Source organism: Trichosurus vulpecula, chromosome 1 (assembly GCF_011100635.1).
Source record: "Trichosurus vulpecula isolate mTriVul1 chromosome 1, mTriVul1.pri, whole genome shotgun sequence".
Classification (NCBI taxonomy): domain Eukaryota; kingdom Metazoa; phylum Chordata; class Mammalia; order Diprotodontia; family Phalangeridae; genus Trichosurus; species Trichosurus vulpecula.
In genome coordinates this window covers 140,800,310-140,944,488 of record NC_050573.1, presented here as the reverse complement: position 1 = coordinate 140,944,488, position 144,179 = coordinate 140,800,310, and the positions used below count along the sequence as shown (strand labels likewise).

Below are 144,179 nucleotides of genomic sequence, written 5' to 3'. Positions count from 1 at the left end.
CTGGGGAGTAAAGTGTGAGAAGACTAGAAAGGTAGGAGGGGCCTAGGTTATGAAGGGCTTTGAATGATGAAATAGAACATTTTGTGCATGCTTCTGAAGGCAATAGAAAGCCACTGGAGTTTATTGAGTAGAGAGGTGACACAATCAGACCTGAGTTTTAGGAAAGTCACTTTACTGGCTGAAAGGAAGATGATTGGAATGGGGAGGGACATGGAGGAAGTAGACGCATCAGCAGACTATTGCAATAATCAAGGTCTGGGGTGATGAAGGCTAGCACTACAGTGTTGGCAGTATCAGAGGACAGAAGGGAGTGTATCGGAGAGATGCTGAAAAGGTGAAATCAACAGGCCTTGATAACAGCCCCCAGGATAGTGGGCAACCAAACTGGATAACTGGATTCTCCTTTAAAGCCAGTCCCACTGTGTTTGACATTGTCGTGCATCATCTGTTTTAAGGTCTTACTGGAACATTATGTCTGTTCTTTATTTCCTGCCTGTTTAAACAATTGTTGCTCTTTCTTGAACTTGGCCATTGGAAAGCTCCCTGGCTCCAAGCTTTTCCTCACCAGCCTTAATTGCTGGTAGAATTGTCTAGTCCAGATCACCTTCTCCATGTGCTTCTTTTTTCCACTGCTTCTTCTTTGCTACTCAGTCCTGCATTCTCTAACTCCTCAGTCCCTCAACTGATAACTATTTATAACTATTCATTTTTGCTATTTGTTTGGTCACTAAGACCTGTTGCTTCTTTGTACAGAGATTGGTACCACCTTTACCTCTACCCAAACTGCCAAATATCTTATTCAGGGCCCAAATATCTTCTACCTGGACTACTGTATTCTTCTTCTCACTCAATTCACTACTTCTTGACCCTCCGACCTTCATATTTTTCTAAATAAGAATGATAATTATTTGGACAAAACAGCTTATATTTATATAGTGCTTTGAGGTTTATAAAGAACTTTATATAAATTATCTCACACGATCTTCAAAGCAACCATTTGTGATAGGTACAATAGACATCATCCCCATTTTATTGATGAGAAAACAGAGGTTCTGAGACTTAGCATGACTTATTCATAATTACACAACTAATAAGAGTCAGCAGTGGGGAATGAAAATAGGTCTCTCCAGATTCCATGCCATATTGTTTTCTTCATGCTGCAATACCTCTATGCATCATCTCTAGAAATCATCTTTTCTTAGTGTGATACCAGCCCTCTATTTTCTATCTACTTCAATATCTAGCTTAAAAACTTCACTCTAACTCTTAAGACCTACTGTTGACTCTCTCTACATTCTTTTTATTTTTTAAAATATATTTTATTTTGTTAAATATATTCCAATTACAAGTAAAAAATTAACATTCTTTTTTTAAAAAAATTGATTTCCACACTCTGTATCTCTCTCTAGCCCCTTTCCCACCCCTTGAGAAGGCAAGCAATATGAAATCCATTATACATGTGCATTATATATAATGCAAAACTTCTCTTTCTGAAGGTAGATAGCATTTTTATCAGGGGTCTTTTGGGATTGTCTTAGATCATTGTCTTGATCAGAGTAGCTAAATATTTCACAGCTAATCATCCTTACAATATTGCTGTTACTATGTACAATGTTCTCCTGGTTCTGCTCACTTCTCTTTGAATCTGTTCATATAAGTCTTCCCAGGTTTTTCTGAAATCCACCTGCTCATCATTCCTTACAGCACAATAATATTTCATCACAATCTTATACTACAACTTGTTTAGTCACTCTCTAATTGATGGACATCCTCTCAATTTCCAGTTCTTTGCCACAATGAAAAGAGCTGCTATAAATATTTTTGTACAAATAATTCCTTTTCTCTTTTATTTGATCTCTTTGGGATACAGATCTAGTAGTGGATCAAAGGATATACATGATTCTGTAGCCCTTTGATGTCGTTACAAATTGTTCTTCGGAATTGTTGGACCTAGTTTCTGCCAATCTGCTTTCCAGTTTTTCCCAGAAATTTTTTGTCAAATGGTGAGTTCTTGCCCTAAAAGCTTGGATATTAGGTTTATCAAACCCTAGAATACTATAGTCATTTGATACTGTGTATTATGTATCTAAACTATTCCACTGGTCTACCACTCTATTTCTGAGCCAGTACCAGATTGTTTCATGATTACTGCTTTGTAATATAGTTTGAAATCTGGTGCTGTTAGGCTGCCTTTCCTTTACATATATTGATATATAATCCTTCCATTGAAATTAATGACCTTTTATTTTTCCAGATGAATTTTGTTGTTATTTTTTCTAGTGCTATGGAATGACTCTTTGGTAGTTTGATTTTTTCCTCTCTCTACCTTCTTGATTTCTCCATCTACACTATATGTCCCCTCCACCTTTTATGGAATTATAGTTAGAAAGGACTTCCTTAATTATCCAATCCACTCCTTATCAGAAAGAGTTCCCTCCACAACATGCCAAAAAGCAATAATCTAGAATGTCCTTGAAAATCTCCAATGATGGGGACTCCACTACCCAGACAACCCACTCCATTTTAGGGACCTTGACTTTACTGCTGTGGGTCTGTCCTGGCTTTGGGCATTGCCTACATTTTCTCCCACACCCCAAAATGCCTCACCTTATTCCCTTTAAAGCAAAGTGCTTGACATTGTGGAGGAGCGAGAGGAGTATTAGATGCTACCTCTGTCCTTGGGGAACTTAGGATCCAATCTCTCTCAGACTAATGTGGTACTGACTATAATTGTAACAACAGGTCAGAGAAGGGAGAAGTGAGTGTGAATTCAACTGTGAGCTCTGGGATGTCAGGGAACATGTCTTATTTTTCTTGCAATCCTGCACTGGGTCTTATATGTAGAGGAATATTTAAAAATATTTGTTGAATTTGTTGAATCACTAGGGGTTGGAATAGTTGTGAATGTCTTTATGTAGCTGATGAAATTTGATCTGGTCCTTAAAGGATTTGATTGGACAGAAAGGACATTCCGGGGTAATGGAAGAATATATGTAAAGGTGTAGAGACAAGAATGACTATGACATTCATGGGAGATAATGAAATTACAGCTCTAGATCAGGGGATCTTAACATGTTTGTGTCCCATGGACCCCTTCGGCAGCCTGAGGAATCCTATAGACTCCTTGAAGAGTATTGGTTTTAGATGCACAAAATATGTTGGGTTATAAAGGAAACCAATTAAGGTGAAATACTCTGTGTGTATGTGTAATGTGTGTTCATGTCTATGTATACATGTACATAATATGTATGTGTGTATGCATGTTTGTATACAATATGTATATATACATACATCTATACATACAGAAATTTATACTTGCTGTGGTAGGCAATAAAGACCCATTGTGATTTGTCAGGCAGGCAAGTCACAGGATGAAAGTTGTCTTTGAAAACATGAGTCTGGCTTTCTGATGAGTCTAGCTAATGTTAGAAAGATCAGCACAGAGGTTGTGACAATGCAGCTTTAAAATTTTGTTTTTCTGGCTTTGAAAGCTCTTATTTCATTGCCGCCCATGTAATGTATAAAGACCCAGTAAAAGGTCTTTGGGATGGTGAATGGAGCAATATGAAGGATTTGTGAAAAGATGCAGACAAGATGAGAAAGCCCATCCATTGTAGTGTCAAAGCATGCTTGAATACAACATTGGTTAAAATGAGGCATTATTAGTTTACTGCTTTAGTCTGTGGATGACTTCTTTGCTTCTTTTATCCCAAACAGATTCAAAGACTCAAGCACCTCCAGTTCAAAGTTGTCTTAATTTTCTATGGAAAGAAGCTAAAAAAAATCATGACTGGACTTTGCAAGAAATGTATGAGGGAGCTTTTCGATACCAGTAAATCTAGAAATTTGCTTCCCAACAATTAACTCAGATAGTGTTTCTCAGACTTGGGAGACTCCTCCTTAATTAGAAAGCTAATTATTCAGACTCTTGGGAAAATCTGAAAAAGAAACAGCAGGATATGTTACTAGGCAGATTAATGAATTACTGGAAAAAACAAATTTTGTATGTGTGTGCTTCAGGGGGTTGTTTAAGTAATAATTTTCAGATCCTAAAAATCAACATAAATTAATAGGAAAATAACAGGCAAGTGAACAGGCATTTATTTGGTGAAACAAATAGAGTGCTACAACTGAAGTCAGGAAAATCTGAATTCAAATTTGACCTTAGATACTTGCAACTCTGGGCAAATCATTTAAACTGTTTTCTGCCTCAGTTTCCTCATCTGTAAAATGGGGATAGTACTACCTCTCAGTGCTATCTTGAAGACCAAATGAAATAATATTTGAAAAGTGCTTAGTTAACACTTAGAACACTTTATAAATGCTAGCTAACTATTATTATCAAAAATCCTGCTCAATCCAGGAAACACATTAAATATTTACTGTACATAAGCTCTGAGCTTCAATTGAATTGCATTCTAGTGGTGTTATATGACTTGTGAGTCATAGGATTCTGTGATATCTTGTGAATTAAAAGCAAATATTACTTGGGATAATAGAGAAGCTCATGGGAGTGTGAACAGATTGCAATATGAAATAAATGAGGAATTTTGAAGAACCATTTTAAAGGCAATGAATGGTTGAAAAGGGGTTGATCATAAGACAAGAATGAGGAATAATCAGTAGATAGGCCATGCCCTCCATTGGTATGTTTATGATTCCAGGAGAAAGTGAGAAACGTCATCAGACTGTTGGGTGGATCTTCAAATGGTGAACTTATGGGATGACATGGACAAGATTGGCACAGAATGGGCAGGCATGGAGAGCTTACAAACTACAACATTAAGAGAAACAGTCACATCAATGAAATCACAGATCCAATTGATTATTTGAGATGTGACGCATCACTATTAGAGAGGCAAAGACAAAAATTCAGGCTCTTATATTCTACTGGGGAGATGCAACATGTATATAGGTAAGTCTACAAAGGAGTATATTCATAGGCCTGTTGTTACCTAGGTGCTTGAGACCAAGAGAGAATCTTGATCCTTGGGGAAAATCTCTAAACTAGACCATCTAGATTGCGGTGCACTAACTTCATAATGTACTCTGTGCTCTGTAAAATCTGATTAATGGGTGTGTTTTGGGTCATCAAATTTGAAAAGTCTGGGAGAATTTTTGGAGGAGTAAAGATGAGGCAGCGGATAGAGAGAGCTCTGGCCCCTGAATCAGAAGGGCCTGAGTTCAAATCTGACCTCAGAAACTTACCAGTTATATGACACCAAGTAAGTTACCAAATCCCTCTCTGCCTCAGTTTCCTCACCTCTAAAATGTGAATAACAAGAGAACATACATCACTCTCGAATTATTGTGTGGATGAAATAAAATAACATATGTAAAGTACTTTGCAAACCTTAAAGTACTATGTAAATGCCAGCTACACTAGCTATGCGAGGTCTAGGGGTATGATAGCTGCAGCAACATGGGAAGTATGGATGCCTAGGAATAGAGGTGCCTAGAGGGAGACATAGAAAAAGAAGGCAGCTCATGCAGAAATGTCATGGCATTCCTGAGCTCCACATCCCAAAGGTCATCTTACAGTAGCTACAGATCAAAGTGAGAGGCTTCAGTTTGTCCAACCAGAGGCAAATCGTGTTTTCTACCCTGTGAGGCCAAGAGTGAGGAGAACCTGATGAGTCAGCACAGCTCAGGTTGCAGGCTATATAATCAATGTTGTGAGTTTGAACTCAGGTGCCCCTCTCCTGCTGTGTTGAAGACAAGCAGGATTTTACTCCTGATCTCCTTTGGAGCTGTGGAAGATAGTACCATCTCAGGGTAGGTGGGGACTAAGAGCGTTTACCACCAAACCCACTTTCTGCTTATCTATTGCACTCATCTTTTGCTGTGAATTCATGTGCCATCTAGCCTGGTCTGGCAAAGTGTCATCGGGTGGGGACTTATAGTCATGGCTTTAAATAAAATCTAACCCTAAATACCACATCAAATTTGGAAGGTTGTGAGGGGTCACACAGCCATGTGGTAAACCCGTGTGTGGTGGGGGTTTGGGGGGAAAGGAATCTATGCTATGGATAACAGAAGATCATTTGAAGTGGAAACAAACACAGCAATAAGACAGGGAAGGAAGTCAGAAAAAAAGACTATTTTGTGGAGGTTTCTTTATATTTCATCGATGTGGTAGTACCCAATAACTGTATAACCCAAACCAGTCATGAAATATCTAAGACAACATGAGTCATATAACTGTGCTCTGACTTTCTTGTTCAGTATCTGATAACATCTGGTCTTAAAGGTTATGAGCAAAGTTACGCTAGGAAGGAGCCATACTGCTGAAACTAAGCTCCTTTTCCATGGCTCCAAAATGGTTACTTGGGAAAGGGGGAGACAGGAAGGGTGGCTGATATGTATCACTTGCCAAAATCAATCAGACCCTCCCTCTAAACTGCTGCACCAGATTATTACACAACCTGCTCTGAAAAGCAGCCAGCTTCTGGGCTGGATGAGAATCACTGAGGAACATTTCTCCTCTTAAGTTACATATGCCTGTATACTGCCTTGCTATACTTAAATTTTTTTTCCTTTTATCAATTTTGTTGGCTTCTAGTCTCTAGGGAAGAGGTGATAAATCCGTAATACATTTATCTTATATAAAAAGTGAAAAATGAAGAAAAGGAAGGAAAGAATGGAAGAAAGAAAGGAATGAAGGAAGAAGGAAAGGAAGGACAGAAGGAAAGAAAGAAAGAAGGAGGGAGGGAGGGAGAGAGAGAAAGGGAACAAAGGAATGAACTAATAAAGAGTAAAAGGCCCATCAGGCTAACCTACATTTAAATTCCCTTATAAGGTCTGTTTCCTTAAGAGCAACCCCAACCAAAGCAATGGAAGCAGTACTAGTTGATGTTTATTTAACATTTTAAGGTTTACAAACATCATCTCACCTTATACTCACAACAACCCAATGACATATATACAAGTATTATTTATTTTCTCCAGTTGTTCAGATGAGAAAACTGAGGCTCAGAAGAGTTAAGTAACTTGCCCATGTTCCCATATTATGATAGGGTCAGAGGCAGGATTCAAACTCAGGCCTCTGCCTTACTCCAGGTCCAGCATGACCACTAACTTCATAATGTACTCTGTGCTCTGTAAACTCTGATTGATGGGTGTGTTTTGGGTCATCACTATTTCCTCTAACAGCAGCTATTTCATGAAACAATTATTTATTTTTGTTGTTTCTGAGTTACTTCAGCCATGTCCAAATCTTTGTGACCCCATTTAAGGTTTTCTTGGCAAAGATACTGGAGTGGTTTGCCATTTCCTACTCCAGCTCATTTTATAGATGAGGAAACTGAGGCAAACAGGGTTAAGTGACTTGCCCAGGTTCACACAGCTAGTAAGTGTCTGAGGTCAAATTTGAACTTAGGTCTTCCTCACTCCAGGCCCAGTGCGCTAGCCACTGTACTGAATTATTACCTTTTGCAGCAAAAATACAGATTAACATGTCTTTTCTCAATTCTCAGCTCATATGTTCCCACCTGGAAAACTCCATGCTCAGTAGCCTCCAGGGTCCTGAGACACCTCTCCCAGCTTCCAATCCTGTAGAAGTTACACTCTGGGCCAGCATTGCTCTATCATGGCCCCTGGCATCCTCATTGCTCCCAGCAGACTCGCCAGACGGTTTCTCTTGGCTCCTTCTGCAGTCTCCTGCTGCTTCCTATAGGGCAGTCCATGTTTGGCTTTCTCTTCCTCATCCACAAAGTTATTTTTTAGTCAGTCGTGTCCAAGAACTCTTCTTTGTTGAGCCAAAAATTTTCTATGTCCTTGGGCACAGTCTTCCACCTAGGGGAAAAGCCTTCAGAGTTCTCCTCATCTGGCAGGAGATGCAGCTCTCCCTGTATCACCTCACAGACCTTGGTACAGGATCAGATCATTTTATTTTCTTTTGCTCCAGCTTCAGAAGAGTCCCAGCGACCAACTCCATGTCCAAATATGGGAACAATAAATTTTGATGTGCTTTTTCCTTCTGACACCTGGATGGAGCAGTAGGGGTCTTCCACTCCCTACTTGTTCAGGAGAAGAGAAAGTATCCTCATTTTCCATACTTTCCCTGAGGCAATTCTAAACATTCTAGCCTCTAAACAATCTTTATTAGTAACTACTTTGGGGATGGGTCAGGGAGGATTGTGCTTCTCCCAGTTCTCCATTCTTCATGCCCTTGAGCAGATACTAGTCGTTTTGAGAGGAGAAAGGGAAAGAAAAAGAGAGGAAGGAAGGCAGGAAGGCAGGCAGGCAGGCAGGCAGGAAGGAAAGGAAGGAAGGAAGGAAAGGAAGGAAGGAAGGAAGGAAGGAAGGAAGGAAGGAAGGAAGGAAGAAAGGAAGGAAGGAAGGAAGGAAGGAAGGAAGGAAGGAAGGAAGGAAGGAAGGAAGGAAGGAAGGAAGAAAGGAAGGAAGGAAGGAAGGAAGGAAAGAAGGAAGGAATGTGAGAAGGGTCAAGCACTTGCTGTGCAATAATTATGGTAGTTTTTTTTTACTCAAATGCATAGTGAAAATGAAAAAAGGTATACTTTTTTAGATGATATCATTGATGGCTTGAGGAATTCTGTTTACAGAAAAGGTGTACTAGCACTTGTAAAAACCACTCTGTTTCATACTGTGGAACCATCTGGTGTCAGAAAAATCGTACAAGTGACTCTGAGTGCTGCAGCCATCTGCGTTGAAGCAGGACACCAACAAAATGAGAAGCTAAGTTCTTTCAATAATCTGAATTAAGAAGTAAGTATTAGGTTAATCAGTAGGACCTAATAGAAAAAAAAGAGCCAGACAAAATCACTGCTCTCATGAAACTTAGAACCTAAGGAAAGAAAAATATGATGGTAACAGAAAACAATGCTAAGCTTTCTTTACTTCTGATCAATTATTATATAAAACACAAACTCCTCAGCTTGTCCCTCCAAGCAAATTGACATCACTATATTTCATCATCCTAATTCTTTGATTTATCATTACTTCCCTCCATGAGCTTTCACTCTAAACTAATCACTCTTAACTTACTCTTTCAGTTACCCAGCTTCTCAGGAGCTGCACACCACTTGCTTTTTCCCAATGAAGGTTTTCCATGAGTCAGTCCTCTCATTTGACACATTCTACTCCCTCTTCTGCCGATCATGCCCATCAAAATTTTCAAAATAAGGCTTTAAATTCACCCTCTCCAGGAAACCTTTTTTTTTATCAGCATGAATTCCAATGAATTCTAATTGTTCTTTTACTTTTTGTTTTCTCAGCACTTACGACCTCAGTTTATAGTATGAAGCAACTGTGGCCATCTTGTTTTAGTCCAACATGCTCTAGTCACCCATAGCTTTTCCTTATAATTGAAAGGCAACAACAGCATGGGGTGGTGGATAGAGGGCCAGCTTTTGAGTTGGGAAGACTTGAATTCAAGTGCCATCTCTGATATTTCGGGCCATGTGCCCTGGGACAAGTCAGATGACTTTTCAGTGCCATAGGCAACTCTCTAAAGCTGTAAATTATGAACTATTGCTGATCTGCATTGGTAGAGGGAGTTTCCTACCTTGGAGTTCTCCACAATAATGGAAGCACAGGTCTAGAACAATATACATATGCATGCATAAATACATAAAATACATATATTTATATAGAGATAGTTCTGCATATATAGAAATATAATATATATATGTATATAGAACTATTCATGTATAAATATACAAATTAGGTCCCCCAGGGGTTGAATATTACAGTTCAAGGCACTCTTTGGATCATGATCCTAAACTGGTATGTTTACTTTCATTCCTTTTCATCTATAGAACCTAGTTCAAAGCAAAGACATTTACTGAAATGGCATAGCAACAAGAGTAACAATGAAACCTCTCTCAGAAACCTGGGGTGTACTCTCCCACAAATACACATCATCACCCCATCAGTTGGAAAAGCAATCACACATGGGATTCACAAGGGGAATGACACACACATAGAGAACAAAGGTGGCCAAGTTAAATGCAAAGAATGGAAGCCCATTCCTCCAATGCCGCAGGGATGGAGGGCCACTGATGTCTTTGTATTTGTCCTTCCAACCTTGTCCTCATAGTCTCTGCTGGATGCCAATCCACTATTTTTTGCCAAATGCTGCTCTACTGGATCTGGTCCAATATTGTTCCAATAAATGTGCTTCACTGCTTGGCCATAATCACCACTGGCATCAGCCTCTGGATTATGTAAAGAGTTAGAGTCCACGCTCTAGGATTACCGAAAGTCTCAGTTCTAGAGCCCTCCATCTGATGAGTAAGGACCAGCTCTAGGTTCTGGTATCCTTTTGGCCCAGTATCTCAGCTGGACTTTGCATGGTACACATGGCCATGTGCTTCTTACGGGAGACACCATTGCCAATGGTGGAGGAAGCAGAAATGAGAGCATTCCCTCCCCACCTTGAAGCGTTCTCCAAGAGGATTAAAGGGCAAGTGAATTGTGAACTTCATAGTTTAATTTTTCCTTCATAGCTGGCTCTTTTCTTGACCACTCCATGATGTAATTGCTGGAAGGATGGGATTCTCTACTTTTAAACTCAGGCCCTCTTGTTTTCTCAAGTCAGTGAGTAGGGGGAAATGGGGTAATGGGGTAGTCCTATTGCTGTTGTTTTTTAAACAGTTGGGAACTGCTTATTTTATATGGAAATGGAACACTGAAAATCTAACCTCCTTATAAATTCTGACACTCAATTGATCTAGGTCTCCTGATTAGCTTCCTCCAACCCTCTATACACTTACATGTATCAATGTAATATATTATATTAGGGAGGCAGCTTAGTATAGTGGACAGGGTACTAAATTCATAGCCAAGAAGATCTAGGTTCAAATATTGCCTCAGCTATTTACTGGCTAAGTTACCCTCAGTAAGTCCAGCAACCTCTCTGTACCTCAGTTTTCCCATTTGTCAATGGGAGGAGTTGGAATCATCTTCTAAGACCCCATCCACCTCTAAAATAATGATTATATATATACGAAAACATATGAGCTCAAGAAGATCTGAATGTTGTTTTTTCCTTAATATCATCCCATGTTTCCTACTTCAGTGCTCAATACATAATAGATGATGTATGCTGATTGTTAATTTTTTTTCTTTTCTGATTGCTTCTTGCATTCCCCGACAGGAAAAAAAAATAGGATTGGAAAGAAATTGGTTTTAAAAAATCAAATCTATAGACACTACTTGTCTATTATAGCCCTGGGCAAATGACTTATCTCTCAGTACTCCAGGCAGTTCTCAAAGACAATGACTTCCTTCCTCCCTTTCTTTTTCTTTTCTTCCATTTTCTTTTGTTTTCCTTTCTTCCTTTCTCTCATCAATGCATTGACCATTCAAAATTCCAGAAGACATGATGAATTATGTTTCTCATTTCTTGCCATAGATGTGATGGATTATGGGTGCATCATGATACATACATTTTCAGATATGATCAATGTATGTGACTATACATGTTCATTTAAAGGGAAGGGTTTTATTTTGGGCAGAGAGAGGAAAGTTGGGGAAGTAGTGACAGAAATACTAAAAAAGGAAAAAAAAAGTGTTTGTTATTGAATCACTAAAAAGAATAAACAGAAGATACATTAAGAAAGTGCATAAGAGAGCCCAGACAGGCAGAGCAGTGTTGGAGCTACCATTTTAAATTTGAAATACACAGCAACAACAGTAAAACCCCAAGCTGTACATAGTGCAAATTCACAGTTTCATGTTCTCTTTTTCTTCTTGGATTAAGGAAATGGTCATATTTGTTGATATTTGTCAAGGTGATTATTATAAAATTGAAGCTTTAAAAAAAAAACAACTACAAATGCTTCTTCCTCCATGAAGCATGTGGTACTTATTTTGTAACTCTCTAATATATAGATATGTATGTAACATAATGTATTACAGTTCTCTGTATTGGTGTATTAACCCCCATTGGACTGTAAGCTTCTTGAAGGCAGGAATTGTGCCATATTTTTTTAAGTTTAATTGATTGCTCTGACATTATACACATTAACAGATTACACCCATTCCCTGAGTGGTTTCTGGCAACAAAGTAAGAGGATTAAGCAAAGCAATACAGTGACCTAGTTGGAAAGCACTTGCAACATTCCACATCTATGGTACCCACCCCAACCTGTCTCTATTTTTAAAAATTAACAGTAATCTATTTTCTTTCCTACTCCACAACTCATTATTTAAGAAAAAGAAATTCCTTGTAAAAAATATGTATACCCAAATTCCATCATTGACTGTACATAAAAACATATAGGTTTCATGTTTTATCCTAAAACTGTCACTTCTTTGTCAGGATGTGGATTGTATCTAATTATGGATGGCCATTGTTGTGATCATAGTTCTTAGGCCTTTGAAAATTGTGTGGCTTTATAGTGTAGTTATTCTACAAATTATTTGCCTAGTTCTGTTCATTTCATTTTTCTTCAGTTTATAAAAGTTTACAAATGTTCATTTTTATAATTTTGATGTTATGGCATAAATCATTCTTCTGGTTCTGCTTACTTCATTCAGCATCAGTTCACAGAAGTCATTCCATGTCTCTTTGAAATTATTTTTCCTCATTTCTTATAGCACAAAAACACTCCATCACATTCATTTACCACAACCTATTCAGCCATTCCTCCATTGATGGGCATCCCCTCAATTTCCAATTCTTTGCTACCACAAAAGAGCTGCTGGGAACATTTTTGCACATATAGGACTTCTTCCTATTTTTTTAACCACTATTGGTATAGGCTTAGCAGTATTATAGCTGGATTAAAGTGTATGCATGGTTTAGTAACTTCATGTATAAAATTTCAAATGGCTTTTCAGAATTGTTGGACACATTAATAAAGTCCACCAATAGTGCATCAATGTGCCTATTTTGCTACAGCCCCTCTTTTTTGTCATTTTTGCCACTCTGATGTGTATGAAGTGGAATCACAGGTTTGCTTTATTTTTTGTTGCTTTAATTAACGATTTGAATAATTTTTTATACAATTTTAGAGTCCCTGGATTTCTTTCTTTGGGAACTGCTTGTTGATATCTTTAAACCATTTGTTAATTGGAGATGGCTCTCATTTTTGTAAATTTGAATCAGTTCTTTATATATCTCAGAAACTAGACCTTTTTCAGAGAAAAACTTGTAAAGATTTTCTCCTAATTGTTACCCTTTAAATCTTAGGTTTATTAGATTTGTTTATGCAAGAGTTTTTTTTAATTTTATGTCATCAAAATGATCTATTTTATCTTCTCTAGTCCTCTCTATCCCTTATTTGGTCATGTACTTTTCTTGTAACTATATATGTGTCTGTGTGTGTGGGTATGTGTGTGTGTGTACATATATATATGTGTGTGTGTGTGTGTGTGTGTGTGTGTGTGTGTGTGTGTGTATGTATATATCTTACGGGTAATTTTTGCCATGTTTCTCCAATTCATTTTTTTAAATTTAATTTATTTAATATATTTAGTTTTCAGCATTGATTTTCACAAGAGTTTGAATTACAAATTTTCTCCCCATTTCTATCCTTCCCCCCACTCCAAGATGGTGTACATTCTGGTTGCCCCAGTCAGCCCTCTCTTCTGTCACCCCACTCCCCTCCCATCCCCTTTTCCCTTCCTTTCTTGTAGGGCAAGATAAATTTCTACACCCCGTTGCCTGTGTATCTTATTTTCTAGTTGCATGCAAGAACATTTTTTTTTGTTTTTGAACATCTATTTTTAAAACTTGGAGTTCCAAATTCTCTCCCCTCTTCCCTTCCCACCCACCCTCCCTCAGAAGTCAAGCAATTCAACATAGGCCACATGCGTATCATTATGTATAACCCTTCCACAATACTCATGTTGTGAAAGACTAACTATATTTTGCTCCTTCCTAGCCTATCCCCCTTTATCCAACTTTCTCCCTTGACCCTGTCCCTTTTCGAAAGTGTTTGTTTTTGATTACCTCCTCCCCCATCTGCCCTCCCTTCTATCATCCCCCCTTTTTTATCTTCTTCCTCCTTCTTTCCTGTGGGGTAAGATACCCAATTGAGTATGTGTGGTATTCCCTCCTCAGGTCAAATCTGATGAGAGCAAGATTCACTCATTCCCTCTCACCTGCCTTCTCTTCTCTTGCTAGAAAACTGCTTTTTCTTGCCACTTTTATGATAGATAATTTACCCCATTCTATCTCTCCCTTTCTCCCTCTCTCAATATATTCCTCTCTCATCCCTTAATTTGATTTTATTTCTTTTAGATATCATCCCTTCATCTTCAACACACCCTGTGCCCGTCCCTCTCTCTCTCTCTCTCTCTCTCTCTCTCTCTCTCTCTCTATATATATATATATATATATATATATATATACATATACATATATATATACATATATGTATTTATATATATAATATATATACACATACATATATACATACACACATATACATAAATATACATACACACATATATATATGCATATTCCCTTCAGCTGCCCTAATACTGATGTCTCATGAATCAAACACATCATCTTTCCATGTAGGAATGTAAACAAAACAGTTCAACTTTAGTAAGTCCCTTGCAATTTCTTTTTCTTGTTCTTTTTCTTGATTACCTTTTCATGCTTCTCTTGATTCTTGTGTTTGAAAGTCAAATTTTCTATTCAGCTTTGGTCTTTTCACTGAGAAAGCTTAAAAGTCCTCCATTTTATTGAAAATCCATATTTTGCCTTAGAACATGATACTCAGTTTTGCTGGGTAGGTGATTCTTGGTTTTAATCCTAGCTCTATTGATCTCCGGAATATCATATTCCAAGACCTTTGATCTCTTAATGTAGAAGCTGCCAGATCTTGGATTATTCTGACTATGTTTCCATAATACTCAAATTCTCTCTTTCTGGCTGCTTGCAATATTTTCTCCTTGATCTGGGAACTCTGGAATTTGGCGACAATATTCCTATGAGATTTCTTTTTGGGATCTATTTGAGGAGGCAATCAGTGGATTCTTTCAATTTCTATTTTGCCCTGTGGCTCTACAGTATCAAGGCAGTTCTCCTTGATAATTTCTTGAAAGATGATATCTAGGCTCTTTTTTTGGTCATGGCTTTCAGGTAGTCCAATAATTTTTAAATTATCTCTCCTGGATCTATTTTCCAGGTCAGTGGTTTTTCCAATGAGATATTTCACATTGTCTTCCACTTTTTCATTCCTTTGGTTCTGTTTTATAATATCTTGATTTCTCATCAAGTCACTAGCTTCCACTTGCTCCAATCTCACTTTTAAGGCAGTATTTTCTTCAGTGGTCTTTTGGACCTCCTTTTCCATTTGGCTAATTCTGCCTTTTAAGGCATTCTTCTCCTCTTTGGCTTTTTGGAGCTCTTTTGCCATTTGAGTTAGTCTAATTTTTAAGGTGTTGTTTTCTTCAGTATATTTTTTGGTATTTTTTTGGGTTTCCTTTAGCAAGTCATTGACTTGTTTTTCATGGTTTTCTCGCATCCTTCTCATTTCTCTTCCCAATTTTTCCTCTACTTCTCTAACTTGCTTTTCCAAATCCTTTTTGAGCTCTTCCATGGCCTGAGACAAGTTCATGTTTTTCTTGGAGGCTTTTGGTGTAGGCTCTTTGATTTTGTTGACTTCTTCTGGCTGTATGTTTTGGTCTTCTTTGTCACCAAAGAAAGATTCCAAAGTCTGAGACTGAATCTGGGTGCATTTTTGCTGCCTGGCCATATTCCCAGCCAACTTACTTGACTCTTGAGTTTTTCAGCAGGGTATGACTGCTTGCAGAGTAAAGAGTATTATGTTTCAAGCTTGGGGGGATGTGCTGTTGATTTCAGAGCTATTACAGCCAGCTCTGCCACGCCAGCACTCCTCCTTCCCCATGAACCCCCAATCCAGACTGGACTTAGATCTTCAGCAGGCTCTGCACTCCTGCTCTGATCCACCACTTAATTCTTCCCACCAGGTGGGCCTGTGGCTGGAAGTAACTGCAGCTGTAGTTCTGTAGCTGCCCCAACTCCTCTGGCCCCGGGGCGGTGGCTGAACCGTGAACTCTATCCCCCTGCCCCCAGCAGCTTTTCCCACTAACCTTCTGTGTTGTCTTTCGTGTTTGTGGGTTGAGAAGTCTGGTAACTGCTGCAGCTCACTGATTCAGGGCGCTAGGGCACACTCTGCCTGGCTCCTGGCCTGGTTGGTGCGCACCACCCACACTGGGCTCTGCTCCACTCTGCTCCCAGCTCTGTGAAGGATAAACCTTACCTAGAGTCCATCCAGGCTGTCCTGGGCTAGAGCCCTGCTTCCCTCCTCTATTTTGTGGGTTCTGCAGGTTCTTCTCTGTTGTCTTTGGTGTTTGTGGGTTGAGAAGTCTGGCAATTGCCACAGCTCACTGATTCAGGGCACTAGTGCATGCTCCGCCCAGCTCCTGGTCTGGTTGGTCTGCACCACCCACGCTGGGCTCTGCTCCACTCCGCTCCTAGTCCATACATGAAAGACCTCACCCAGCAACCATCCAGGCTGTCCTGGCCTGGAGCCCTGCTTCCCTCTGCTATTTTGTGGGTTCTGCAATTCTAGAATTGGTTCAGAGCCATTTTTTGTAGGTTTTTGGAGGGACTTGGCAGGGAACTCATGCTAGTCCCCGCTTTCCAGCTGCCATCTTGCCTCTGCCCCCCCATCTCCAATTCATTTTTGGTGTGACCTTTTAGATCCATGTGACATTTGCAGCTTAGCTTGGTACAGGTGGGACATATTGATCTAAATCTAATTTCTTCCATACTGATGTCTGATTTTCCCAGAAGTATTTATTAGATAATGAGTCCTCATCCAAGTAGCTGTGGTCTTTGTGTTTATTGAATAGCAAGGTACTAGATATATTTTTTCTATATGTTGTATAATCTTGTTCCACTGACTGAGCACTCATTTTTTAAATCAGTACCAAATTGTATAGAGAACTATTGCTTTGTGATATAATTTGAGAGCTAGACTGAGTAACATCACTTCTTTTTATTTTTCCCCTGTGATTCTTGACCCTTTTGCCTTTTATCATTTTCTTTCTAATTCTATAAAGTAATTCTTTGGCAGTTTGATTGGTATTGCATTGAATAAATAAGTCGATTTAGGTAAATTGCCATGTTTTATTATGTTGACTCATCCTATTCATGAACAATGAATATTTTTTTCAATTATTTAAGTCTGTCTTTATTTCTATAGACAGTAATTTGTAGTTATCTTAATATAGTTCTTGCATGTGTGTTTGGTTGGTACATAAGTAATATCTAACCTTTATATTCCCCATTCTTCTCCCCCTATGACCAAGAATAGGAGATTCTTAATAGATATGTATTGCTTTCAGAGTTCCCAGAAGCTCTTGGTCACAACCATCAATCAGTGACTACTTTTAAGCAAATTACTTGCCTTTACTGTTTTACTGAGTAAGTGCCATTTGCCTCTAGTACTTCTTCCAAAAGAACAAATCGGGACAGGGACAGATCCAGAGAACATGATCTGATTCTCCAGCTATCCTATAGGGTATCTATAATCTGGGTAAAAGGACAATTTTAGAGGTGTAGAAGACCACAAGGAGAGGGGATCAGTTGGTTGTAGAGTCTTTTATTTTGGTATTCTTGACCTTTTAGCAGGGTTGTGTGAAATTAAGACTTGACTAGGAATAGTGAATAGTGTATTCACTACATGCAGGGGACTCTGCTAGGCACTGGGCTGAACTTTATTCAGGTCAGTACCATGGTAGTTTGTATTTGATATTAGAATGAAATGAGACACTGATACGGTTAATAAAAAAAATTAGATTTACTTAGTAACAGTAGGACATTCAACAGCATAGGCATTAAGTATTGTTCAAGTTGATAGAACTGAGTGAAGTTCCCCTACCCAATTTGCCCATCATGGTCTGCTAGTCAAACATCGGACGGAGCATTACTACAGATCCTAGGGACTGTGTTGTACTCAGGCACCATATGATGTCAACAATCTTAGTCTATAGTTCCCTAAACTAACCAAGTCCCAAGGATGTTTTCAATTCCTTTAAGGACAAACTAACTTGCATGGGGTCAAGGGGTTAAGATATTGTCTCCACACACCCATTCTGGGTTTCTGAACCTTAATCCTTGAAATGATTTTGCAAGCCCTAAGCTGTAGTCATAGCAGGAATTCCTCACCTCCACCTGCACATTCTTCACCCAAGTCAGGGCCCCAAATTATTTATTCTCCCCTAAGAAGCCTATGTTAGCCATATTATGATTGACTCCAACAAGAATCATGTAAAAGCTATAAGTCTAAGGCCGAGAGGTAGTTTGACATCACCATCCTGCCTGCTTTTGGTGTCCTATACCTGTAGTCCAGTATATTTACCTGGGTTTCTTTCTGATCCATGTTGTCCAGATTCTCTTTCTAGTATCCTAACTTGTTTCCTGCTCTGTTGATACCTACATAATGCTTCAAGTTTCACCTAAGTACCTACTTCTGACTCCCCATCCATCTATCTATCTATCTATCTATCTATCTATCCTTTAATAGTGTTATGTGACCGTACAGTAAACCAACAACCTTGTAGAACCCTTCCATTGTTTCAAGTTTCTGCTCTTCAAGGTGCTACCTCCTCAAAAGAAAATCTTCCCTGTTGTCCACAGTTATTAGGGTTCTCTGCCTCCCTAAATATTCCAAGAACATTTTATTTGCTACTTCTTCTTATCCCCTTTACTCCCTAACTTACATTTACCTATTTGTGTGTACCTGTTGCATTCTCTCACCCTCTACCCCAAATGGGACTTCGAAATAGAATATACCTGGGGGCTGGGGATGTTCTTTATTTTTGTCCTCATCCCCAGTGCCTTGCATACAGTGAGAATCCAATATGATTCTTGAATTTAATTAACTCTTGATATTCCAGGCTACCTTGACTGCTGGCTCCTTGGCCTGACTGAGTCTTGTTCTCACCCTTTTGCCTTCCGCCCCAGTATCTTAATTCTTAACTGTGGCTTTTTGTGGGTGTCTGTCCACCTACATTCCTAGGATCTGTCCTTGGTCCTGAAAGTTGCAAGGGGGTATTAACCCTATCCAGAAGAAAAGGGGGATAAAAACAGGCAGCTCAGAAAGGTGTCTGGCAACTCCTTGGAGGCAATTCATTTAATATTAATGTATTGAACAGCATGTTTGTCAAAAGAGGTGGGTAGGTTCCAAAAGGCCAACTTACATTAAGCATTTATGTCTCTGAGCCAGTTTTGAAAGGGACAAAGGAAGAATAATTATGCCCATCATCAGGTACCATTTGCCAGTATGCTTATAAGGCTGTGGCAATGACACCACTACTGAACTCCAGATATAGTAAGGATTCTGAGGTTACTAATCAATCAATATTTATTGAGTATTCACCATGCACCAGGCACTGTGCTAGGTTCTGGGGATAGTCAGACAAAAAATTAAAATGTCCCTAAGGAAATCATTACACAATCTGTTGCAAAACCTGAAGTTACATTGGTATCAGTTTACCTATCTCCTAAATGGACACCACCATGCCTCTTAAGATTGTAGAAAGACTACTACAATTAAAGCCAACCTGGACCACTAGCTTTTCCCTGAGCTTGCTGTTCCTAGCTATAGTTAGGATTTCTCAACTTTCTACTAATAAATTCACTCTACAAGCTCTTTCCAATGAGATCCCTCTGTACTGACCCCTGACCCTTCCATGCCTGGAATATATGCCCCCTTTACCTCTGCCTTTTAGAATCCCCAGCTTCCTTCAAGATTTGGTTAATGTAATAATAGGGAGTCTTCTCCCATCTCCCTAATTGTTTTTGTCTTCTTCCTCCTCAAATAATGTTATATTTCCTTACCTGTCTATATAGTGCAAGCTTCTGGTAGAACACAAGCTCCTTGAGGACAAGAATTGCTTTTTAATTTTTGGCTTTTTAATCCCAGCACCTAGCAGAGTCCCCTGCATGTAGTGAATATTTAATAAATGCTTATTGAAAGGAATTGTATTGTTAAATTGCTATTTGTTAATGGCAAATATTAGAGTGTTCTGTGAAGTCCCTGACATCTGGGTTATTCCATGTATCAGTGCAGTGAAGCTGAAATAAATTCCCCACATGTAATGCTTATCGATGGTATGCATTCATTTCTGAAAGTGTCCATGGAAGACTCACTAATATAGTATTAAACTTTGTCACATCTACTAGTCAGCCAACCAATCAGCAAGTATTTGTTGAGTATGATATGCAAAGATGCTCTAGACGACAAAAGAAATGCAAATCAGGGTCACCGTCCTAATCATGATAACCAATACTGAGGGGGAGTGAGAATTAGAAGATATGAAAAATAAGGTGACAGTTCCTGCCCTCAGAGCGTTTATAGTCTGATAATGAGCATACAAAATAACTGGTGGGAAAAGAGTTGTAGAACAATACAAGATAGTGTACTATTAAGTGCTAAATTGTTCAGTGGTTTAGAAAAGGAAGAATCAGAGGCAGCTGGTGGCATAGGTGACAGAGTAGTGGGCCTGGAGTCAGGAAGACCTGAGTTCAAATCCAACCTCAGACACTTTAGCTTGTGACCTTAGGCAAGCAACTTAACCTCTGTTTGTTACAGTTTCCTCAACTGTAAAAATGGGGATAGTAATGAAACCTACCTCATAGGATTTTTATAAAGATCAAATTGATAATATTTGTAAAACACTTAGCACAGTGCCTGGCAGGCACTCTATAAATGCTAATTCTTTCTCGCATTGTTGTCTGAAATAGTCAGGGGAGGCTCCATGGAGGATGTCGAAACTTTATCTGAGTCTTAAAGGATGGGAAAGCAATTTGGATGGTCAGAGGAATGAAGTCATTCAGTAGGGAAGTCAGAACAAGACATGGAGAAATGAATGAATAATGGATTTACTTGGGGAGAATTATGGCATATAAAGGTCCAGATTAGAAGTCTTGAGAGCCAACAAAGAAATTTTCAACATGTATTTTTAAAATTTTTTTATTAACTAATTTATTTTTTTTTAGTTTACAACACTCAGTTCCACAAGTTTTTGAGTGCCAAATTTTCTCCCCCTCCTTCTCTCCCCTTCTCCCCCAAGACAGCATGCAATCTGATATAAGTTCTACATATACCTTCACATTAAACTCAATTTCTCAATAATCAAGTTGTAAAGAAGAATTATAACCAATGAAATAAACCACGAGAAAGATGTAACAAAATCAAATATAAAATAATAAAAAAGAGAGAGCAAGTAGTTTGCTTCAATCTGCATTCAAAAGCCAAGTCTATCAAAGTTAGTCATCACGGAAGCAATGTGTCTATGGTTGTATACAATATTCTCCTGGTTCTGCTCCCTTCACTCATCATCAGATCATATAAGACTCTCCAGGTTCTTATGAAGTCTATCTGCTTCTCATTTCTTATAGCACAATAATATTACATTACATTCATATACTACAATTTGTTTAGCCATTCCCCCCAATTTCCAATTCTTTGCCACCACAGAAAGAGCTGCTATAAATATTTCTGTACATGTGGGTCCTTTTCCCATTTGTATGATCTCTCTGGGATACAGCGCTAGAAGTGGTATTTCTGGGTCAAAGGGTAAAGCCCATTTTTATAGCCTTTTGGGCACAGTTCCAAATTGTTCTCCAGAATGAAAGGATCAGTTCACAACTCCACCAACAATGCCATAGTGTTCCAATTTTCCCACATCCTCTCCAGCATTTATCATTTTCCTGTTTTGACATGTTAGCCAATCTGACAGGAGAGATGTGGTACCTGAGAGTTGTTTTGATTTGCATTTCTCTAATCAATACTGATTTAGAGCATTTTTTCATATGACTATAGATATCTTTAATTTCTTCCTCTGAAAACTTCCTGTTCATATCCTTTGACCATTTATCAATTGCTGAATGACTTGTATTCTTATAAATTTGACACAGTTCCCTGTATATTTTAGAGATGAGGCCTTTGTCAGAGACACTGGTTGTAAAAATTCTCAGTTTTTTGCTTCCCTCCTAATCTTGATTGCATTGGTTTTGTTTGTGCAAAATTTTTCAATTTAGCATAATCAAAATTATCCATTTTGCATTTTGTAATGTTCTCTATCCCTTGTTTAGTCATAAATTCTCCCATTTTCCATAAGTCTTATAGGTAAACTATTCCCTTCTCTCCCAAATTACTTATATCAACCTTTATATCTAAGTCATGAACCCATTTTGACTTTATTTTGGTATGTGGAGTAAGATGTTGGTCTACACCCAATTTCCACCATGCTATTTTCCAGTTTTCCCAGCAGTTTTCGTGGAATAGTGAGTTCTTCTCCTAGAAGCTGGAATCTTTGGGTTTGTCAAAGAGTAGATTATTATATTCATTGACTACTGCATCTTGTGTACCTAACTTATTCCACTGATCCACCACTCTATTTCTTAGCCAGTACCAAGTAGCTTTGATGACTGCTTTATAGTACAGTTTAATATCTGGTATGGCTAGGCTACCTTCCCTGGCGTTTCTTTTGATTAATTCCCTTGATATTCTGGATCTTTTGTTCTTCCAGATGAATTTTGTTATTATTTTATCTAGCTCTATAAAATAATTTTTTTGGTAGTTTGATTGGTATGGCACTAAATAAGTAAATTAATTTAGGTGATTTTCAACATGTCTAATGGGCTTTATGTGAATGAAAGGCCAGAACTTCAATAAGTATTATGAAATTCAGGGCAAATCTCATTTGAGGTATCAGGGGTTGAGCAGAAACCCTGAGGTATAATAGTTACTTTTTTTTCATTAAGGTCAACTAGAGACCTTGGTCATGGGAATTGAAGATGTTGAGAAACTTGGATGCCAAGGCATTTTAAGGGGTTAGAGCTTGGGTTGGAAGAGGCAGTAAGCCAGGTATGGAATGAGAGCCTAAATCAAGTCTTGCTTTGGGGCAGCAGGACCAACAACAAATTCTAGAGTTCTTATCCACCTGTTCCATTTTCTTCCCCACATCCCCTAAAGAACCCAGGCATTCTGCAGTTTTAAATTCCATATTTATTCAATCATCTGTAGGTCCACACTTGAATCATTTCCAATTTGATAGACAGGGCCTTGCATTCTCTTAGCAATGCCTCTAAGAGTCCAGGATTCCCTCCATACTAGGCTGAGGCATTAGATTAGGGCTTTGCTGTAGCAGCTCAGTACTGTGGCCAACTCTTTAGCTGTTGGCCAAGAACCAGCTAAACTAAATTAAATTCAGATACTCATTACCAGATTCACTGAAGGTTAAAGAATATCGAGTACAGAGGTCCTTAACCTAGCATCTGTGAACTTTAAAATATATATATTTTGATAGTTGTATTTAAATATAATTATTTTAATCCCATATATTCTGTTCTATGCATTTAAAAACATTCTTCTGAGGAGTCCATAGGCTTCACCAGACTGCCAAGGGTCCATGATACACAAAAAAAGTTAAAAACCTTTGCTCTAGTAAATTGTAGAGAGATTGGAATCAGAGTCAGCAGAGGATATACCCTCATCAGTGAAATCATGGATCCTTCATGTATTGAATTAAATATTCCTTCTAATATGTCCATCCTCATTTCCCATTTTTTATTGACATGGTTGTAATCTTCTGTTTCCAAGTCCCAGTGACTTATTGATGGACACAATTCTGAGCATATTGAAATAATGAAAGAGAATGAAATAGCATTAGGCCAAATGAGATTCTGAACAACTCTAAACCTAGAGGGGGATATAATCCCCTCGGAAATTGAGAGTTTGGTGATTTGCACAAGAGATACAACTTCATTCTATCTATTGTCACAATGGTTGGTTAGGACTAATCTCATCTCTGTCAACTTCAATTCTTCTGATAACTGTAAGATAAATTTTTTAAATGTTCAAACATATCACAAGTATTTTAAGAAATAATTATCTACCTGAACAATATCACAATATTTGACCTTTCATCCATCAAACAAATACATATTCATTCAATGCCTATATCTGCAAGGCCCTGCTCCTGCTTATATAACTACGTCACTGAAAAATAGCAAAAGATTATGGATGTATTAGATGAAACATTTAATTCAACATAGGGGTTTACAAACACAAAACAACCAAAGAATAAGACAGCACGTGACAGTTGCCTCACAAGGACTCTTAATATTATTAAGAGTCACAGAGCCAAGACTAGAATGCATATGTAATTTGTCTAATACCCTATTAATAAATTAATCAATAAGCATTTATTAAATACCTACTATATGCCAGGTTAGACACTGGAGATACAAAGACAAAAATTAAATGGTTTCCATCTTCAAGAAGCTTAATATTAGGCAAGGCAAGGCACCAGTCTGGGCCTGAGCTTCCATATCTCTCAAACAAATGAGACTAGATAATCTCAAACTCCCATCTAAAAACATGGTTAGAAAAGGTATAAATGATGTAGGCTGCTAGAAAAGGACTGCCCAGTTTTATAAGTGACAGTAAATGTCTTTGTACTTTGTAGACAGAAATTCAATGGATCTTTGGGAGCTAGCTGAGAGTAAGACATATTAAGCTCATGTTACCAGTGGCCCAGAGCACCAGAAATTTACCTGGACCAAGTTCAATCATTAGGATGGCTCAAAATTGTTATTCTCCCCTGGTCTTGTGTTCTCTCCAACCAGAGTTGTCTCTGGAAAATCTCAAAATAAAGTTCGTTTCTAAATCCCCACAGATATAGATAAAAAAAGGTCCTTAGACCTAAAATAATTGTTTTGTTTTATGTTTTTCTTTCTCATGATTCCTCCCATTCATTCTAATTCCTCTATACAACATGACTAATGTAAACATATGTTTAATAGGAATGTATATGTAGAGCCTATATTGGATTGCAGGCTGTCTTGGGGAGGGTGAGGGGAGGGAGAAAAATTTAAAACCTACGGAAGTGAATGTTGAAAACTAAAAATAAATAAATTAACTTATTAAAAAAAAAGGTCCTTGGATCAAGGCAGCTAGGTGGCACAGTGGACAGAGTGCTGGACCCGGAATCAGGAAACTTGAGTTAAAATCTGGCTTCAGACACTTCCAAGTTGCGTGACCCTGAGCAAGTCATCTCACCTTTGTTTGCCTCAGTTTCTTCATCTGTAAAATGGGGATAATAATAGCAACTGCTTTGCAGGATTGTTGGGCGGGTCAAATGAGATAACATTTGTGAAGTCTTTAGCACAGTGCCATGGCACATGGTAGGCTCTATATACATGCAAGCTATTATTATTATTATATCTTCAATGAGTAATCAAGGTAAAATAAATTCCTTAAATTTAATACATCCTCTCATAGGCTGAGAGGTTATGCTGCTATCTCTCCAAGGCTAGGATCAGGAATCTGAGGATTAGAACTTTCCTCTTGGCTCAGGTGGGTGAGAGCATATAGCGGCCCTATGTCTCTGTGCCCCTAGAAGGCACATCCCAGGCAATGTTCCCTACCTGCAGTACCCAGAACTATTCTTAGCTTTGTTCTATCCTCTGAAAGGGTAGGAATGAAGGAGAAGGCTGAGGCTATGGCTGAAAATACCCTTTTATAAGCTAGCATTAAGGGATGGCTCCTCTCATCACAGCCTGAGCTAACCACTTATGCCTAATTACTGAAACCCGTCTGCCACAAGGTACCAAAAGGCAGTTTCAGACTAGTCTTTATCACCCCACAAGCTCAGAAAGTTGATTTGGGAGCTCCCTTAATCAACGTCCTAGTACTCTCAGGAACTTTCTTTCCAATCATTTTCTAAGGAAGGTAGAGTAAGTCTTGTTATCCTCTGTATAATAAATAAGCAAGAATTTAGCATTGAATGAAAAGGGCAGTGGATAGAGCATGCTGAGTCCACAGTTGATCTTCCTTTGATTCCCACCCTTTGTTAAACCCCCTTTTCACCCTGATGCTCTGTTGATTTCTGATATCCTTCTATGATATGGGTCCTGAGGTAATATGGGGTAATAGAAAGGAGCCATGTGAGCACATGTGAACCCCAAGGAGAGGGCAGACTACGTGAAGCAAAGTACCTACAGGTGCTCTGCCTTGGGGAGGAAACAGTGTCTCTCCTTCCATATCACTACCTGGGGCATAATCAGCTGACCAAAGGTAGGTCAAGTTTTAGGAAAAACCATAATCATTTATTAAGCAGGGAAGTAGCATGATGAAAGCAGGTTGGCAACGATATAAAGGACACACACAGGAGGGGAAACATTGGAGTATGAGGGATTATTGTTCCATTATTGTGTATTATTTTGCATTTTGGTTGTATATGTACATATTCTGCTCCCTGGACTGTCTTATCTGAACTATGTATCACTGACCAGCTTCCCTAATGGTGAGATCAGGGTAGGAACTCTGGAATAGCATAAATACAGTCAAAAACCCAAATAGACAACCTAAGAGACACAAGCACTGCTCATGCTCTCACCCAATTCTCCCAGAGAACTGGCAATTATGTGCATGCAAAGACAAAAGGGAAAAGCACCCAGGAGGCTCAGGTCCCTATAACTGCTGCTGAGGTTCTCCCAGAATTCACTTTTCATCCTCCTCTGAAAGTTCTTTATGCATTATCAACAACACATCAACAGTTATGAGTCCCTCCCCACAACTCCCCCGATAGAGAAAGGCCAGCTTCTCCCTGGTTTTATGTGGTGGCTTTGATGGGGTGCTTGGGTGCCTGTGCTTGGACCCTAATTCTAATATCACATTTCTCCTCAGTCTCTGCTTGGGTGCCTGTGCTTAGACCCCAGTTCCAAAATCACATCCAATTCTAAAATCGTATCTCTCCCTAGCCCCCAAAGACTATACCTAGCAGTTTCTCTCTAGCAAAACAGGGCAGCATGCCCTAGCAAAACACTTATCTCTCCTCCTGATACTGCAGCCAGCTGCACCTATAGAATTTATTACTTCGGACTCCCTGTGTATGTGCTGAACTGGCCAGGTACTGGGTCATAAAGATATTCACTACTCACTAGCCTATCGTGCGCATGCTAGATCTAGACATATGTATACTCCCTTACATTTATCTTGTCTAACAAGACATTGATAGAAGCAGCCCAGATATTCTCTGACTGTTAGTTGACTTAGTGACTTTTCAGACCTAAAACCACACCTCCATACAGCATTTCCTTGGGCTATTTCCCAGTGAACTCTGGGTAAGATACCTGTGCAGTAGATTGCAAAAGTACATGTTCCTTTAAGAACTGACCAACCCTTAACCACTCCCTAATCCCACCCCAAAACACCTAAATCAACATATTTGGCATGTTTTACTAAAGAAAATCCTATATAAACTTTTTTTGCACCCCCATAAGGTTGCACATTTCCTAAGAACTCTTGCCTGCTATAAAGTGTAATAAATCTTTGCCACCTTGACTTGAAGAATGCTTGAGTCAGCGAATTCATTCCAAATGGCCCTGACCCACTCCAGTACTAGGGTCATTGAGGGGTACTCCCCCTCAACTACCCTGTTTGGGAACTCCAATCTTGGGGTTCCTGGACCTTGTCTCCCAACCCTCAACAGCTTCAGGTAGCCTCAGTGAAGGAAAAAGTCTAGTCCCTTCCTAGGGACTGTTTACTCTAGTTGCTACTTTTTGTCCCTACAACTCAGCTACCCTTTTTTCTTACTCTGAAAGAAGCTAGCAATCATTTAAAGACCTTTTTTGGAGTCTTTTTTTGTCTCTATATGGTATAGGCAGCTCCTGGTGAAGGAGCTCTCTCCACCAATGCAGATCCACAACTGTTCTATAATTTATAGTCTTAGAAATTTTCCTGAGGGAACTGAGAGATTAAATGACTTTGCCCATACAAAAGTGTGCATATCTTTTGACCCAGCAATACCACTTCTCGAGCTGTATCTCAAAGAAATTATACAAATGGGAAAAGGACTCATGTACAGAAATGTTTATAGGAGCTCTTTTCATGGTGGCAAAGAATTGAAAACTGAGGGGATGCCCATCAATTGGGGAATGGCTGAACCAGTTGTGGTATACAAAAGCAATGGAATACTATTGTGCTATAAGAAATGATGAGCAGGCAGACTTCAGAAAAACCTGAAAAGACTTATATGAACTGATGCTGAGTGAGGGGAGCAGAACCAGGAGAATACAGTTACAGACACATTATGTGATGACTAATTTTGATAGACTTGGCTCTTCTCAGCAATGCAAGGTTCTAAGACAACTCCAAAAGATTCCTGGTGGAAAATGTTATCCACATCCAGAGAAAGAATTAAAGAGTCTGAATGTAGATTGAAGCAAACTATTTGCTTTCTCTTTTTTTGTTTTATTTCTTCTTTCTCATGGTTCATTCTACTGGTTATAATTCTTTGCAACATGACTAATGTGAAAATATGTTTAATATGAATGTGTATGTAGAGTCTATATCAGATTGCATGCCATCTTGGGGAGGGGAGAAGAGAGGAGGAGAGGTAAGGGGAGAAAATTTGGAACTCAAAAGCTTGCGGAACTGAATGTTGTAAACTAAAAATAAATAAATCAATTAAAAAGAAAAAAAAAACTTTGCCCAAGCTCACAGTCCATGAATGAAGGCAGAACTTAAACCCAGGGCATCATGACGCCAACTGCAGAGACCAGTTTTTTACCCACTAAATCAGGCTTCATCTCATTTAAAGACATGCATACATCCATTATGATAAATCAAAAAAGTTATTTACCATTTCATTGACTTAATAGAGTTTCTTTGTTATACACACACTTGTTGTAGAAGTAAGTACAACCAGATCCGTTAGTGTGAACAATAAATCCCTGGAAGTGGCTCAATGTGTTTACATTTTCACTATTCAAATTTATACTTTTATGAAATATGGTCATTGTATTGAGGTTTGGGGTTGAGGGGTACTCAAGACCCCAAAATACTGACACGCCAGGTCCTGCAGAATGAATTCAACTCAAACCTTCTCAGCCAAAGCAAAACAAAGTTTATTAAAGATTCACCATATTGGGTAGACTCTTAAGGAAACCTGAGCATTTGTGCCGCTCATGCCAGCAGGCCAGGTTAATCTGAGCTGAGCTAGATTGAATCTGAGGGCCTTCATGGAGGCCCTCATGAGATTTATATGCAGAAAGATTGTGGGAGGGATCTAGGGGTGGTCAAGTAGTCTGGGGTGACTAGAGGAGGGGTTTAGGGAGGGCCTTGAGGAGGAGTCTAAGGACAATCTTGATAGGACTGGGGTGACTACAGGTCAGACTCCAGGAGTGAGATTAAGGGTGGGAAATAGCTGAAGGCCACCTGGAGATAAGAGACAACACAGGGCTAGGCTTGTTTAAGGGTAACAGAGATTTGGGCCTAGGAAAGGCTTATGGCCTCAGGTGAAGGCCAGATCTAGTGGGAAGATTTAAGGAGAGTTCAAGGGGGTTCCCAGAGACTGTACTCCATCAATTGGTTCCAACTGAATTGAAACATGGAGTTGTGTGGGTTGGATAATTGTGAAGACTTCACAGGGTATGTCTAATGGAGAGGTTCTGGGATTTGGCCTTGTAATTTTGGGAAGGCATGCCCTTCCCTCTCTCTCTCTCAGATGTTAGAAGATAATGAACTTCCTGTGAGCTATATGTTCTCTGCTCCAGGAAGGGTCTCTCCTTCCCCCCACCCCATTTCTCCTCCTAGACTTTCAGATGCCACCTTAGCAGTTGAGTTCTGATAGGGAAAACCTGAATGAACCGGATCAATCTTGGTCCTCTGTGTAGTTTTCTTGCCTAGATTGTAAGCCCACCCACCCCAGCCAATGGTGAGAAGGGATAGAGGTGGGTGGGAATCTTCTTCATTAAGACTATAAATTAAGGAAGGTTCTCTTTTACCTCGCCTCCTCCCTTATGGAGGTGTGCCCGAATCTTACAAGGTTTGTATAACAAATTTACTTTGTTTCTCTTAAAGATGTCTCTCCTATTATTTAAAAATTCTGTCCCATACAGAGTCCAAATTCACATTGTGACCTATAAGGGGTTGGTGTCAACCCCAGGGCTGTTAGGACCCTAGCAGTTGGTCTGTTTCCTGGGTAAACCAGACAGGCTTAGTAGGAGTGGAACAGCAGGCACCCCGAGGGAGGGCCTCCGCCCTTTAGAAGCCCCTGTAGTCATCCTACACATGCAGGCAGAGCCTGTCCACGAGGGACTCACAAGTCCAGAAGGAGGGACCCAGCTGGCCATTACCTAATGCTCTTGAACCGTTGCCTAACACAGTGCTTTGTTACTTTACTTACTGGAACATCTTTGATACTTTACGGGGACATCCTGCCTCGTGTCTCAAGTAGCTCATAGAGCTCTGATACCATCTTGCAACATGCCCGAGTATTCCCATGCCCTCGTAAATACTGTAGTGCAACATCCCCCCTCGTTCCCATACCCCTACAGATACCGCCTTGCAACAGTCCTCATCTTTCCCATACCCTTGTAGATACCATATTGTACCATACATTGCAAACAATCCAGATCCTTCCCATGCCCATACCAATACCCATACCAGAACAAAGTGCAACACCATACCCATACTGCAACATTTCTATCCTGTCCCTCTGTGACATTTCTGTTCCTTCCCATGCTGTCATCCCCATACCCATTGGCCACTGGCTTATGCTCATGTAGTACAAACCCTATAAAAATGGATGGTTTCTCCCAATAAATCAGAGTTCCTTCCATCTTGACTCCCACCTCATTCATTGTGTCCCGAGATTGGGGTCCTTGCTGGTCAAGGACCCCCTACAGTGACCATTTTAAGGGATTCATTGCTCACATTAGAGATTTAGTTGGAGTTGCATCAGATATGCTATTACTCTGGGGATTTAGCAGAACTTCCTGGCTAGTCAAGCTACATTAATAAGTTATGGTCTTTTTTTTTTAGATTACTCAGGCAATAGGAGTGGTCTTTGGTTTGCTCAATAAATGTTACTATTCTTCTAACTTCTGAGCTATTCATCACAAATGTTGTTTGAATTGAGTAAGGTAAAGAAAAAGTGGAGGAGAGAGTGAAGCTGATGACTTTGCACAGATCTGCCTCAAATCTAATTCAAGTTCCTCTCTCAACATGTGGGTGCTCTGCCCATAGAATATATTCTTTGGTTGCTTATATTTTGTAAAATATTTGGGGTTTTTGGAGGCTAGAATTTTTTGTAATTTTAATTTTATTTTTTAAAAAGCTTGGACAAATTACTTTTTGTCCTGTGACTTTCATTTAGGATTTCTTGAATATAGCTCTGAAAAAAACAGGCTTTTAAAAAGTCCATTATGTTTCAAATGGAACCACTTGACTTCCCTTTAAACCCAAATAACTCTGGTTTTCATTGAATGGCCAACAATAGCCCCCAGCCTAAATCTCTTTGGCTCAGTTTAGGTTTTGATGGCTTAGTATGACTGTAAATAGCAATATTTTTGTGATGGTAAATTAGGCCATCTTTTATCTCAGTTCTTATCTAGCCCTTCTGGTGTTGTCTCTGACGAACTGAGACCTGGGGAAGACCTTAATTTAGAAAGGACATGCACTGCATCCTGGCCATTACAGGTCATCTTGACCTTTGTCTTGCCACTGGACTTCAATGACTAGAGGAGAGAGTGAGGCTGATGACTTTGTACAGCTCTGCCCCACTCATATTCAGTACATGCACGTTTAAATCCAATTAATGAGCAAGTCAAAACATCATCCTCATGACATCATTGGTCCTCTTTGAATGACAACCAAAAAGTATTAAAAGAACTACCCAATTAAAAAACATATCATAACCCAAAAGGATTTTTTTCATTTGTAAATTATGCAGAGTGATTCTGTTTATAATGCTGGTAGCATAAAATAGATATGCAAATCAGATGACTGCCAAACACTTGATGTCAAGCAGTGGAAGATAAATAGAAACTTCCATTGTGATTAGGTTAAAGTGAAATTCATCACACCTTTCATATTGTAGATGTTCAACAGTCATTTCCTAAATTGAATTGGATGCATTTTCAGTAATAGGGAACATGGTCTTATCTCTATGTCATTTTGAGGATTTCTCTTCCCTAGGGAAATGAAAAAACTTATTATGGTCTCTTTGCTTCTCTCTGCACTCAAAGGAGAATCACAACATAGGTAAATGAAGAAACAAGAAGGAAAGCATCACTAAAGTCTCCATTTCAGCATTGTAGGTTCAATTTTAATTTTTCCAAATCCTGATTTTTCCTGATTATGTTTTTCTTTTTCTGCTCTTTGATCTCTGATTTCATCAGTACAGGGAATTTAGAGGATGGAAAATCAACTGACACAAATAGGCAACTCCTCTGTAAATTTACAGTTTAGAGAATTGCCTGACATTGAGGAGTGTGAGAAATGGTGGAAGCAGTTTTGTTTCCACAGAGTTGAAAGTATCTCCCCCCTCCCCAGCTTCAGCAGAATGTAAGTCAGGAACCAATTCTAATCAGGGCTGTGATCTGGCAGAGACCAGGCTTCTGGTCAGGTGAAAGGTTACAGGCTTGTATGCATGCTCAAATGAGCCATTTGAGGAGGGCCATGATGTAGGCAGTCAAGGGGTTACATCTGGCCAATGAAGAGCCTGGTGGGAGATTCAAATTCGGAATCAATAAAAGGATTGGCGTCGGTCTGAGTCCTTGTACTCCCTTGTGATGAGGTTTAGACTGTGGGAACCCCCTTGAACCCCACCTTGAATCTTCCCACTTGATCTGGCCTTTCAGGCCCGAATAGCCTAGCCTAGCCTTCCACTGTCTGGTTACCACTGGATTGCCCTGTAGCTGTTTCCCACCCTTGATCCTGATCAAAATATCTATACTGTAGCCTTCTATTGTCTGTCATCTCCTCTTAGCCTTCAGCTATTTCCCACCCTGGAGTCTAAGCTCACCCCAGTCACCCTAGTCAGCTCTAAACCCCTCCTCTAGTCATCCCAGACTGCTCAAGACCACCCCTCAATCCCTCCCACAATCTTTCTGTATATAAGCTCCATCTTGCCTCCATAAAAGTGCTCAGATTCAATCTAACTCAGCTCAGATTGATCTGGCCCACTAGCATGAGCGGCACAAATGCTCAGGCTCCTTAAGAGTTTACCCAATATGGCGAATCCTTAATAAACTTTGTCTTTTTACTTGGCTGAGAAGGCTTGAGTTGAATTCATTTGGCAGGACCCGGCATGTTGGTATTTTGGGGTCTCGAGCTCCCCTCAACCCCAAACCTCATCACTTGTACTCTGTTCAGGGGATGTACCCATTTATTCAGAATGAATAAATGTAAAATATAATTAAAACCTTCCTGGCTTCCCAACAAGTATTGTTTATTCCTAAGCAATATGAGTATATTTATAACAAGGAGTTAAATAACTTGTCCAATGATTACGCAGCTTTCATTTGTCGGAGGCAGGACCTGAACCCAGGTCTTCCTGTCTCCAAACAAGCTCTATAGCAATGAGACCATTCTCTCTCTCATTCTTTCACATTGTTCTCAAGTCATTTTAAGATGAAGACCTAATTCCATGGGAATGTACAGAATGTACTTCATAATTGTGGTGAAAGTGGTCTATTTTGGAGAAATCATGCTGCTGAATTCTAGCCCCATTAGTATCAAGGGAAAAAAATGTAATTTGTTGCAGATAGATGATGCTTTAAACAGCTAGTGAAGATCCAAAATTTTTATTAATTATAATAAAAGTAGAGAATTGCATGTTTTAATGGCAGATATATCCTGAATATGATGTAATTTCTATTCATAAAATTAAAATGTTCGGTACAAGCAATGACGCCATTCCAAATGATTCCTGGTTAACTTTCATACAGAAATTCAAAATCATCACCTTCATTTATATCTATAATTTTATTCTGCACAAAATTCTGGCAAGAAGGCAGCCTTCCCTTTTGAGAGAAAAGAAGTTTCATTGTAGTTATTCTTTCAAGAAGATCCTTGGGTGGTGCTATCAGGTGTGCTTCTAGATAAGACGATGCAGGGCGTCTGACTGAGCTCGAGGAACAGTATTCTGGGTCCCTTTCCTTTGGCTCTCTTTACCTTTGCAGAGAAGAAGAGGAATATACTGTAACACACTCCTTCACACATAAAATGCTAAGGCCCATCGTCTGGCATTGAGAAAGTTAATCAAAGCAAATCAAAAGGAAAGAAGAATAACTGCTTTCTTCTCTTTCTAATGGGGAAATTATTCATTGTTAAAAATTATAAATTATTAAGAGGGAAATCCTCTGAATTACATATTCTCTCATAATAAAACTGATAACAACAACAATAATAATAATCAACATTTGTATAGCTTTTACTCTGTGCCAGACACCCTTTATAAATATTGATTCATTTTATCTTCACAACAACCTTGGGAGGTACCATTATTATCCCCATTCTTTTTACAGATGAGGAAACTGAGGCAAACCAAAGTTAAGTAACTTGCCCAAGGTCACATAATTAAGTGTCTGAAGCCAGATTTAAACTCAGGCCTCTAGGCACAGTGGCCTATCCATTGTACTACCTCACTACTCCTGTAGAGTACTGCCATGCTACCCCACAGTCTTAGAAGAAGACCATGTCCCAACTCTGTGTCACTGTAAGGGCAAGAAAAGTGGGACTTTTTGCTGTTTTTTTCTTTTGGAGTTCTAGTTCTCCTCAGCTCTAAGGCAATCAAGTGCCTTTGATTGAGTCTTACCTTTGATTGAACCAAGAGTCTTTGATTGAATCGAGAGTCTGATGACCTGCCTAAGTCAAAAGAAAGCCTAAGTGACATGAGTTTGAGTCACACAAGTCTGGGTCACAAGGATTGTGTTGCCCTCTGACCCTGAAAAAGCATATATGTATTCTGAAGTTAGCATTTTGCTTTAGGGCTCACTCATGGGAAGAGTGTTTGTGTGATACAGCCAGATAAGACTCTGGGTAGCTGTTAAGGACCACCCCCTCCAGCCCCTGCCTTTGAAAAACTTCTCTCTACATATGTATTGTTTTTTGGTTAGACAGTTGGAAGCCCTGTCTGTTGGTTTTTGCTGTTTATATTTTCTCTGAACTTTGGGGTGCTGACTTTTCCCCTGAACTAAGCAAATTATACATATATATATATATATATATATATATATATATATATATATATATATATGTGTGTGTGTGTGTGTGTGTGTGTGTGTGTGTGTGTGTATACACACACACACACACATACATATATACATACATACAAATATGTATATATATTGATTAAAGTAAGATTGTTGACTCCTTTTAAATTGCTTTCCTTTAGAAAAGCAGATAAAAGAACCTGTCCTAGCATCCCTCCTGTGTGCTGGTATTATTGGCCTTACAGCCCCACAGCAGCTCCAGGTAGCATTGTTGTTACAGTCACAGACACAGACACACAGGCCAAGCTAGGTCATTCCAAGACTCAAGAAAAGTATGACATGTATGAGAGACAAAGCAGACCATACCACATTCTTGCCAAATTTTTTCATAATATTTGCCTCTCTCCCTAGCCTTAGAAGTCCCTTTCTAGCAAAGTGTAATCTCCTTCAGTCCAAGAACCATTTTGTTGTTGTCTCTGTACTCTCATCACCTAAAACGAAAAAGTTTACAAAGGCTCCCTGAAGCCTTCCCTGATCTCCTCAATGGCTATATAGTACTCTCTCTCCCTAAAGATTTATTAGTCATTTGTTCTGTATATACTTATATGCAATAGGTGTCTGGTACATGTCATTGGCCCTGAGATGGTAGAGCCAAAGTATATATACTACATTGACATACAAGTTGTCTCTCCTGAGGGAATGTAAGCTCCTTGCAGGTAAGGGCTGTTTCATGGGTAAACCTTTGTATCTCTAACACCTAGCACAGAGCTCAACATATAGCAGAAGCTATAAAATGTTTACTAATTGACCAATTTGTTAAGTTGATTTGAATTCTAGATCTCAGAGAGTGAGGCTTCTCTAAATTCATCTCTTTACCTAGTGATACTAGCCCAAATTTTATGAGAGGTCATTTTCATAAACTTCCCATTATTCAATCTCTCATCATTTTAAATAATAACAATAGCCAACACTGACTTAGCACTTCATGGTTGGTGAAGGTTTTTACAAATATTATCTTACTTTTTAAACCACCTCCCAGAAGACTTCTACTCTGGTACTCACTTTCTTTGCAAACTTACAAAGAGTGAAGGAGACAAGAAATTGATATGACACCCAGGTCACCTTTCTGGCATCAACATACAAGCCCATAGTGTTTGATTGTGAGCAATCCATTACCTGAGAGTGCTAAAGCAAAGCTTTAGCCATGGGCCTATTTCCTGGTTGCAGGTGCTGAAGCTTCTTTTTTTCCACTGGCCTTCAATGAAGTCACTTCCCCTTTGTAAGGGAGTCGCTTCACAGGGGTAGGCGTGCAAGTCTGGAACAAAACATTACATTTTTCTTTTTACACACTTTATTTTTCTCGTGTGTGTGTGTGTGTGTGTGTGTGTGTGTGTGTGTGCATTAGGGTGGGGGGCAGCGTATCTTAGCTTGCCTTCTTTTAAAACTGGATGCAAGTCTCTTCAGGAAATTATGGGAAATGTAGTTCCCAAGTAATAAATGGAGCCGTGGAAAGAATATCAGACTTGGACTCAGGAGATCTGAATTCAAATTCTGATTCTGACTTACTGACGGTGTAACCAGGGCAAGTCTAATTTCTCTAAGCTGGTTTTCTTCTCTGCAAATTGAAGATAATACTTGGGCTATCTATTTCAAAAGGTTGTGAAGAAAAAAAATGTGAAGACCTTTTACTATAGAAATGAGACAATATTATTTACTTAGTTCGGGGCTAAGCAGGATGCCTTGAGAGACCTTCTCACTACAGTACTGTCTCCTCAGTCCTTTGCCTGAAACCCTCTTCCCGGTTCAGGGAGATGTGACCACAAATTTTCTGCCAATGCTCTTCTCAACCAGCCAAAGACGAACCCTTGAGCATCACATCCTATGATGCTTCAGGTTTTTTTTTCCTTTTTTTTGTGTTGGGGATAGCAGAAGACAATTGGGGTTAAGTGACATGCCCAGAGTCACACAGCTAGTAAGTGCCTGAGGTTGGACTTGAACTTAGGTCCTCCTGACTCCAAGGCCAAGTATTCTATCCATCAAGCCACCTAGCTGCCCCTATGCTTCTTTCTACCAAAGCTTTTCTATCCCTACTCCCTTCACCCTGAATCTTCTACGATAGCTCTCTATGCTTATGGTTGCTGTTGTCTAATATTAAATCCCATTCCAACATCATGAATTTTTGTTGTTTGTTGAGTTGAAGTGAAAATATCTCAGCTATGACTTGATAACAGTGCCATTTTTTTGAGTCTCAAAACTTACTTCCTGCCAATAGATGGTGCAGCGTATAGAGTGTTGTACTTGGAATTAGGAAGACCTGAGTTAGAATCCTGCCTCTGATATTTACCATCTGTGTGACCATGGGCAACTCATTTAGCCTTCATTGGTCTCAGTTTCCTCATCTGTAAAATGGGGGTAGTAACAGCACCTAGCCTTGTAGGGTTTTTCTGAGGATAAAATGAGATAAATGTAAAGTGCTTTGCAAAACATTAATTTCAGTTTTTTTTTCTTTGCAGGGGGGAAGGCAGGGTAATTGGGGTTAAGTGACTTGCCCAAGGTCATACAGGTAGGACGTGTGTCAAGTGTCTGATGCCGGATTTGATCTCAGGTCCTCCTGACTCCAGGGCTGGTGCTCTACTCACTGCGCCACCTAGCCGCCCCCACTTTCAGTGTTAATAGCTTAAAATTGCAATAAGACTTTAAGACACTTTGGATAAGTGCTGGCGATGATGGTGATGCTCAATGGCACAGTTTGTTGGTGATCTTGAAAGGATGCTAGTTTTGCTCTGTTTCTTTAGCGTCAGTGCTAATCTTCTCCCTTTCCCTTCCCCCTTCTATGGGTCAAGCAGCTAGAGTTAGCAGTGGTGTCTCTATCTCAACGGATACAGGCTGACTAAACCTGTAATTCTGTTCTAAATAAATAATGGCTGTTTTCACAGGTGTGCAGATGTGCGTGCCCTACTCCCACAGCTAAAACTTCATACTGGCCACATATGAAATGCTTATGGAAAAAGTCCCCAGCAAGACCCAGGGTGAGAAGCAACAGAGAGTCTTATTCCAATCCCAAAGCATGGGAGCTTCGATGTCTGTTTCTGACCAACTTGTGTTGATTCCCTCCTCCTTAAGCAATGATCTTAATGTTGAACTTAGTGTGTATTCCTGATTGGCTTAGCCCACCACAGCTCAAAACACCCAGACTCAAGCAACCCACCAACTTCAACTTCCTAATAACAGGGATTACAGGCAAGTGCCACCAGCCCAGCTATCATATATTTTTAAAAATTAAATTATAGAGTTTCCTGAAGAAGAAAATAAATGTCTAATACTAATATTGTGTACTATCTCTACATGATGGATTGAAAATATTTGAATGATCTAAGATTTGGTCCTGGGGAGTTGTCTAGGACATATAGAGGTTAAATGACTTGTCCAGGATCATATAACTAATAAGTGCCAGAAGCAGCTTTGAACCTAGGTCTTCTTCACTCTAAACTCAATACTCTACCCACTATGCCATATTGCTTCTAAGATTTGAAAATGGAATTACGTTAAAAAGGGCTTACCTAAGAAAAATTCCCAATTCCAGGGTAGGTGTGATAACAGTTGATATGTTTCCAGCATTTCCTTCTATATTTTTATTGATTTCTTAAATTAAATTTTATTTGTTCAATTAATAAATGTCTTATTTCTCTTCCTTCTACTCCCTCATTGAAAATATATATTTTGCTGTTACTAATATAAACAACATAATCAGTCTATACAAAGATGTATCTCTAGCATAAGAAGTGGTGTTAGAGATCTAGTTCAACCCCTCATTTGACAAAAGAAAAAACTGAGGTCCCCCATGGAATAAAAGTGTCTTGTCCATGTAGAAAGCTGCAGAACTGGTATTTGAACCCTCTGATTCTAATTCCAATGTTCTTTTTACTTTATCACGAGTCCCTTTGGATACTACCATCAAACAAGCTTTTTAAGACATTATACTGGTATGTGGCACAGTGGATAGAGTGCCTGGCCTGGTCAGGAAGACCCAAGTTTAAATCTGGCCTCAGATACTTACTAGCTGTGTTACTCTGGGCAAGTCATTTAACCCTGTTTATCTCATTTTCCTCCTCTGTAAAATGAGTTGGAGAAGGAAATGGCAAACCATTCCAGTATCTTTACCAAGGAAATCCCAAATTGGGTCATGACTGAAGCACACAACAAATAGAAGGCACACTCATTGGTTTATCATCTGTAGACTCAAGATTTATCATGTCCACACACATCTTTCCCAGATCTATATCTCTATCCAGAACTTCTCCTTCTACCTCAGCCACCTATTGCCAACTCTCCGATGGTTGAAATTTTCACTTGGAAGTCCCACTATTACTCCAGACTCAACACAACCAAGCCTGAGCCCATCATCTTCCTCCCCATATCTCTCCCAAACCTTGGTTTCTTTATTTCTGTTGATGGCAGCACCCTCTTTTTAGTCATCTTTTCTCTTGCTCTATACATTCAATCAATCGTCAGATCCTACTGATTCTTTCTGAGCAGTATCTCACATGGCTGTCTCCTTTTGTCTACTCATGCTTCATCCACTCTAATTCAGGTCCTCATCTTTTCCTACTTTGACTGTTGTAATAAACTACTTCTTCTTCTTGAGTCCATCTCTCTCCACTCTATCCTTAATATTCAAGTAAACTTCCTAATGCACCATTTTGATCCTGCTATTTTTTTTACTCAAAAACCTTCAGTGGTTCCTCATTGTCTGATCCTGGCATTCAAGGCCCTCCACAGTCAGGCTCCAATCTACCTTTCCAACTTTTTCTCATTACCACTCCCCTTTATACACTTTGCATTGTAACCAACACCTCTTTGCCAATCTACATACTATCCATCTCTTTTGTTTTTCTTGCCTTTTCTCCATTCCTCATGTTCTTGTCTATATAATCTTCCATGCCTTCAACAAATTCCACCTCCAATCTCCATCTGTTGAAGTTTATCCCTTTTTCCAAGGCCTAATTTCAGGGTCATCTTCTCAGTGAGGCCTTTGCTGACCTCTTCAGGTGAAAATGATCTAGCTCTCTGCTCCCTGAAATTTCTCAAAGTGCTTTGGTCATCTTGTATTTTTTTTCATTTCCCTTTATATTGTGGGTATTTGTGTACTTGCAGTAGATTATAATCTCCTTGAGAGTAGGTTCTGTGTTGTATCTACCTTTTTATCCATAATCTCTTACAAATAGTGGCTTTTAATAAATGATTAATGAAGGAATGAAGTCTAGATCACATTCTAAATGAAAATGTAACTATGTGCTAATAAATAAAATGTAACAAGTTAATGGAAAATAAAAATTCACAGCAGGCCTATGTTCTGACACATTTGTCTCATAAAGATAAAAAGTACTTTGATGTATAAGACATAGTTGTTAGAGCTACATTTAAGGAATCCTTAATTTCTTGAGCCTATGATTTCAAAAGACTGTGGATTTTAGGTTGGATTATCTTCCCATGTGAGAAAGATCATGAAAATTGCCAGACAAATAAATTATTTTGAATTTTTTCTCAATAATAGCAAATATATCATGCTTCAATATAGCATAGTATATCTGAATCATTTGGTCCCGCAATTATTTCAAGTTAGCAGAATCTGGATGTAGTAAACACACCATATTTGAACTCCAGTTTGTTCTCTCCACCCCCTATATATATGTATATATACATGTATATATTTAATATATATTAAATATGATCAATCAATTTGATATTTATTGATAAATATGCCAATTAATTCTCTGATGCTTTCCTTTACTAATAATAAAAGAGTTTCAAGATTTCTTCTCAAATAGCTAAGGAGGACATCTAAATTACAGATGTGGGACATAGAAAGTAACATAAATGTTTGATGGCTATCTCTATATCAAAGAATCATTTACTTAACACAAAAGTCAATGTCCGGAAGGATAGTACATTAGGTAAGAAAGGTCATCCAGTGAGAGAGAAGCAGTGAAGTCATCAGTGCACTAACAACAATTTTGAGTATGTGTCAATGTGCCTCCACTAAAGCCTTCCCATACCATGTGGAATGACACTTCCATGTTGTGGAGGTGACCCCCAGTTCTGTGAGGCTCTTCAAGTAAAGTATAAGCTATAGTAGGTTCCACCAAGCTCTGACTATGGATCTAGTGATACGTTTCTATTGCTGTTATCTGATGGCCAGCCCAGCCAAGTTCAGAAAGTCGAGATCAAGATGAAATTTTTGGCCATAGCAACTTATGAACACCAGCTACTAATTTAGAAGGGTTGTGACTTGTGTAGGGAGAGAGAATTCCCATGCCAAAAAAATTGTAGATCTTTGAAGTATTGAATAAATGATTGGACTAATGGATGAAAGAGTAGTCTATACTAGTGGGCCTTGTTTACACAACAGATACTCTTTTGAAAGGCCTGAATTTTTTTGAGCAAATCCTTTGAAATGTACCAGAGATCACTCTTTGAAATTATAATAATAAGATCTAGTACTTATATAGAATTTCAAGATTTTCTAAACACTTTCGCAAATACGATCTCTTTTTCTCTTCACAACAACCTTGGGATGTAAGTGCTATTTCCCCATTTCACAGATGAGAAATTGAGGAAGACAGATTAAGTGATACACCAGGGTCGTACAGCTAATTAAGTATCTGAAACTGGATCTGACTCAGGTCTTCCTGACTCCAGGCCCAGCACTCTATCCAATGAGCCACTGAACAATCTATAGTAATAGCTACTATTCATACAGTGCTTTGAGGTTTGTAAGTACTTTATAAATATTTTTCATCACAGCCTGGGAGGTAGGTGCTATCATTATACTCATTTTACAGATAAGGAAACTGAGGCAGAAAGATGTTAAATAACTTTCCTGAGGTCACACAGCTAGTAAGTGTCTGAGACTTACTCAGAATTGAATTCATTTCTTCCTGATTCCAAGTCCAACATCCTATCCACTGTAGCACCTAGCTGCCTCAAACACTTCAAAATACGTGTGAGTCCATTGATGTGGAATGGAACAGTCTCTACTGATGCAGCTCCATTAGAGGGTGTTTTCACGAACTGTCATGACCAAAACTCCCTCATCTGGTGGCCAACCTTCTGGTAGTGAGGCTTTCAAAATTGGTTTGGCTGCTCCTCCCATACAGGCCACCAGCTTTGAGAGGCCAGGGCCACTTCCATAGCATCATGAGGCAAGGCAGGTAGACCTTAGTATCAGGTGGCAAAGGAAATAAATAAATCCAGATTTTGAAGATAATATATTGGTCTTACTAGTAAGGTAATAAAGTATTTTCTATTGACAGACAGCTCTTGAAATATTTATGATGCATAAAATATAAATTTTGCTTGCTCTCTTTTGGATCCTATGCCAAAAATGACTAGATTTTTTTAAAAATTAAGGCAAATTACTATTTAATTTATAAACTCATTAGATCACAATCTATATATGATTTTTTATTTTTTCATACCACTATAATATTGAAACATAACCTTTAGTTTTTGTTATAATTTCATGCAGCAAAAAGGCTCATCCCTTGAGACTACCCACAAAAGACATACATTCTCTGGAAACATTTATCCTATCTAGCTAGACATAGAAAGCAATTTTTAAAAGTGCATTAGTTTATTATTCAGCTTTGCTAGAATAAGAACCATTCCTTAATTGATATGAATAGGCAATTTACTAAGGAAGAAATAAAAGCAATCAATAACTATATGAAAAATGCTACAAATGATTAGAGAAATGCAAATAAAGTAAGTGAGGTTTCACCTCACATTCATCAGAGTAGTAGAGTTGACAAAAATAGGAAAATGACAAATGTTAGAGGGATGACAAGGGGAGCAAGAAATCATATATTTGTACTATTGGTAGAGTTGTGAACTGATGTAGCTGTTCGGAAGAGCAATTTAGAACTCCATCCAAAAAGTCACTAAACTGTAGGTATCTTTTGACCCAGCGATGGCACTATTAGGCCTATCCCTCAGAGAGATTATAGAAAGAAGAAAAGAATCCATGTATACAAAAATATTTATAGCAGCTCTTTTCATAATGGCAAAGATCTGAAAACAAAGGGGATGCTCATGGCTTGGAAAACATCTGAACAAATTATCATGTATACATGTAATGAAATCAGTTGTGCCTTAAGAAATGATGAAACAGATGAGTACAGTGAATCCTGGGAAGACTTGTGTGAACTGATGCAGAGTGAAGTGAATAGAATCAGGAGAACAATTTATGTAATAATAACAACATTGTAAAAAAAACAAGACTTTGAAAGACTTAAGCACTCTGATCAGTGTAATCAATGACTAACCAAAATTTCAGATGACTAATTAAGTATGTTTTCTGCCTCCTGACAAAGAGGTAATGGATTCATGGTGTAGAATGACACATATTTTGAACATAGCCAATATAGTAATTTATTTTATTTTTTATATATATTTGGTAGAAGGGTTTTGCTTTTCTCTCTTTTTTTAAACAACATAGGGAGGAAAAGCTGGACTTTAGGTAATTTTAAAAAATGTAAATTTAAAAAATATACCACACTAAAAGGGAAAAGGTCATCTATCCTGCAATGATTTTTCTTTATGAATATTTAGGTTTAAATATAATTATGAGCACAAAACCGAAGTACAACATTTGGTCTCATTTTTGACCCAATGGATATACTCTCTAGAATGAATTTAAGACTTTCTGCACTGTGCCCCCGGTATGCCCTAGGCCTAGAATTCATCCATTGAAAGTACTTTCCATTCTTGTGTTTGGGTGGTTTCTCCTAGAATGTCCACTCATGGAGGGAAGCCCAGGCCAGCTGTACCTTCGTTCCTTTCCAGGCTGTATTTTGGACTTTCTCTACCATACTTCTGACTACAGCAATTCTCCTTCCCTTCTTGAAAGCTTTTCAGCTTCCTTTTATGTATTTTCTTTTCCCATTAAAATGCAGGTTCCTTGAGGGCAGAATCTGTTTTTTGCTTATATTTATATTCCCAGGGCTTAGTACAGCACCTGGCGCACAGCATGCAAATGCTTGTTGACTGACTGATACAATGAAATCCAAAGGGGTAGAATTGAGAAAGAGTGGGGCAGCTAGGTGGCACAGTGAGTAGAGCACTGGCGCTGGAGTCAGGAGGACTTGGAATCCAATCCGGCCTTAGACACTTGACACACTTTCTAGCTGTGTGACCTTGGGCAAATCACTTAACCCCAATTGCCCTACCTTCCCCCCCTGCAAAAAGAAAAAAAAAGAATTAAAAAAAAGAATCAAGAGATAGTAACCCAAAAGTTGGTGGGTTTTATAGTGGTAGTCTATTGTCTATAGATTCTTGTATACTCACCTGATCTCTCTGCTTGATTCGTTTGTAAACATATTCAGCAAATGGTTTCCGAGGAACATATTTTCCATCTCCTGCACTGACATTAAAAACTCCAGCTTCATATACCACCTTGCCTCTTGAAATAGTCACAAGGGGTACCCCATGACAGACCATTCCCTCAAATATATTGAAGTTAACAGCTTGATGATGAGTTTTTGCAGAAATAGTCCTGTATTAAAAATGGAGAATAACATGCTCTATCATTCATAATTACACTGTTAGGAGGATTCACTTCACTATCTTTTAAATGGAAAAGTAACATGGGGGGAGGAATGGGTTGGATCATTTGTTGAAAAGCAACTGATGGGTAAAAACAAAATGTATCAAAAAAAGAAAGAAAAAAGGAATGAATAGTCTTCCATTATTTTTTGAAAGAAATCACTAGGTCATTAGTCTTTTCCTGAGTGGAACATAAAATACTTGAAGAAGAATGGCTTAGGAGAAAACTTAGAAACTCTATTAAACCATAGCTTTATCACATTCTGAGAAGTGACTACAAGAATTGAATGTGACATTAATATTTCACCACAAAGTAATTAGGCTTCCGAAGAGCATAAAATCAAATAGGCAACTGTTTCCGTTTATTAAGGCAAAGGGAAAATTGTCCTTTGGGTTTAAATGTCTATTTTTATAATCATGTCTAAAAAAGTTGGATTTTTAAAGAACAACTTATTTTGGAAGGTTATTCCTTACAATGAAGAAACTAAAGGGGAAAAATATAAGCCCTTAGTGAGCAAATATAGAATCTCTTGCATATTCTGTATGCTGTTCAGAAAAGTACTGCGATTATTTTTGACATAGAAGAGCAATCGTATTTTTTGCTTTTTTGGACAAATCATCTTTATCCCAAGAACTTTCTAGGTTCATCCCCTAACCCTCACCCCTAACTAATCCAAGATTCCAGGTTTAAAAAGTAAGAGAAAAAGATACCTGGACACTATCCAAACAGTGCTTTGAAATTATATACTACATTAAAAAAGGCCTAAGAGATTAAAGCAAAAGGGAATTCATGAAATCCCAGCATGTAACAAGGATGCCCTCCAATTATCATATAGACCCTGAGCATATTATAACAATGTGGTTATTTTATCGTACATCGTAACAATGGAGGTAATTTTTCAGGAGCCCCTCCTTACACCAGTTCTGACTGTTTGAGGTCCTTGTTTGTGTACATTAGAAGACTAATAAGTCAAGGCTGTGTATCTATAAAACCACACTGAGTAAGAACTGGCAATAAAGTAGGAGCCTATCAATGTCTAAAAAGGTATGGTACAGAAATATGAATGTGGATATTATTGCGCCATAAGAAGCAATACATATGAAGCAATCTAGAGAAGCATAGGAGGTCTTATATTACTAGATGACACAAAATAAAGAATGCAGAACCAAGAAAACAACATACACCATAACTATAACGATATAAAAGCCAGCAGCTAGGTGGTACAGTGGATAGGGTGCTGGGCCTGGAATCAGGAAGAATCATCCGGCCTGTAGTTAGCAGGTGTCTGAGGAAGGGCTTCAACCTAGTTCTTCCTGACTCTGAGTGACACATTGGTTAGTTTTGCTGAATGATTTTCTTTTCTCTCTCTAAACAAACAAACAACCCTTTATTACAAGGGATGCCTGGCCGGGTAGGGAAGGGCAGGGGTGGGTAGTCCTGGTGGATATACTCAGAAAGGAAAGTGATGTAGAACCAAAAGATACACGATAAAAAGATAATACATTTTAAAACTCACATTGCAATAAATGGAAATTACCCAAGAGCATTGGATCCCACCTAGAACATTGCTGGCGTTTAGGAATAATTCACTTATTTTTTTAAAGGCTAATATCTCAAACTTTGACTATTAGTTACATTTTATCAAAATCCTCTGACCCACCTGACCATCCATATTTAATATTTATGTAGGACTTTTCACATAGTTGGTGCTTTAAAATGTTTTTGAATTGAATTGTACACTCCCTCTGCCCATGCAGATGGCCAACTATCCACAACTATTAAAAGAGTTGTCAAGGACACTGAGAGATGAAGTAACTTACACATGGTAAAATAGTTAAATATCGAAGATGGCGGCTGGTAAGCACGGACTAGAGTGAGCTCCGTACCCGAGTCCCTCCCAAAACCTATAAAAATGTCTCTGAACCGATTCTAGAACGGCAGAACCCACAGAACAGCAGAGGGAAGCAGGGCTCCAGCCCAGGACAGCCCGGATGGTCTCTGGGTGAGCTCTATTCCACACGGAGCTAGGAGCTGGGAGCTGGGAGCTGGGAACGGAGTGGAGCAGAGCCCAGCCTGAGCGGCGTGGACGATCCAGACCAGAAGCCGGGCACAGGGGGCCCTAGCGCCCTGAATATGTGAGCTGCGGCAGTTACCAGACCCCTCGACCCACAAACACCAAAGACTGCGGAGAAGGTTAGTGGGAAAAGCTGCGGGAGTGGAAGGAGTTCATGGTTCGGCTTCCAGCCCCGGGGGCAGCGGAGGTGGGGCAGCTACAGCTGTTGTTACTTCCGGCTCCAGGCCCACCTGGTGGGAGGAATTAAGTGGCGGATCAGAGCAGGAGTGCAACAGCCTGCTGAAGATCTAAGCCCAGTCTGGGTTGGGGGTTCTTGGGGAAGGAAGAGTGCTGGCTGTGGCAGAGCTGGCACCTCCCCCCCAAACGTAGAACAGAGAACTCGTTAGTCTACAAGCAGTCATACCCCACTGAAAAACTCAAGGGTCAAGTTAGTTGGTTGGGAATATGGCCAGGCAGCGAAAACGCGCCCAGATTCAGTCTCAGACCTTGCATTCTTTCTTTGGTGACAAAGAAGACCAAAACATACAGCCTAAAGAAGACAACAAAGTCATAGAGCCTACAACCAAAGCCTCCAAGAAAACCATGAACTGGCCCCAGGTCATAGAAGAACTCAAAAAGGATTTGGAAAAGCAAGTTAGAGAAGTAGAGGAAAAATTGGGAAGAGAAATGAGAAGGATGCGAGAAAACCATGAAAAACAAGTCAATGACTTGCTAAAGGAGACCCAAAAAAATACTGAAAAATACACTGAAGAAAACAACACCTTAAAAAACAGACTAACTCAAATGGCAAAAGAGCTCCAAAAAGCCAATGAGGAGAAGAATGCCTTGAAAGGCAGAATTAGCCAAATGGAAAAGGAGGTCCAAAAGACCACTGAAGAAAATACTACTTTAAAAATTAGATTGGAGCAAGTGGAAGCTAGTGACTTTATGAGAAATCAGGATATTATAAAACAGAACCAGAGGAATGAAAAACTGGAAGACAATGTGAAATATCTCCTTGGAAAAACCACTGACCTGGAAAATAGATCCAGGAGAGATAATTTAAAAATTATTGGACTACCTGAAAGCCATGATCAAAAAAAGAGCCTAGATACCATCTTTCAGGAAATTATCAAGGACAACTGCCCTGATATTCTAGAGCCACAGGGCAAAATAGAAATTGAAAGAATCCATCGATCGCCTCCTCAAATAGATCCCAAAAAGAAATCTCCTAGGAATACTGTTGCCAAATTCCAGAGCTCCCAGATCAAGGAGAAAATACTGCAAGCAGCCAGAAAGAAACAATTGGAGTATTGTGGAAACCCAATCAGAATAACCCAAGATCTGGCAGCTTCTACATTAAGAGATCGAAGGGCTTGGAATGCGATATTCCGGAGGTCAATGGAGCTAGGATTAAAACCTAGAATCACCTACCCAGCAAAACTGAGTATTATGTTCCAAGGCAAAATATGGAGTTTCAATAAAATAGAGGACTTTCAAGCTTTCTCAGTGAAAAGACCAGAACTGAATAGAAAATTTGACTTTCAAACACAGGAATCAAGAGAAGCATGAAAAGGTAATCAAGAAACGGAAATTGCAAGGGACTTACTAAAGTTGAACTGTTTTGTTTACATTCCTACATGGAAAGATGATGAGTATGATTCATGAGACCTCAGTATTAGGGTAGTTGAAGGGAATATGCGTATATATATATATATGTGTTTGTGTATATATATAAGTGAATGTGTTGTTATGTATATATCTATGTGTATATGTATGTATGTGTATGTATATGTATATATATGTATATATGTGTTTTTATGTGTATATATATATATATATGTAAAAGAGAGAGAGCAGACACAGGGTGAGTTGAAGATGAAGGGAAGATATCTAAAAGAAATAAAGTTAAATTAAGGGATGAGAGAGTAACATACTGAGAGAGGGAGATAGGGAGAGATAGAATGGGGTGGATTATCTCGCATAAAGGTGGCAAGAGGAAGCAGTTCTATGGGAGGAGGGGAGAGGGCAGGTGAGGGGGGGAATGAGTGAACCTTGCTCTCATCAGATTTGGCCTGAGGGGGAATACCATACATACTCAGTTGGGTATCTTACCCCACAGGAAAGAAGAGGGAGGAAGATAAAAAAAAAATAAAAGGCGGGGGGATGATGCAGGGGAGGGCAGATGGGGGTGGAGGTAATCAAAACAAACACTTTGGAAAGGGGACAGGGTCAAGGGAGAAAATTCAATAAAGCGGGATGGGTTGGGAAGGAGCAAAATGTAGTTAGCCTTTCACAACATGAGTATTGTGGAAGGGTTATACATAATAATACATGTGTGGCCTAGGTTGAATTGCTCAACTTCTTAGGGAGGGTAGGTGGGAAGGGAAGAGGGAAGAGAATTTGGAACTCAAAGTTTTAAAATCAGATGTTCAAAAACAAAAAAAGTTTTTGTATGCAACTGGGAAATAAGATACACAGGCAATGGGGCGTAGAAATTTATCTTGCCCTACAAGAAAGGAAGGGAAAAGGGGATGAGAGGGGAGGGGGGTGATAGAGGGGAGGGCTGACTGGGGAACAGGGCAACCAGAATATAAGCCATCTTGGAGTGGGGGGGAGGGTAGAAATGGGGAGAAAATTTGTAATTCAAAATGTTGTGAAAATCAATGCTGAAAACCAAATATGTTAAATAAATAAATTGCATTTAAAAAAAATAGTTAAATATCTTAGAAGTGGCATTTGACAACCCCCCCCATCCCCCTTCTTTCTGAGTTCCTTCCAAGGCCAACCTTGTAGCTACTACCTGACTCTTATATAACATTTAGACTCTTCTCATTTGATCACCACATTAAACTGGTGAAGTATTTAGGACAGGCAATGTTATTCTTTGAAGATGAGGGGAGTAAGACCTAGAGATGTTTTAAAAAAAACTTATGCCAAGTCATACAACTAGTCAGTGGGAGAGTCAGGACTAGACCCAAACCTCCTGACTACAAGTGTAGGGTCTTTTCCACCATAGCTCATTGCCTCTTACATCATATACCATAATCGTTGAATGAGTTAGAAAATGGATCAATGCATAGAAGACAATTTGGGGATTCAAGGAAAAAGGAATTACTTCTGTCTAGGAGAAGCAGGGAAGGGGTCAGGGAGGAGGTTGCATCTGATCTGGGCCTTGAGGGAAGAGAATGGTATCAGTAGATGATAATAGTATAAGGGAAGTAAGGTCTATTCTAGGCATGGAGTACGGTATGAACAAATGTGTGGAACTGAGGAAAGGCAGACAAAAATCAAGCAAGCAAAGATTTATTAAGCATATGTGAGGTGTTCCTGACCTTGAGGTCCTTCTAGCTAAAGGAAAAAAAGAAAATATACACACATACATACATAAATATATATATATATATATACACATATGCATCTATATAGATACACAGGTGTATATACAGTGTGTGTATGCATGTATTTATATATATATATATGTATATATACACACACACAGAGATATAGATACAGAGAGAGACAGAGATACATACAAATATATGCAAAAAAACCTTTATCAGTATGTACAAAGCAGATATAAGTAACCTTAGAAGGTAAGGCACTATCAATAGGCCTAGAATAAAAACAACAACAGAGAACAGTTTAACTGGAGCACATCAGGGTATGTAAAGAGGAAGAGGCTAGAAATGTAAATTAGGGCTAGATTGCCCCTAAACTTCCTCTACAGCAGGATAGCAAGTGTGTATTTTTATCTGTCAAACAATGGGGAGCCCCTAAAGATTTCCAAGAAGTGCAGAAATGGTATTAGATTAGGGCATGATAATCATAGCTTCATAGATTTAGAGCTAAAAGGGGCCTTAAAGTCCATTCTAGTCAAACACCCTGATTTTACAGATGAAGACACCGAGGCTCATGGAGGTAAAGTGATTTTCCCAGGGTCATTCATGTACTAAGCATCAGAGGTAGGATTTGAAACAGATCGTGGATTCTGGGTCCTCTGACTTCAGAGACAGGGAAAAAGTCACTTTGGCGAAAGGGTGAAAGGTAGGTTGAATTGGAAAAAGAATGGAGGTAGGGAGATCAGCTACGGGGTTATTACTCTTGCTCAAGAAATATTTTAACCTATCTTTTTAAAATGTGACTCTAATATTTATTAAATGGCACTCTTAGTAGTCTGAAAGAATTAAAGTACTAACTCACATTCAAAAATTTCTTATTCCCTAGGCACCGTTGTCCTGTTCTTTTTGGTTTTGGGGGTTTCATTGGTATCAGGAACTCTCAGAAGAGGAAATTCCCCCTATCAGCGCAAGTCATCACCTTCTCAGTTAACTTAAAAAATCTTAGTTGGCTAGGGCAGTGAGAGGTTGTGACTTGACCAAGGTCATCATCCAATATTTGTCAGAAATGGAGCTTGAAGCCAGATCTTTGTGACTCTGAGGTCAGCTCTCTTATCTATTATTCTATGCTTCCTTTTGTTATTGCTCATTGAAATAATAATAAAAACAGTGGGAATTGATGTAAGTCTTGAACCACAGAGCTATATGATCTTTCTGGCATATATTTTAACTGTCTTTCTTGGACCGTTCAGCCATTGTCATTCATGCTGGCAACATGGCGGATGCAGCTTAGGCATAATTAGCATAATTATTATGAAGTGATTAATAACAGTAGAGCAACAGTGTCTTTCCCTCCCATAAATTCCTAAGAAGGGAGGACATTTCAGAGGACAGGGAGGATTCTTTAAAATGCTTATTTGGGAAACTAACACAAAACTACTTTTCAAGCAAAGAAAATGCAGATTTGGCCAATAATCATAATCCCTTTATTAAAAAATATGGCCACTATTGAAAACTGTGACAGCTCCTGTATTTCTTTCAGTAACTGTTTTCTTGAGGTATTTCTAATTCTCTTGGTGCTCAAGTAAGTCATTCTTAAAGGAATTCTTATGTCAGGTAAAGCAATGCAACAAGCGTTTATTAAGTGCCTACCGTACATTGTCCACTGTGCTAGATACTGATTCTTTCCCCTAAGTAGCTTATATTTGAGGCAAAGGATGGGGGGAGAGGAGGGCAGGGAGAGAGATAACAAGCACAAAGAAAAATAAATACAAGCCAATTTGGAGAGGGTAGAACAAATGAGGAGTCAGGAAAGGTTTAATAAATGTTTGCTTAATTCATTCAATTGAACTGAATAAGTTGGCACCTGAACAAAATTGTGAAGTAGCTAAAAGATTCAGAGGTGAGGTGAGAAGAGACTAAATTCCCATCATGGATCACAACCTATTTAAAGGTATGAAGATTAGAGATGCAATGTTAAGTTTATGGTACAGCTAGCACAGTTCATGGTTTAGCCAGAATGAGAGTAACATGAAATAGGTCTGGAAACATTCTCCTCCCAGCTGTGCTTCTTAATCTTCATACTTTGTCACCATGACCCAGCTGCCTTCTCACCCTGGAATATCCCTCTATCCTTCAGGTCTCCTTCTCCCATTGGTGTGTTCTTTTCAGGGGCCTCCATTTTGGGGTCACTTGAGAAATGATGTTACTTGCCTGCCTGGAAAGGTAGATGGCAGCCAGACTGTGAAGGGCTTTAAATACCAGACAAAAGCTTGTATTTTATCCAAGGGGTAATAATAGGGAGCTATGTGACCCCGAGCAAGTCACTTAATTCTGTTTGCCTCAGTTTCCTCATCTATAAAATGAGCTGTAGAAGGAAATGGCAAACCACTCCAGTACCTTTGCCAAGAAAACCCCAAATAAGATCATGAATGGCTGGACACGATGGAAATACCTGAACAACAAAACAGGGAGTTACTGAGCATTTTTGAGGAAGGGAATGACATAAGCCAAAGTGAAATACTTTATTTTTCATCACTATCTGCCCAAATAGCGATGAGAAATAAGCCACTAATGGAGGAAACCTAACCCAACACAAGCTGAATATGACTGTTTTTGACCCATGTCTTGAATTTCCTATCAACTGGCATAGGTCAAAAGCAGTCATACTCAGTTTGTGTTGAGTTTGGTTTCTTCCATTAGTGAATTCATTCATATGACAGCAGTTTTCATTGGTCACTCTGCCTGAGGAAGAAATTTGCTGTTTGTTTAACTCCCTTGGAGCCCATGTAGACAGGCCTGTCTCTGTATATTACTGAGTGCCATGGGTGTCTTGCTGAGTTCTAGTCACATACATCTCCAAGGCTAAAAATGTGAGGAGGGCAAAAGCCCTGAAGAGAACAAAATTAGACTATTATCCAATTTAGTAACTTTGATATTGTTCACATCATAGCTGCAGGAAAACAGTTTGTCCCTTGATAGTAGTTTTCTATTATTTTTTTTAAAGATTTCATTGCTTTTACTTATGAGAAAAATTATTGAAGCACAGCCCAAAGGAGTTCCTTCTACTTTGTTTTGCAGGGAGAGGAATGAGAAGGGTAGCTAAATGTCTCTGTGCTAAACTGACCCTCCTTATTATAAGGAAAATTTTTTTCGGTGTTTTGCATTATTTTCTCCATCTCACTCACTTAACATATAAACTAGAAAGGCTATTGGAAACCAGAGGTTTATAGGACATCTGGAATATGGAGGTTGTGAGAAAGAATAGAAAAAGAATTGGGTTTGGAGTCAAGAGAATCTGAGTTAGAATCAGGCTCTGGTATAGTGAATCTAGAAAGCAGTTTGGAACCAGACTCCCACCCCCCTCCCCGAAAAAATTAACACTAGGCGTATCCTTTTTGACCCAGACATATCACTACTAGGCTTATTTCAGAGAGATCAAAGAAAGAAGAAAACCCATAGGTACCAAAAATATCTATAGCAGCTCTTCCTGGAGTGGCAAAGAACTCAAAACTAAAGGTGGGGGGTGGTGTCTATCAATCAGGGGACTGGCTGAATAAAGTGTGGTATATGAAAACAGTGGAATATTATTGTGCCAGATGAAATAACAAAAGGGATGGATTCAGAGAAACCCAGGAAGACTTGTATGAACTGAGGCAGAATGAGGTGAGCAGAAGACAATTGATACAATCACAACACTGCAAAAACAATTTGGAAAGACTTAAGAACTCTGATCAGTATGCAATGACCAATTATGATTCCAGAGGACCCATGAAACATCCTGTCAACCTCCATACAGAGAGGCAATGGACTCAGAGTAAAGAAACAGACATATATATTGGATATGTCTAATATGAGAATTTGTTTTGTTTGACTATTCATATTTATTAAAAAGTATATTTCACCCTTGGGGTAATGGTAGAGGGTGGGTAGCGGTGGGGGTGGGGGAGAAAACAAATTCTTGCTAATTGAAGTAGAATTAAAAAAGAATCTGGCTCTGTTACTTATTAGTTGGATGACCTCAGGCAAATCCCTGAACCTCTGAGCCTCAGTTTCCTCATGTGTAAAATGGAAGTAATGACAGCACCTCCCTTGGAAGGTTGTTGTGAGGATCAAATGAGATAAGACTTGTCAAAAGGGCTCTGTACGGTTGCTGGCACATAGTAAGCACTCTATATGTGCTTATTCTATTTCTATTTCAAAGCCTTATTCTGAGAAGGGGTCCCAGGCTCTGCTTTTGTGAATGACACACAGAAAGGCTAAAAGCCCTTGACTTAAGGCTTGTATAGTTTTCATGTTAGTTAGTCTCCTTCCTCAAAATACCTTTCACTTACTTATAGATGTACATGTTGTATGCATCATGCATGATGAAATCTTCTCAAAAGCAAGGGCTGCTTTCTTTTCTTTCTTTCTTTCTTCCCTCCCTCTTTCCTTCTTTCCCTCCTTCCTTCCTTCCCTCCCTCCTTCCTTCCTTCCCTCCTTCCTTCCCTTCCTCCTTCCTTCCTTCCTTCCCTCCCTCTCCTCCCTCTCCTCCCTCCCTCTGTCCCTTCTTTCTTTGTTTCTTTCTTTCTTTCTTTATTTGTTTCTTTCTTTCTTTCTTTATTTCCTTCTTTCTTTTTTTTTTATTTCTTTCTTTCCTTCTTTCTTCCTTCCTTTCTTTCTTTCTTTCTTTCTGTGCCAGGCACATAGTCAGTGAGTTGCACATGTCTCCTGAGTTGGGGTAAATTTGTCAAATAGATATGACTTTCAGTTCCTTCTAACCTCATATAGACCCAAGCTCCCACTCGGCCTTGAAGGCTTTTAGAAGCCATCAGCCTTGGCTCTGAGCCAAAACCTCCTCATCCTTTTTAAAAGTGGTCAAGAGAGTGGAGAGATTTGGGACACAGATCTGTTCTTTTAACAATTTCTTTGAAGTGACAGGACATGTCATTTCAGAGTGGCCCAGGCAGGCCTCTTAAAAGATGAAAAGTTGTCACTTCCCATGCATTGCCATTATTAAGCAAAGCTGCTACCTAGTGTACCCATCAATTTCACCTCCCCTATGTGTCCAAATTAAACACTGGGCTCCTAAGGAATAGAAAATCAAGTTGTCAGTTTAATCCTATTTAGGGCGATGCCTTAAACCTTCTGTGGGCCTAACTAGGTGGCAGAACGTTGTAATTCAGGCCCATGGAAAGTGGTCCAAAGTATGAACAGAAGAAAAATGGCCTGGTCATCCTGCAAGTTGGTTCTCAAAGTTTGCGATGGAGGTGAAATCTGGAAAAAAAAGTCAATTTACATAGTAGAACTTTGGTAACCTGAGCCAATATTGAATTCAGGTCACTTGAACATTCATTTGTACCTACTACGTACAAAAGAGGTAGGGAGGCATTGAAGGAAGTCAATCAGCTTCATTGCTTGAAGACCAGGATTCAAGCTCTACCTTTATCCCTCAGTACCTATGTGACCCTGGTCTAGCCATTTAACCTCTAAATGCTCTGGGTTAGTGGTGTCAGATTGCAGTAGAACCAGAACCCTATGGGGAGCATATTGACTTTGAAAACTATAAATTAACAATATCTCTTTTGTATTTCGGCAGCTAGGTAACGTAGTGGATAGAAAACTTGGCCTGAAGTCGGGAAGACTTATCTTCCTGAGTTCAAATCTGGCCTCTGACACTTACTAGCTATGTGACCCTGGGCAAGTCACTTAACTCCGATTGTCTCAGTTTCCTCCTATGTAAAATGAGCTAGAGAAAGAAATGGCAAATCACTCCAGTATCTTTGCCATGAAAACTCCAAATGGGATCACAAAAAATCAGGTACCACTGAACAACAACAAACAGCAACAATTTTGTATTGTATTTTAAACTATTTTGTTAACTATTTCTCAATTATATTTTAATATGGTTCTGGCCTCATTTCCCAGGGCTGAGTTTAACACCTTTTCTCTAGGTAAGTCTCTGGGATTCTAATTCAAAAAGAAAATGCCAACCTATATATGAAATCACAGGTTCTGATTTCCATATCCCCATGGCCAAATCTCTGTGCCAATCACTGACGAGCCAAAGATACAAATGAAACAATCCCTGTCCTCAAGGAGCTTCCATTCCACTATGTGATAACAAGCATAAAGTATATACATATAAGTAAATAGAAGGTAGGGAGCCATGAGAACACATTAGGAGTACTTGAGGACAGACTACTGTCATTTCAGGGGAGCAGGAAAGGCTATTTAGAGGAGGGAGCACTTGAGTCGAGCGTAGAAGAAAGACCTAAATCAAAAAGAAGAGCTAGGGAGAGAGTTCATTCCATAAATGGGTTATGATCTGTGGATGTGCACAGAGAACATTGGCAAATCAGATTCCAATTTTACTGGAACAAAGCACATCATACATATTCATTTTCAGAAAGCATAGAACTAAAGAGTTTAGAAGTATTATGAAACACAAATTAGATATGAGTAATTTTAAAAGCTAACATGTTGGAAAGTGGGTAATCTAATGGATAAAGGACTGCTCTTCAAGTGAAAAAGACCTGGGTTCAAGATTTGTCTCTGTGTGACCTTCAACAAGTAATTTAACCTATCAGTGTCTCCAGGCCACTCTTCTAAATTACAAGCCAGGAATGGGATGGTAATTAGTATCAGCAGAGGATGTTTCCACAGTGAGAGTTCACTATACAGATTAAATCACAATTCCAGACTTCCCTCTTCAAAACAAACTAAAAAAGCTTAATACGTTCCTGGGGGTGATGATGATGTTAAACAAGAATGTGGTACAGCTGAGGGTGTCCAATAAAGGAATAAGCCTGGTTTTATTACTCGATTTGTGGAACCCATCTCATCGGATCATAGATTTGAGCTGTAAGGAACTTAAGAGGGCAGCGAGGCAGAGCAGTGGATAGAGTGCCAGGCCTGGAGTCAGGAAGACTCTTCCGCCTGGGTTCAAATATGGCCTCAGACACTCGTCAATATTTATTGTATTAGAAATGAAAACATCTTAGTATCATTATAAAAATAGTTTTGACCCCATAGACTCTCTGAAAGAGTCTCAGAAACCCTCACAGATCCTTGGATGATACATTGAGAACCACTGGACCTCAAGGAGAAAGCATTGGACTTTGTCCTGGAAGAACTCGGTTCAAGTCCCTGTTGACATTAATTAATCATGCAGCCATGAACAAGTTAGTTAATCTTTTTGAATCTCCCTTTCGTCATCTGCAAAACATGTAGATGATGTTTATACAGCTGATTTCACAGGGTTGTAAGGATAGTATTTTATAAATCTGTAAAATGTGAGCTGTTGTTATTCATGTAAGATGATGACACTGACAGAATTTCTATTCATGTGTGCAGCTGTGACAGGAAAGACTGTTGATCATTGTTTTTTGGGTTTTTTTCTCATGAATATTTTATGTGAGAATCCCAGAATAGCATGCCTTTTTGTACAGCTTAGGATTTACTCTTATTGGAGAGCCAGTCTGGTACAGAGAGTAACGTACTATGCCTGGTAAACAGGAAGACTTGGGATCAGATCCTGTCATAGATATTATCTGTGTGATCCTGGGCAAGTCAGTTAATGTTACTCAAGCCTCAATTTTTTCATATATGAAATGGGGAAAATAAACATACCTACCTCCCAGGGTTATCGTGAAGATTCAGTGACATAATTGTATATAGTACAATCTGCAAACTTTAAAGCATTATATAAATGTGAACTATTATTATTTTCAGTCTGTTAACAAACACTTTTATTAAGCCTTTACTATATGTCCAGCACTGAGCTAAGCAAAGACAAGCCAAAAGTAATGCTTGCCCTCCAGTAACAAGAGAAGATTTAAACAGGAAGGTAATCTCACAGGGAAAGTTGAGTGGTTGGGTGAGGAAGCAGGAAAAGAAATTAGGGAAGGCTTCCTGCAGAAGGAGAGATTTGAACTGAGTCTTGAAGAAAGCCAGGAGGCAAAGGTGAATGGAGAATTCCAGGGATGGGGGGGGGGGGGGAGTGGGGTGGACAATATAATGGCACAGAGTGTTATGTTCCAGGAATAAATAACAAGGAAACCAGGAGATTACGAATGAGTTGCCAAGGAAATGGAGACTCTAAGATTAGGAAAAACAACCACTAATATCTACTTTATTAGACAAATCACTAAGCATACCACCAAAAGTAAAGGGAATAAATTGAAACCCTCAGGATTTGGAATCAGAGAGACCTGGATCGTCTACTCTGTGACTTACTGTGTGACTTTGGAAAAGTCATGTTGTCTTGCTGGCTCTCCGTTTCCTCTTCTATAAAACAAGAGAGGGGGTCTAAATGACTTCTAATATCCCTTGAAACTCTAAATCTGTGATCCTGAGCCTTCTTCTCAAAAAAAATTCTAGTACCCTAATTCCAAGAATCAAAACATGTACTCACAGAATCATAACATGTTGGAAGGAGAAGGGACTTAGAGAACATCTAATCCGATCCTATCATTTTACATATATATAAACTGAGAAGCAGTGAAATGATGTGGCCAAGGTCACCCAGCTAGTAAATGGTGGAACCAGAACTTAAAGTCAAGTGTCCTGATTTCCAGTACTGGAGTACTTTCACTTTCATCCTTCAGGAATTTCTAAGAGCAAAGCTAGTAGTGCCTTTTTATTTCAAAATTTCAACTGAAAGAGACTCTCAGAAACCAAAAAATCATTTGAATTATTTCCATATGAAGAGAAGCAGCTTCCCTAAAGTGATAAAAAACAACATTTTTCAATGTCCCAAAACGCAGTCCAATCCCATATAGGATCTTCAGCCTGTTCCTGAGGTAGCATTAGTCAATCAGCCAACATTTGAGGATAGATAGGATGGATAGGATCAAGGGTTAGGAGCTGGAAAAGACCTCAGAGCGTACCTACTCCCACCCTCTCTGGTTGTATGTAGAAGTATCTCGAGCTCAGCTTTGACCAGCTGAAAAGAAGAATCCTTTAAAGGGGGTGGTCAAAGAGGGATTGAATGTTTTTAGGGAAATGTTTCTCCCAGGGTATGTGGAAAATCAAGCTATCATTGTTCTGTTTGATGAAGCAAAATGATAACTGTACTTCACCTCAGGCACTGTAACTACCCATTATCTCATGGTGGAATTTTGTCCACTGTCTGAAAAATCTATATCTGTGACTCTGAAAAGTTGTGTTAGAGAAAGATTTTCAAAGCTATTAGTGTAACTGTCTTTGAACTTCTCACCCTCAAAGCAGAAATGTTTAGAAGAGAACAATCTAAAATAATAATAATAATAAAAAATATCTCTAGGCTTGTGCCTAAAATACAGAATATAGATTTTTCTTCCATGCCCCCAACCTATTGATTGCCTGATGAGAAAGACTCCTATAGAAGCTTCAGGGCTTTTTTGCAATGCCTTTACTCTCTTTCGTCTCTTAAATGGAAATGTACAGAAGTTATTCATTCTCTTATAGCTTGTCCTGTGTTGTCTAATATGACTGTTTTTCTAATGTGACTGTTCTTCCTGAAGAAAATTATATTTCCTAGCTGACTCTTTCTGGTTGGCTCAGGCCCAGAATAGTATAATTGCTTGGCTCACTAGTCCAGGTCTACATGCAGCCTTCTAGTGAGAGAAATGATTATTTCTCTCTTATATTAATAACCAATTATTAATTGAGATTAAGATTTTTTTCGTTCTATTTCCTCATTCAGAAATAAATCCCTGTAGGTTATACAGCCAAGTCTTTGAAGGCCATTATTGACTTTGCCCCCAAATTTACCCCACCTAGACCATCTTATCTAGGTGGATTTGTTACCCCATCCAACTAGACCTTACCAAGACAATCTAATCTAGGTGAATTCTGGCCCATTGGGTTCTACTCAGGCTTGTGTGTGAGGTACATCCTTTTTTCCAGATTGCTAGGGGTAGTCTGAGAGTAAGAGAGACATCATCCAAGTCATATCCCCCAGCACCTCATTAGAATAGGCCCACCTCTGATTATGATATTCATTATCTCATTACTTGTTAACCAATTAGAGCTGATTGCCACCTGTCAGGAACACCCACTCTTCCAAGGGTATATAATAAGCATCTAGAGGCCTCCAGGAGGGGTCTGGTTTATGAGAGACAACCAAGTGGCCATCATTTTAATAATTATTTACCATCCTTAATTAATAAAATGATTAATTACTCAGAAATTATGTCTCTTGAACTTTTTATACAACATACCAAGTATTCTCTACTCTCAGGCTAACTGACCCTGAATCTTGCTAGTAGAATTCTCTTGGAATGAGAAATGTGGCAGATATTGCTTCAGACTGTCATACTACTTCACTGCAAGATTATAAGATATCATAGGATGCAGAGTTGGAAGGGACCACAGATGCCTAAATGGCCAACCTCTTTATTTTGCAGAAAGAGAAACCAAGACCCAGGAAAGTTAAATGATGACTGAAGACCGAGAAAACAAAGTACTCACCAAGAAAGTCCTTGGCACTGTCAAATGTATCATAAACTGATAAAGGAAATGAAATTAAAGATGCATCTGCTTTGGTGTTGGGCCATGGTTGAGTCGTGGGTCCTTTTCATCTGACATGCAGCAGAAACCTTCTATATCTGTTCTCTCCCCAGTTAGAACGGGAGTTCCTTGAAAGAAGCAAGTTTTGTTTTCCTATTCCTATGACTAGAGCTTAGCAGTGTGTTTTGCATATACTAAGTGTTCATTAAATGTTCATTCATCCATTCCCTAAGGCCACAAAGCTAGAAGAGTACATGCTATGTGTATGGAGAGCATGAGAAAGAGTCCAAACTAGTTAAGAATTTATTAAGCCCTTACTCTGTGCCAGGCACTGTGCTAAGTGCTGGGAATACAAATACAACCAGAAAGAAAGACAGTCCCTGCCTTCAAGGAGCTTATATTCTAATGAGGGAAGATAATACATAAAAAGGAAATGAAAAAGTGATGGTGAGGAAAGCGGGGTATGAGCAGGGGTTGTGGTGGAGAAAGTCCAGAGTTGTGGGGCATGGACAGGAATGAAGACATGAGTAACCCGGGCATCCTTCTTAGAATGGAGATTCTGGGAGGAGCCAGCCAATTAGAGGAAACGGGTGAAAGAAAGCAGGTACTTCCAGTGTGAGAAGTCCAGGGGTAAAGGGGACTTCTAAGGTGAGAAGTTTTAACCTCTTAAATCAATTTCATTAAGCCATGATGATAATCTCAATTCTTTCTTCTGTGAAGCAAGACTATAATGCTAACTATTTTTAGGAAGCATTTTTCCTAAAGAATAAGAATCATCATGTTCTCCTGGACTCATAAGTTATGGACACCCAAAATATCTCTTTGAAGGGAGCAGAGCTCCATTTGCCATTCAGTTTCAAAAAAACCTTTCCTTTTTTCTCTGATGCTTTTTTATCACATTGAAACTGCCTCTATCTTTTCCTTTCCTTCTTAGGAGACTGGTTTCATCTCTTTATCCACTTTCCTTTCTGCTATCCCAGTTTCAATTCAATGTCAATTTCAGCCTTCCACTGGACCTTTGGCCTGCTGGGCTGGCTGCCTGGACTTCACCTTTCTCTTCCTTCTTCCTTTGGCCTCTCCATGGCATTTACCAGCCCATAACAAAAGCACACTATCCAGCATTTGCTAATAGTATGTGTGCTTTCGACCGCTCTATATGACCTTAGCCTGGAAGGTCCAAGGTCTCCCAATGCATCCTGGGCCAGCTCCAGTCATCCTGGCAAATATTGGGCCACTGGACCTAGCTGGCTCAGGAGGAGAAAGTGAGCCTGGTGACCTTGCACAGCCCTCCCTCACTCAAATCAAAGTCAACTGCAAGTCATGTCATCAAATCCCTGATGTCATGGTCCTCTTCAAGAACGAAGGACAAACACAATAATAGTAGAGACAAATATCTAGATCATGTGTTTGTTTAGGAATTAATACTTCTAAACCTTTTCAGAACTTTAGTCAGTTAAAAAATTGCAATAGAGAATATCTTCAATTTATCTAGTATATAAATTATTTTTACATAGCTATTTGCATGTTGATTCCTGCATTATATATTAAGCTCCTTGAAAGCCAAGACTAGTTTGCTTGTTTGCTTGTTTGTTTTTGCTTTCTTTGTACCCCCAGTGCTTAATATAGTGTATGGTATGGTAGGTGCTTAATAATGTTTATTGACTGACTCACAAAAGGCCATTGAAATGATCTCTCAGGATTACATTCCGCATGATATTATTCTGTCAATTAGTCAACAGACATTTATTATGTGCCTACTATGTGCCAGGCACTGTAGGATATCAAGTGCTGGGAATACAAAGTTCTCAAGGTACACTCTTGGGGTTCTCACCTCTAAAAGAATTTTGAGGTCCCATTTGCCTCTATGATTCAGAAATCCCTTATTTGAAAATTTGGCTTGCTTAGTCATGCAGTTGTAATAAAGATACTAGTATTGGCTGATTTCACTCTACTACTATGAAGAATGAAAAATTAGCCATTCTCAGGGCAAATCAACCAGTATTTATGAATCTTACTAGGTGCTAGGCACAGTGCTAAATGCTGAGAATAAAAATACCCAGTGAAGGATAGCCCCTGCCCTGGAGGTGCTTACGTTCTGATGAAAGAGTTCCTAGGCACACTAAGTGGCAGCTTCTGTGTCAAAGAAGATAGAGCTTGTAGCAGCTAGGTGTACAGCGGGTAGATCACCAGGTCTGGAGTGGGGAAGAAACATGAGTTCGAATTTGGCCTCAGATATTTGTAAAGTGCTTGGCACCGTGCCTGGTACATAGTAAGTGGTATATAAATGTTATCTGTCATCATCATTATCATTATCAAGGCCCATGGAGCACATTGCTTCGACTTCCAGGCAGAAATATGGCTGGCCTACCAATTCCTTAAGGAAGAATACATACAACTTGTAAATAATACTCTATAATGACTGTGCAGAAAAACCACCCATCTCTCCACAGGTTTATCGTGCATGGTGCCTATTCCTGAGTGTCTGAAAGGAGGAAAATCTACATGTATCAAGTGCTATGTGCCAGGTACTGGAGACTTTGACAAGTAGTGTTTTGGTATGCAATGATTCAGAGATAAAGAAGAAGTTTTCCAATTGCTTGAATAAGTAGAAAGGAAACAATATTTGGAAAAAAAAAATTAAGGCACTGCATAGCAATACTAACAAAAGAACTGGGGAAGGTGGAAGGAAAGAGATCTTTGTAACTGAGTAGCAAATCTATTCTGATTGTCCCTGGAGAGAACATATTTGGAAAAAGAGAAAAGTAAATGTAAGTCTTCTATAAAGGCATTTCAACTGTGAAATGAAGCAATAGCCCTACTGATGAAGGAATCTTGGCCAGAAAGAGGATGAGAGCTGTTTCATCCAGCCTAAATTTACGCCTTTGAAATTCCTACCAGTTGTCACTAGGTGTGTCCCTGGCACCAAGAAGAACAGGTTGAATGCCTTTCACAGAACTATAAGACCATAGAATTTCAGAGTTAGAAGGAATCTCCGTGACTATCTCATCCAACCCATACTGCCTGGAAGAATCCTCTCAACAATGTATTTCACACACCAGTTAAGAAAATTCCTGGAAATAACATTAATAATTATTAATAATAGCTAATATTTATATAACACTGACTTTGCATGGTGCTAAGCACTTTACCAATGTTATATCATTTGATCATTGCAATAACAATGGGAGGTAGGTGCCATCATTATCCCCATTTTACAGGTGAGGAAACTGAGGCAAACAGAGGTTAAGTGACTTGCCCAGGGTCACACAGCCAACAAATACCTGAGGCCAGATTTAAACTCAGCTCTTGCTGATTCCCATCCCCAACACTGGAAATACTGAGAGTCGTCACATGGGGTCACATAGTAAACAGAGGCAAGACTTGAACCCAGCTCTTCCTAACCACAGGACTAACTCTGCTTTACTATCCTATTCCTCCAGTCTCTAATTATACTTTTGCGATGACCTCTTAACTGGTAGCTAGTGTTTCCCACATCTAAATCTTCTTGCACCCTGGAAACATACCATTCTCCCTAAAACTATTTAAGTTACCTTCACTGTCAATAATACATCTTACCTCATTAGCATTCTAGGGAGAGTGGCCCTTTTGTTCAGGCCCAAACGGAAAGCTGCCAGAGGCATGTTGCCGGCAAGCATGAAAACTAATGAAAACTAAACAGAGGTCCCCAATCCTAGCTTCCCCTCTTGCTCTATCTTTCCCTGAGGTTTATTTAACATTCCAGCTAGCACAGGGAAGAGCCTAGCTCTCTGCACAATGATATCCACCCTTTCATATACATTACCTTATCTGATCCTTACCCAAACCCCACCTAATGGGTGTGCCAGGTAGGGAATCTACTAATTTGGAACATTTTGGAGTCTGAAGTATATCTTATTTATCTTTAAGACCCTCAGCCCAGCACACCTAAATACTTAATACATGTCAAACAGAATCTATTGGAATCATAGGAATCTTAGCTTTGGAGCTGGAAAGGGCCTTAGAGGCCATCAAATCAAAGTTCTTCATTTTGCTGATGAGGAAACTGAGACCCAGAGAGATTTAGTGATCTTCGTCTAGGGTCGGTCAGCTAGTAAGTTCATGAGATGAGATTTGAACCCAGTTCATCCTGATTTCCAAGTCTAGCGCCCTATCCATCACACAACATTGCTTCTCATATACCATTTTGGGGATTAAAAAATTGAAACACTAAATCCCCTTTTCAGTTATTAAAAAAAAAAAAACTAAGACCCCCCTGCTCTTGCTCAAAAATTCCACTACCCACAGGATCAATCCAGAGGTTCCTAGTGTCTGGGAACTTGATTTTTAAATATTTGGTAACTGCATTTCAGTGTAATTAATTTCTATTGTAATTCTATGTATTTTATTTTATGCATTTAAAAACATCATTCGGAGGAGTTCCTAGGTTTCACTAGACTACCAGAGGGCTCCATAATGATTAATATAATAAAGCTAACATTTATATAGATAATGCTTGTGCCAGGCACTGTGCTAAGTGCTTTCCCCACCCCCCTTTTTTTACTAAAGAAATATTATCTCATTTGATCTTCACAAGAGCTCTGGAATGTAGGTGCTATTTTTAATCTCCATTTTAAAGATGAAGAAACTGAAGCAAATAGAGATTAGGTGCTATTTCCCCCCATAGGACAGATGAGGAAACTGAGGCAAACAGCGGCTAGGTGATTTGCTCAAGGCACACAGCTAGTAAGTATATGAGGCCACATTTGAACTCAGGTCTTCTTGACTTTAGGCCCCACACTCCACCATGCCACCAAGCTACAGCAATAACAGAAAGTCCAGAACCCTTGTCTCCATCCATCATTCGGTCTGCACATCTGGCTCTGACCTACTTTTTCCAGACTTATCACCAACTTTTCACTTTCCCAAGCCCCTCTTCTCTGGACAGATTGACCTATTCGTTATCTCCTGAACACATCTTCTACTTTGTCTCTGAGGCTTTGCTCATGCTGTTTTCCCCCCTATTTAGAATGGTTTCTTCTCTCTTCTCCACCTTTCCAAATCTTATGAATTCTCCAAGACTCAGTCTAAGAGAAATTGTGTTAGTCAAAGAAAATCATGCTGTGCTCCCGAAATAAACAGTGGATTCTGCCTCTCCTTTGCATTCTGTCTTCAGTTTTTACAGGGAACCTGTTTTCAATAGAGCTCTCTGAACTCTATCCATCTATCCTCAGACACCTCCACCATTCTTCACGTTCAGAGGTGACCTGCTGCCCTCAGAGGCTGTGTTTTGAAAAGCAGGCAGTGGAGTAACAATAGAATTTATATAGCACGTTAAAGTTTGCAAAATACTTTACATATGTTACCTTATTTGATCCTCAAAAGCACCCTGTGAAAGAGGCAAAATTAATATCCTCATTTTACAGCTGAGCAAACTGAGGCTGACTTCCCCATGGCCACATAGCTACTAAATGTCTGAGGGAGGATTTGAACTCAGGTCTTCAGGACACCAACTCCTGTACTTTATTAAATGCACCACCTCTGTATTAGAAGGACCCCCAGACTTGTAGCCAAGGGTGGCCTGGGTTTGAAGCAGCATTGTGGATAGAGTGCTAGGTTTCAAGTCAGGAAGACTTGGGATCAGACCCTCCCTCAGATGCTTAGTAGATACGTGTAGAGAGATGAGTCATGGAACATCTCTGCACCACCTTTCATATCATGCCAACCTCATGATGGTCGTAAGGCTCAAAGGAGATAACATTTTATGGTTCAGAATGCTGCTCTATAGATGGGAGCATCATTATGGTTATTTGAATCCCACAATACCTTTCTCAGAGGGTTCTTGTGAGGATCAGCTGAGATGATGCCTATAAAATGCTTTATTGAATTGTTTTCCAGAAGCGGGGGCTGCTTTAAATCAAATCACCCATTGCCAAATACTCACTTGTGCCCAAGGGTTGAGGGCATAGTCTGTGGCTCTGGATCCCTGTCTTTACAGGAGAGAACACATTGGCCCCTAGATTCACTGCCATCATGTTCAACTCAAATGAACCCAGTGGCTATAGACAAACAAAACACTCTTGGCTCAAAAGCAGAATTGTCCTCTGAAATTAATTTGCTACCTATTGTGCTAAAGAGGCACTTCTGGTAAAGCATTGTGAGGAAGGAGTACATTTAGAAGACAGTAGGGGAGTCAGTAGAACAGAATTTTCTGCATGCTTCGTGTTTTTTTTAAAACTATGGACGTGCTGGGAACAATCAACATAAAAAAGAATTGTTGGAGAATTACATCAGAGTGACTAATTAGTAAAGGTTAGCAAGGTAATAACTAATTAGCTATATACTATAGGTACTCATAAAACATCCCTATCTCCTTAGAAATTTATCAAAAGACTTCATTTTAGTCACCTCATCTAAGAGTGATAATTGATTCTCATAGTTCATAAATAAAATTTCTGGTAAACTTTGCTTCCTTCAGGAGTCACATGATCACAAGATTTGGAGTTGGAAGAACCCTCTGCAGCTATTTGGTCTAATACATACCTGAAAAAGAATTCCTACTATAAGACAGGGCATCCCAAAAGTTTTGGTGCAGTTTGAGGCTACTAAGGCTTTTGCATATTGAGAGAAATTATTATTTTACTATTATATTAATAACCAATTATTCATTTGGGATCCAGGCTTTTTTCCTTCATTTCCTCATTTTAGGCCCAGTCCCTATAAAAAGTCAATCTCCAAAGGATATGGCTGATTGATGAGATTGTCCCACCTGCTCTTCTATCTTGGGCTGGACTCTAACCAGCTAGGAGACCAGTCTAGAGGAGTGGTTACCCAAAGGAAATGAACCCCTATCCTTGAATCCTTCCCATTAGAGTTTAGGGTAACCCAGCTCATGAAGGAGAGAGAACCAACCAGAGTGGTCTGGATGGAGATGGATCCGTCCTGCCCAGATTGCTGGAGGTGGCTGAGTCTTATGATCAAGCCAAGGTCTCAGCAGGAGGAACTGAAGATTTCTCGCCTACCTCCTCATTAAATGTCAACCAATCTGGGTTGATTTTCAGTTGTCAAAAGTTGTCAAAATCCCTTTCAAGGATTATTTAAAGCTTTCAAGCTCTCCATGTCTTTTGTCTTTGGCTGCTGAGAGAAACCACTTACCATCAATGTATTGATTACCGGCTAATTAATAAATTGATTATTAATTACCCAGAAACCCTGTTTCTCAGGGTTTTTCATATATGTATTTGTGCATGTATACACAGGTATATATGAACATGTATGTATATATGTATATAGAGATAGATATCAATATATTAAATCTTTAAAATTTATACATAACTTTAATATATATTATAGCTTATATGTGTATATATATAGATATATGTATATATGCAAATATATTCATATATCAATATATTTAAGCTTTAGTAGCTTCAAACTGCACCAAAACTTTTGGAACACTTTGTATATATGACAATTGGTCATTGAATCTTGCCCATCACTGGGCATGGACAGTAACCCAGTGATGGGCATTGATCTAGGCAACCCATTCCACTTTGGGGCAATATTATTAATTTTTTTTCTGAAATCTAGTCTAAATTTGCCTCTTGGCAACTTCTACCTAATGCTGCTGGTTCTACTCTCTGGTGCCAGATGGAATGAGGTTAATATTTCTTCCAAGTTCACCTCGTCATTTAATGAAATTGTTCTCTCTAAAGTTACCGACAACCTCCTAATTACAAAATCTAAAGGTCAGTCATTATCCTCCTTGACCCTTCAGCTACAATGTTGACCATCTTCTTCTCCAGGATACTCACTCTCTCTGGGTTTGGGGATCCTGATCTTTCTGACTCTCCTCCTACTGGTTCAAATTTTTCTTCATAGTTTTCTTTGCTGAGTCATCATTCATGTCATGCCTGCTAACTAACTGCAGGCGTACTCCAAGGCTCTGTCCTGGGTTTCCTTCTTTTTTCTCTGTAAAGTCTTTCTCTTAGTTACCTGATCACCTCCCATAGACTTGATAACGATCTCTATATGGATAATTGCCAGATCTAACTCTATTCTGAACCTCTGGCTAGCACCACAAACTATACCTACTAAACATTTCTCACTAGATGCTCCTTAGGCATCTCAAACTCGATATGTCTCGAAAAAGAACTCATTCTCTTCCCTGCAAACCCAACCCTCTTTCAAACTTCCCTGTTACTGTTGAATGCACCACTATCCTTCAGATGATCCAGGCTTGCCACATTCATGGTGTTATATTCAACTCCTCACTCCCACTGTCCTTATATATCTTATCAGGTGACAAATTTTATCATTCCTATCTCCATAATATCTCTTTTTTAAAATTTTTATTTACTTTGCTTTTAATTTATGAAATTGAACAAGCATTTACATAACATAGTTTTTTTAAAAAGGTGATTGCACATGAAACCACAAATCTGTTTTGTATGACTTGCTAGTCCTTTTAAATATATAATAAAATTATTGTGTAAATTTCTTTTTTTCTTCCCCCATCCTAGAGATGGCTACCATTAGACACAAATGTGTGTGTATGTATATGAATGTATATGCATATACATACATGTAAAATCATTCTATGTATACTTCAATTTATCAGTTCAATAGGTCCTTTGCAGCTAATTTGGATATTTATAATAGTCAAAATTACTTAGTTACTCAAAGTTATTCTTAAAACAGTATTGCTGTTACTGTACAGTATCTCTTGTAAGACATCTCCAGTCACACAGTCATCACTGTAATTCAGGTTCTCATCCTGTCTGGTCTATACTATTGCAATAACCTCCTATTTGATCTCCTTGACTCATGCCTCTCCTCAATCTTCTCCAATCTCTACACAACTTCCAAAGTGATTTTCCTAAAGTACAGGTCTGACCCCAAAACCCTTACCCCCATCCCTGGCTCAGCAAACTCCAGTAGCTGCATATTGGATCTAGGATTAAATAGAAGCTCCTCTGACACTTCACTCTTTTTATAACCTGGCCCCTTTCTATCTGACCAGTTTTCTCACACTTATTCCCCTCCTTAAACTCCATGATCCAGCCAGACTAATCTACTTGCTGTTCCTCACAAACCACATTCCATTTTTACCTTCAAGCCTTTGTAGTCACTGTTCCCAATGCCTGGAATGCATTCCAGCCTTACCTCACCTCCTTTGAATTCCTGGTTTCCTTCAGCTCAAGTGTCACCCTTTTCACAAAACATTTTCTGATCCCCCCGCCCCAGCTGCTAGTGCATCCCCTTCCCAAACTACTTTGTGTTTATTCAATCTATATTTTGTATATACTTACAGATATACATGTTTTCTCCCCCATCAGAATACAAACTCTTGGAGGGAAGTGACTTTTCTTAATTCTCTTCCTACTGGGTCAAATCTGTTTTCTTAGTTTCCTTTGCTGAGTCTTTTAACTTTTGTATTTATATCCCAACATTTAGCATAATGCTTGGCACACAACAAGTGCTTAATAAGTACTTATTAGTTAATTAGTGGATCGATAGATTGATTGATTGACTTCAGATACTTGAAAGCAGTTAGCATGTCTACCTAAGTCCTCTCTTCTCCTTCAACTCTTCCCCAAATGACTTTGACTCAAGTACCATCATCATATTGATCTATCTCCTCTGAATGTTCTCCAGCTCATCAGCATCATTCTTAAACCATGATTCCCAGAACTGAAGAAAACCAAAAGGATTAGGAGGAAGTAAGGGCTAAGGCCGGGTTTTTGGGAAAAGAGATGACCTAAGCAGAAAGTAGAAGAAAATGCATCTCCCTAGAATGTGGGTAAAGGCCTTTGGGTTGGGAAAACAAGAGAGGGTAAAGGGCCACATTGAGAGTCAATATGATGAGTAGAGGAAGAGGGCTAGGATGGTCTTAGTCAAAAGTGCTCAACTTTTCACTCTAGGCCCCAGCATGGAGATATTTTTTTCTAGATGCTCTTTCTTAACAGTACCCCCTCATTCTTCCTCCTGGCTGTCTTTAGCCCTTGTAAAAGTTTTTGCCTGACTCATTATGACATAAACATTCTTATTGAATTGTGGTTGGAATTGAAAGCTTATATACTAGATGAGAGAATTAGGTTTTGAAAGATCTCCACAGACTGGGAAAATGAAGCAAAACCAATAAGATGAAATAAGCACACATTTGACAAGGATGAATAGAAAGTCCTTCCCCTTAAGTTTTATTCCAATGCCTCATCATGCCATGGAGGTGACCCTGGGTTCTTCAAGGCTCTGCCAGTACAACATAAACTCTGGAAGGCCTACTAAGCTGGAAAAGCTTCAAGTCAACGACTTAATCTGTTGACTGAAGAGCAACTTAGCTAAATCCTGAGACTCATCTCACCAATGACAGCTTCATGGTGATGAATTTCCCCACAAAACATGCAATGATATTTGTTATTACCTTTGACTGCAAGATGAAACCAATTCCACCAACTCCAGGTATCCTTCTTTTTAGATACAATGTCTTAACATTTTCTTGTTTCACTTACAGGAAGAATGTCAACATGGATATTATTCAGTTCCTCCAATTGGGTCAGTTTAAAGATCTCATGTTAAGATTATCTACTATTCAATTGATATTTGTAGATGTATTAAAAAATCAAAAGATTATGATCCTCCTCTGTTGTTTTTGGCCTAGTTCACCACCATCACTGTGAAAAGAGGGGACTATATAGAACCGAAAATCATTTTATATTTTTATCTATCTTATATGTTGCTGTGACAAAAAAAACAGTACTTAATTTTCAATGAGCCTCATGAATTATAGCCAAGCCCATATTTGAAAGCCTTTTTATATTAATAGAATTTGCCAAGGCTCGCACTCTCCTGACATATTCTTTGAGACTCAACATCGTCTTCACAGCAGGAAGAAGCATCAGAATAGAAGTTGACCAAAGGCAAGAAGCAGGGGATATTAGACCCACCCTGAGATACTTCGCTGGAGATCAGAAGGAGTTAACTTATCCTGTGTAGTCAGTCCCAGAGGGCAGAACTTATACCAATGGATGGGCATTTTAGGGATTTAGATTTTAGGTCAAGAAATGGAAGAGATTCCTAACAGTCAGACATTCCCAACAATAAGAAAGACTGCCTTGTGAAGCTGTGAGTAAATGGGAAGGTTTGACTTTGGGTATCCATTTGTCAGAGATTTTGTAGCAGGGATTCTGGAACTGGATGCAGGATGGGACCAGATGATAGTTCACTTCTAAGACGCAATAATGCTGTTATTCTAAGCAAAAAGGTCAATTTGTTTAAAGAACATTTTACAGATAATAGAAGCAACTGGCACCATTCTCAGCTGCTATGGGTAATTTAATATACCTCTGAAGAGAAAGGAAACATTTGCCAGGGGCTCAACTTTAGCAGATGAGATCTTCTTTAGCAGATACAGGAAGTAAAAATAGGAGGCCAACATCCCTGTCATGCCTTCATTGACAGCTACCAAATCTCTGCCCTCACCTCTCTCCTAACTTCCATCATCATATTTCCAATTGCTCACTGAACAGATCCATCTGGATGTCCGTAACAACAATGCTGATAGCAGCTGCTGTGGAGGTGTAAGACCAACAACACCAGCACAGGAGGGCTGCTAGCACAGGTTCTTTGATCTGCTTTTCTAAGGAAAGCAACTTTAAGGGGTTTACAATCTCACTTTAATTAAACATACATATATCATTCACTTAGTTCAGGGGGGAAAGCTAGCACCCTGAATTTCAGAGCAAATACAAACAGAAATTACAAACAGAAATTATGCAAACAGAGCAAATAACACAAAACATTAGACAGGCTTCTAGCTGTCTGTCTATAGAAATACATACATAGTTACCAGAGAGAGAAGCACCAGTGTCTGGGTTTTCAAAGCCAGGGGGCTCCTTAACAGCTACCCAGAGTCTTGTCTGGAAAAATCACAGGAATACTCTTCCAATGAGTGAGCCCCAAGCAAAACCTCCCCTCTTGCAGTTCTGAGAGTCCTCCACTGTCAATTCTTGATTCTATACACCCATTTTCAGGGATAGGGCTTCACACCTCTGGAGGGCTTCACACCTCTCCCGACCTAATTAGCAAAAGGGTGTGGGCCTTCCTACAAACAAAGGCAAGACTCAGTCCAAGGCACTTGATTGCCTTAGTGCTGAGAAGCACTCCAAAAGAAAAAACAGTAAAAAGTCCCATTTTGCTTGCCCTTACAATGTCCTACTAGCCCCTTAAATTCAACATGTCCCAAACTGAACAGATCTACCTTCTTCACCCACCCACCCTCATTAGTTTCTCTTCCTCCTGACTATCTTACTTCTGTTACTAGGCTCGACATTGATCTGGTTGCCCAGGCTCACAACGTTGGCACTGTTTTTGACTCCTACCTTGCTCTGGGCAGGACTCATTCCAGCAGGACTCAGCATTTCCAATCAGTGACAAGTATCATAAAATTCTATCTTGGTCATATCTCTAGAGTCTATTCTCCGACATCTCAACTGCCACCATCTTTATCTAGGCCTTCATTACCTCTTGTCTGAACTGTTTTAAAGGTCTCTTGACTGGTCTTTTCACCTCCAGTTTTTCCCATTACAAAACTCTCAGATTGCTAGATTAATTTTCCTAATGTACATCTCTGGTCATGTTCCTCCCCCCTCCCCCCCACCCCCGACACTGAAAAATCTTCAATAGTTTCCTATTGATTGCAAAACAAAGTATGAGCTCTTTACCTCTGGCATTCAAAGACTTACATGATCAGGCCCCAATCTACCTTTGTAGCCACACCACCATGCTTGCATTCAATGTTCCATTCAAATGTTTCTCTTGTCATTCCCTCAAATCCCACCTGGATATTATATCCATACCTCACAATTTAAACTATTCACTCCAACTAAAATTTTACAGACTCACTCTACCCCACCTCAGAATCTCTGTCCATTCAAAACCTACTCATCTTTTAAGTCCCAGATTAAATTATATCTTCTTTATGGGATTTTAACATTGGAAGAGACATTGGAAATCATTTAGCCCATCTTTCTAGCCAATGTAGAAATTTCCTCTATAACATTCCTGAAGAATAGTAGTCACCCTTTCTCTGCTTCATGAAGCCTACTTTGTCTTTTCTTACAGTACTTAACATATTTTGGCTTTCAGAGGTATTGGTCCACTTGTCTTATCCTCAAATACAAGATTATAAGCCAAAAGATCCTTAAGGACAGAGTCCAAGTCTTACTCATCTTTGTGTTCCCTGAAATACCTAGCATACAGTACCTTTCTAAAAGTAGGTGCAAAATACAGGGGGTTCCAAAAGTCTTAGTGCTACTAAAGCTTGACACTGCAATTAAGACTTTTGGACCCCTTTGTTTGTTGAATGAATAAGTAAACATATGAGACCATACTGTGAGGCCGAGGACATGGGCACTGAGTTGTTTTGCTAGTTGTGGTGCTGGCTGTAGATGGATTTCCACTTCCTCTTAAACTCAAGAAACAGGTAGGTAGAGAGCTGAGCCTGGAGTCAAGAAGATCGGCTCAAATCCAGCCTCTGATGCTTACAAGCTATGGGACCCTGGGTAAGACACTTCATTTCTGTCTACCTCAGTTTCCCCAACTCTGAGATGGAGATAATGATCACACCTACCTCCCAGAGTCATTGTGTGGATCAAATGAAATAACATTTGTAAAGTGATTAGCATAGTGCCTGGCATACAGTAAGCTCTTAATAAATGTGTCTGTCCTTCTGCTCCTTCCCATCTATTCCCACTTTTGTGACCAAGGCCATAAACAGGTCATTGAAATGTTTTTCAGGATTAGGAATATGGGTTTACAGAGCAAAGCTAACCAGCCATTGGAACTCAAATGCCATGATTCTGCCTTCATTGGTGCTCTGCTCTGTCTAACTGAGCTCTCTAGTCACTGGCCATGCAATATATCTCTGACACACCCTCTTCGTAGAAAGGAGGGAAGTAACAGGGTGAGTCTTTATTTTTTTCTAACTAAAAGGGAAAGAGATATAAAATGGGCACCCTGGCTTGAAGCCAAGAGTAGAGTTTAGCTTGGCTGGGTCTAACTAGGAATGTTCACTAACGTAGGGAACTATGCACATGGGCTTCAGGCTGATACTCTGAAAAACCCCAGAGGTTGCTTTTTTGTATAATTCCTTGGATTAAAATAAACTATTCTTCGTTTTGGCAAAGGTTAAATTATTAGTAAGAGAGTTAAGTCCCTGAGACTCACTGCTGCATTCTCTCTCTCTTTTGTAATCTGAAAAACAAGCAAAAACCAAAAAATAAAAACTCCAACATGCAGTTTTTTAGCAAAGCTCCTGGAGAATATTTTGAATATAGCTTAGAGGGGTATCAGCAAAACCTGCACATATTTAAAAATAAGGCTGGACCAAGAAGCTGTGTCAACTGTAATGAGATATAATGCGAAGAAAGAAAGGCCAAGTTTATGTACCCATACTGAGTGCCAGACGTGGATGGAGCCAACTGGTCAGAGGAAGGAGAAGTTCCCTGCGTCCACAATAAGGCACAGAGAGAGGCTGTAATTTAAACGTGGCCAATGAGAGAGGGTGGTACAGTTTCAAAACCAGAATAACATTTAGTCTGGTCAGTTAATGAGCCAGAGAAGAGGTTCCTGGACCATAAGATGCTAGAATTATCTATCCAAAGCAATTCTAGGGCAATAGATGGAGGAGGAAATATAATCGTCAAAGGCAGAACTAGCTGCTCCAACCCAGGGTTTCTAGAGCCAATTGCTACTTGTAGGTAGGATTTAGACCTTCATCCTTGTGGTGGCCATATTTCCAAAGCACCTGTAGTTGCACTGACGTCCTGGTACATAATTATGCCTCAAAGAACCCTGATAAAAAAAACTGCTACATTCAAAAAAGGGCTTCAGATGGACTCCCCAAAACTTATGAGAGGATTCATATAGAAACAGCCCAGTTCTCCGTGAGACCTTGGGAAAGTCACCTAATTTCTCTGGGCCTTAGGTTACTTATCTTTAAAGTGAAGGGGTTGCAATAATTGGCCTCTTTGTTGGGGACTCCATCCCTGGAGTTCCATTTTTAGGAAGGAATCCAATCATGCTTCACCTCTCTCCAAAATCCTCCTCTTCCTGGCCTACTTCCTTGCCACCCTGGAGGAACTTCCGACCCTATGGCCCTGATCTCCTGATTGGAAAGGCAGATGAATGATGTAGAGGATGAGGAGTCAGGATATACCCAAGTGCAAATCTGGCTTTGGACACTAGCTGTATTATCCTGGGGAAGTCACTTAACCTGTGTCTGCCTCAGTTCCATCAACTACCTCTTAGAGTTGTTGGGAGGCTAAAATGAGATAATATTTGTAACTTTTTTTGCTTTGAAAATCTTAAAGCACTAGCTATTAGCTTAAAACTAGCTATTATTATTAGTGACTGTCCATGAGATGGGAAGGATCCCAGACAGTCTTCACAACATACTTCATCTCACTCATGTCTGGATGCACTCTTGGGTCTTCTTTTCCTCCTTCTCCATGCCTGCCACCTTTCCCCCTCTTCCTTTTCTACTTTCCTTATATGTGTTATATGAAAATATCAGAAAATATAGGACACATGGTAACTGCTTAGTAAATAATCTCTCTCTCACTCACTCTCACTCTTGTTCTCCCTCTCTCTCTCCTTTCTCCTCTTCTCTCTCCCTTCTCCTCCTCCTCTCTCTCATCATCTTATGATAGATTTTTTTTTCTGCACCAGACCTATGCTTCTCTGCATAAGGGAATTCCTTCTACCCACTTAAATCTGTGCCTTCTTTGCAACTTAAAGCCATAAGAGTTGCCTACAGCAATGAGAGCTTAAGTGACTTTCCCAGGGTCTCACAACCAGTATGTGTCAGAAGCTAGACTTGAACTAAGGTTTTCTTGACTCCCAAGTCACCTCTCTATGCATTATGCCATCTTGCTTCTCCCTTAAAACAGATCAATGAATTTTATTTTGGGGGGAAATACGGTGGGTGCAGTTTATTTTGTAGCCAGCAATACAAAATGAATAAGCATAGGAAAAATCCCTTTGATTATTCCTATGAATTTATGACAGACTGATTTGAGCAAGATGTAACTACCCCTCCTCTCCAAAGGCCACACTATAATATGGCTGACTTGTTCTTGCTTTTTATTTTTCCCTAAGCCCCTCTCCCCATTCCTAAGGAGAGGAAACAATCTGTGTCTCTGCTCTTTTCAACCCATACAGTAATATCTAGCCTCCACAAGGACCTGGAGCTAAACAGAAGAAGCCATTCCTCTTCTCAGAATCTCCTTTCTAATTCACCAGTTCTGTGCACACGTTTTGGAGAATCGTCAATATTTTCAATGAGAAAGGAAAGGAGAGTGGCAGCAGGCAGTGCCAAGGTTGCTGCATTCAAGGTCAAAGCCTGAAACAAGTGAGTTGAAAAAATAAAGTAACTGGGGGTAAAATATGCCTACTCGGCAGAATACGTCCCAGCAAGAAATCTTCATTAGGGTGGTGCACGCAGCACTCCAGGTTATCTGTGTGTTTACATGTGCATGTATGAGCCAGAGTCTCCAGAGCTGTCCCGCAGCTCATAAATACTGGGGAAGGGACAGTTACTATAGTAACAAAGTGCTATTTAATGAATACTGAAGTACAAAAGCTCGTAATATATTCTTAAATTGTCGGAGCTGTCATAGGCTTTCAAGTATCTTATATGCCATCCTTTTTAATAGGATTTTTAATGAGCTTGCAGATTTGACACATTTCTGTCTCAACAACTAGCTCCTGAGCCCTATCCCTCATTCAGGAAGCCAGGTTTCTTCTATGGATATATACATATCCCACTAAAACTGTGCTTCTCACTCTGGGGGCCATCAGACAGTTAGGAATCCGATGGAAAAGGGTCCAAGATCTAGGCATGGAATGTGTCCTTAAACCTGAATCTCTGGCCCCAGTGGTATCGCCTTAGAACTGCTTCCTCTGTCAAGAGCCATAGTCCCAGGTTCAGTGAGCTGTCAGCTGAATCAAGCAATATCCCATTACCTCCAACGAGGTAAACATCCCACATGCACAAAAAAAGCACTGTGTATTTTGTTGTACAGTAACACAAGACTTATTATAGTTGACTTTTGTGAGGACTTTTTTTTTTAACGAGCCAGCAACATCTTTCATCAAAATGTCCAAATCTTCCTAAAGGACTCCCACTCCCAATTCTCCAGCATCATCCATCATCCCCTGTCCAATGCCTAGCCCTCGTGTGATCTGGTGTTTTAAAACAGAGAGTACTTCTCTTCCCTCCCCCGACTTCCTCCCTCTATGCAACAAGGCCCGAGATGGTGCTGCAAATATATTTAAAACTGAGCTGTATTAATGAATAACAATTATAATAAAAATGGGGTGGAGTGGGGGGGGGGAAGGCAGAAGCTACTGTGAAACTGAAAATCATTAGCAAAATGCAGCAAAACCCCAGGGGTTAGCCCGCTTCTTATGTAACAGTTCACGTGCTTGATGGGAGAGGGAGGCTCTTCAGCAGTGGGTGGTGGGCACCCCCTTCAGGATTTTGCTGGAATTGCTCAAATCTCAATGCAGCAACTCGATAGCATTTTGTACAAGTTACTGAACAAGAGCATAAAGGTCAATTTACAGGCACATTAAAGTGAAGCAACTTGCCCAAAGTCACCTCAGCCAAGGCAAAAAAAAAAATCAAGATCCTTTGACTCCCATGTATAACTTTAGACGTCATTTAACCACCACATGCCTCAGTTTCCTCAACTGTAAAGTAGCTATCATAATAGCACCTACCTCTCAGGGTTTTGGCAAGGGAAAACTGAGCGCATACTTGTGAAGCACTTCACAAACCTTAAGGTTCTATAGAAATGCTAGCTATTATTAGCTCACTAACATCCAATTCTACCATTCTAACTTATCTATTTTCAACAGTACAGTTGAGCTTTTTGCTAAATTCTAAAATCCTCTTTAGGTCAAATTTCTATTAGGAGACTTGTTTGTTTTTTTTTACCTCTGTTAATGAAGGGCATGACCTTGGGCAAGTAATTTAACCTCTGAACTAATGTTTCTTCTTCTGTGAAATGGGGATAACAACATTTTCACCACCCACTCCACAGCATTCTTTTGAGAAATGGTGCTTTGTAAACTTTTAAGAGGCAACATGACTTCAGAAATAGAAAGCTGGGCCTGAGTTCAAGTCCTGCTTCTGACACAAACTGGCTAAATGACCCTGGGCAAGTCACTTACCCTCTCAGTTGACCTAGATAGGTCACTAAGACTTCGCTGCAAATCTGCATTGGCAAAGAGAGTTTCTATATTGGAAGATCCCTATGCCAATGAAACTACAGTTCTGGACAAAACAAAACATCTTGCAAGACAACTGACAACTATTAGCTAGGAAAGGCAACATGATATGATGGAAATAATACTAGATTTGAGAGCAAGAAAACCTGCATTCCAATCTTCTTCTTGCTCCAATCCCTCTAAAAAGGCTTACTTGATGTTCCTGGCACACAATAGTCCATCTCTGGCTTTGTGCCCATGCAAGGCTGCACCCCAATCCTTGAATACTCTCCCTCCTCACCTCTGCTTTTTAGTTTCCTTGTCTTCTTTCAAAACTCAGTTCAAGTCCCTGGGAGGCTTTTTCCAGTCCCCCCAGCTATCAGTGACTTCCCCCAATGAGATTACCTTCTATGTACTCTGTATATATTTTCTCACCCACTAGAATGTGATCTCCTTGATGGTAGGGACAGTGTTTTGGTCTTTTTTTTTTGTATCCCTAGCTCTTAGCACCGTGTCAAGAACACAGTAAGTTCTTAATAAATGCTTGTTGACTCATTGTGACCTTGAAGAATCACTTAATTTCTCCAAACCTGAGTTTCTTCACCTGCAAAATGGGAGGGTTAGACTAGATGGTCTCTAAGCACACTTTGATCTTTATATCAAGAATTCTTAACTGGATCTGTGAAAGCTTTTCAAAAAATTGATAACCATATTTCGATAATGAGTTTCCTTTGTAATCCTATGTATTTTATTTTATTTAAAAACATCATTCTTAGACATAGATTTTACCAGCTGCTAAAGGAGTCCATGACATAAAAAGGGTTAAGAATTTCTACCAAGTGATCTCATCATATGGCTAGCAATAGAGGGAGAAAAAAAAAAACTCCACCAAATTAATCTGTTCACTTCAGGAAGTGATGCCACTCACTCGGAGTGCCTTTTATTAAAGTTACTTCGATCATAGCATAAACCTAAAACCATTATGAGGCTGACCAGAAGAAGCCTTTTGCCTTCCATCTCTCCGTGTGAATCTGTCCTTGACTTTGACTGTGATCTTGACCTCTCCCTACTCCATCAGTAACCCCTTCCCTTTTCTAGCTTAACCTGTCTCACTACCCAGATATGATGACTCCATGCTCAGCCAATTTAATGCTACCCTCTCTAAAACCCAAGACTGCCTTACTTCCTGAGTCTCCAGGCATACCTGTCATGCTGATGCCTAACCTGAGGTCACAACAGTTTGCTCCCACCCTCGGGCTGTCAAATGTTGTTGGGGAAAATCATTAAGATGTGCTCCCTTGAGTGATCTCATCTACTCCCACTGCTTCAATTATCACCTTTAAGAGGATGACACCTAAGTCTATGTCTCTGGCTCTGATCTCTCCCCAGAGCACCAGACCTACATTTACAACAGTCTAAAGTACCATGCTGACACCTGCAACTCGATATATCTCAAGCCAAACTCACCACCCTCCCTCAAAATAACAGCTAGCATTTATAAAGCACTTTACAAATACTTTCATTTTATTCTCGCCCTAACCCTGGGAGGTAGATGCTATTGTCATCCTTATTTTTCAGATGGAAAAACAGAGGCAGATAGAGGTTAAATGGCACTTGGCCAGGGTCACATAGTCAGTGAGTATCAGAGGCCGGGATTTGAACTCAGGTTTTCCCGAGTCCAGGTATACTGCTCTATACACCGCATCACTTAGCTATCAATTAAAACAGCCTCCCCTTCCTTTCTTATTTCTGTTAATCATAAGATCAGAGAGTTAACACTAGGAGAGATCTCAGAATGTTAACAAGTCCCTCATTTTGCAGACAAGGAAATTCTGACTATTTATAGAGATGAAGCGTCTTGTCCAGGGTTGTACGGATAGTAAGCGTCAGAGGTGGAAATTGCGCCTAGGTCTCTCTGACTCCAAATCCAGTGCCCTCTCTACTACTCCAATTCACCTCCAAAAACCTCTGAGTCTTCTTTGACTCTTCCTCCTAGACAGGCAGTCCTTTTCCCTGAGGGTCCTGGCCCTGGCCAAGACTGGGATAAGGAGCCTCCTGTACCAGTAAGGCAACAATAACAATGTAGATGATAATTGTCAAAATGCCTGTGTGGTTCTGTGTCACAAAGTATACAAGACTCTCCACATAGGAGGTAGAAGAGGTAAACCATTTATTCAGATACCACAGAACCATATCCCATAAGCCATCTTCCCAATTCATCACAGCAGCAAAACATTCGATACATAGTATCACAACATGGAGCCTCGCCATCCCAAAACCTCCAACCCCCTGCTGGGGTCTTCCCAAAAATAAACTCACAGTACAGCTGTCACAGTCTGTTCAGCTGTCAGAGGTCAATTTGCATTACTTCCTCTCTAACAGTCATAATGGCCATTAACAGCCATAACATCTCTCTCTCTCTCTCTCTCTCTCTCTCTCTCCATTTCCTGTGACATAACTTTCTTTTCCTCTCTGGAAGCTCCTCCCACCATATGTGACTTAGGCTTCCTGTGAATAAGCAGGTCACATGGCCTATTAATGGGTGGGAAAAATCTTCAGATCTAAATTGCTATTACACCTCCTCATAGAAATTTGACCTAGAGAAGATTTTAAAATTTAGCAAAAAGCTTAGTTCTACCATTGCAAATAGAATGATAAGTTAGAATGGTAGAATTGGGTGATAGTGAACTAATAATGATAGCTAGTAGCCTTAAAGTTTGTGAGGTACTTCACAAATATTCGCTCTTTTGGTCCTTGCCACAACCCTGACAGGTAGGTGCTATTATTCCTACTTTACAGTTGAGGAAACTGAGGCAAGTGGAGGATAATTGACTTGCCTAAAGTCACATGGGAGCTAAGAGATCTTGCCCAAGGTCACAGAACTAATAAGTGTCTCAGGCAGGATTTTACCTCGGGTCATCCTAGCTGCAAGTCCAAAGCTCTTTCCACTGTACCACCTGGCTGACCCAACTTACAGATGCAAGAAAGCCCAAGTGACTCTGACCCCGTTTATGGTATCGATGTCATGGTCTACACCAGGAGCTCTTAACCTGGGATCTGTGAACTGTTGTTTTCAGGGTGTGAGAGTTTGGGTTTTTTTTTTTTGACATTTTGATAATTGCATTTCAATATAATTGGTTTCCTTTGTAACCCCGCGTATTTTTTTATAAACATTTAAAAACATTTTTCTGAGAAGGGGTCCATAGGTTAAGGGGTCCATGACACAAGAAAGATTAAGAACCTCTGCTTTAGGGCCTAGGAATTGGCTCAGGGACATTGAGTTAAATCAGAAATCCAAAGCGCAAACAAGCTTAACGACACCTTTGTTCTCCCCTTCCCCACCCCACCCCCACCGAGAACTGGAAAGGCAATTCATAGACCATCCAGTCCAGCTCCCCTCATTTGACCAGGCACTCCCTTAGGAGCTAATGGCCATTTGTGCCTTGGAGGCAGGGAAACGGAGAGATTAATGTTTCATAAAGCCCAAATCAGGCCATGAGAGCATGGACCCCACTCTCTGTCACAATGGGCCCAATAAATCTGCAGTCAGCCACAGCATGTCAGACTCTTTCCTCCTTTATTCCCTCAACCAATTACAGTGCTGAAGTCCCAAAGTAGAGATCTGGGAATGAAGGGAACAGGTAACTCCTTGTTTCCCCAAATGTTGCTCTAGAGACCCTTGAGAAGTAAGGAAAACTGTCTAAGAATCAACACAACATGGCAGAGATGGGGCCTTTCCCACTGCTTCTGTCCTCCCCTTTCTTCCCCGCTCCCCACTCCTACCACATCTGACACCAAAGTCGCCCAGTCAGCTGATGGAGATCCACCTCACAACATAGACTTGAAGAATTGCAACATTCCCTGGCTCTAGCCCTGCTGAGGCCTTGGTCAGATGTCAAGAGTAGCTTTCAATAAAACTCACGAGAATATTTTAGTTTGTCCTTGGACTCTTTTCTTTCTTTTTCTAGTTTGGCTGCTGAATTACCACAAAATCATCCATTTAGAAAATACATATACACTAGGGAGCAAAGATGGATAGAAGAGACTGATGGTCAACTTGCTCCTTTTCATCTATCCCTACAGTCCTCAAACAGCACTAATTCAGAACTTCCAGAGCCAGGAATGGAGCGTAAATAACCCAGGCCTTGGGAATGAAAGGAGCAGGTGGTAGTGATATCTCAGGTGGAAGCCAAAGTCAGTAGCAGCGATTACTGTGGAGCTGAACAGGGCAGAGGCAGTAAGAAGCATCATTACTGACATTTCTATAGGACCTTGAGGCTTGTAACATCACCAATAATTATAACAATAATAATAGCTACCATCTACACAGGGCTTTAAGGTTTGTAAATCACTTTACAAATAATATCTCATTTTATCCTCACTACACCCTGGCATGGACATGTTATTATTATCTCTGCCTTTTTACAGATGAAGAAACTGAGGCAAACAGAGTTGGGTGAGTTACTCAGCTGGTTAGTGTCAAAGGTCAAATTAAACTCAGGTCTCCTCGATTCCAAGTCTAATGCTCTATCCACTATACCACCTAGTTGCAAAGTTTAGCAAAGCACTTTAAATATATCAATCCTCATAACAAACCCTTTGAGATGAGGGCTATTATTATCACGATTTTATAAATAAGAACACTGAAGTGAAGAATTTAATTCAATTAATTTCAACAAGTTCGGTACAAGAGAAAGGGTGCTAGCTTTGGAGTCAAAGAAGCCGGGTCCATATCTAAGCTCTGCTACTATTTTGTGATCTTAACAAAGTCTGGGCCTCAGTTTATTCTTCCGTAAAGTGTAGGAATCAGACCAGGTGACCTCTGAGGTCTCATCCAGCTAGCCATCTACAATCTTATCATTGCATAGTACTTCAAAATATCACTGCAAAATATCACTCATGTATCATGATCTCTCTTTTAATGAAATCTTGGAACCCTCATGATCCTTGATCTTCCTTTTTATCCCAAATTTCAAGGCATATTCTTTATTTCACTCTTTTCCTGTTTTCCCTCTAATAGGTGTCTTTGATCAACCACTGCTTTCCAATCCTTTCTATACCAAAGCCTGTTTTTATCTTGCTTCTGTGGCTTGTTCCCCTTCAGCTATCAGTGTGGTCTCTCACTGTTTATATAAACAATGATAAAAGTCCTTTCCTTTTGGCCCAAGATTCACCATTCTTTGAATTCAGCCTTTCTCCCCTGGCACACTCCTCCCCACTTAGGTTTGTTTTAGATTTGAATAGGATAAAGATATTGATATAAAATTGTCATTCTGGACATGTGAAGGCATTTCTTATAATTTCATGAATATAATAGAAGTGATTCATTGGAACACATGCTTTAGCTGAGCAGGAGGGAGGACTAGAGTTTGTGACCCTTGCTAAGGGGCATGCATGACCAGAGGCTTCTGATTGGCTCCCACATGTAAGGTGGCTTCATCAAAGAGAATTGGACAATGAACTAAAAGCAGCCCACTTAGTAGACATAGTAGGAGTAACTTTGACTCTTTCTGAGCCTCTCTCTCAGCCTTCCTTTTTCTGCTGCAGGCAGCTACGGGAGTGATTCTCACAAGGCAGCAAGTACATGTGCTTGGAGAGACTGAGTCAAGGAGAGACTGAGCCCGGACCTTGGATCCCCAGCTGTTGTTTCTGCTTTGTATTTCTTTCCCTGAGCACAGGTGACCAAACCAGCACTCAAGAGGCATGGTCTCTTCAGGAGTGTTTACCCCAGGAGTTCCTGAGTTCCGAAGTCAGAGTTGATTGGCAGTAAGAGTTTTCTGCGACCATACCCTTCTCAGAGAAGATGACCACCCAAGGTAAGGTGAGATCAACCCCATGCCCTGGATGACCAGAAAATACAGGTCTTGAGGGAGTTGTTTGGACAGTGCAGAATCAAGATGAATGTGAGGTGTCTCTTCCAACAGTCCCACTAAGTGTTTCACATTTCCCATGTTTTATGTACCTACCTCCTAAAAGGGTGGGGTAGGAGTTATGAGTTACTTTTTTATGTTTGAAGTCTTTGTCAGTGTGTGCTTTTGAATCTTTTATGTTTTAAGTATTTCTTCTGTGTGGAGGAAAATAGCTATATATAATCTCCCTTTTACATTGAGTATATTTCTAATCAGTTCAGGAAAGACCCTAGACTTGAATGAAACCTTTCAGGATGGGGTTGTATAGAGCTAGAGATAATGAGTTGGGGCAGGGGGTGGGGCGGGGGGGGAAGGAAAGAGTCTGATCCTTCTCTTTAGAGACCAGACTCTCCCAGTACTATGTGATTCCGTAACTGGGGATTTTTAATGGGAGAGGACAGCCCAGCCTCCCTAGGCCGCTGGATTTGTTATTATATAAATGTGGGAATACCTGCCTATAACTTAGAAGATATGTCTTAGAGAGCTGCCTGAGAGATTCAGAAGTTAAATAACTTGCTTCCACTCACTCAGCAAGTATCAGAGGTAGGATTTGAATCCATATTTTCCTAACTCGAAATCCAGCACTTGATTTACTGCCTCTATGCCATTTGCTAGATTCTAGAAAATGGTTAGAAAACACCAAGAAACAAGAATGAGACCACAAAAGAATTTATGCATTTAGCATATATGGGATTTTTGAGAAAATAAGAATTGATATTATAAAGGGCCATAGTGACTGCCCACTTTAAAAGAAGGTTAATTTCCTGACTGACATCTGATAGGCTATAGTTAGACTGACTCCCTATCTATCCCAGTACTTTTTGTTTGCTTGTTTTGTTTTGGACCAGACAAGATTTCATTAGTATAGGGCACTCCCAGGGAGGAAATGCCCCCAATCAATGCAGATCAGCACCTACTCTATAATTTATAATCCAAGAGAAGTAATCCAGACACTCAAAGATTAAATGACTTGCCCAGGGTTACATTATCAGTACGTGTCAGAGGTGAGATTTGAACTCAGGGTCTTCCTGATTCTATGGCCTGCTCTCTATACATTATATCACCCACTGAGGAAAAGAGGGTCTAATAACTGTCACACTCCAGAGAAATTTTTTTGAAATGGATGTTTCTGCCCAACTTGCTACATTTCTTATCACAATTATGTATTTCTACATAAAGCTGATTCCTTGAAAATATCATTATTCAAGTATCCTTCTCATCCGATATTAAATGTAACATCAAAAATTCACAGGCAGCCATGTGAGAAATCCTAGGAAGCTTCACTGATTGGTTGATGAAGGAATACTGTACATGTCTGATTAGCAAGACCCCCAAGTGGTGAAGGGGACTAAATGAGGCGCTACAATTCCTCAAGAATAAAGAGCAGCAAATTTGTGCCATTTAACATTTGGACTAATAATTAAAGATAGAACCATGAAAGTTAACTGAATATAATGAAACCAAGTCAAAAATGTGACATTTTAAATCACAAACTGAGAGACTAAGTGTAAATAAGAGTTATATGTGTCACATAACATACCACTAGTGATTGGAATGGCATCTCTGATTTTACTGTCAAAAGGGGGCAGCTAGGTGGTGAATTGGATAGAGTGCCAGGCTCGGGGTCAGGAGGACTCATCTTCCTTAGTTCAAATCTGGCCTCAGACACTTACTAGCTCTGTGACCCTGGGCAAGTCACTAACCCCTATTTGCTTTAGTTTCCTCATCTGTAAAATGAATTGGAGAAGGAAATGGCTAAACCACTCCAGTTCTTTTGCCAAGGAAATCCCAAATGGGGTCACAAAGAATCAGATACTACTGAAATGACTGAACAACAAAACCTCTCTGATTAGGAAACTCCTCTATCAAATCAACCCCTTCCCTACATTTTAGAGAATTGCCCAGAACAATAACGAGTTAAATGACTCACCTAGGGCCACATAGCCAGAATTTATCTTTTATCAGACTTGAACCAGGAATTTGTTGGTTCTAAGGTCAGCCCTTTATCCACCAAACTACACCACCTATACCTATAACATGTATATGTATATATGTATGTATAAAAAAAGAGGATGAGCACTAAAAAGCCAAACATTTTGCTGATGTTTACCCCTAAACTTAAACATAAGGAAATACCAATGTTCAATTTTCCTTCACCATCATTTCATAAAGGACGACTATTGAGTAAGAAAGGATTTAAAATCCAGATAGATGAATGAAAAACAGAAAACTACATAAACCCTGAGTTTGCCCTTAAGCCAGTTCTTAAATTTGAATTGAAGAAAATTTCAGAGGAGAATAAGGTAGGTAATATATAGACTATGGGAGTAGACTGTAGTAGAGGCTGAGGTGCCAGTGGGGAGGGAAACACACCTGGATCTTGACACACAATTCAGAAGGAACACTTTAAAATGGAGAAGAAAAACAAAGGACAAAGCAATGTTACAGAAAACGGGAGCTAAAACTTGTGAGAAATGAAGGGATCTAAATTTATGTAGTCCAGAAGCCAGATGACTCAAAGAGACATAATCACAGTCTATAAATACCTTCACAGTAACAATATATGGTAAATGAAGTAAGTGCATTATTCACAGTTCAAGCCATTTCTCCTTGTTCAATTGTCTACAGAAGATAATGCCCAGAATGCAATACTGGAATCTAATTTGGAAATTAAAGGCAGTGAGAGAGGTCCTAAAGAATAGTGTTTAGGCATCAAAAAAATGTCAAAGACTTTGGGGTCTAATTAAAATAAAAATGACAGGGACTCCATAATAATAGGAATGAGAATATCAACCATATTTGCATAAAAATATCAGCTTTTTAGCAGATCAGCAAACATTAATCCTTCTGTTAGTACTCTTAAACTAAACACTGAGTGGCTTCTTTAAAAAAAAAAGACCACAATTTTATTGATCTCTTTTGTCATTACATCATCTAATTTCCTTTGAGTAGCTTCTTAAATTTACAATAAAGTTCCTGTGCTTTTATTAAAGGAAGACAGCATGGTATAGTGATAGGAGTACTGGGTTAGAAGTTATAAGATCTGGGTTCCAGTTCCAACACCATTACTCTGAACAAGACACTTTACCTCTCTCCTTTTCAGCTTCCTCATCAGTAGATGGTGCTACCACCCCGAATACAGACCCCTTTCAAATCCTGCCTTGACTATTGCAATTTCCTGCTGGTTGGTCTGTCTGCCACAAGTCTCTCCCTACTCTGGTCCACCCTCTCCTCAGCTGTCAAAACGGGTTTTTTAAAACTTAGGTCTGACCATGTCATTCCCCCTTCTTCCAGATTCCTATTCAATAAACTCCCGCAGCACCCTATCAGCAATAAGATTAAATATAAAATTTTCTCTTTGGCCTTCAGTCCTTGATAACCCGGCCCTTCACTATCTTTCCAGTCTTCTTATAACTTATACTTCCCATGTCTTTGTGATCCGATGACACTGGCTTCCTTGCTGTTGCTCACACGAGACAACCCATTTCCCAACTTCAGGAATTTTCACCCACTGTCCCTCATGCTTGGAATGCTTTTCTCTTCCCATTGCTACCTCCTGCTTTCCCTGGCTTCATTCAAGTCCAAGCTAAAATCCCACCTTTTACAAGAAGCTTTTCCCAAACCTCTTTAGTGTTGGTGCCTTCCCTCTGTTAATCATCTTATATATATCCTGTTTGTACATGAGATGTTGGTATGTTTTTCCCCCCTCCCCTGCCCTAATTAGGCCATACGCTATTTGAGAGAGGGGACTATCTTTTACCTTTCTTTGTATTCCTAGTCATAGATCATGGCACATAGTAGGTGCTTATTGACTGACTGATAACTCCCTCACAGTGTAGTTGTAAGTCTTCTATAATCATACATTTAGAGCTAGAAGGGACCTTTGAGGTCATCTAGTCCAACCCTATCATCTTGCATATGAGGAAACTCAGAGAGAAATAACTTGCCCAAGTCACACAAGCAGAGCTAGGACTCAAACCCAGGTCCCCTGACTCTAAAGCCAGAGCTCTTTTCTGCTCTACCACATACCAAATGAGAGGATGCGTGGGAAGGCATTTTGGAAAAGGATTGAGAGTTGTATATATGCAAAACAGAATTATTCCTATATATCTGGAAGCTGTTTTTTAAATAGATTAATATTTTCACTCACTGCTTCTTACCTCTATTGTAGGAAAGATAACTTCAAAAAATATCCTGTGCTTTCTGAGAGTACTATTCTCCCCTTAAGCCAAACAAACCATTTTAAAAAACCTTATCTGGTCCCAGTAACTCATGCAGCCACCTGAACTCTGAAAGACATTGCCTTGGCGAGGCTCCTGTGGGCTAGCCCCCAATGCCTATCACATTATGGCACTAGAAATGTAAAAGCTTGGTCAGAAAAACACAGCCAGCTCAAGGCCACAAATTATCCCAAACTCTTTGTCTAGCTAGTATTTTAAATGTCCTTCCTAAAAACAAAATTTTATGAGTGCTAGTAATGAATAGAAAAGTTAAGTACAAATAGCCTCAACCATTCAAGATCCCCAGATCAGGGTCATGACCAAAAGTTAAGATGGAAGGCAATGAAATAATTTAACAACTGAATAACAAGCCCTCTAATGTTTTGGTTCATTCAGTCATTCATTTAATAAAAAATTATGAAATATCCACCAAGTACTGAGCATTGTGTTCCATGCTGAGGTTAAAAATGTAAGGCACTGTCCCTTTAAGGCACTGCCCCTTCATATGGACCAGTCTGATGCTGAAACAGAAAAAAATACTTTTGTGTAAAGAAAAAGTGAAAATCAACTAGTGAAGGATATAAAGTATTACCTCTTTCATAACTGAACAGTTGGATACCTGAAAAGAGCAAGAAAAGAACTCTGGTTTAATAGAAACTGCTAAAATATGTGTGTAAAGAAATATACTCTTCAGCTAGGATTTTAGAAATTTAGGGCAGAAAATGACTGTGGCATAAATAGAAAGGCTTAAATAACCTTGTAAAAGATGTAGGGTGATGCCTGGTTCATATATGAATGATTGATAGGTTAAAGGGGGCAGAGAAAGAACTTTCATTTCTTAAAAACTGATAAAATGTGAATATGAAGAAACAGTTTGCAAGATAGATTCAGACAGAGGATTGTTTTGAAAACTGATCAATGGTTGGAGCTGTAGAGCATTGTGGTCCCTCCACTCATTTGCATGTAATTGTTTTAAGACTTAAGAGGATAAAACTCATAAGATGAAAAAGTCACATATCTGTTCGGAGACTAAGGGATGATTAAATAAGAACTCGATTTCATAGTGGAGATTTGCTGAGTTTTTAACCTCATAAGGGAAAGATGAATTTTGAGTACTGGGGTGTTTTGATTTAAGGCATTAAAAGTGTGGGTGAAGACATTTGAAGAACTGAGCCTGAGAGAAAAGACTCAGAAGGGGCTGCGAAAGCGCCCGCATCACAGCTGTTGGAAGAAATCAGCAGTAGGAATATTCAGCTGACAAGAAAGTTTTGGCTTCTAGTTTCTAATTTGTTGAACCAAGAGTGGAGCTGGTTTGGATAAGAGCTTCAGTCCCAGCCATTGCCTTTGGTGCCCTTCAGTAGGGGAGGTGAAGCTTTTCTGAAGATTCAGTTGTTCTTGCTGCCTTCTCTTGTTTGAGAAGGAAAAACAGGGGGGAGGAGGAGGAAATAGAGGCTTTGTAGCTGCTTTCTTGTATAGGAGGAAATGCTGAGATGTAACTGGACAGTGAAGATTGTGGTGGGTGACAAACTGACTAGGATCATTGATCGGAGAGTCAAACCGGAGCTGTTTTGTTGTGAGCTCTGTTCCGATCAGACTGAATGACACAGTATCCTGCTGAGTGGATACTTCACAAATACTGTCCCATTTTTTAAAATCATCACAGCAACCCTGGGAGCTAGGGGCTATTGTTGTCATTCACTCATTTCAGTCATGTCTGACTCTTCATGACCCTATTTGGGGTTTTCTTAGCAAAGATACTGGAGTAATTTAGTTCACTGCTTCCTTCTTTTACAGATGAGAAAACTGAGGCCAATAGGGTTAAGTGAGAGCATTGGTGGAAGAATAAGATCCAGGTTTATGTGTGAGTTGCAATTTATTTATTATTCCTATGTTTACTTTAATACGTGAGTACTTGTGATAGTGTTTCTACTTATTTTCGCTAAATAAATGATTAAGATCTAAAGGTGCCATTATTATGAGTGTCTCATTTGTGTAAATGGAATTGAACTGATTGGGGCTGAAGAGCTAAAATGATGAGTGGGGAAAATGTATTCCTTCTCCTCCCTCCCCCTCCCCCTCTAAAAAAGAATTTATCTGCTAGGACCACGAGATAGTTTGAGTGTAACCACAGGGTGGTTCTTTTGGGGAACCTAGACCTTCTACTATGAGATGAGGCCCTAAACGCACACTTCATGCAAATGTAACACCTCATGTAAATGTAAGTCAAAAATGAAGTAGCTCTTGCCCTTGAAAAGCTTACATGCTATTGGGAGTTGTTCTATAATAATATTAACTATCATTAATAGTGTGTTATATTATGAATGGGTAGTGTTTCTTTAGCACTTTAAGGTTTGCAAAGTGCTTTACAAATATCTCATGGGTACACGACACAGATATAAAGGCTGATATTATAAACAAATTAGGGGAGCAAGGAATAGTTTTATCTGTCAGATTTATGGAGAATGGAGGAATTTATGATCAAACAAGAGACAGAGAACATTATGAAATGCAAAATGGATCATTTTTATTACACTAAATTGAAAAGTTTTTGCACAAACAAAGTCAATGCAACCAAAATTAGAAGGGAAGCAGAAAACTGGGAAAGAATTTTTACAACTAGTGTCTCTGATAAAGGCTTCATTTCTAAAATATATAGAGAACTGAGTCAAATTTGCAAGAATACAAGTCATTCCCCAATTGACAAATGGTCAAAGGATATGAACAGGCAGATGAAGAAATTAAAGCTATCTATAGTCACACGAAAAAATGCTCCAAATCACTATTGACTAGAGAAATGCAAATCAAAACAACTCTGAGGTACCACATCACACCTATCAGATTGGATAATGTGACAAAACAGGAAAATGATTAATGTTGGAAAAAATGTGGAAAAATTGAAGCACCAATTCGTTGTTGGTGCAATTGTGAATTGATCCAACCATTCTGGAGAGCAATTTGGAACTATGCCCAAAGGGCTATAAAAATGTGCATACCCTTTGACCCAGCAATACCAATCCTAGGGCTGTATCCCAAAGAGATCATAAAAATGGGAAAAGGACCCACATGTACAAAAATGTTTATAGCAGCTCTTTTTGTGGTGGCCAAGGACTGGAAGTTGAGGGATGTCCATCAATTGGGGAATGGCTGAACAAGTTGTGGTATTTGAATGTAATGGAATACTATTGTGCTATAAGAAATGATGAGCACGTGGACTTCAGAAAAACCTGGAAAGACTTCTATGAACTGATGCTGAGTTAAGTGAGCAGAACCAGAACATTGTACACAGTAACAGCCACAGTGTGCAATGACTAACTTTTAGAGACTTAGCTCTTTTCAGCAATGCAAGGACCTAAAACAATTCCAAAAGACTCATGATGGAAAATGCCATCCACATACAGAAAAAGAAATATGGAGACTGAATACAGATCGAAGCAGACTGTTTTCTTCTTTTTGTTTTATTTTATGTTTTCCTTTCTCATGGTTATTCCCATTCATTCTAATTCTCCTATACAACATGACTAATGTGAAAATATGATCAATAGGAATAGATATGTAGAGCCTATATCAGATTGCATGCTATCTTGGGGAGGGGGAGGAGAGTGAGGGAGAGAAAATTTAAAACTTATGGAAGTGAATGTCGAAAACTAAAAATTAATAAATTAATTTATTAAAAATATTATCTCATTTTTTATCTTCACAAAAAAACCTGGGAGACAGGGCTAGTATTATCTCCATTTTACAGATGAGGAAACTGAGGCAGATGCCAAGTGACTTTCCCAGAGTCACAGAGCTAGATCTGATTTCAGGTCTTCCTTACTCCATGTCCAGCATTCTATCCACCATGCCACACTGATGTTCATAGCTCTCAGATTTGCAAGGCACTATAGAGATCATCTACATCTGCTGTGACTGATGCCCAACCCTCTCATTTTGAAATTGACTATTAAGAAAAAAACTGGAGCACTGAATCCTAATTAGCACCTTTGGGCCTTTTTAAATGAATGACACATTTATATTATGTATATTCCATACCATGAATCACACAACTGGCAATGAGAAGTAGTCTAAGGTGTTTTATTAAGGGCTAGAAGTAGCATCATTCCACTACTATGGCCCATCAGCTACATGCACTTGATACCAGACTGGGGAAATCACATGATCTGGAGTTGAAAGCAGCCTCTATGATCATTGATTCCAGCCCAACAGTTGCCAGAATGTGGTCCAGGGCCCCCAGGGGTCTTCAAGACCCTTCCAAAGGGTTTGTGAGATCAAAATTATTTTTATAACAATAATAAGATATTTTAATTTCTAATACAGTAATTATCAGTAGTAATAACCCACATAAACAAAAGCTCCTTAGGGGATACTCAATAATATTTAAGAATTTAATGGCACCCTGAGACTCTGAAAACCACTGATCTAGTCCAAACCCTTCATTTGTTGCATGAGAAAAAAAAAGACACTGAGGCCCAGAGAGGCAAGTGATTAGATTTATGCAGAGTTACGTAGTTAGAAGCAGCAGAGTCAGAATTCAAATCCAAATTTTCCATTTCCAAATTGGGTGGTCTTCCCACTTAGGCACCACCTTCCCGATGTCATGGTCCTCTTAGAGAACAAAGGACAAACAACCACCACAACAATTTAGGACCATCTTCCCTTTTCCCCTGAAACACTTTGTATTTACTTTGTACATGTTCTGAATGACTTATTTGTGAACATACTGAACACCTCTATTCATAGCAGGCCTAACGAGGTATGTCAAAGGAGAATGTCTTGTACTATTTTGCCTCAAGGTCTAGGTCTTATCTTCAGGCAAACGTGGCCATACTCTGTTAGTTGACCAGTGGATAAATGATGATGTCACCACTCTGACCCTTCAATTAACTGTATAAAGTGGGTCCCAATGCTTTACTCTATCAATAGGAATTCAACAGTAAGCTCTTTGGAGGATAGGGACCTTGCCTTCCATTTCTTTGTTATATATCATAGTGCCTATTACAGCATCACTCACAACAAACATTCAAAGAATCATAGATCTAGAATGGAAAGGAACCTCAGAGGCCATTCAACCTGTCACTTTAACTTAGAGATGAGGAAACTGAGGGCCACGGAGTTTAAGTGACTTGCCCAATTACATAGTAATTTACTGAATAATGGCAGGGCCTACCATCATTAGGTCCCATACTTATTTACACAAAATCTGTTGAAACATTTCTAACTTTCTTTCTAGCAATAACAAGGCACTAAGGTGCATGAAAAATGTGAGGCTTGCCATGGTTGTCCCATTTGTTAAAAGCTTAATGAGGTAAATAAACAAAGCTGCTGCAGTCCCTATTCCGTGGTTTTCTCATTTAGTGGACTGTGTACAAGCCTCCAATATTACTATAGAATAATGGAAATTAGAAAAGAAAAGTTGATGTGCCCAGGGAACTCTGGGTTGAAGATGAACCCAAAGTGGTGAATTCGGTCCTCTATTAGAAGCAAACTGAATGTGCTTTCTATTGTTCCATTTTATTTTCTACTTCCTAAAGTAGAAAAATGGAGGCAATTATTCCAAGTTTCCAGTTTCCCACTTAGGTTTTGTTTTTTTGGGGGGGTGTTTTTGTTTTTAAGGCAAAAGAGTATAGTGGAAGCACCACTGGAGTTACAGGACCTGGCTGTATTACATACTGTGTGGCCTTAGGCAAGTCACTTAATATTTCTGGGCCTCAATTCTTCATCTGTCCAAAAGAAATCCCAAAAAACAACCCAAGGAGGTTGGACTTGATCATCTACAAGGTCAATTCTAACTCTAAATCTAGGATCCTATGAGCTCTAGATTTTTATTGTTCCTCTTAACTCTCTACATTTCTATCGTTTGCACTCTAGGTCTTTGGTTAAATCACAAATGGTATGTTCATGTACAATAAATTCCTGAGAAATGGCCTAGAACACTTGTTGTAGTCAATAAAATACAAATGAACATGTCCAAGTTTTCTACATATATTTCTTCTAATGTAAGGTCTCAGAAGTATCTGAGAATTTCTACACATGTTCCATGATGGGAGATGGACCCATACAATCTAATTACTTTACAAATTTGCAGATGCATAGGACAGGCCATCTCTCACCTCCTACATTTGTAGAATCTGTCCCTCAAGCCTGACATGCTTCTCTCTACTTCTTTATCTCTGCCTCTGTGAACCTCAAGATCCCTTAGTGGTTCAGATCAAGCCCTATCTCCTTCTAGAGTTCTTTCTTGATTTTTCTATTTAGGGCCACCAGGGGCCGTCTCCAGTCCTGATCTTGCCACTGGACCCAGATGGCTCCAGAGGAGAAAGTGAAGCTGGTGACCTTGCACAGCCCTCCCTCACTTAAATCCAATTCACTTGCAAGTCATGGCACCACCTTCCTGATACCATGGTCCTCTTAGAGAACAAAGGACAAACAACCACCACAACAATTTAGGGCTATCTTCCCTTTTCCGCTGAATCTCTTTGTATTTACTTTGTACATGTTCTGAATGACTTATTTGTGAACACATTGAATCCCCACAGTACAATTTAAGCCCCTTGAGGACAGGAGCTGGTTTCATCTTTATCTCTACAATGCTTATCCTTGTGCTAGGCACACAGTAGGCTTTTCATAAATACTTATCGATTGCTTGGTTGAATGGCAGAGAACAAATAAATCCCAGAAGTATACAGCCTTGTACCTTACCTTGTTGCTTTTGGGTCCCAAATAACAATGTCAGCATCGGATCCAACAGCAATTCTTCCTTTCCTTGGGTAGAGATTAAAGATTTTAGCAGCATTAGTGCTGGTAACAGCAACAAATCGGTTTTCATCCATTTTGCCTCTATGCTGTAAGGTAGTTCAAAAAGAAAAAAAAATTATTCCAATAAGGAAATATGATGACAGTCTCTTATTAACAAAAATATGAGGCTTTGAGAGTATTAATAAGACTACTTTTACGGTTTGCAAAGCACTTTACATATGTTATCTCATCGGATCCTCATGACAACCCTGTGAGGACAGGTGCTATTTTATCCCCATTTTACAGGTGAGGAAACTGAGAGTGGAAGAGGTTAATTGACTTGTCCAGGGTCACACAGTTATTTATTTGTCTGAGGTAGGATTCAAACTCAAATCTTCCTGATTGCAGGTCTAGTGTTCTAGCCACTGCACCACTTAATCATCTATATTGCGCTGAATATCTCATGCTATAGTGCTTAGCCTATTTTGGGATATTAATTAGTCTCAAACAACTGCAACATGATCCAGAAAATGGAACACAACAACCACCTCAGGAATTAATCTTTTTTTTAACCTTAGAGATTATTTAATGCAGCCCTCTCACTTTACAGGTGAGGAAACTGGGACCCAAAGAATGTACACATAGGTAATAAGGAGCTGAATTGGGCCTTGAATGCAGGTCTTCTGGGCTCAGAATCTAGTGTGATTTCTGCTACATCATGAATGCTTCCCTAGGTACAACTATGTGCAAAGTTCAAAGATCTTGAGCTTTCTGAGTCAATGCCCAGGTTTTCTCTCCAGGTAAGTCCTCCTCTGGGTACTCCTTGTGTCATGGATACTACCCTAGGTTCTTGGCGATTCTGCCAATACAGCTCTTCCTGAGTTCAAATCTGGCCTCAGACACTTACGAGCTACGTGACCCTGGGCAAGTCACTTAGCCCTGTTTGCCTCAGTTTATTCATCTGTAACATGAGCTAGACAAACAAATGACAAACCACTCTAACATCAAGCTGGAAAAGTTCCACACCTGGGCCCAGAAACAAACTCCACCCCTGGAATTTGAGGATCAATCATTCTAGCTAAGCCCAGAGAGGCCCATTCACCAGATTGGCTGTAGAGTGATGAATGTTTTGACCATGGGAAAAAAAAGGAACAACAATAAAGACAATCCTGTCTGCTATGGCATTTGAGGGTCTGCTATAGCATCTGAAGGGTAAGGGTCCAAGATGGTGCAACAAGCACCCATACTGATGAATCCTGTGTCTTTGGCATATAAGGAATATCATCCAGGGGGAAAACATCTCACTGTCTCCCGTATTTACCAAAATCACGGTGAAGCTGCATCTGTAGTCAGCTAAGCACAAATAATAACATCTGTAGTCCATGCCTGGCAATATTTTGCATTTTTATTAAAATGATCATTTCCTTGTAATTCAATGAATGAGGATAGCTGAAATCCTCTTTCCTCTGATTAACAAAAAATATATTATTTCTCCATGACTCATGTTTCAGGAAAGTCTAGCCTTTTCCTTGTAATCCCAATACCTATAAGGCCAAAACACAGTCAGGGTTCAGATGGCTGCAGCCCCCAAAGTAAGAGGGATGATTCATCAATCTGTAGGAAAGACCACAAAAAGAAGAGTCTGAGATGGAGACGTGCCATCTTCTGTGAGAGAAATTCTTGAGAAACCCACAAACCACAATTAGGCTTCCTTGCCTACTAGAGACCTCAGACATCATTCATGCTACAAGGTGACCCCGAGGCACGGTCCTGATGGGAATGAGTTCATCCTCTGGGTGTTATCAAGGGGCTGCCAAACTAAACTGGTGTCAATGAAAAATAATCTCTAAATAGGAATTATGCCACATAATTAAAGTGGGTGATAATGAAGAAAGTATGATGTTGTCATGACGACAGCAAAGAAAAGGGTAGCCACCCTTACAAAATTGAAGGGGGGCAGTGGAGGAAGAAGAGAGAACATTTGTAAGCTGCTCTCACAGTCAAGACTGAAGGGGTTTTGAAGGAAGGAAATAAGCATTTATTAATTGCTTGTTATGTGCCAAGAACTATGCTTTACAAATATTTCATTTGATCCCCACGATAGCCCTCATAGGTAGGTGCTATTATTGTCCCTGTTTTACAGGTGAGGAAACTGAGGCAAAGAGAGGTTTAAGTGAATTGTTTAAGTGAATAGTATCTAAGTCTACATTTGAATTTGGATCTTATTCCAAGCCCAGTGCTCTATCCACTTAACCATCTATCTGCCTCCTTGGCTAACGGCTATAGATATTCCAACTCACTAAAAAAATGTCCTTCCCCCTCCCCCCATTACAGTTTTTCCAAAGTGGATAACTTCTCATCATATATAGAGTACACTTAGGCGGACATAGCTTAAATAGTTCCCATTTTGCAGGCAGTACCACAGGCATAAGGCCACTGAGATGGAATGCGTACCTAGCTGGACTTGGAATCAGAAAGCCCTGAGTTTGAATCCTTTGTGAGTTGGTTTTTGTTGTTTTTAAATCTCTGGAATGTGAAATTATAGGCTCATGCTCTTAGGTTGGGTTTATCACTTTTATGTGTCTGCAGACAATAATTTTTAAACTGTAAGTCACAGCATCCATGAGTCTCACAGGCCATCTCTGTGGGTTTCCTGGGAGTTTTATTGTGAAGAATATGTCTCATTTGAGTCTTGTTTTGTCATCTCTTGTCCCTATTCCAATGATACATTAGGGTTTAAGGTTCTGAAAACCAAGGCTGAAGGGCCCTATAACCTCAAAGACTTTGAACATACTTAGCATCATCTGCTCTATAATTAGCTTAATTAACTTCTAACAGCTCTGCGTGATGAAGCACTGGAGTCTCCAAGCTGTGCAAAAGAGAAAGCTGTGCCCTGGCTTTCCTTATAATATAGGGAGCTAATTTTAATACCCCGGTAGAAACTAGTAGACTTTTCTGCGAAGGTGTAATCTACCCTGGTCTCTGAGCTATAGGCTGGAGGACAGGAGCTGCCTGGGCACGACCTCATGAAACTTACCACACCCTTTTCCCATAGGACTGACATTCGATCCTCAACTCCATTGACCCCATTAGGGATCTTGGTAAAATCATCCTTCCCAAGGGCTTTCTGGCAGGTGTTGAAAGTGCAGTTGTCTGTCCCAGTAGTGGTAAGATCGTCACTGTAAAGACACAAGACATGGGAATGAGAAGGCACAGAGACTAGGCCTCTCAAGGGACATGTCCCAAAGGCCTTTCCCTCCTCCTGAGCCACTTTGACAATAACTAAGCTGTGAATGCTTGGCTTCACCAAGAACATAACTATCTATCTTTTAGTTTGGAATTTTGTCTTTTCCTTTTGAATGTCACCCTTTTAGAAAGTCCCATTGAGAAAAACCACAAGGCAATAGAAAGAACACCGGGCTTAGAATTGGAATCCATAGACTCCTGCCTCACCTCTATCCATCTTCAGTTGTATGATTTGGGGAAACACATATAAAATCTCTCCCCCTTAGCTTCTTCATATAGAAACTGGGCATAGTAATATAAGTTTTGTTAATTTTATGCAATCCATGCCTTCCAGCTCTTAAATCTGGAGAGTCTCTTTCCTCCTTTAAGAATAACGCTCAAGCATCATCTTCTATACGTAGACTTTCTGGATTCCCCCCAACTGCCAGCACTCTCCCCCCAAAATTACCTTATATCTAAGGTCTTTGCATATATCTGTATTTGCTCTCTTTATATTTATTCTGTATTTACTTAGATATATTCTTGTTGATCAAGCTAGATAATGTTTGTAAAGTGCTTAGGCTGGCGCATAGTAGGCATCTAATAAATGCTTGTTTTCTTCACCCTTCCCTTCTTTGTTTTCTCTTCCACTGGAATGGAGGCTTCTTTTGCATAGGGATTGTTTCATTCTTTGTTCATATATCCCCAGTGTCTAGTATGTTGTCTAGCACATCTTAATAAATACTAATTGATTGGTTGATAGATTGATTGTGGTAAGAATGAATTGAAAAAAATCTGCATGAAAGCTCTTGGAAAACTGTAATGTAGTATCATGTACTACTAGAAATGAAAAATTCAAACACATTTTGACAATAAAATACCACAAAGAGCTTTTAGCCCAAGGATTCTTCATCTATTTTGTGTGTATCATGGACCCCTTTGTCCAGTAAAGCCTAGGGAATCCTTCACAGGATAATGTTTTTAAATAATTGAAGGAAATGTTAATTGTTAAAGATTAGCAAAAACAAAGATATAATTTCATTTTTTCCCATCCAAGTTCACAAACGCCTGAAAGGGATCTTTGGACCTCAGGTTAAAAACCTCTGCCCGGGGATAAAAGATTTTTTAAAAGGGATATGGAAACAAAATTTAAAAGGAGTAAGTCATTAATACATCCTCTGATTTCTTCTAATTCACAGGCAGTCTGAACACATCAGTCTCAGAATTCTAATAAGAAATCTTCCCCAGCCAACTTGATTTTTCCAAACACCATAAGGGCAAGTAAAACAAATGAAACCTGGGAGAGTCAAGGAAGAAAAGTAAAAGTGTCTGACCTATTGCAGTTGGAAAACACAGACACCTTCCAACCCACAGCTGGTAGACAATTAAGAATCTGTATAGAACTTATGTAAGGGAAGGGAATAAACATTTTATTAAGAATTATTCTATGCTAGTTACTGTGCCAAGCGCTCTACAAATATTATCTCATTTGATCTTCACAACAACCCTGGGAGGTAAGTGCTATTATTTATTCCCATCTTACTATTAAGGAAACTGAGGCAGATAGAGGCAAAGTGACTTGCCCAGGGTCACACAGCTGGTAAGTGTCTAATGTCAGATTTTAACTGAGGTGTTCCTGTCTCCAGGGCCAGTGCTCTATCCCCTGTGCCACCGATCTGCCTCTTATGATCCTGTAGAATGAATCTCTTTGAGGAAGAATGTTTCATCTTTTGTTGTATTTCTCAGTACCTAGCACATAGTAGGTATTTAAATATTTCTAGAATTGAATATGATCGCAGGATTTAGAGCTGGAAGGAGCATTAGAAATGTAATCCGATCTCCTCATTTTATTGCTGAGGAAACTGAGACCCAGAGATGGGTTAAGGGATTTGGCCAAGGTCAGAAAGGCAATTAATAGAATGGCAATGGTAGAATTTGAACTCAGTCCTTCTGATGCCAAATCTTCCCTATTCCATCTTGCTGTCTCCACTACACCACTTTCTATGGGGCACAGTGTTCATGACTTCTGATGAATGATTACTTAGCCAGTAGATTCATAAGGAAATCAGGCGTTGAAGGATCTGGTCTCAGCGGTGGTCCCGTGACATGGTGGGCAGCATGATGCCATTCTTTATTCCAGTAGTGAGTCCCATCTGTTCCAAGACTGGCGGCTATAGGCTCCCCAAAGACCACCTTTCCTGTAAAGTAGAAAGGCAAATATTAATGAGTTTCATTAGCACTTAAATGTAGGGTATGCAACCCTTCTTTCCCTTGAGGAAAAAAAGAGGGAAGGAAGGGGATTAAAGTCAATGTATGCATATGTCTGCTCCCTTTAAGTGCATCTGAGGAGGTACACTTCATAGCATGGGAGATATAGAATTCTAATGGGCTACAACATCTTGGTTGTAAATGTTGTTACTTTTTTTCAGACAGGTTCTCTCTGGAGAAGAAGGGTACTTGAAATTCAATGGGAACTTTCCTTTAAAATAGGAGCCGCTCACAACAACAGCTAAACTCTTCAACGCGAACAAAAATATCATCCATCGATAATAAAATCCTAGCCAGGGATGCATGCTCAAACAGACGTTCATGTCATACACAGATTCACACAAGACTCATAGAAATAAAAGGGATCTCACAGTCCAGCCCATACCTGCAAGGCATCTGAAAGGAATTATACAGCAGGCAAGTGGTCACCCAGCCCCTACTTGCAGGGGAGGGGATACTCAGCATTTCCTGAGGCAGGTCACATCCATTTTGGACACTTCTTATTGTGAAGGGCAGCTAGGTGACTCAGTGGATAAAGCACCAAGCCTGGAGTCAGGAAGACTCATCTTGAATTCAAATGCGGCCTCAGACACTTACTAGCTGTGTGACCCTGGGCAAGTCACTTAACCCTGTTTGCCTCAGTTTCCTCATGTGTAAAATGAGCTGGAGAAGAAAATGGCAAACCACTCCAGACTCTCTGCCAAGAAAACCCCAAATGGGGTCATGAAGAGTCAGATGTAACTGAGAAACAACTGAACAACAACAAATGTAAACTTTTCCCTGGCATTCAACTTAAACTTCCTTCTCTGCAGCTTCCATCTATTCCTCCTGGCCCTGCCTTCTGTGGCCCAACAGAACAAGTTTAAATCCCCTCTTCCAGGTGCTAGCTCTTGATATATGTGAATATAATTGTGTCCCCTTTGGGTTTTCTCTCCACCAGGCTAAAGATCCTCAGTGCCTTTAGCCTGTCCTCTGATGGCATTGACTCAAGGCCCTTCACTGTCCTGGTAGCCCTCCTCTGGATCCTAACCATCTTATCAGTGAGTGGTCTTAAGTTGTGGTGCCCAGAATGGAATGTGGTATTCCAGCTGTGGTCCATTACCCTACAAACTAGGTAGGGAGTGCGGTATGGTGGAAAAACAAACAAACAAAATAAGGGGCTCTGTAGCCAGGGGCCCTGGGTTCAAATTCTGCCTTTGATGTTTACTGTGTGATCAACTCATAGGCAAGTCCCTTAACTTCCCTGCCCTTAATAATAACTAGTATTTATAGAGTGCATTAAGGTTTTCCAAGGGCTTTCCAAATATCATTTCATTTTATCCTCACAACAGGGATGATAGGTGGGTGGTAGGTAGGAGGTAGGTGCTGGGAGGTAGGTGCTATTATTATCCCTGTTTTACAAATGAAGAAATGGAGACTGTCAGAAGTTATGACTGGTCCAGGGTCACCCAGTGTCTAAGGCAGGATTTGAACTCAAGTTTACCTGATTCCAGGTCCGGTGCTCTATCGGCTATGCCACGTGGCTTGCCTTTGGATTCCTCATCTGCAAAATGAGGCTGTTGGACTAGATAGGCTCTGCGGTCCTTTCTAGTTCTAGAACTATTATCCAGTGGTTACAACCTCCTTATTCTGCTTCTCTTAAGGAAGTCAAGATTGCGTTAGATTTTTAACCATATGATATACCTGATTCATAAAGAATTTTCAATCCATTGAAATCCCTAGATCTTTTTCAGACAGACTTCAGAGAGCACAAAGAATGAAAGCCTATCAAACACATAAAAGTATAAGTAAAAAGAGTGAATTATTACTTAGAATGCTGATCCTATTTCTGGTTAGCATTCATGGTTATCCACTGCATGGTGGGTTGGCAAACTACCACTGTGTACAAAGCTGGCCCTTTGCCTGTTTTTGTATGGTCCTCTAGCTTTTTTTTAAACTAGTTTGCTGACCCCTGTACTAAATCCTACAAGCAGAAGTAGAGTGAGGGTGATCTTCTATAGGAAGACAGTGGCATGACCAAATTAGTCCAACTGGTTTACTCAAATGCCAGTTTTAACTAGCAGTAAGTGAAATCTGTCATTTTACCAGTATGGAGAACTACCGATATAAGAGCCCCTCCACCAATTCACCGTGGCAAGCCCTCTATGACTCAGTGGGTAAGTCCAAGGAAGTTGTCTGAAGGTCATAGAAATCAAATGACTTTAATAATAAAATTTAATTAATTGCTATTAATAAATATTTATTAACTGAAATGACTTGCCCATGGCTGTACATCTATTAAGTATTTGAGGTAGGATTTGAACTCAGGTTTTCCTGATGCCAAGCTCTGCATTCTATCTACTACATCAAATTTCTGTTGGTTAATAGTAGCTAGCCAGAGTTCCTAGATAAGTGAAGGAAACGTTGTACTCTGGAGGGGACTGAAAGCAGATGTCTTCCAGCTGTCAAAATTGTTACTCATCTATGATAAATTCTTTTATGCTTTGAGTCTGTTTCCTGTTCCATGCAAAGATAATGATACCATTGACATCCTCTGTACTGTGTCTCAAAGGAGGAGGGTCACCAGGAGGGTAAAGAGATTGGAAATGATGTCCTCTCTGAGGTCTCTTCAAACTCTGTGATACAGTGGTCTTTCTCTGGCTTGTTGAAGGAGTAGTCACCCTTTTGAAAAGTAAGTATGTTGTTTTTTAAAATCAATCTAAACTGTCCATCTAGCTAATATTTGTAAATTCTGGATATAATCATCCTACCTCTTCCTCCCTGCTGCTAGAATTGAAAACTCTCATGTAATATAGAAAAATAGTAAAGCAAAAAATAACGAGTACAGTGAGTATGTCTAACTATACATGCAACATTCTTCCCCCACAGTCACCTAGAAGTCTCGATTTTTAACCCAAACTAAGGAGGAAGGTGCTACTGACTTCATGCAATCTCTTAGTTAACAAGCATTTATTAAGCACTTACTGTGTGCTAAGTTTTATGCTAAAAACTAGGGCTGCAAAGAAAAGCTAAAAAAAGAAAGTAAACAAAAGCTCCAATTCTTTTTCTCAAGGTGCGAAAGAGAAAAACATGGAAATATGAAGGTACATATGATATATAGAAAGAATATGTGAGGATAATCTGAAAGAGGAAGGCATCAGCAGCTGGAAGTTTCAAGACTTCCTACAGAATGTAAGAGGTGAACTGAATCTCAAAGAAAACCAAAGAAGCTAAGAGGCAGAAGAGGGGAAGGAGAGCATTCTAGGCCTGGGAGACAGCCAGTCCAAGGGATGAAGACAGGAGATCAGGTTCTTTTTCCAGAATTGCAAGTAGGTCAATGTAGCTGGATTGTATAGTACCTGGAGAAGAAAAAGGCATAAAAAAGCTGGAAATGTAGGAAGAGGCCAGGTTATGAAGAATTTAAAATGCCAAACAGAGGAGTTTCATGTTTGATCATAGAGGTAAGAGGAAATCACTGGAGGTCTTTGAGCAGGGGGAAAATGTGGTCAGACTGAGACTCTTGACAGCTGAGTAGAAGAGGATATATGAAAATGGATACAGACTTGAGGCAGGGAGACCAATTAGAAGGTAATTATTTATTGCAGCAGTCTAGGTGAGAGTTAATGGGGGTTGAATTGGGGTTGGGGCTGTATGAGTGGAAAGAAGGGGTCATACATGAGAGATGTCATAAGAGTAGAAATGACAAGATTTTCCAATGGGTTATATATGTGGAGTGAGTGGAGTCTAGGATGACTCTTGTGGGCTTGGGTGACTAGAAGGATTGTGGTACCCTCAACAGTGATAGGGAAGTTAGGAAGAAAGGAGGTCAGGTAGGGAGTTAGGTAGAGGGAAAGATACTGAATTTAGTTTTATACATGTTGAGTTTATGATGTCTTCCAGACATCCAGTTTGAGATGTCCAATAGGCAGTTAGACATGTGAGACTAGAGGTCAAGGAAGAGGTTAGGACTGGATAAATAGATTTGAGAATCATCTGCCTTAGAAAAGATCATTGAATCTTTGGAAGCTAATGAGATTAAGCAAAATAGCACAGAAAGAGAAGAGGGTACTAGACAGAGGCTTGGGGAACACTCCCAGGTGTTAGCCATGACCTAGATAAAGATCCAGCAAAAGGAGATTGAGAAATAACAGTCAGACAGGAGAACCAGGAGAAAAGTGTCATGAAAACCTAGAGAGAAGCAAGTATCAAGGATAAGAGGGTGACCAACAGAGTCAAAGTTTGCATAGAAGTCAAGAAGGATAAAGACTGAGAAAATGCCATTAGATCTGGCAGGTAAGAGATCATTGGTAACTTTGGAGAGGCAGTTTTAGTTGAATGGTGAAGTCAGAAGGCAGACTACAGAAATTTTAGAAGAGAGTGAGAGGAAATAAAGTGGAGGCATTGATTATAGATGGCTTTTTCAAGAAATTTAGCCATGAAAAGAAGAAGAAATAAAGGAGAATAGCTAGGAGGGATGGTTGTTAAAGATGGAGATGTGGGCGTATTTGTTGGCAGCAAGGAATTATCTAGTAGCTAGAAATTGAAGATCAGAGGGAACAGGGGAAGGATAGTTGCGGCAACTTTCTGGAGAAGACTGGGTGGAATAGTATCATTCCTGAATGTAGAGGGATTTGTCATGGCAAGGAGAAAAGCCACCTCTTCATCTGAGACTAGAATGAAGGAAAAGATAGTAGAAGAAATTGAGTGACATGAGAAGAGGAGGGAGAAAAGAAAGGAGTTTTGTGTAAATGTCAATTTTTAGTGAACTATGAGATAAGGTCATTGGTTGAGAAGGTGGGAGGAAGGTATTTGTTGGGAGACTCAAGGAAAAACTCGATTTGGAACAGTTACTGTGAAAAATGAGCTATTGAATCAACTAGGGAGGAATAGAATGTTTTTTTCTAACTTCATAGAAGGTAAAAGGACTATAATGTTTTACTCAGATAGAAGAAACATACTCGCACAGGACAAATTGTTATGGATGAAAAAGAATCACCCTGATGTGTCCTTGCTATCCCCCAAAGTAGGAGGCAAAAATTGTCTCTATTTTTTAAAATAAGTACCCAATAACATGAGCAGTGCCGAACTTAGTGACTTAATCTGCAATCACTTCCCAAATTGCTAACTCAGTACTTTTGAGGGTGCTTTGTCACAGAGGAAAGATACTTATCACATGTTCCATTCAATCACTTGTCCTATCAAGGTAATAAAAGACTGTAGTTCCAAAAGTTCTACCATTTTAATAGCTATCTGCAAGAATTAAAAGGATCAGGTCCTGCCAGAATTATTTTGAGATCTGATGACAGGTAATTTTCCCAGTCATCCTTCTTCCAATCTTAGACTGTCTTAGGCCACTTTTCAGAATGTGCAGCCAACTATCACTTCCCTGAGTAAATGCTGTGGGTGGAGGTGGTGAGAGGTGTGTGGAGCGGGGGAGGAAGGGAGGAGGAGGAAACCCACTGACAGTTGTATGTATTTAGCCACAATGTCAACCTCCTTTCCTCAAAACCTTCATAAACACTAAACAACTGGGAAAATTTACTGGTTTTTCCTAATTATCATCTGGGGCCAAAAATCCTGTCAAGGGACCAAAAAAAAAACTAGGCAGCAAAAGAGAAAAGCAAAGGATTCCAATAATCCATAGATCAGATAATTAGGCCCTATACATAATCAAGAATTGATTGGATGTGTATAAAGAAGGATGAGGAATTCATGAGGAAGGATGGGAACTACTCATGGCACTTTCCACTTTCTCTTCCTTGGTAAAGCTCATGGCAGGGCCACATGATATTGTGTGAAGAATGGTGGCTTTGGAATCAGAGAACCTGGGGTGGCATCCTAATTTTGCCTCTTTTACCTGGTTGACCATGGCCAAGTCATTTTGGTTTCTGGGCTTCACTTTCTTCATGCAGGTGTGGAATGAGGGGATTGTGCTCAGAGACCTTGGGTTCCCAATAGTTTCAGCGCACCCTAGGGTATCTATTGCTAGATTTGAGCACTTTTCATTCTAGAGCTCACTTACTACAGAAAGCATTGGATGATCAAACATGTTCTATCCATTCTTACTGTATTTACAGACAAGACCTGTAATTTCATTGGTAAAGCAGACTCCTAAGAAATTGCCTCTACCATGACAGATCAGCACCTGCCCTGATGCTCAAAGTCTTAGAGGGTGACTGGGGCACTAATAGGTTAAGTGATTTGTCCAGGGTCACCCAGCCAGAATGTCAGAGGCAATCATCCTGACTCCAGACACTATCAACCATACCACACTGTTTCTATCTCACTGTATTATTGTCCTTGTTACGCTAGCCACCCAGGTGGTTTCAGCAACTCTTGGGAAATAGATAGATAAATCTTTATCATTAATCTCCTCCCACTATCTCAGCAAATATCGCATTTCCTTCAGAACATTCTCTCTCTCTCTCTCTCTCTCTCTCTCTCTCTCTCTCTCTCTCTCTCTCTCTCTCTCTGTTTCTGTCTCTCTGCTCCCTCTGACCAGGATGGGAGAAGGTCCACAACATTTAAAAAATTGTTTTTTTCCTTTTAAAAGCATGTGGAGAATTACTTTTCTGGGGCTGTTTTGGTTCCGAGGGACACATTTATAAAGGACAGAGGGAAAAGATATATAAAATGTGTAGGTCTGAAAAAAAAAACTAAAAGGGGAAATGCTTAAAGATGGATTTGTTTTTAAAAAACAAAAAACTTCATTTAAAAAAATCAAAAGGCTAAGAAATAGTTAATTGCTTAAAATCCAATGATATAGGGTAAATTAGATGTAAAAGAAAGTTTGTGTTATGCAAGCTAAGGCTGAGAACCAAATCGTCACTGAAGCAACACACGTTGATTATATCTACAAAGTTAAAGTCCTAAGAGTTAATTCACTTCACTTGGGTAAACAGCTTATTCCCAGAGCAATGACTGCCAGAGGGGAGAGAATACTACTGCAGAGGCCCACATCACGGTTGCTTGTCACCACTGCAATGTTCCCAAGAAAATGAGAGAAAAGGTTGCAAAGAGTTTGGCTGAAATGGAAGACTAAGAAAATTGAAAGCTTTTTTAAGGGCAATTATTGTTGATGCTTTGTGACATAAGTGAGAAGGAATGATTTGGAATAAAAAGAACAGATCTAATGTATATAGCAGATAACGTATTATATAGTATAATGTATATAGCAGAAAGACGTTTGATAAAGTTCAAACAAAAACTAGAAACATACCTTAAAAGAATGAAAGATAATGTGAGTGTATAAAAGTTATAGTTGTGTACACAGTAGGTGCTTAATAAATGCTTGTAGATTGAATTGAATAATCCTATGAAAACATGTCAGAGGTTCATCATGAGAGAAAGAAAACCATGATAAGCATGTATCACATAGGGCAAAGGGCAGATTTCCAACGAAAATCCTCACTCTAGAACCTCAGTAACTAAAAGCAAGCAAATTTAATGAAGCCATATAAATGCTAGTCACATTGAGAAGCATAGGGGAGGAAATGAAAGAAAGACAGTCATGCCACTTTCCAGTGTTTTAGTAGGAAGAGGAAAAACAGGATAAACACATTAGCCACAGTTATTGCACAAAACAATTGTCAATTAGGTCATGCTCCCATTTGGATTTAAAGCCACAGGCCTCTCTAGAACTTGACTTCTATAATGGATGAGATCAGGTCAGCTGCCAGGCCAAGATTATCCTAGATTAGTCTTCTGTTGGCATCATAATCCAATCTTGCTTAGTCACCTTTGAATGTAAATTAGTGCTTACTATGGGGGTTAGCGCTACTTTTGACAGCCTTTCAAGAGGAATCATGGTGATATGGAAAGAATGCTGAATTCAAAGCCAGAGGCCCCAGGTTCATATACTGATTTTTCCACTTACTAACTGTGTGACCTTGAGCAAATCACTTAACACTCGTGGGCCTCAGTTTCCTCATCTGTAAAACCAGGGGATTGGACTAGATAACTTCGAATGTCAATTGTGATTCTAAGTCAATATCTTGTGATTTTAGAATCGTGGACTCAGAATCAGAAGGGGATTCAGTGGTTTCCTAGGATGACAAATATAAATATCAGTAAAAATGCCCTCTATAACATACTCAGTAAGCTTTCTCTCTATCCTTGGCTTGAGGACATTCAATCAGGGAGCACCCACTGCCTGTCAAGACAGCCCCCTTCCACTTTTTAATTTGGGGGGTAGGCTTATGCCAAACCCTCTTTGGTGTGGGAAATAGATGAGATATGGTTCTCCTCCTTGCTGTGATTTCAGGGTCAGGCAAAAACAGAAAAATGCTACTTTCTGTCAGATCCCCAAAGGGGCGAATTGGAGCAGTAGCATTTGATGAATTAGAGTGTTGTCTCATTCACATTTTCCTCTCTCTGCCACAGTTTAAAACTAAAATAACCGAGGTACCAGCAAAAAGAAACTGACCAGAATACCCTCTCAGACCAGATTTTCTCGACACTGCTGGCCAATTCCACCTTGAACTTTTCCGGCTTTCCTTGCAAGGTTGAAAATAGACATTCAGCCACACACTCAGGCTGAGTAACCATTTACGTTAGACAAGGAGGAAAGAAAACCACTGACATTTATTTTATATCCTTTGTGCCTCTTAGGAGGGAAGATGAGTGGGTGAAAATGTTTGTGGGCTGACAAAGTTCTTGTTCTGATTTTTCAGGCTAAGCTGTTCCCTCTCTGAATGAGAAGACTATTCATAAATATGTATCATTGTGCCACAGATTCAGAGAGAATGTTAAGATGACCCGTCATGTGGGACAATGAACGTGGCCAAAATGAGCTAATGTTTTGTCCAACATTCTTTCCACACTATACTCACATTTAGCACTTAGAAAATGCTTTAAAGTTAAAAAACTCTTTACATAGATTATCTTATTTCATCCTCCCAACAACCATGTGAGGGAGGGAGGAAAGGGAAGAAATAAACATATAGTAAGCACCTACTAAGTGCCAGGCACTATACTAAGCACTTTACCGGTATTATCTCATTTGATTCTCACAACAACGCTATGAGGGGGTGCTATTAATATTCTCATCTTACAATTTAGGTAATTGAGGCAACATAGCTTGGAAGGGTCTGAGTCCAAATTTGAACTTAAGTCTTCCTGGTTTCTAGCCCAGAGCTCTATCCATTGAGCCACCTAGTTTCTCCCATGGAAAGAAATGGAAGCTAGGAGAGATTAAATGCCTTATCCAGGGGCACACAGCCAGTACAAGTCAAAGGGAAGATTGGAACTGAGGTCTAACCTGACTTTAAATCTAGTTCCCTATGTACAACAAAGACACCACTCTCTGCAGTGATTATATGACAAGAGCCTCAAACCATTTTCAACCCTCCCCCTCCACCCTTTTCAGACCTTCAGTCTGTCTTTGCTCAAGATGAATTGGCAATGGGGTAACTCTGATGGCCCCATAGCAAGTTCATCCAATTCAACAAATATCTATTAAGCATCTGCTGTGCTTAAAGCGCAGGAAAGGAAAACAAGGAAAATTGAGGAGGAAAAGGACCCACAACTGGGGACAATTATGTGTTTGTCCTTCGTTCCCAAAGAGGACCATGACATCAGGAGAATGATGACATGACTTTGATTTGGGTGAGAGAGGGCCGTTCAAGATCACCAGCCTCACTTTCTCCTCCAGAGCCATCTGGATCCAGTGACCAGATATTCATCAGGATGACTGGAGATGATCCAGGATGCAATGGGAAACACTGGCTCTTTCAGGCTAAGGCCTTTTCAGGTTCTCACTTTGAGTGAGGTAAGGCTCATTCAATGGATAGGCCTCTTTAAGAAGTGAGTCAAGGGATGGCCCCTTTAATTAGAAAAAAGAGGAAAAAAAATCAAACTGGGAGAGGAAGACCCTCAGGGTTGCTAGTCAAAAGAGAAACAGTTACCATTGACGTTCACTCTGAGTCAGGAGGGCTCAAAATATAGCCTTTAAGTGGAGCTTGGACAGGGACCTATTGTGGTCCAATCTATGAGCTTCTGAGTGAAATGGGAAAGAGAAAGAGAGAGAGAGAGAGAGAGAGAGAGAGAGAGAGAGAGAGAGAGAGAGAGAGAGAGAGAAAGGAGAGAGAGAAAAAAGAGAGAAAGGAAGGGAGGAAGGAGGAAAGGGGGAAAGAGAGAAAGAGAGAGAGGGGTGAGGGATGGAGGGAGGGAGGAAAGAAGAAAGAAAGAAGGAAAGGAAGAAAGAAAGGAAGGAAGGAAGGAAAGAAGGAAGGAAGGAAGGAAAGAAGGAAGGAAGGAATCTAGCCAGTAAACCCCATCTGGAGAGCTTCTGGCCATCAAAATTTACCTCCCTTTGGAGAGGAGGGGAGGGAGAGGTCGAGTTGAGTTTCCCAACTGGCTAGGTAGTTCAGACTACTCACAGGTTATGTTCATCCTTCGTTTTTGAAGAGGACCATGACATCAGGAAAATGATGACATGACTTGCAGTTGACTTTGATTTGGGTGAGAGAGGGCTGTGCAAGGTCACCAGCCTCACCTTCTCCTCCAGAGCCATCTGGGTCCAGTGGCCTGCTATTCATCAGGATGACTGGAGGTGGCCAACTGGGGACAATTATCAGAGGCTTCATGGAGGAGATGGTGCCTGAGCTAAGCGCTGAAACAAACCAAGGATCCAGAGAAGCAGAGATAAGGATGGAGTAAACGCCTGCTAGGCATGGTGGGGGGAGAAGGTTTGATGGCTTATGCACATGCACAGAGGGAAGACAGCATGCTGAGTTTGGGGAACATCTAGAACATAGAGTTCAGGAAAGGAAATTGTATAAACTAAGACTATAAAGGTAAGGGGTAATCAGCGTGTGGAAGGTCTTAAATATCTGATTAAGGGGATTGTTTGTTTTTTACTTTCCTATAGGCAATAGAAAACCACTGAAAAAATTAAAAAAGGAAAGTGAGGTGTACATACCTAAGCCTTAAAAAGAATATTTTGTCAGCCATGTGGGGCATGAATTAGAAGGGAAGAAACTGGAATTGGAGACCAGATAAGGGGCTATCATAGTAGTCCAAGAAAGAAGTGATTGATAAGAGCATGAACAAGGGTAGACCTTGAGTGAGGGGACGTGAGCATGGACAGAGAGATGTTGAGGAGGTAGAATTGACAAGACTTGGCAACTAAATAGATGAGACTGGGTTGAGGGAGAGTACAGAGTCAAGGGTAACTGAGGTTATGAACATGGGTATTTAGGTAATGAAAACCTCACCAAAAAACAGCCAAATGTGGGGAAGCTGTAGATCTGCTGCTGTTATTTCCAATTACTGAAGAGTTAGATGGCATTATTTGTAGTACATCAATGCATCCTTAAACATGTTTTATATGCCCCCACCCCCAGTATTGCATCTAAGTCAGATATTACCCTGACTCAGCACCTAGTCCCTAACTACAGCTACCTTATATTTGGGGGAAACAGTTTTAGTGGTCCATATGTAGGCTTAATAACTTTCCTGCCTTTGTCCTATATTCTATAAACCTTTCTCGGACTTCTGTTAGATTCCGAATGAAATTCTGTCCCAAGGAAGGAAAAAAAAAAGATCAAGAAACTGCTTCCTGACAGCATTGTCAAAACCTCAGCTTGCTGGTGGGTTAAGTCTGGACATTTCTGCTGATTTTACTGTTTCTTAAATGATATTCTGACATTGTGGACCTGACAGAGGGTGGTATATGGTACATGACTTGCAAAGGTAAGTAATTATAGAATGACTAATTCCATGATGCTGGCAACAGAGCCATCTGGTGGAAAAATTCAACCTTACAATTCTAAAAACCAGACCCTGAAAAAGGGAGTCTCTTTAATCCATTAAAAATCTGAAAATGCCAAGTGCTACTGATGGCAACATAGTAATCACATGGATTGCTTTTAGAGAGCCATTGTTCTCCCCTGTGGAGAGCGTGGCACATACTCTTAAAACGTGACACTGACAGAAATGAAGAATAAAAAGTCCCTTTGAGCTTCCCTATCGTCCCCTTTCAATCAAATCAAAGTTAATATTTAAAATTTTTATTTTATATATATATATATTTTTTAACTTAATAAAAATTTATTTTCTCCATCCTCCCTCACTGAAGAAAAAGAAAAGAAAAGAAAGACAAAGGCCCTGTAACACACATGCACATAGTCAAGCAAAGCCATGTCCAAAAATTGTATGTCTCATTCGGCCCTCCGATTCCATCACCTTTCTGTTAGGAGATGAGTGCTATGTGTCTTTTGAAATCCAAAGACGCTCATGTTGATAATCATTATTACCGTTCTCCACCCCCTCGGGTTTGACCATGGCAGGGAGGTGACCCCATCTTCTCAAAGGCTACAGCTGCCCGGCACAAACTCGAACAGAAATCAAGAACGCTAGACTTGGAAGCCGGGTGTCCTGAGTTTGAAATCTGCCCCAGTCACCTACTAGCTGTATGTTCCTGGGCAAATTACTTAGCCCCTCTCGGTCTCAGTTTCATAAAGTGTAAAATGGTTGTAATGACAGCACCTACCCTGACGGGGCTATCTTGAGAATTAAATGAAACATGTAAAACGCTCTGCAAATGTTAACCTGCCGCATGTTAGCTAGTGTTCATGCGTGAGGGATCACCAGCTCAAAAGCGGGGGAGAATGGACGTTCGTCGCGATAAGGGATTAGTTTATTCTTTGCGTTTATAGCCTCAGCATCTAGCAGAATGTCTGGCACATAGTAAACGCTTAATAAACGCTTGTTGACAATGTGACTGATAGAAGGCGCAGTGTCACGCGCCTAAGGAACGGAGAGAAAGGCAATCTGGCTGGACAGTGAAGTGTACCAGGGGTAAGTTTGGGCTAGCTTGTGAAAGGCTTTGAAGGACAAGCATTTAAAGCCACAGCAATGCTCAAAAAAATCTGGGTCACCACCGATCCAATACAATCGGGGCTACAATCTATGTCGGGGAAGGGACCACTTTTGCTGATAAATTAATGTCGTTCTCAACCCCTCACTCACCCTACATACCTAATCAGTTCCTTTAGCATTTCTACCTCCACGACCCCCACACTGGTCACCTTTTCTCCCCCCTCCCCCACCCCGTACATCCCCCTAGTCCGGGCCCTCATCACTCTCACCTAGATTAGTGCCCTACCTTTCTAATTAATTGGTCCCCTTGCCTCAGATTGCTTCTCCACTTCAATTTATAGAGCTGCCAAAGTGATTTTCCTAAGGCACAGGTCTGACCAAATCTTCTCCTACTCAGTAAACTCCAGGGACTTCTATTATGTCTAGGGTCAAATAAAAACTCCTCTGTTTGGCCTTAAAAGCTCTTCACAACCTGGTCCAATTTTATCTGTATAGTCTTCCTACATATGACTCCCTTTCCATGCATTCTACAATCCAATTATACAGGCTTTGCTGTTCCTCACACAGGACCCTCTATCTCCATTCTCTGTGTCTTTGCACTTGCTGCCCCACCCCCATATCTAGAATGCCCTCTCTTTCTCATCTCCATCTCGTGGAACCCCTGACTTTGGTCAGGACTAAAGCACCACCTTCTACAAGAGCTCTTTCCTGCCCACCCCCCAGCTGCCAGAGCCTACCCCTCTAGCCTTACCTTCCATCTACTCTGTAGGTGTCTTGCATATATCTATGCATATATGTGTGGTCTCTCCCATTAGAATATAAGCTCCCTGAAAGTAGGGACTCTTTTCAATTTTTCCTTGTATCCTCAGGGCTTAGGACAGGGCCTACAACATAGTAAGTGCTTTAATAAATGTTTGTTGATTGATTGCTAGAAATGTGACCTTTGGTAGATTATTTACTATCTTTTAGCCTCAGTTTCTGGATTTGTAAAATAGGAATAAGCCCCATATGCTTAGTCCACAGGGCTATTGTAAGGATCAAATGAGATGAGGAAAATGTTTCGTGAGTTTTAAAGTGGTATTTAGACATGAACTTAAAGTTTGTCAATTGAATCTGAAATTCAATTCAAATTGAAATTTGAATTTGAACTAAGGATGGTACCTTCTCTCCTTGCATCAGCAATCACCTTAGCTGAGGACTTGCTCATCACATGGACAACATAGAGCGGGCAGTTCACAGCATTTGCTATGGTGATGGCTCTCAGAGTGGCTTCTGCCTCAACAGCTTCTGGACGACACAGCTCGTGGCCCTCAGGACCTGTTATCCCCAGGGCCAACATCTTCTTTGCCCCCTAGAAATTGGTCAATAAGATGCACACACGTAAAACCAAATGCACTCAAGATACCAAAGCATTAAATGAATTGAGTAAAAATCAATTGTTCCCATTACCAGGGTGTTATACAAGAGAGAAAGAGAAAAGAATTACTTTTACACTAATTTATAGTTAAAATACTTGGCGTGATCAACTGAAAAAAATTCTGATGAGAATGAATGCTAATTAGGTTCTTCATAGAAAAGTAGTCAAAATCAGTAATAAAAAGTTAATAAGGTTAAAATATTCAGGATTATTATTGATTCCTAATGAGCAATATTAACATTATCCCTAGCCCTAATATTCATTCCTCTCTTAAGAGTCTCATGATCAGTGTATTAAGAAGTTTCCACAGCACAGAGCCTAGACATCCAACATAAGGCCTAAGAGAAAAATGTCACTGGACCAACTCCAGGATGTGTCTTGCTTGAAATTTTAGTACAATTTTTAACCCTAATTACATAACAGGTAAAAGGTAGCTGTTTAATGAATAGAGAACCGGCCTTGGAGTTAGGAGGAGCTGGCTCCAAGTCCCACTTTGTAATTTCCACTATCTACCAGGGTTCCTCCCTTTCCCTGTAATATGGGTTAAGCTAATTTTTCCCTAAAAGGCAGCAAAGCTATTTCTGGGACTTAATTAGCTGTGGAGGGGACCAAATATCAAGCTTCATGCACCTTAATAACAGCTTCCTAGTAACTTCTAGCCATATTGATGATGAGTAGCTGGATGTCAAAGTGAATAGAATGACTAGAGTCAGGAAGACTCATCTTCTCAAGTTCAAATCTGACTTCAGACACTTACTAGTTGCGTGGCCCTGGGCAAGTCACTAACTGTTTAATGAGCTGGAGAAGGAAATTGCAAACCACTCCAATATCTTTAGCAAGAAAATTCCAAATGAGAACAGTAGGGCGTGACTAAAAATGACTGAACACAACCATATAAATGTGACTTCCGAGTCACCCAAGAACATAAAAAGATCCATCCATCTATGATCAGGAAGGAACCTTCAGACTTGGCGGATAATCTTAAGAATTACCACAACCTGGCTTCCCTGAAGACCAGGCTCACTTCCATATGAAGACAAAGTTGTTTACTAAAGCTAAGTGCCTTGTTGATAGTCCTTTACATGCTATGGCTTAGTAAACCTCCTTTTGTTAACTGTTGGATAGTCTATGAATGCCTCATTTACTCCTAAAATTGGACCTTAAATAACATGGTACTGACTCGGGCCAGACCCTCCTCAACAACTCAAATTCATATTGGCTATGTGACCTTGGGTCACAATTACCCACAAAATACCCCAGAAAGCTCTTGAAGACAATCAGAGACAGATTCAATGACAATATGCATTGGTGGGACTTACTTAAAAGTAAAGACTACTCAACATGCCTTAGGTGCTGTTTACTTGATTATAAAGCATATACATATTGTTTAGTGGAAATAGAGCTGGCTTTAGAATTAAGATGTGCTGCCTCTGACAAATAACAGGCTTTTTCTCCCCAGGCAAGTAAATTTACTTAGTACTTTAGAAAGCCCTTTTCTTCATATTTAAAAGTCTTTCTCCTGGATACTTGCAGATTTTTTAGTTTATAATTGAAATTGCTATATTTAACCACTAGATGTCTTGAAATTTGAAACATGTCAAAAATGACGTGAAACATTTGAAATATTTGTTGGTGTTGTTTTCTCTGACAGTGAGCTGTGGTTTCTTGAAACAACAAAGCATTTTCTGTATTCAGAAGCTCTTGTATTATTTCCTATAATCTATCATTTGATTTTTGTTTTGTTTTTACTTTGTTACTTCTGGGAGGCCTATCATTCTTAAGTTGTCTCTGTGAATCTTTTCTTCAGTGTCCGTTGCTTTGACATGCACACTGTAAAATATATAGATATACATTAAAAGCTATTACCTTTTGCTTTTCTTTTATCAATATTTCTTCCATTTCAGTATTATTATGTTTCAAATCTGTTTTTCCCCTTGGCCCTCTCTCTCAGAGCTTCCAGTTCTTTGGGGAGAGCCTCCATTATGTATCCAAGTTTTCCTATCCTATTGGTCAAGTTTGTTTTTTAAAAAATCTGTGTTGAGAGCTCAGATTTCTGACCTAAAATAATTCCTAACTTCACATTTTTAAGATTTTTGCTTCTCTTTTGAATTATTGTGGACGTCTTAGTGTTGTTCCAAGATCTCTTAGTGGTCTCCAGGATTATAATTTTCCACGGGGCTATCCTGATTCATTTTCCTCCATTCTATGTTAAAAGATCTTAGGTTTCTCTTTGAAGCTTTATTAATTCTTCCTTCTGTTTCTATCAGACTATCTGTGTCTTTGTTTGCTTATTCACTTGGCTTTTATTCAGACTTTCTCAATATTTTGCCATTCTCTTGTATTCCCAGATTTAGGAATCTTCCTCATTCTTTGGGTTGCTCTCCCTTCTGCTGCACAGTTTACTGAAGCTGTATTACTGGGCCCCCTCAGCCTCCTCACTTTAGGTTTTCTAGAACTGAACAGGCCCAGGTTCCTGCCTTGAATACATTTTAGGGAAAGAGAGAACGGTTCCCAACTGAGTTTCCAGTCCCTTTTCCCTCATACTCAATACTTGCTTACCTTCAGCTTCTGGCTTGCAGGGCTGCATTCATCTTCTACCCTGTCTACATCTTTCGCCTTTCCCCTCCTCCAGTTTGTTCTTTTCATTTTTCTTTCATGTGAACAGATAAAAGCGATGCTTTCTGTCTTTGGTGGGTACAGATGCATTTGGGCATAGTTAGTACCATGGGGTTCTAATAGCTTGGCCTTGGATCCACAGACCTGCAAGACTATCTGTACTACAGTGGGCACATGGAGTCCGTTGGCAGTATAGATCTAAATAAGACCTCTTTGTCTTAAAGTTCTTTGGTGTTAATTATTAGGATTTTTACCTTTTGGGGGGGGGGGTCTGTCTTCTTATCTTGTGGATTCTGTATATTCCCTAAAAGGTGCACATCTTTTAAATTTCTTTTTTTTTCTTTTCTTGTTTTGTATTTAAGTTTAAAATAAAAATAATTTACAAATTTTAAAAAGGTGCACGTCTAGTAAAGTAATCTACAGTTCTGTGAGGTAAGTAATGCTTAGAAACCTTGCCTCACTAAGCTGCTTGCCAGAGTTACCCAGCTGTCAGAGACAGCACCTGAACCCAGGTCTCTCCTAACAATAAGCCTAGCCTCTTTTCTCTAAGAACAGGGTTCTTAACATCGTTTGTATTGTGGGTACCTTTGGCAGCCTGATGAAGTTTATGGATCCCTTCTCAAAATAATGTTTTTAAGTACATAAAATAAAATACATAGTGTTACAAAGGAAACTATTATATTGAAATACTTATCAAAATGTTAAAAAAAAAAAAAGTACGTAGACCCAAGGTTAAGAACACCTGCTTTAAGGCTAAGATGAGGATCTTAAAGTTTTCAAAACCATGCCCCCCTAAGGTAATGTAGCACTGTAAATAATATGAGAAATAGAGTTCTCCCAGTCTCCAGAGGACATTTTATGATTCTGTTTCTGACCAAGAGCAAGTGTTTGTCGAAAAGTCTATTCGAGTCCATTGCCTCAATCAACCCACGCTCTGGCTCTCAGATTGCATGGCTGTCTTCCCAGATGCTGGGATTCTGCACCAGCATTCTGAACGGCTCAAAACAAAAGTACTAAGAAATGCATAGAGGATTATTAATATTTTTATAATAAGAAAGGCCTGGGATGTAATAATGGCTTATTGTAAAAAGGGAAGTATTTGTTTTGACTTTAAGATGCTCTAAATAAACAGAAGGAAAGAGTGACCAATGCCCACAAATCACATTTCCAGTTAAGGCACAGAGAATTGTGTTCTGGATTTCCTTCTTACCTGAAGCGTTAAATGAGTATACTAATTTAAGCTTTCTGTTTTGGCACCGAGTAGGCCACTTGTCTTCACTCGCAGCTGTAGGCGCTTTTGTGTCTGAAGATTGAAAATGCACACACTCACCTCAGCAATCAAGTCTCCGTTCTCAGCATGGACTTGAGCAATCGCTCCAATTTCCTTGCACTGAGAAAAAGCTGCATACAGCTCTGCGTCTCTAATCATGTACAGGTCTTTATAAGCCATAAACATCTTGAAAGAGTTAACACCCTTATTTTGTGTTAGGGTTTTCATTTCTTCTTTGACCTAAAAGGGAACAAATAGAACTGTTCTTGAACCCAAATAATAGTCGCCACTCCCCAAAATAGGGTAGCAAAAACAAGGCGAGAGATAAGAGCTGGACCTGTGAATTCATTATATAGGGAAATCTCAAAAGAGGAAATTTTCCCTACCAATTCAGGATGGCACTTTTTTTTTTTTTTTTTTTGCGCAATTTAGAGTCTTAGAGAATTGCCTAGAGCTTTAAGAGGCTAAGTGACTTGCTCAGGGTCACATAGCCAGTATGTATCAGAAGTGGAACTTAAATCCAGGTCTTCCTGGCTCCAAGGCTGGCTCTCTATCCACTATAAGATGCTGCCCTTAAGAAAAATGAGGAAAATGCAGTTATCAACAAGATCCTCCCCAAGGTCAAAACTTATCCCTCTGTCCCCTTGTAACTGAAAAGATTTAGTAAATTCTCACCAAAATATTTGGTCTTGTTTCTAAGTAATGCTGTATACTGGGAGGAATATAAGGATACAAGTAAACATTTGGATTCAGATTTTAAACTGAAAGGAAGATAGAAAGAGCCAATTGAGGTTGCCAGATAATATGAAGTGATATTTAAATAGTGCAGTGACAGTGTCAGAGCAGACAATTTAAATGTGCCTCTGGGACACTGTGCGTAGACCACTCCACTACCGCCCCATCATGATGCCTTCAGGCACTAAGTCTCCCCTATTTTTTCTCAGGTCATTCAAGTATCCCCCATAATCCCACCTCAATTATTGTTTACCACAATTTTGCAATGCCTTTGCTCTGTGCACGTAGACTTTAATCTCTGTTGTCTTTGTTATAGTCCTCTGTTTATCTTAGGTTCATTTTCTGGCCTTCTTTGAGTTCAATGATGCTACATTCCTGTGGTCACCCTAGTAGCTGCCCATCACAACTGGTATACCCCTTGCAAATATCCAGCATATTCCAAGTGTCAGTTTCTAAGATAAAGGGCTCTATTTCTCTTCTCTCTCCTTCCCTTTGATGCTGGAGATGATTTGTTTTATAATAACACACACCGAAACTGAAACCAACTAGGTAAATTACATTCCATTGAGTGGACTCTTGACTTCCACTCTTGAATCTCTAACAGCCTTCTGCTCAGGCTTTTTTTGTCCCTGACCTTTAGCCAGTTTTCGTTCTTCATTCAGTGCCTGAAACTCTTATCTATCTATTATTTGAATAGATGTAAGCAGTTGAGTTCCAGATCACCAGTATAATTTGTCAAACAGCTAAAAGCCTTGGTAAAGGTTATTTATTTAATGTATGAATGTTTATATAAACTGGAACACTTGGGGAAAAAAAAGGTTTGGTTTTGAGTCAGGAGACCCAGATTCAATTCCCCCCAACCCTGCTATTTAATTCTTGTGTGACCGTTGGACAAGTCACCAAACTTTTTTGTCTAAGTGGTATTTTAATGCAAGCTTAAGTTTCCTCATATGTAAAATGAAGGGACTAGAGTAGTTGATCTCTAAGGTTTCTTCTAGCTCTTAATCTATAACTCCAGGATGTTCGACTTTAAACTTCTAGTCAGATGGTATGACTACTTTAGGTAAGATTTTAAAAAATTGAACATTCTGCCCCATGCTTTTAAGCAGCTGTTAATGTTCATTGCCTTCAGAGCTGCAGCAACCCTAATCGATGAGAGGAGGACTAGGGAATATTTTATAGGCTGAAAATCTGACAATTTAAAAAATCTATTTATGAGGTCGAATGGATATATCTTCATTTCATAATATTACAACAATATCTTTTATGGGTAAAGTACTTTTCCTCCACATGTATTATTTATTAAGCATTTTACAAAATACATGGAAGTGTCCTATATCCTTTCCCTCAGGGCCCATATTATGTATTTCATGTACTGTGTCATGAATGCTCACAATATCTTGGTGAGAGACAATCAAAGAAATAGAGTTGGACAGAAATGTATGAGGTCACTCGGTCCATATCCTGCCTTCTGGCAAAGTTCTCTGGGAAGGGGTACCTGGCAAGGGATCTTTGATCATCCAGATCAGTAACAGGGTATCTGATCAGTATTAGGGCACCTTGCCGAGCAACAGAGAAAAATTTCAAACACAAATAAAGTAATCCATTTTCTGCTTTTGACTAGCAAGTTGTTCAACTGCCTTTGGAAAATTAAAACTGGAAAACATACTAGAGGCCTTGTAGGGGATCATCTTTTTATGTTTGTCTGTTTGTTTAATAAATAATTAATTGGAATAAAGGGCTTCCCACTACTGAGAAACAGAGTCTTGAAGGCAATATGTAATTGCTGTCTGCTAGAAAGCAAAAAGCTGTACAATAGTTTTTAAGACATGAAATACAGAATTGCATTCTACTAAAATCGTGCAGGGAATTTGGAATCAGCAGAACATGAAATGATCCAAATTTGGTGCTGAAAAGAGATAATCGCTTCCTATTTTGTGACTAGGTGATATGAGATCTCACTTAATCAAGACCTTGATTTTCTGCCTCAGGAAGCAAGAATGACAGAATCTTACATAATCTGTGCTCAAGCACAACCTATTTTGCGTTGCCTGATTTTCTTATAGTGTTCAAATTTATCAAGTGGGTGCTATTTTTAAAATGCTTGCTGAGCCAGAGCACCTGAGGAAGAGAAGCAGGGATGAAGAAGGGGAGGGGGTGGGGGGGGGGCTTTTCTCAGGGAAACCAGGACTACTGGAATTGAAGCAGTTTTGTAAATTGGAAACAGTGAAGTTGAAGAACTGTGTGATTTCCAAGAGTGTGTATGGTAGAAGAGGATAGGCCCCCACGATTGGAGAATCTTCATCATTTCTTGCCCAGTCCAGTCACTTCATGCTATACCCTTGCAAATCTACCCCTTTCCCTGTGTGCCTCCCCTTCCTACTCTACTTTTCCATTTCTTGGCTCTGGGAACGATAATTAAATAATCGGCACTACTGGTAAAGTTCAGTTGTTTTTCAAGCATGCCCAACTCTCCATGACCTCGTTTGGGGTTTTCTTAGCAAAGATACTGGAGTATTTTGCCATTTCCTTCTCCAGCTCATTTTACAGATAAGGAACTGAGGTAAATAGGATCAAGTGACTTGCCCAAGGTCACACAGCTAATTGATGTCTGAGGCCAGATTTGAACTAAGGAAGACGAGTCTTCCTCACTCCAGGCCTGGCACCTCTATCCACTGCACCACCTAGCTGCCATACCATTCTTCAAAGGGGCGTATCAAATACTTGTTCTATGACTCAGTTTATAATCCCTTTCACTTCCCTCACCAAAACACCTCTCCTTGGCCTCTACTCCATTATCTGTGCTGCCTTTCCCTCTTAGAAATGTAAATTCCATATGGGTGGATGCCAGGTCTGCCTCGTACTTGTATTCCCTAGCATTTAGAACAGTGCCTAGCATATTTATTCATTTGTAAATGGAAATTCACTGTGTCACTGGTTCTTAAAGAGAAGAGTCTTTACAGGGTATTTACAAATTTTTGAAACAGGTTCAAGTTAATAGAATTCTAAGGACCCTGACTTAAAAATCGTGGGCAGCTGTGCCCTGAGGGGAAGAAGACCCCCAGCTGTCTATTGTAGTAAGTGATTACTTCCTGGGCTACAGGATTCTCCTGGTACTGGTCATGAGTCTAGAGGAGATGTCATTGAAGTTGTTCTTGGGTATTTCTCATCCTTCCCTCCTCCCATATAGAATGCAAGGGACCTCAGAGGTCACCTAGTCAACCTCTCATTTTATAGATGAGGAAACAGAGGACCAGAGGGGTTAGACTTCTGGGCCATGAAGTGGCTCAGTTGGGATTCATACTTCAGACCTACAAGGGAAAGAGGTAAAGAACCTAAGGAGAAGAAAGAGGATTTGGACTCAAGCTGAAAGAGACAAAGAGGGGCTTCTAGAAAAGAAGGTGAAGAGTTCTGCAGTGTGTATGAAAGTGAACTACTTTAAAAATAAACTGAAAAAGGCTAAATGGGGGAGAGGGAAGAGAATAAAATGGATCTGGAGGGGCCCGGAGGGATCTTGACATGTGTATGAAGGAAGAAAAAAAAATGGGACAAGATGAATGGGAGAACTACTGAACACTGGAGGTAAGACACAGATAGGAGACTCCTTCTGAAAAGACAGGAGTTGGACCATCTATGGAGGAAGCAGCTAATTTTTCTTCAAGGAATGAGGGTGTGGATCTGAGGGGCTGTTAAGTGGGAGATCATCCAGTAAAGGCCTCAGGCACTTTCTAGCTGTGTGACCCTAGGCAAGTCAACTAGCCTTTCCTGGCCTCTGTTTCCTTACCTGTAAAATGGAGTTAATAGTAACCACAGAGTTGTGAAGATCAAATGAGATAACACATGTAAAGTGTATTCCACGTAATTTGTCATTATTGTTGCTGTTTTTAATGTTATTAGGGGATATCAGGGGACTCATCACTGAAGGGAGGTGAATATGTATTGACCAGATAACAGCAATAAAGAGGTTTGCTTTCTTGCTGGCGAATGTCCCTAAGAGGTGACAGAGAACACACACACACACAGAGCCTCAGGGGCAGTTAGGTACAGTGGAGCTAATGCTAGCTCTTGAGCAAGACAACCTAGGACCAAATTCTGCCTCTACCACCTACTATCTGTGTGACCTAAGGTAAGTGACTTGACCTCCCTGTGCCTCCACTTCCTCATCTGTAAAATCTGGGAGCTGGACTAGATGTCCCTTGGGGTCCCTTCCATCTCTATACCTATGATCATGGGAGCCTCTCAAGCCAAACATCTACTACCTTTTTCTATCAATTCAAATAGACAAAAACTACAATGGTAAAAAGATTGGTAAAAAAAATTAGCACTGAGAGGAACCTGAGAGGCCATTAATTCCAAATCCCTCTTATTTTACATACGAAACTGAGGAACAGAGAAGTTAAGTGACTTGGCTAGGAGCTAGTGTCTGAGTCCAGTGTTCTACCCACTGTTCTATTTCACTCTGTCTCTAAAGATGCTGATAATGAATATGAAGTCTTGAACAACAAGAAGAAAACAAAACAAAAATTCCAGGAGATTTTAGGGGGTCTTTTCTTCACTGCTACTAATCGATGGCAAGGGCTCTAAAAGAAAAACAAAGATTTGGGAAATGAATCACTCATGGGGAAGACAGTGTATGTGAATGGCATTTGAATTACAGAAACAAACCTATTCTCAAACCTTGAAAATGAAATATAGGAACTCCTGATCAAGGACGGAGTACATGTAACAAAGCTGATAAAAAATGTATTTGCCTTAATTCTTGCAAATCTCATCCAAAGAGTCTTAAATTACAAAGGAAGAGGGTGGGAGAAAATTGCCTGTGTATACCTATCCAGCTAGATACCATGGAGAGTGGAAACAATATAGAAAGGAGAAAATAGCAGCAGAGGCAATTGGAAATTCACAGGAGACAAAAATCTAAGAAAAGAGCTGATTTAAAAAAAACCCATGGATTTGTCCTTTGTTTTTGAAGGAAAAGCCGTATGTCTTTACAGTAATTCATGAAGCATAGAGACAAGTAAGCTGAAGACCTGAACTCAAACAGGCAAATGTGACCTCAGTGTTATCACTGAGACTTGGTAGAATGAAGCCCATGACTCGAATGTGGCCCTCCAAAGACATATCTTATTCAGAAGAAGGAAGGTAAGTAAAAGGATTGTGGGGAGGGGACACAAGTACAGAGTAGCCTTGTATATTAAGATCTACTCATGCAAGGAAATCCAAAAACTAGAAAGGGTAGACAAGCATCAAGCTGGAAATCAGTTGTATGAAGAGCAATAAGGGTAGGAACAGAATTGACGTTTTTATTGCTGTATGAAAATGCAGCATCTGGATAGAAAGAGGAAATAGGTGAAGAATCCCAGAAACAGATCTAAAAGGAGAAGTAGTGATCATTAAAATGATGTGAGGCTTCAGAATTCAGAACAGGTCATGCCGGATTAACCTGATTTTTTTTAGTTGGGTGGAGTTCGTGGGCTGGTAGATCAGAAGAATTCTAGAAATAATTTTTGCCTAGATTTTATCAAAACATTTGACAAAGTTTCTTATGTTATTCTGGTATAAAAGATGGAGAGATGCAGGCTACACTTTGTTGTTGTTGTTCTGTCATGTCTGACTCTTCATGATACCATTTGGGGTTTTCTTGGCAAAGATCCTGGAGTAGTTTACCATTTCCTTCTGCAGTTTATTTTACAGATGAGGAAACTGAGGCAAACAGGATTAAGTGACTTGCCCAGGTTCACACAGCTAGTAAGTGTCTGAGACCAGATTTAAACTTAGGAAGATGAGTCTTCCTGACTCCAGACGCAGCACTCTATCTACTGCATCACCCAGCTGCCCAAGCTAAAATTAGATGGATACAAACCTGATTAAATGGCAGGACCCAAGAAGTAGCCATTAATAATTTAAAGGTCTCCAGTAAAATGACTCAGGGGTCTATGCTTAGCCCTGTGATCTTTGACATTTTTATTGATGATTTGGCTAAAGGAATGGATGTGATGCCTGTCAAAGTTATAGATGACCCAAAGCTAAGAGGGATAGCTAACAATCTGGATGATAAAAATAGGATAAAAAACCCTGAAGGATAGAACACTAACACAAATTTAATAAGATGAGATTTCATAGGGATAAATGTAAAGTCTTCTACTTGGGTTCAAAAAATTCATTTTCACAAACAAAAGATGAGGGAAGTTTGGCTAGATATCCATTCATATCTGAAAAAGATCTAGGGAGCTTTGTGAATTAGCCAATCATGTGGCATGACAGCAATAAAAACCAAACCAAACTAAAACTAAGCTAGTTTTATCCTAGGCTGGTTTAAGAAAGGTGTAGAGAACAGGAGGTGATGATCCTATCATGCTCTGCCCTAGTTGGACTATAACATTCAATTTTGGGCACTAGTTTTAGGAAGGCCATTGATAATCTAGCAAACAACCAGAGGTTAGCAACTAGGATGGAGAAGCACCTCAAGATCAAGCCATATGAAGATTTTGTGAAGGAAAGGGAAGAGCTTTAGTGGGTCTGAGAGCTGCCAAGTATTTGACGAGTTGTCATGTATAATCATTGTACTATTGGTCATCAAAAGCCAATAGTTAATTAATAAAATAAAATTATTGGTAAGGGAAACATAATAAAGATCATACGTATGCCATCAGAGATTTTACAATCTAGTGACTAAACCAAAGAGATGGACCAAATAAAAATGTGTTTTGTTTTTTACCAAAACCATACTGGACAACAGTAATACCTCATTTAGGCTCCAGAAAGAAGCTTCTTCTCCATATAGTTCTTTATGTGTCAATATGGCCCATAGCTATTTTACATGTAATGTGCCCCCAAATTGTTAATATCAAATTTCCACATACAATTATTCATATCTTACCCAGCTACATTCCTTTGGACTTCTCCACCATGTCCCCAGGAACTTTATCATACTGCAAGATCACATCAGCCTTGGTACTCACACCTCATCACACTCTCTGCCCTTAGGAACCCTCTGATTGGAGGGCAGAATGGAGAGCTCTTCCTAAAACTTCCATTTAAGAAAAATGCTCAGGCCAGCCATCTCTTCATTTCCTACCTGGCTTAAATACTTTGGACTTCTCCAACATGCCTCCATGCCCTTTCCCCTCCTCTTTCAGCTTCCTTTTGGGTGCTATCTTTCCCCATTAGATTATAAGCTCCTCAAGGGCAGAAACTGTCTTTATTTTTCATATTTTATCCCCAATATTTAGCACAGTGCCTGGAACTGTATATTGTACCAAATAGGTACTTGATAAATATCCACTGACTGACTAACCCTTATCCCTCTACCTGGTCACTCCACCATGTAACTGCAACATGAAGCGCATAGTCACAGCAGACTTTGGGATCTGCCCAGCTTCTCCACATGTCAAAGGCCTCAATGAGGGAGCAGCCTTTCTGAGGTATGGCGAAATCAATGATCATGGTGGTGCCTCCAGCCAAAGCTGCCTGAAATCACAAGAGATTTTCATCGAATTAGCAATCACAGTATTCAATTATTTATTGCCTTAAACAATGTTCATTTCTGAGAATTTCTGGACCATGAATTTTCCTTCAAACTAACAAAATATTAAATACTTGTATTTTATGTAATGAACTTTTCTGTTCTTTCTATAATTTGTTGTTTGATGCATCATTTTTAGGATAAAATTATTAAATCTTTAATTTTTAATTTCCTTCCAAAGGCTTTTTATTGAATATATTTTTTCTTCATTGTGGCATATGATGAATATATTCACTATTTCTGGTCTTCAATATTTGTTTGAGAGGTTTTTATGCCTCTCTGCATGGTCATATTTTTGTAAAGGTACTATGTACAGCCAAGAAATATATTAACTTCTTTCTGTTCCCATTCAATAGTGGCCAGATAACGATCATCTCCAATTTTTCTAAAGTTCTACTTAGGTCCTTAACTTCTTCCTTGTTTATCATTTTTGTTAGATTTGTCTAGATCTGAAAACGTATGTTGAGGTCCCTCACTATTACAATTTTACTATCTATTTCTCTCTGCAATTCAATTAACTTTTCCTTTAAGATGCTATTATATGCTATGCAGTTTAGTGCATATTTGTTTAGTATTCATATTTTTTAATTATGCCTTTAAGCATAACGTAGTCTCCCTGCTTGTCTCTTTCTACCATGGATGTTTTTACTGTAGCTTTGTCTGTTTGCTACTGTACCTTTAGGACTTTATCTGAAGCAGGGATATAACATTTCAAGTGTGTTTCTAATAAATGATATGTTGTTTAATTCTATTCTCTAATCCATTCTGTGAGACAGGTGCTATTATAATCTCCAGGTCCATTGCCCCACCCATTGTCTCACCTGGATGCTTACAGGTCAGTCACTAGGTGCAATGAAGTGGAAAGGGTGCTGCTAGATTGAGAGTCAGGGAACCTGGGTTTAAATCCTGACATATTAATGTTCTCTGGGCCTGTTGTAAGACAGGGCCTAGTGGTCTTGAGACCACCAGGACAGTCTCCTCTTAAAAGAGGCTGTAATTCATAGAATCTATGAATGGAAACCATTGTTATAAGATTAGGCTATAGAAAAATACTGACAGGAATATTTTAAAGTTGATACATCTATGTGTCCAAAAATAACATCTTGCCAACTACCAGTTTGTCTTCCCCCACCCCTGCACTGGTGTTCCTCAAAAATCTCCCATGTGTCCTGAACTTTGACATGCAAATTGGCCGGCTCCAGGAAGCCACCAAAATGAGGATTGAAATATCCCACTTTCAGAAGGTGCTGTTATTATTTTTCAGTCATTTTCAGTCATGTCTGATTCTTCATGACCATATTTGGAGTTTTCTTGGCAAAGATATTGGAGTGGTTTGACATTTCATTTTCCAGTTCATTTTACAGATGAGCAACTAAAGCAAACAGGGTTAAGTAACTTACCCAGGGTCACATAGTAAGTGTCTGAGGACAGATTTGAACTCAGGAAGATGAGTCTTCTTGACTCCAGGACCAGCACTCTATCCACTGCACTACCTAGCTGCAAAAGGGTACTTTGAAGTATATCTCCCCTCCCCAGGAACATGCCAAGTCTTCCCATCTGAATGGACCACTTGAACGGATCTGTACACTATGGTCTCCAAAGTGAGTTTATTCTATGTTAATATGTATATTTCTGATTTGTATATAAGGCCCCCTTCTCCCTTCTTCCCTTCCCCCTCCTCTCCTATGCTTCTGTATAATTTGTCAATAAAAACTGAATATTTAACTGGCCCCCATTGTTATGATATATTATTCATGGCACTTGAACTTATTAAGGAGTTTATTTTCTCCATCATCTCTGGCTGGCCCATGCGCCTTTCCTTAGTCACAGCTTGGCTAGGGACTTGAGTACTCTAAGCCCAGTCCTAGAAAGCAAGGGTAAAAAGGAGAATCTCTGTCCTCCCAAGAAGACATCTCTTATGCCAGAGGACTGTCACATAACAGGGCCCTAATCTACAGAATGAAGGGATCAGGCTAGATAACCTCTAAGACCCCTCCTTCTCCTCTAAGGCCGTGATCCCACAGTGTCTACTTAATTGCCTTTTTTTTGGAGGTAATAATACTATCTGAAATTTTTTTCAGTGATTTGGGAACTTCTCTTTGGATATCTTCAGATTTGATCTCTCAACCTTCTCAAAATGGCGTTGCCTCCAACATGTCCCCTTCTCTTCTTCCTTAACATACAACTTTCTTCATTAATGACAATGACAACAACCCATTTGGACTCTAGCATCTAAGTCCTTAGCATGCTAAACAAAGAGGTGGAATTAACACTGAAGAAGATTAAGACAGGGTGAAAAATTGTCCAAGGAGCCTTTAATAGCTTTTACCTGCACTAAGACTTTTGGGACATCCTGTAGAGTAAGTATGTGCCACATGAGTTTTCCTGAGTTATTAAAAGTTATTAAAAGAAGGAAGTCTTTGGTGTATCCTCTATAGAAGATTTACGCAAAGAAAAAACAGGAATTGAACTGAAAGAAAAAGTGTAGAACAGTTGTAATCTCTAACAAAAGTGGCAGTACCCATTAATCAATTCACATTTATTAAGCACTTATAGCAATGAACTCAGGGAAACCTCCTATTACCACCACCCCCAAGTATCAACTGAGGGACATAAGAAAAGAATATCTAAGTATTATTTAAAATCCCTAAAGCCAAAAATTTTGTCACTGGGGGACACAAGTTAGTTGAAGCAAGAATTATGTTTAATGTATTTGAATGGATACGACAGCAAAGTAATTTACCTCTCTATTCCTATATTCTTGAAGAAGGAAAGAGAGGTATAGGGAAGGGGAGTTTTATCCTACATGCAGTCTATATTTATTCAATTAGCCAAGAGAAAGAACAAAAAGGCTACATTTGAGTTTTTTAAATCACTAACTGCTTTATAGCAAGCTGTTTCTAACTGTCCCATTTCTTTAGAACACTCTCTAATTTTTACATTTTAGATTATGTATGTATGTGTGTGAACATATGCATGTGTGCATATATACATATATAAATATTTAAATACCTGTAGTTTCTCATTAGCTTTTGCAGCTTTTGATCTGTATGAACTGGGAGTGCTTAACCTAGAGAAAAGAAGGCTCAGGGAGAATATGATAACTTTATTCATGTATTTGAAGGATTGTGACTTGAAGGAAAGGGATTTGATAGCTTAGTTCTGTTTAAATCCAGAGGGAAGAAGCAGGAGCAATGGGTGGAAGATATAATTTAGTCTTGATGTCAAGAAAAACCTCTTAACAAATGGAGCTGTCCATAAATGGAATGGGCAGCTTCAGGAAGTGGTCAATTTCCTCCCTCACTGAAGGACTTCCAGCTAAGACTAGATGACCACTTTAGGGGTATGTTAGAGTAGAGATTCTTGTAGGGGTTATGGATTAGAGCAGGGGGCCATTAAGGTCCCTTCTAACACTAAAATTCTGTGATTCTGTGAAGTTGGGAGAAGAGAATACATTTTTCTCTTTCAGTTTATTTTGCATTCTCCAAGCCATTAGAAAGAACTTTTAACTTTGTAGTTTAATGAGATCACTTTCAAAGAGTGTTGACACTGCAGTTAACGGTCTGGTTATGAGACTGTAGATTTATGGCTTATAAACTTGAGTGTTGCATTCCTAAAAGTACAGAAGCTCCATTTCCAGGACTGCATTCTAAAGGTCCTCATAAACAGTGAAATACTCACAAAATGGTACCATACTGGTATCTTTATATTAGTATGAGAAAAGATGACAATGGGGTAGGAATATACAAATTTCTCCTTTCTTTTGTCTCTTTTCCTTCAGGTCTTCCTCTTCTAACAAGGAAAAAGTAGGAAAACACTTGGCTGGGTGGAAGAGCTATTCTGGGCTAGTCTGGACTAAAGTGAACTGGGGGACACTGACCCTTGCAACCTTCTAAAATATTGCTGATAGTTTAATTCAGTTTTCAGGAAGCTAATGTGACACATTTGCAAAAACAAAGTTCATTTTTGTTGCCTTTCTCCCCTCTGGTCTCCTCTCCTGTTAAATTATGCAGAATCAGCAATGAAGATGTCTGTCCATCTAACCCAATTCCTTTGTCTTTTCCAAAAGACTCTCTAGCGCTATAAAATCCTTAGGGAGAAATCCTGGGTTGGCACAGTGAGCCATGCATATTTGAAATCATAAATTAAGATTACATCGATGCTGAGCATCTCTAGGAATCAATATCCTTATCTGTAAAATGAGAGTATTGCAATATATGACTTCTAGGGTCTCTTTCAGCTCTAAATCTATGATCCTGGGATCTTGTATATAATAAATCAAGTGATATAATTGTGCAAACCTAAAAGAGTCTCAAGCAAATTACCTGTTGGAAATATGCTAGGAGTAGGGTTTGGGATTGGAGACTCAGTGACAGTTAATCCAATCTGCCAGAAGGCAAATATAAAAAGAGGAGTGGGGAATATAGCTCAGAGGATGTGTTGAGGGAGCCAAAAAGTCAAATGGGGGAAGGGGAATAAGAAGCTTCTAAAGATTAGTCAGAAGAAGTAATACCCAGAATGAAGATCAGATTGAGCTTCTGATAAAAGGTACTTGAAAGTTTATTTAATTTGCAAGGTTTATGTGTATTAAAAAACATGCTTAGCTAAAACATAAAGGTGCCTAAAGGGGGAAGGATGTAAAATCCAGAGGATTTGATAAATAAAAAAATAAGCATGATCCTTAGGTAGAATCCAATTAGAGATTCATCCAGATACATAAATGTTATTCATTTTGTTTTCCAATTTAAGTTACATGCTGTCTGATATTTCTAGCTATGATGAGGTTTTAGAATTTAAAAGGGGAAAACATGATTTTAGGGTTCACTCCCATTCTCTAAGATGCAAAATAGTAAGAGGGACCATTCTCACCAGAAGGTTCACACCTATACCTACACCTTGACTCCTTGAGTAACCAGAGTATAGGTCATTCTCCCTGGGGGGATAGAGATGTGGGAGAGAATGAACTAACAAAGAACAATGAACCAACATTACTCATATAGCCATCACCTCAGGAGATCCTACTTTGCAGATGAAAATTGAAATCTCATGGAATAAAAGATCAAGGAATGGCATCACGCCTATGAATAATACTTATAGTCATGCACCTTTTATTATGCATGGAACCTCAATTAACCCTCAGGGAGTGAGGTCCCTAGGGAAACTTTAGAGGAGGACAATTATTGACAGAGCCCAGGTAAAAGAGATGAGAGACTCAAAGGCCTACTGGGAGGCAGGCCTTCCTAGCAAATTTTAATTCTTGGGGAAAAAGAATAATTACTCCCTCCCAGAATGACTTACTGAATGGCTTTGCACAAAAGGAGCAATGTCTCTATCAACAGCTATAGATTTCCTATAGGAGTATCAGACCTGAACATTTGTTCTGGAAATATACAAGTCATTCATTCCATGACCTCATCAGTTTGTCAGCCCACCTCCCCTAAAAATCCAGTGTCTTAGAGCAGGAAACAGAGTATTGACTTGAAACAAGAAAGAGTCATTTAGAACCATACACCCTCTTCCCTCCTCTATTAGTCGGTCACACTCTCCCTGGTTCACTGTTCCTATATCCTACATCAGATGCACTAGATATTCCACTCAGTTGACCAGAATGCTACATTCTCCAATCATGACAATAAGTTGAAGGTTTATTGTTGTGGTTGTCTTCATCATTGTTGCTATTCTTTACTCTTTAGATATATCTATCAGGGGTCACCAACATTTTAAGAAATAGTTTTGGTCAAAGAGATGCAAAATTCTTGACAAAATGAATAAAGATTTCTTTAGGTTGATTTTTTCCCTAAAAATAGCTACTTTTTGCTTGCTAAAAGGTGATAGGGCATTGGATCAGAGGATCAAAGATTTAGAACTGGGTGAGGTCTTAGCCCTCCCCTATTTTTCAGATAAAGAAAATGAGACCCAGGGAGAATGAATGACTTATAGAAGGTCATGCACAGCAACCAGCTGACAGAAATAGTATTCAAATCAATGCCTGCTGACTCCAAATCTGGGAGTTTTTTCACTACTGGATACAAGGCTAGCCTAGGATTCAGAAAAATATGAATCCAAGCCCTGACTCTGTCACAGATGAGCATGTAGTCATAACAGTGACAATCTCCTAATTGCCTCATGCAGCTCTGTAAGGCTATAAATTATAGACCAATGGCCCATCTGGATGGTAGAGGGGATTGCCACACCAGAAGTTCCCCACCAATAAAATCTCAGGTCCTAACTTTTAAAATTTTTTTTTTCTTGTTTTCACCCTAAATACATTTCTCTGCACTTGTATTTGTCAGTTGGCCAAACAGAATGTGTTTACCTTTTCTAATCTCGCCTCATAAATCAAGCCTTTCAGTTCCTAATTACTTTGGTTGTTCTTCTCTGAAAACCTTCCAATTTATCCAAAACCTTCTCTTCAGAAAAAGAATATGCTATCTCAGATGTAAAATGTAATGGAATTTAAATTGAGATAAACTCTAACAAAGAGTGGATCATAATATTACATAACATGAGATTTTATCCATCCAATTTATTTCATTCCAAGTCATGTATTACCACAGCACCTAAGCATGTACTCCATTTTAAGGCTTCATAGCTTTCTTGGTTCTAAGCCCTTCCTGAAATAGGTGACAATTTTCAATGTAATCAATCATAGGACCCAGTAAACTTAAGTAAAAGAAAAAAGAAGCTTATAACCTGAGCTTTAAGAAAGAAAAAAAAAACTTTAGGAGAATTTTGAGCATTATCCCTTGTTACTAAAAATTCCACTTTAGAAAGGCACAAAACCACAACCCCCCCCCCCCCCCGCTTTCTCTAATAAGTCCTTCTATTTAGATGAACTTTTGTGAAGGTGTCATCTACGTTTGCCATGTATACCTTTTGGGTTCTTAATTTTTTCTTTTCTCACTTTCTTCTGGTGCTACCAAAGGATTCAAATGGACAGGAGATTGAATTCCACTTACCCAAGACATATTCTTAGACACATTCCATCCAGTTCGATGCCCTTGGATCTCAGCTGTTACTAGTCCTGGACAAATAATCTCCGTAAGGATTTAAAAAAAATTTCCTCTTTCGCTTTTAAAGTTTTTTATAATCTGGTTCCACCTCAGTTTTTCCAGCATATTGCTGTTGCTTAGTTGTTTTCAGTCATATCCAACTCTTTGTGACCTCATTTTGAGTTTTCTTGGCAAAGATACTGGAGTGGTTTGCCATTTCCTTCTTCAGCTCATTTTACAGATGAGAAAACTGAGGCAAACAGGGTTAAGTGACATGTCCAGGGTCACATAACTAGTAAGTGTCTAAGCCTATATTTGAATCCAGTTCTTCCTGACTCTAGGCCCCTGGCACTCTATCCACCACACCACCTCCCTGGCCCTGTTCTCATATATACTACAGTCTAGCCAAACTAGCCTTCTTGTTGCTCCCTGTCCATGATATTCAATACGGCATCAATACCTCTCTGTAGGGGCCATCCCCTCATGCCTAGAATGAACTCCCTCTCTCACATCCTCCTCGTAGAATCCCTAGCTTCCTTCTCACTTCAATTCATATGCCACTTTCTAGAGAAAGCTAGTGTTCTGCCTCAGAAATTACTCTGTGTATATACAAGATATTTCATGTATAGGTGTCTGTGTGTGTATACACACACATTATATGTGTTATATATATGTATACATATAATACAAATTTTCCCCAAAAGAACATAAATATCTTGGGGACAGATAAGGTTTCTTTGTTATCCCATAGGAATTAGCAGAGCCTCTGGAATGCAGTAAGTATTAAGTACTTATTGAATGAATATGAGAATTAATGGCAATGTTGAACATGTCTAAAGGCAGGATATGTCTTTTAAATGGGTTCATTACTTAATCTCAGATGAGCTACCAATGAAATAATTTATGTTATATTAAAATACAGCATTTATAAGAACTTTATGAATTAGAAACTGGTCTTCCTTATGATAGTATCAATATAAATTGCGTTTTATTTTAAGTAAACTTTGTTTTAGATCGCTTCTCTCAAATACTCAGATGGAGCTGTGATCTCGTCAACGTGGGCGTTCTCTTGAATGATGCAGATCACACTCCATCCCTGCCTTCCATCTTATACCGTACCTATCCCTATCCTCCCATAAGTTCACTGCAAGGGGCTCATCGCACATACTAGAGGGCTTCCTCATTCTCTTTTATTGCAAATACTTGTCAAGTATGTGGGTGGGCTCATCTATTGCTTATCCCTTACTCTCCACATCTGACCAACCCATCTTTTTCAATTATACTATTATAAGCATATATATATATATGCTTATAGGATTTCCTATATTCCAGTTCTTCTAGTCCCTGACTTGTCTCATGTTGTAGCCTGCTCCTACCACCCCATACATCTCCATTACCATTTGAGTAATACTGTTTGAATTCTTCAGAGACTTTAATATTCTATGATACATCCATTCAAAACATAGATACGATATTGATTTTTTTTAAAAATGGGCCTTTGTTTCAGAGAGAACCATAATTAATTAATTAGAGAATCATTAAAAGGTATCATTAATGGGGACATTACAATTTTCCCAAAGTAATCTAATCTACCTTCCTCGTCCTGTTTAGTTCTGGACCCAACTCATCCATTTGCACTAGCTTTCAAAGATATATACATATATTCATACACATAAATATTTTTGTTGTTACTGTTGTCATTTTCAGTCATGACTGACTCTTCATGACCCCATTTGGGGTTTTCTTGGCAAAGATACTGGAGCAGTTTGCCATTTTCTACTCCAGCTCATTTTACAGATGAAGAAACTGAAGCAAACAGGGTTAAGCGACTTGTCCAGGGTCCCACAGCTAGTAAGTGCCTGAATCTGGATTTGAACTAAAAAAATTGAGTCTCCCTGACTCTAAGCCCAACACTCTATCCACTGCACCACCTAGCTACCCACATAAATGTACACATACACACATACTGATAAATAAATTCTATTGAATTTCCACTTGACTGCATGTCATCACCTGGACAATAGACATTTTTCAGCCACTTGATCTTTGCTATGCGTACGATTAAGCCAAACTCTTTTGAATGATTACCACTCATTATTAGTAGTTGAAGCCTCAGTATACAACATACACTCATTGCCCAGTTCTTTGATGTTTGAGAGGCTCTGCAATGTTCTAACATTTGATGAAACCAGTACAAAGTAATTTACATTCAGGATTACATGAAAGACCTCACCACCAATGGGGAACCACTCTTCAATATGGACCAGATATCCCTTCTGGCAGTCATATGTCTCCATGTTTTATGCCTTGCTTAATATTCACAATCAGAGGTTTCTAAGTTATAGATCTGATAAGATAGGATACTAATTCATTTTCTAATCAATAACATTTCTATCACTTTTTAGGGAAACCAACTTCACTTGAATACATCTCTTTGATAAGGAGAGACTCAGCAGTATTTAAAATAATACCATAAGTGTCTACTTAGCCACATGTAGTGCACTATCTGGTTCTTTGTCACATTACCAGAGAGTCTCCACAATGAGGCATAGTCCTCTTTCTCAACTATTTTTAGGTATTTTGTCCTTTAAAAATATGTGCGCAACATACTGTCTCAAATACTTGGATAATTCCTTTGCCAACTGCTGGTGCTGCCAGGTTTTTAATACAAATTCACGCACATAGAACTGGATTAATAACAATGTCATTGCTTTCATATAAAATAAAGAAAAATTATATATATATATATGTATGCATTTGAAAACTAGCTAAGCTTTTGCAATTCACTTTCTTATCACAGACAGCAAAAAGCAAAGTCATAAATCCTTCAAGTTTATCTAATCCTTGATATCCAATTGAAAAAAATTGTATTGTCCTCATCCATGGATATTGAATTATTGGAAGGCTACTGTAATTCAGTATAGGTCAAAGAAATGAAATATGATTTCTTTAAAGTAGAAAGTTATTTTCATTAGTTATTCCAGGAGAAAAAGCTTTTACTGGTAATTAGGTGAATCAATTTTAACTCATAAAGCAGCTTCTGACATATATTAGATTCAAAAATCTGTAACCTTTCCCCGACCTATATTTCAGTTTTTAAATTGGGTACCCTTACCTTTCAGTGATCAATGAATAAAGTACCACAAACAATATCTCTTCTATTTATAAAGGCTTATAAATGAGTAGCTTGATGGATAAAGAAAGTAAACAGCTTCTAGTCTAGCCATCTCATGAAATTATGATATATTCCTCTGAATTTCATGACTTCAATTAATTTAGGTATCCATATTTGTGTCCTTACTGGGGATGAGTCTACAAATGCACATAAGTGTGCCTCTGCTATCTCTCAGAGAACTAGCATTTAAGCAGACCATTTTTATCAGGCTCACATTCAATGCTACAGTTCCTTGAAGCCCAAGGGTGAGGTATTTCTGAAATGGTATTTTTTTCTTGGTCATATTTCTGAGACAGGTAGTTGAAGCCTCAGTATACACCATCCACCACTCTCCTTTCACTCACTACCCCCAATAAGTTTAGCCTTTGGTTGCTTTTAAATACTTTTTTTGAGTTTTATTGATTACAGACAATCCCAGACTTATAAAGCCCAAGTTAAAATAATATTTGCAGATGGATGCCTCCAGTTCCCACCACCTCTATTCCTGGAAATCTAGTCCCTCTACACACACACTCACACGCACACACACACACACACACACACACACACACACACACATACACACAACTGTGAGAATCACATAAAATTACCTGGAGCTCTTAGGAAATCTGGAGAGTCAGCATAGAAGAAGAGAAAACCAAGAATTCTTCATAGGCTCTGAACCTAGAGGATGCCTCCTGACCAGCAAGAAGCCCCTTGACCAAAAACATTCTCTTTGGAATCAAAGAATCTCAAAAGTTTGAAGGGACTTCAGAGTCTAGCTTGTTCAATATGTTTTTAGAAGCCTGCCTCTTCGGCCAACCTGAGCAGTGATTTAATTATACTAGACACCAAGTGACCTCCTAGTTATTTGGAGTGGAAGGGACATCGTAATTCACCCTTCCCTCACTTCAGTCAAAAAGATGACACCAACTGAATGGGTGACTCTTCATTATTATAATAGCAGGAGGATCATATTAATAAAAACTGAATTGTCCCTTGAAAAGAAAAAACATCTTCATTAGCTCTTAAATTTGCCCCTATGACTTGGGATGCTCATATGATGTTGCTTTCAACCCCTTCATTTAGAGGTGATGAGGAACATAGATTCTATCAAGAAGGAACTTGACTAGCCTGGAAATATTCAGTAGGACTTAACAATCTTAGGATTAGCCTCTCTGCTTCTCTCTTTCCTTTCCTGAAAGAGGAAGCATTCCTCTTTCCCTTCTCCATAGAAAGTCTTTCCTGACAAGACAGAGTAAAGGAGAGGTATTATTCTTCACATTGCCTTTGGACTCTTCCTAGTGATCCCCATCCCTCCTTTCTCTGACTCTTCCTTTACCCCCTCTTTCTCTCTGTCTCTTCCTCCCCTTCTTTCTCTCTGTCTTTGTGTTTCTCCCTTTTCTTTGTCTCCATCTCTGATTCTTTCTCTGTTCTCTCTCTCTCTCTCTCTCTCTCTCTCTCTCTCTCTCTCTCTCTCTCTCTCTCTCTGTCTCTCTCTCTCTCTGTCTCTCTCTCTCTCTGTCTCTATCTCTCCCTCTGTCTCTCTGTCTCTCTCTGTGTGTCTCTGTCTCTCTCTCAATTTTAAAGTCCGTGTAGCCTTATGTTAAGGCAGGTCCAAATGAAGCCAAGAAAGGTAATTCAATTCCATATTTTTTTCCAAAAATATTTGTGTAAGTTCTATCTTAAGGGTTGGTGTTATAGATTACTTTATTTTTACAATTTATAGACATTGTTTTGATGGATTAGTATGTTTACAACAAGCTAGAAATTTCTCTCAAAATTCACAAGTTTTCTTGTCTCTCATTAAGTATTCTTCTATATCTTCTATTTTTAAAAAAAAATGTCTGTTTGCTTGGTATGATTCAGTTTACCAATGGCCCTTTTATCTAAAATATGCCAAGATAAAGAGAATACTGACTTCAAGGAGTTTTCCTTGTAGTAAATATGGTTTTAAGAGTTTTAAAATTAAGAGCATGTCTCTTAGATATGATGGAGAAAAATGGGCAATGTTTGTGATGATTAATTGGTGTAGGATTTTGGGCAGTCCATGTTCAGGGATGGACTCCAGTATTAACAGCATACCTGAAGTAGAATATTCTCAACCACATACCTAACAAGGGGTCATCCAGCCCTCTCCTGAAGACTTCAAACAATGGAAAACCCACTATCCTTTGAAATTATCTCATTTTTGGATCACTCTTAATCATTAGTAAAGTTTTTCATCATCTATGGAGCTTGAATGTTCCTTTGTATAACTTCAATCATGGTGTTTAGTTCTGCCTTTTGGTGCCAAATAGAGCAAGATGTAACCCTCTTCTGCATGAAAGCTCCCCAAATACTTGAAAACAGCAATTATACTTTCCCTCATTCTTCTCTTCACCAGGATAAACATTCTTAGTACCTTCAAATAATCCTTGTATAGGATGATCTCAAAGTGTTCTTAATAGCCTGGCCAAATTCTCTGAATTATGAACTCAAAGTCAGCTAGGTGACTCAGCAGATAGAGAGCTAGGCTTGGAACTAGGAAGACTCATCTTCCTCAGTTTAAATCTGACCTCAGACACTTACTAGCTGTGTGACCCTGGACAAGTCACTTAACCCTGTTTGCTTTAATTTCCTCATCTGTGAAACGATTTGGAGAAGGATATGGCAAACCACTCCAGTAACCCTGCCAAGAAAGTCCCAAATGGGATCACAAAGGGTATTTTATATATATGTATATATAAAGCAATCTGTATATAATGGAGATTTGCAGTTTCATGTAACATTTTTCTGTTCTGTGTATATGGAAATCTTCATTTTATTTGGCATTTGCTAGGTTCATAATTAAAAAAAACTAATAGAATAGACTGTGGATTCATCCACCTGGTGTATCATAGAGTTCTTATTTCAAATATTTTAGTGCAGTCCTTGGGAAACTTCTAATGAAAACTACTAAACCAGGTTACTTGCCACCTCAAGTGAACATGCTAGCTGACGCACTTCCAAATTAGAGGAATATTTTCCCTATTACACTCAAAACTGGAATAATCACAGAGGCTAGATGTACAAGTTCTGATTCAGAGAAATGTTCTGAGATCAAAGAGATTTAACCTTCCTGAGACTCTTTAAGACTCTCCTCTTCTCTCATATCCTTTGGAAGCTTTTAGGATTTGTTTCTTTGACCTAGTCAAAAGTAGTACCACTTGACGATCTCTCCATGTGTGTATAAGATTCAGATTTATGTAGGCAGTAAACTGAAGTAAGCTCAATATTATTAGTCTTCCTCTTCATACTTAGGAAACCACTAGGAGCAATATCGGTTCCGTGGACAAATAGAACAAGGCTGCATCTGTAACATGGCAGCCAAGTGGGCTGGGAAGTTATTTCTATGTTGTTTCTGGCTTCCCATTAGCCATCTTGTCTTTCTTAAAAAGCACTGGATTTCTAAAGTCATTGGGAAGCAGGAGAGAGGACGTTCAGGACAGTTGTGAGAGTTGCTAGGTGCCCTTCTACACACATTACTTACTCTCCTTACAACTTCTTGAAGGGTGACCCTGGGATGAGAAGAGGGTCAGGGATGGAGAGAGAGGTCTGTGTGGGAGTAGTCACGGAAAAGAATGTATGGATCTGCCCGGGGTCTTCAGAAAACCTCTCTTCCCCAACAATTAGAATGTAGGACAGCGTGGTAGTGAGGATCAGATGAGATAATTATGTAGAGTGTATGGCAAATCTCAAAGTGCTGTATAAATGCTAGCTAATGTTATTTTTATTACGAAGGGACCAATTTCAAGTGTCTGTGGCCCAAGAGGGATCCTTTGGCTCTGACTAGGCAATAGCAAAGAAGCCCTATGGCATGAAGAGAGGTGCTTCTTTTCTCTCAGGAAGGGATAGATAGACTGGCAAACGGACAGACAAATGTACCCGGAGGAAAGTGATGTGACAGCCCAGCTTTCAAATCCTTCTCCTTATACAAACACAAATCAGACCCCCGTTTCCCAATCCGCTCTCCAGCCCCCAACAAACGGAGCAAGAAAGTGCTTCCTGAACTCCCGAAGCCCTTACTAACTTCGCACTGACTGATCAGCCAAGGAGAGGGTGGGCAAGGAAATACAGGGCAGAAATCTGCCACTGTTGCCAGGCTGGGAGGATACCATCCTACGCCCTCTTCCAGAGGGAAAGTCCCGGGATCCTGCTTGCTTTGGTCGGAAGGAGGGAGGAGGAAGGATGGTCAGTACCTTGGTGCCCTGGTAGAAGTCATCGACGGACTGGGATCCCATGAAAGGGAACTGCATGTGTGTGTGAGTGTCAATGCCCCCGGGCAGCACCAGCTTGCCAGTGGCATCGAGGATCCGCAGCCCCTCTGTCGAAGTTCCAGCAGCCAGGAGGTCGGGCCCCAGCTCCCGCACCACTCCGTCTTCCACTAGCACATCGGCCAACTGGGAGCGGTCCTCATTTACCACCTGGCCTCCGCGGATCAGGAGCCGTGGCGGGGCAGCCATGGCCACCAAAGAAGGACAGAGGGACACGCACTGGACAGCCCTCCCGCCCGCAGCTGGTCTGTTCAAGACCCTTTGCAGGTGGGACCGAGCGGCAGGTGGGAGCGGGGTGCTAAGGTTTCTCTCCTGTGAGAGAGTCCAGAAGCCACTGGAGTCGTATGGTCAGTTACCCAACTACGCAAAAAGTCCAAGTTCCACCAGGGTTGGCAGCAGCAACAGTCTGCTACTTGAGTTGGTCGATCTATTAATAAACAACAGCAAAGTTTACAAAAGTGTTAAGCTAGTTCCAGATCCCTAAGCTCTAGGCTAACAGGTCTCAGCCCTCCTTACTCAGTAGCTGCTCCCTCCCCAACCTTAGCTGGCTGGCCTATTCCTCTTAGATTTTGACTGTTGCACCACAAACCTCGCCCTTGGGTTCTTATCTACCCATGGCTAAGATGACAGGCTTGAATTTCTTGTCAGACAAGTAATTTCTTTTCCTTACAACGGGAAGGGGAGCACTGTTTTGGAATCGATCCTGTCTACAAATACAAATACAAAAGCTCTTTTCCCCCAAAATCCACACAAACAAACCAAATAAATTGATCTGAATTATCTATGAAATGAGGGATAAAGATACAAGGAAGGCAGGGGCTATTTTCATTTGTGAATTTGTATCCATGTTGCATGGTGCTTGGCACATGTTAAATATCTAATAAATGCTTTTTGCTTGGTTGATCGACTCTCATTATAAATAACCTCAGTAACTGACAAGATCTGAAATTCTTTTTAGGTATTAAAGTTCACAGTAAATCATAAAAATACTCTTGAGGCTAGCAATGCTGAGTAGCCAGCTCTTTCCTGGGTTTTCATAACTGATTTATTCAAGCTATTCTGTTTAAATACATGTATATGTGTGTATATGTATGTACATATGTACACATGCATACATACGTACACACATATACACATATCATATGGCACTGAATTTCTTCAGATCTCAGATTATTCTACCTTTAAAATTCCACTCAGAGTTAGAAAATAAAGATTAAGTACTTTCATTTGCTTCCTTGACAGAACGGTCATTTCCTCAGAGTGCATCCTCCTTTCCAACAATGCAGATTGCAATACCTCCATAGATCATATCCTGTGCCATTCTCTTTCAAGTCTCTTCATAAATTCTTAAGTCCTCTGTGGACGGTCCATCCAATGAGCTGGAGGTCTTCCTCTGGTTCTTTACCTCCAAGATTGATGTCAATGTAGAGCTCAGGGCTGGACCTGTCTTTCAGATACCTCTCATTGTCCATGTGATCAACTTTCCTTTTCTAAGAATATATCAATCAATCAACCAATACTCACTAGGTGCCTACTATGTACCAGGCACTGTGCTAGGCCCTGAGAAAGCTTGGTGGGAGGTAGGGAGATGTGTTGGGGTGAGGGGGGAAGACAGCACGTGTATATGAAAATGTAAGCGTATATAAGTATAAGATATTGAACTGCTGATCCAGAGGGGGACCGTCGACAACCTTTCCCAGTAAAGGGTTCCTCATCACGGTGCTCATTTAGGGTTCAGTCCTGAAAGGAAATTAGCCTCTAAAAAGAAAAGTCTCTTTACACTCACACTCTAGAGCTACAAGGAAAAATTACTCAAGTCTTGGGTTTGACTCATGTCTCCCAAAAACAAACAGAAAATTATTTGAAGGGATAGCCATTTATTTCTTCTAAATCCAAAAGAAATGCATAAAATACAAAAAAATTCATAAGAGCACATTGACAAAGATTTAAAACATGAAATGTTAATCTACAATTTAATTATATTCTCTGAGGAGGTTGCTATTTAAAACGTCAAAGCATGGAATATCTAGTGGGGCACAGGTCAGCCACCATGTTACCATCACCTACATTGTGTAAACAATTCCCTCAAGATCCCCAAGTTCTGGTAAGCCAGGCTAGGACTTGGGTTTATCCTCCTGTTAATGGTCATCTTCTCCTCTGTCAAGACCTGTTTTCCAGAGGTAAGGCCCAGCAAGCAAACTGTGCTTTGAGCTTAACATAACAATTCTTTGCACTAACCTTCTGGATAATCTCAGCCACAGCAAAATACCAGAATTGTTTCGTGTAATTATTGTATTGTTTTGACCAGCATTAGGTGTTCTCTGAGCTCGGACA

The 144,179-nt window shown here is 39.5% G+C and overlaps 1 protein-coding gene across 1 annotated transcript; it reads right to left on the bottom strand.

Moving 5' to 3' along the window:
- Window positions 1-33,540: 33,540 nt before the first annotated feature.
- Window positions 33,541-142,242, bottom strand: DPYS (dihydropyrimidinase). The gene is made up of 10 exons (XM_036742062.1): window positions 141,771-142,242; window positions 127,191-127,349; window positions 119,205-119,384; window positions 115,003-115,192; window positions 100,814-100,970; window positions 98,585-98,726; window positions 95,512-95,654; window positions 44,312-44,519; window positions 36,143-36,281; window positions 33,541-33,926 (listed from the first exon to the last, which is right to left on the bottom strand). The coding sequence occupies exons 1-9, from the start codon at window positions 142,032-142,034 to the stop codon at window positions 36,177-36,179; spliced, it is 1,548 nt and encodes a 515-aa protein (XP_036597957.1). The 5' UTR covers window positions 142,035-142,242; the 3' UTR covers window positions 33,541-33,926; window positions 36,143-36,176.
- Window positions 142,243-144,179: the final 1,937 nt, after the last annotated feature.

Coding starts and splice junctions, on each gene's coding strand:
- DPYS (XM_036742062.1), bottom strand. CDS start 142,034: ATGGCTGCCCCGCCACGGCTCCTGATCCGCGGAGGCCAGGTGGTAAAT. Junction 44,520..95,511: donor TGGGACCCAAAAGCAACAAG/GTAAGGTACAAG, acceptor TTTTTAATACAG/GACTATTTCTGCAAAAACTC. Junction 36,282..44,311: donor GAATCAAGCAGAGAGATCAG/GTGAGTATACAA, acceptor GTTTTGTTCCAG/ACTTGCACGCCTACCCCTGT.